This window comes from Geotrypetes seraphini, chromosome 12 (assembly GCF_902459505.1).
Source record: "Geotrypetes seraphini chromosome 12, aGeoSer1.1, whole genome shotgun sequence".
In the NCBI taxonomy this organism is placed as follows: domain Eukaryota; kingdom Metazoa; phylum Chordata; class Amphibia; order Gymnophiona; family Dermophiidae; genus Geotrypetes; species Geotrypetes seraphini.
The window spans coordinates 20,034,801-20,178,979 of record NC_047095.1 but is presented as its reverse complement, the minus strand read 5'-3'; the positions used below and the strand labels follow the sequence as shown (position 1 = coordinate 20,178,979).

The 144,179-nt window shown below is 41.8% G+C and overlaps 1 long non-coding RNA gene across 4 annotated transcripts; it reads left to right on the top strand.

The window, feature by feature from the left end:
- Nucleotides 1–44,051: 44,051 nt before the first annotated feature.
- Nucleotides 44,052–104,289, top strand: LOC117346780. Of its 4 annotated transcripts, none has more exons than XR_004536661.1 (5): nt 44,790–45,067; nt 52,752–52,911; nt 64,702–64,895; nt 80,855–80,928; nt 104,035–104,289. It is a non-coding gene; the product is annotated as an uncharacterized LOC117346780 (long non-coding RNA). The 4 variants fall into 4 exon arrangements; XR_004536660.1 differs by lacking the exon at nt 104,035–104,289 and adding an exon at nt 83,214–83,997; XR_004536659.1 differs by lacking the exons at nt 44,790–45,067; nt 104,035–104,289 and adding an exon at nt 44,052–44,275 and having other exon boundaries at nt 80,855–81,248.
- The last annotated feature ends 39,890 nt before the right edge of the window (nt 104,290–144,179 follow it).

Here is a 144,179-nt window from a genome sequence, read left to right as displayed (position 1 = left end):
CAGAAAGAAAAAGTCAATCTTTTCTTTTTCAAAAATGGCCATTTCCTAGATGTGTTTGCCTTCAGTGCATCTATCTTTTAGAAAAATTTTCAACCGCCCCCCAACACCCAAATGAAAACCCCACAAAACCCAGCAATTGGGACATTGGAGGAGACAGTATTCTTAGCAGACTGGTCACACCAACATCCCAGCAGAGCAGTGGGGCACCTAGGGGGGAACTATAGTGAACGTCACATAAAAAGTCCCAGGTACATATTTCACCATAATTTCCTTATGTTGTAAGGCGAGCCCTCCAAAATTCACCAAAAACCTACTCTACCCTACTATATACCACCTCAATAACCATTATGTCTGTAGGTGCCACCTATATGTTGTTACAATAGGTTTTGGAGGGCTCAAATTTTCAACCACAAGCATACTAGTTAGAGTGACATATAGGCTGGGACCCCATCTCTGGAGTTCACTGCACTGACCACTAAGCTACTCCAGAGACCTGGTAGCTGCTCTAAGAGGACTATCCATAACATCAGAAGCTGTCATACAAGCTAGTATGCACTATTTCATTTACATCTTTGGGGGCTGGAAGAAGGTCAGTGACCACTGAAGGGGAGTGTTAAGGGGAGGGCATTTCTTCATGCCTCCAGTGGTCATCTGATCAGTTTAGCCACCTAGTTGGTATTTATTTGTTATTGAAATAGGTCTAGCTTCAAACATTCAAGTTTTGCCCTGGATGTTTCTGTACTTTAATCCCACCCTAAACATGCCCCCAACATGCCTCTTTGAGATTTAGATGCACTGCAGATAAAACAGCATATGAAAACTGTCTAAACATGTGTTTTGAAAAAAGCAATTTGGACGTTTTAGCAAACAAAACGTATAAATGCCACTTTATGCCATTTTTTGGATGCTTTTCTCTTGAAAATTGTATATGATTTTTCAAATGGCATTTGACCAAGTACCTCATGAATGACTCCTGAGGAAATTAGAAAGTCTTGGAATAGGAGGCAGAGTCCTATTGTGGATTAAAAGCTGGTCAAAAGAAAAACAAAACAGAGAATAGGGTTAAATGGTCAGTATTCTCAATGGAGAAGGGTAGATACCGTAGTAGGTGCTACCACAATAAATCTCTCAAAAATGTGTTGCACTAAAAATAATTTGATTTAAATAATCATCCATGCCATAGAAATAGCTTCTGTAAACACTTTTAACAGGAGGAAAAGCCTAAGATCGCTGCATGCCGCCAGAACTAGTATAGCAGGCGGTGCTAGATAGGGAAGCCACTTCACTGGCCTAAAAACCTCCTTTTATTAGTGTCCACCCTTCATACCTCTGCTTTTAAATCAATCTCAACAACTTTCAAAAAGGAGTATATGCAGGAAAGTGTTACTTATCTTCTGATGCCTTTCTGGTGCTAGGACACCGTTCTTCATGTCTATCCACTGCTTGCCATTCCCAATGCTCACAATGTGCTTTATTTTATTCATTTTCTACGCTCATGTCACCCCTCTCCTTAAGCCACTTCACTGGCTCCCTATCTGCCATCGCTTACAGTTCATGATCTTATTGCTGACCTACAAGTGTGTTCATTTTGCTGCCCCTCAATATCTCTCCTCGCTTCTCTCTCCTTATATACCTCCCAGAGAACTCCGTTCCTCAGAAAAGTCACTCAGCGTTACCCTTCTCCTCCACTGCCAATTCCAAACTTCATTCCTTTCATCCAGCTGCCCCCTATGCCTGTAATAAATTACCCGAGTTTGTCCGTAAAGCCCCTTCCCTTCCCTTGTTTAAAAGCAGACTAAAAACTCACCTTTTTGATATAGCTTTCAATCCTTAACCCTACTCCTCTATCCTCCAACCCAGCCAGCTGATTAACCGTTCCCCTTAACTGTATCCATGACATCCTGTTTGTCTGTCTTGGCTATTTAGATTGTAAACTCTTTCGAGCAGGGACTGTTTTCTTCCTCTTTGTGACTCTGTACAACTCTGCGTGCATCTAGTAGCACTATAGAAATAATTAATAGTAGTAGTAGTAGTAGTATCCCGTTGTCCCCAAAGAGCTCAGAATGGGTTACAGGTTATAGTAAAGAGTTAACAGGCTACGATTTGCCATAATTTCAGTACAAATTTACAATACAAATTTTTATCCTAACTAGATACATACTAGGGGTCTAATACCAATATACATAGGGGCTCATAACTGAAACAGAAATACGTCTAAAAACCCACCCAAGTCGGCACTTGGATGATCAAAAAGACAGGTCATAGTCTCCATTGTTGTTTCTGTGCTTGTTCTGTTTTTCTCTGCTTTCACCATTATTGGTTGTATGTTCCTGTTACAATTGCTAATAAAGATACTTAAAAAAAAAAGATAGGTCATCCAATTGCTGATAATCAAAATTATTTTTTAGACGTATCCAAAGACTTTATAGGCCTCTGAATGCCGCTGTGTGCCCAGAGCAGAAAGGGCCGCTTTTGGAGGAGTGGTTAGGGTGGGATGTGGGCTGACCTAGACTTAGTCGTACTGCAGGGATAATAAAAAGTTTGAAGAGACTCCTTAGATGGAACTTATACTGTATGTTGTGTTTAGGCAATCTAAAAACAGGTATAAGTGTCCAAAAGGTATCCAAAGTGACCAGAGGACCACTGCAGAGACAAAGTAAAGACCCCCCCCACACTCCCCCCAAATTCACTGACCCCCTCACACCATCATAAAAATCAGAATAAAAATGTACATACCTGCCTCCGGAACAACAGCACTTGGCATAGGAAAGCCTAGTAGAGCTGTACAGAAGTGGCTTAAGTAGTCTAGGGGGTGGGCTAATGAACCATAGAGAGGAGGACTCAGGCCCATATGCCACTCTAACTACAGTATTTATGGTGAAAAATGTGAGGCCATCAAAATCCTACTCACCTGCCATATAGGTGCCACCTGCAGCCATAAGGGCTATTGGGGTTGTAGACAGGTAGGTATAGTGGGTTTGGGGGGTGTTTTGGAGGGTTCACCGTGACCTATAAGGGAGTTCAGATGAGATGTTTATTTGGCACCCTTTTTGTGAAGTTCACAGTAGTGCTCTGTAAGGTGCCCCACTGCTCTGTTGCCATGTCTGGGTGGCTGGTCCATCACTTTGCTAGCCCCTCCCATGTCCAAAAGATCTGTTCTGGATGTTTCAGACTTGGACGAATATTTGGTCGAGAAGGTGGTATACAGATAGATGTACTGGCGGTCTGGATGATCAAACACCTGGATGTACAGAGAGATGATTTTTTTTTTTTTTTTTTAAATCTTTTGGTCATACTTTTCGAGAATGGACCTTTTACGGCTGCTGACGTTTCTTTCGATTATGGTCCTCCACATATACAGTTTACTGGTTACAATTTTCTCTAGTTATCCTTACAGTGCAAGTTTTCCAGTACAAGTTTATCCTAGTTTATAGGTTGGATTTGCCATAGTTACATTACATAAGTGATTTCTATTCCGCCAATACCTTGCGGTTCAAGGCGGATTACATAAAAGTTTTCAGAAATTACATAAAAGTTTACAGGAATAGCATAAGAAAAATCGTAAAAGTTACATATGAATTACCAAAGAATTGTCGAGATCTCAAGGTGATAAATGTTTGGGTAATAAGAATTACCAGAGAGTTGTCGAGATCTAAGGTGGTAAGAACATAAGAACATAAGAACATAAGAAATGCCTCTGCTGGGTCAGACCCGAGGTCCATCGTGCCCAGCAGTCCGCTCACGCGGCGGCCCAACAGGTCCAGGACCTGTGCAGTAATCTTCTATCTATACCCCTCTATCCCCATTTCCAGTAGGAATTTGTCCAATCCTTTCTTGAACCCCAGTACCGTACTCTGCCTTATAACGTCCTCTGGAAGCGCATTCCAGGTGTCCACCACACGTTGGGTAAAGAAGAACTTCCTAGCATTTGTTTTGAATCTGTCCCCTTTCAACTTTTCCGAATGCCCTCTTGTTCTCTTATTTTTCGAAAGTTCGAAGAATCTGTCCCTCTCTACTCTCTCTATGCCCTTCATGATCTTGTAAGTCTCTATCATATCCCCTCTAAGTCTCCTCTTCTCCAGGGAAAAGAGACCCAGCTTCTCCAATCTCTCAGAATATGACAGATTTTCCATACCTATTATCAGATGTGTTGCTCTCCTTTGAACCCTCTCGACTAATGCCATATCCTTCTTAAGATACGGCGACCAATATTGGACGCAGTACTCCAAATGCGGGCGCACCATCGCCCGATACAACGGCAGGATAACTTCTTTCGTTCTGGCTGTAATACCCTTTTTGATTATACCAAGCATTCTATTCGCTCTCTTAGCGGCCGCTGCACACTGTGCCGACGGCTTCATTGTCATGTCCACCATTACCCCCAAGTCCCTTTCCTGGGTACTCTTATTCAATAACATCCCTCCCATTGTATAGTTGTACCTCGAGTTTCTGCTCCCCACATGTAATACTTTACATTTTTCAATGTTGAACTTCATCTGCCATTTCGCCGCCCATTCTTCTAATTTGTTCAAGTCCCTTTGCAACTTTTCGCAGTCCTCTGTAGTCCGAGCTCCATTAAATAGTTTGGTGTCGTCCGCAAATTTTATTATCTCGCACTTCGTTCCTGTTTCTAGATCATTTATGAAGATATTAAATAGCAGCGGCCCGAGCACCGAGCCCTGCGGGACACCACTCGTGACCCTCCTCCAGTCGGAGTAGTGACCCTTCACTCCTACCCTTTGTTTTCTACCCTCCAACCAGTTTCTGATCCATCTATGTACGTCTCCTTCCACCCCATGGTTCTTCAGTTTCCGGAGTAGACGTTCATGGGGCACCTTGTCAAAGGCTTTTTGGAAATCTAGATATATGATGTCTATGGGGTCTCCTTTGTCCATCCGTTTGTTGATCCCTTCGAAGAAGTGCAATAAGTTCGTTAGGCACGATCTTCCCTTGCAGAAACCATGCTGGCTGGTTATCAGAAGTTCATTTTTTTCAAAATGTTGATCGATGTTTTCTTTTATCAGTGCTTCTGCCATTTTCCCCGGAACCGAAGTCAGGCTCACCGGCCTGTAGTTTCCCGGGTCACCTCTTGATCCCTTTTTAAAGATGGGCGTAACGTTGGCTATCTTCCAATCTTCCGGGATCTCGCCTGTTTTCAGGGATAAGTTGCAAATTTGCTGCAGTAGTTCCGCTATCTCCTCCTTTAATTCCTTCAGAACCCTTGGATGTATGCCATCCGGACCCGGGGATTTGTCAGTTTTTAGTTTTTCTATCTGCCTACGAACGTCCTCAAGGCTCACTTCTATGGATGTTAATTTTTCTGCCTGACTTCCGTTGAAGAATTGCTCAGGTTCCGGTATGTTGGACGTGTTTTCGTTTGTAAATACAGACGAGAAGAACATGTTAAGCCTTTCTGCCACTACCTTCTCCTCCTTCACCACTCCCTTCCTGTCTCCGTCGTCCAGCGGTCCCACTTCCTCTCTAGCTGGCTGCTTCCCTTTAACATATCTGAAGAATGGTTTGAAATTTCTTGCTTCCCTGGCTAGCCTCTCTTCATACTCTCTTTTGGCTTTCCGAACCTCACGGTGACATTCTTTTTGATGCTTCTTGTGCTCTTTCTAGTTCCCCTCAGTTTTGTCCTTTTTCCATTTCTTGAATGATTTTTTCTTATTGCCTATCGCTTCCTTCACTGTTTTGGTTATCCACGCCGGGTCTTTTGTTCGATTCTTTTTACACCCCTTCCTGAATCTGGGGATATACAGATTTTGCGCCTCGCTCACCATGTCCCTGAAGAAGGACCAGGCATGATTTACCGTCAGCCATGTTTTGGAAGTGTTCCTAAGTTTCTTCCTTACCAATTCCCTCATTGCTTCGTAGTTTCCTTTCCTGAAGTTAAAAGTTGTCGCAATGGATCTCTTGCCTTTTGACACTCCTACCTCAACCTTGAACTTGATCATATTATGATCGCTGTTTCCCAACGGTCCCACTACTTCTACTTCCTTTGCAGGTCCCCTTAACCCATTTAGGATTAGATCCAGAGTGGCATTTCCTCTCGTCGGTTCTCTAACAAGCTGTTCCATGAAACAATCCTGTGTAGCTTCCAGGAATTTTGTCTCCCTAGCGCATTTCGAGCTTCCAAGCCTCCAGTCTATCCCAGGGTAGTTGAAGTCTCCCATAATAACCGCGTTGCCGCTTTTGCATTCACGCTTCATCTCGGCTTCCATTTCCTCATCGATATCTCTGGTTTGCCCCGGTGGGCGATAAAATAGGCCCATCTTTATTTCAGGCCCTTTCCTTCCCGGTATTTTAACCCATAGAGATTCCGGCTTGCTGGCCGTCTCTGCTGTGTCCATTTGTGTGGATTGTATGCCTTCTTTTATGTATAGGGCTATTCCACCTCCTTTTTGTCCTGTTCTGTCCTGGCGATAGAGCTTGTATCCCGGTAGTGCTGTATCCCATTTGCTTTCCTCATTCCACCATGTTTCAGAGATTCCAATGATGTCGATGTCTTCTGCGTTGGCCAAGGCTTCTAGTTCCCCCATTTTGTTTCTTAGGCTCCTTGCATTAGCATATATGCACTTTAGATCCTGGTATTTTGCTGTCCTCCTTTCTTTTCCCTGTGCTTCGGTCCATATTTTCTTCTCTTTTGCTGCAGACATTGTAACCACTTCTTCTGGGTTAGTCGACTCCTGCAGTTTGTCCCTTGTTCCTTCCCAGCCATTTTTCCCCTCGGTATCTTCACAGGATACCGTCTTCCGAATCGTCGACCCTTTGTCAACTGTCGGCTTTCCCCTTCTTCTTAGTTTAAAGCCTGTTCTATTCCTCTCTTGACGTTGTTTGCTAGGAGTCTAGTTCCTGCTGCGCTCAGGTGCAGTCCATCTTTCCTGTATAGCTTGCTCTTGCCCCAGAATGCCGTCCAGTTCCTCACGAAGTGGAATCCTTCTTCCTCACACCATCTCCTCATCCACGTATTTATTGATTGTAGTTCCTCCTGCCTTTTCACATCTGCCCTTGGTACTGGTAGGATCTCTGAGAACACTATCTTCTGGGCCCTCATCATCAGCTTCCTTCCCAGAATCTTGAATTGTTCTAACAGCGTGCTTCTTTTGTAGTCTCTCCTGCTGACATCGTTCGTCCCGATGTGGATCACTACAGCGGTCTCTTCTGTCTCCGCCCCTTCCAGGATCACCTAAGTGTTGGGTAAATAGAGGCATTTAGCATTAGTTGGGTAGTTGGGGGCATATTAGAGTATATTAAGGGTATAGAGTGGGTAGGTGGTGTTTGGTCATGTAAGATAGGTTTTATGTATTTTTTGAAGAGTAGGGTTTTAGTATCTTTCTTGAAGGTTTTGTAGTCTGTGGTCGATGACAATAGAGTAGTGATTTGTCTGTTCAGTTTAGCTGCTTTGGTGGCTATTAGGTTGTCATATAATTTTCCTCATTTAATATTTTTGGTTGGTAGATGTGTGAATAATGAGTGGGTTCTCCTGTGCCTGGTTGAGGTGGATTGGGTTAGTCGGTTATTCCAGTAGGTTGGGCTTTCTCTGTTAATAGCTTTGAATAGTAGTCAGTAGAATTTGAAGTGTACTCTTGCTTGTATTGGGAGCCAGTGAGAGTCATGGTATGCTTCTGTGATGTGGTCATATTTTTTCAATGAGTAGATGAATCTTAGGGCTGTATTTTGTATAGTTTGTAATAGTTTTATCATGGTCGCTGTACATGGGAGGTATAGTATGTTGTAGTAGTCTATTAGTCCAAGGATAAGGGATTGTACCAAAAGTAGGAATTGTTTCCTGTCAAATAATTTTCGGATTTGTCTTAGATTTCTCATGGTCATGAATGATGCTTTTATTTCTTTGTTGATTTATGGTTGCATGGTACAGCCTCTGTCAATAAGTACTCCCAGAAGTTTTAGTGTGGGTTGAATAGGGTATGAGATCGAGTTTATTACTAGATTTGTTAAGGTAGGAGTTTTATTGTTTTTTAAGAGGATGAAGTTTGTTTTGTCAGGGTTAAGTTTTAATTTGTGCTCTGTCATCCATGTTGCTGCTGTTTCGAGTGTTCTGTGTATTGTGCTTGTCATGGTGGGTTCTGGGTGGTCGAAGGGGAGGAGAATAGGGATGTCAGTACAAGATTTTAGAATACAGGTTTTCCTTATGTGACACATACTGGGTTCTGGTACCAATATACTTGTACATTTCTTTGTAATCCTTCCTGTAGGGGGGTTAAGTGAAGAGGTATGTTTTTATTGATTTCTTAAAGTAGAGGAGTTCTTCAAGGGATCTGATCTGCGGGGGCAGTCAATTCCAGTGGTTCGGTATAAGTGGGATTAGGAACATGATGTGGCAGTTTGCAGTTGCAGGGCACAACTAGGGGGCTTTTTGAGGCATATTTCATCTTGGGAGTGGAGGGACCAGTTCGGCACGTACGGAGGAAGCTTAGTCATCACGTAGCCCGGCTATGATTTGAACGCTAGCGTTGATGGCAGTTTCTTCCTTTGTGTGTAAATATGTACAGATGGAACACTGACCTATTTTGGCCATGCACTGACCCTAAGGGCTGATGTAGTGGATACATGTACAGTAAGATGAAATAAGGTGAAATAAGAACTGCAGCTTGACAGCTATGATATGTAAATGCTAATTTTGTTTATTTTATGGATACTTGGTGTGTTTTAACAAAATGTATGTTGTTTTGTACATCGCTTTGATTATAAGCGGTTTATAAATTTGTTATGTAGTCTATATACCACCTTTCAACCTCGATCAGTGGTCTCCAACCTTTTTCACATAAATGGATGCAATGTGAAAGCTCTTAGAAAGCTCTGAGGGCCACCAAAAGATTTCAAGCTTATACATACTATTAATTGTGTAAAATGCCTTGACCTGCTTGTTCAGACTGGGTCTTAAAAATTAAAAATTAATACTAATATTGATTCTACAACATTTCAAGAATATATTTTATATAGTCACTTTATTTTGGATTGTCAACAGTAGCAGATTCCTTAAACGAGACACCTGAGTATCTCACTTAAGAGATTGTTTGAAGTTACTATATCAAGTGGGCAAGATTGAAATGAATCCATTACAGAATTTGAAAAGCATTTCAGCCCAGCTGTTTGAAGGCTGCAGTGGAGGACTTTGGGGGCTGTGTGTTGGAGATCTCTGGTCTAAACAATCAAAGTGATTTACAATTTAAAACCAATAAAGAATGAAAGGAATGACAATAAAATAATAGGAACGTAAGAGAAGGAGATAATGAAGGTGGAAAGGACACCATGCTGGTGCATGCCATCTCAGGGAAGGCAAAGGGAAACAAGTAGGCTTTTAGAGAGGCTCAAAACGTGGGGTATAATTGCTCAGCACCTAAAGAGGAAGGGAAAGAATTCCATAAGATTGGGGTGGTGCAGAAAAAAGGCTGAGAGTCTAGTAGATTCTAGATATGAACAGTGTGAGACGGTGCTCAGAGAACGACAATGGGCTAGATTCACAAAACTGCCCAATCGGGCCCGATCTGGGCAGGTCCGATAAATTCTATAAACTAAAATATGCAGATGGGGGCAATTGGAGGAACGCCTCCATCTGCCGGCACGGATCGCAGTTGAGCGATCCTATGCATGCACAGACCATCTGTAGATGGTCTGCGCATGCCCGTCCGAGCTGCAACCTTTTTTTTTTAAAAACTTTTACCTTTTTTAAATTAGTTTTTAGCCCTGCGGGCTCACAGGGAAGGGCATGAGAGATTCGGGGAAAGGCAGGAGAAAATCGGGGCGGCGATGCGGCGATTCGGGGCAAGTAGGCAGGAGAGATCTGGGCAGAGCAGGGCTTCCAGAGTCGGAAAGACAGTCCACAGCAGTCGCTTCTTGGGTTGATTGGCCAGCTCAGTCAGTTTGAAAATTTTGGTTGGTGAATCGCGTCCCTGTCCACTTTGCATGCGTTTCTCCTCATTTGCATGAACAGATTCGGAGCGGATCGCAGGAGAGGTTAGTGAATGGGGCCTGAGAGAAATCTGGTCACAAAAGAGTCACAAACCGATCTGTACATGATCAGTTTGCTTTGTGAATCTAGCCCATAGTGAACAGGTAAGAAACACATGGAGTGGGATAGAAATTTAGAACTTGCAGTGGCCTTGACTTGGCACCTGCAATCGTTGTGTTGCTGTGCTAGGAATGCACAATGTTTCTTCTACAGCAATATAAAATAAAATGTAGTGCACCTGTCACTAACCTCAGTATTATAAGTAATGGCATGTTAAATATTGTTGCAGTGTAATAACACATTTTACTATGGCTTAGTAACTACTGCATATTAGGAAACGGATCCCATTTCATACAATAGAACCTACAGTAAATGTGGAGGGGCATTTTTGATAGGACATCTAAGCTCGAATATGGATATTTTTTCCAAAGTCAGAGATGAAGAAACGCCCATTTTTGAAACTGGTGAAACTGCTAGCCATCCAAATTTTATTTTTTTTGGGTGGGGGTGGGGTGGGGAATCACTTATTTAGACGTCTTGGCCAAAAAGACATCCAACTTTAGGACACCTAACTTTATTCGCCATTTTTGACCACAGAAATGTCCAAGTGCTAAGTGGGAGGGGCCAACATTATAATGGACTGACCACACAGCCATTCCAACAGAGCAGTGGGACATCTTAGAGGGCACTGCTGTGAACGTCACATAAAGGATACCAGGTGCACATCTCACCAGAATCCCTTTATAACATATGATAAACCCTCCAAAACTCCCCCCCAATCTGCTATACCCATGTCTGTATAGCACCCCAATGGCCTTTATGGCTGAAAGTGGCAACAATATGGCAGTATAGTAGGGTTTTAGTGGTCTCACAGTTTCCACCATAAATGTAGTGGTTAGAGTGGTTTATGGGCCTAGTTCCTTCTCTCTATAGCTCACTAGCCTACCCACCAGGCTACTTAAGACAACTACCGGTATGTGCTGCTCTACTAGGCTTTCCCATGTCAGGTGCTGCTTTTCTAGAGACAGGTATGTACTGTTTCATTCAGAATTTTTTGGGGTGGGAGGGGGGTCAGTGACCATTGGGGGAATGTGTGTGTGTGTGATCATTATTTAATCCCTCCAGTGCTCATCTGGTCAGTTTGGGTACCTTTTTGGCATTCTCCTCTTTGGGAGAATACACTCCGTTGAGAATGGATAGAAATGTTATACATGCAATGATAACCTCATACTTCACGTATTTTATGTTATAGAGCTTCTCCTCCTGGTTATTCCCTCTTATGTTCCTAGAGTTATATTTCCTTTGACTTGTATGTTGCCTTGAACCTTTTCAGGTATAGAGCGACCCATAAATACTAGATTAGATTAGATTACATTTAGATGCTTTTAAAACGGGTCTAGCTTTGGATGTTTAAGTTCCGTCTAGGGCATCTTAGGAAATGTTTGATTATCACTGCAAGACGTCCAAGTCTAAGCACTCACAAAGCCTGCCCAAAGCCCACCCACAACATGCCTCCAACATGCCCTCCTTTAGTTTTGGATGCCCAGAGGGTGGAACGCCTCATAAGACATCCTGAAAGACGGTTTCGAAAATCGGCACTTGGACATACTGGCGATTAGGACATCCAAGTGCCAATTTATGCTATTTTTGGGGGGACATCTTCGTTGGTTTTTTTTAAAATGCCCCTAATTATGTGTAAGGAAATGTTAGCACATGGAAATGTGGCAGCACCTTTTAACAAAGCTATCGTACTGTAAAAAGGGGTCATTTTAGACTAGTCAGTGATTTTTGTGCTTATCAATATTTGTTCTCATTATTTGCTATGATAAACTCAAAACAGAAACAAGGAAAATGTTTAAGGAGAGAGGTATGGTGTTAATGCACTAAGGGTTTATACAAATTCTAGGGAATTTTAACTCAGCAGATTGGTCATACCTATATATAACCATTAAACAGAACACTTGCCAAAAGGAAATATAAAGAAGGCAGTCTGGGGTAGCGCGTTGCAACACTGAATGAAGAATGGAGAACTTGTGTTATGCCAATCATTGCTTCAGAGAGCTATTCTGTAGTAATGGCTCTGGTCTGTTGCTTAGAAAAGCATTTTCTTCCAGAAATTGATTTTTGTTCAGCACGGTAAATTTTTAAAGCACTTGTAGGAGATAACTAATGTTGGATGGCATGTTCCAGTTGGGTGTTCAGCAAATGTTCCATTTGCCCTCCTGCCCTCTTGACCCCCAGCTGTCTCCTCTGTGAAGTGGCCCACATGCAAGGCGAAGACAGATTCCACTGAGGCCTCGCACTCCTGTTAGCAGGTTGGGAACAAATCTCCTCGGCGGACAGCATCCAAAGTCAGGTTGAAATAGTGGAGGCTTTAAAGGCATTGCTCAAACGCCAGCCTCCCATCTTTAAAACGAAAAGGCGCTCCTTGAAGCTGACCTACACATGGCATACTGCCGACGTGTTCCTTTTTGAAAGCAAGCGATGCTAGTTGTCGGTGGGCACTGAAGGAGTTAACGTATCCTGCGAGTTAAGGCCCTGGATGAAATCGAGCTCTGTTTATGGAATGTCTATGAGCTCTATTAGTTTTGACAGCTTCAGTTATTTCGGTGCTTCTCATCATCTGTAAAGTTAACAAGGGCTGATAACATATGATGAGCCACTGTACTGGTTTGTATTTCAGAACTCATAAATATTTCACACTGCCATTTTCTTGCAATCAGATACATTAGCTTGCCGAGTGCGGCGGCTGCTGCTGAATATTTGTTCAGTGCTCGAGCTTAACAAAGGCACTGCAAGGATAAACATTTGAAATCGGCCGAGATCTGAGCCAGGAGCTTTGATGCATGCTCCACTGGTACTCGTTTTCCAAATGCATGTTCTAATTTTAGTGGAGTAGTTGATATTTGACCTCTAGGAGTTGCTGCTGTCTTCTTTGAAAATATATCGCTATGCTTCATGCACAAAGAAACATCAATCTTGTCCACATTTTTTTTTGTGTGTGTGTGTGTGTGTGTGGCTCCATAATTTCACACCATAGATTGTAGAATCAGGCACCTAAGGGCAAATTTAATTTGAAGCAAGTCTCAGTCCTGACAACAGGTTTTTTTTTTTTACTGGGAACACTAACCATGAAACATAGTTATTTCAGGCTGCACTCAAACCAGCCGTTCTTTAGGCTTTTGCAACATAGGTGCCTTTATATTACATGGGAAAAGTGTATAAAACACAGCACAGCAAAATAAGCTATATGATAATGCTATTCATCTGCTCCTTCCTCTGTCAAAGGATGGAGCGGAGGAACATCACTTGATTAACAGCTGCAGTATTATTTTCCCTTTTTGGTTGTTTGACTCACAGCTAGAATCACATCAAGGCAGCAGAGAAGCAATTAAATTGATTTTCATCTTTGTCAGAGAAGATAACATGCCTTTTTCTCTTCTCATTTAAATAATTAAACTTTCAGTAGGTATTATTTCTGCCTTTAAAGAAACTGGCATCTTAATGTAAGAGAATCCATGTAATTATGCACTAAATGGTCCTTAATAAGTTAATCATGGTTTTCCTTTTTAATTATTTTTTTTTTGTACTAAATAAACCTATATTTGTAATAGTGGCTACACAGTGAGAAAAGATTGGAAAGTAGAAGAAATGTGATAAATTGTCAGCAATTTAAACATTTCTCACCGTTCCCTTCGAGACATTTTTTTTCTGCATAGCTGAATAGAATTGTTGCATTTATACTCTTTGATCTTGCCCATGCCCCCCCCCCTCCCCAAACTTCTTTAACTCAGAACAACATAAATCATGGCAAGGAGACGCACTGTACATTTTACTGGGATCCTTTAAACTCACCCTGAGAATTGCTTTGCTTACATATTTCACCAGCAAGTAATATCACTTTGGAGAAAGGTCATTTCTTGTGTAATACAGCTTTAGATCAAGAGTATTTCATTAATTAAATACATATATATATATATATATTTTTCACAAAGCTGCTATATATAGAGGTATATTGAGACACCGTGGTCAGAACGTGCTTTGTTCTGCTATGAGAGTATTTTTGAACATGATCAGCTGATGTAGGGCATTTTCTAAAATACAAGGAGGAAAGGTCATTTACAGGCCAGTTTTGTGTGTCAGGACTATCCATTTTACAGGCATTAATTTCTAAATGGGTCAATGTGGTAACATATGTTTCAGCACATATATGTGTATGTTGATGTTTCAGTAACATGCAAGTCTTCGTTTTCTGAAGTGGTCACAGAACTCTGTAATCTTTGCCAGGACTGCTTTTTGAGGTGAGAGAGGGACCAAAAAAAATACCGGAGCATTAAAAGAGCAATCGCTCCTAACACCTTCAGTGGAGCCCTGCAGAGATGAGCAACGTTCTCAAATCTAGATGTATCTGGGATCAGGGGTCAATCCTGAAATTCATGATGGGGAATACAAATGAATAGTCTCCTTCTGAAATAGGGAACGCATGTTCATCATTTCACCTCATCGTAGTCCCGCCCAAAAATGCCATATGCACATATTCACATTTTAGATGTATTTCCCTGCTTAATAATTGGAACTTAGACATGCAGGTAATAAATGCTGGTTTCTGCATGTCCAAAATGCAAATAACAATCGTTATAATGATTAGCTACAGCAGTGGTTCCTATACTATCCTGGAGACTCTTCAGCCAATCAGGATTTCAGGATATCCACAATGAATATTCATGAGAGAGATTTGCATAAAGTATGTCCTCTGCATGCAAATCTGAATATTGGGGGAGGTGACTGGGCGCTCCCTGTCTGGCTGGGCCCAGAGACAACTGTGTAAGACCGTGGATCCAGTTGATGTGTTTGTTGGCATCGGGGATCTTTCTTCTGCCTGCCTCTCTTCCTCCTGATCTCCCGGTTGTCATCATTTCTTGCTCAGCTTCTGGTCCTCTCCTGCCTCAGCGACTGGAACGCAGACCGCGGCGACTGGGGCAACAGCAAGGCCTTATTCCTTGTAGGGCCTCCAGAGTGGTCCTCTCCCTCATCTGGCAGATGGGCTGGAAAGTCTGATTGGAGACTGGCTGTTCCTCTTCCTTGAATCCCCCCTGCTCTGCCAGCAGCAAAGTTATGGTGCTTCATTGGACTGAAATGAAGTTTAGACTGGAACTTATTTTATGTCACCTTATATTATTTCTTCTTACTCTGCTGCATTTGTTTAATTCTCTGCTTCTTTCTTTTATTTTCAATCCTTTATTTGTAAATGCAACTTACACATTTCCTTATTTTACTAATTTTTTTCCCCCCTTTATCTTTTATTCAAATAATGTTTTCTCCCGTTTTGGACAGTAAGGGAAGTTAATGTGCCTAATGTTCTAGTTTTTGTAAACCGCTGAATACTTATGTACAATCAATATATCAAATACAATAAATAATAATAAAATGGAGCATATGAGGGCCATACAACAGGGACATTATAAGAAATTTATGGATGTTTGGGAGCCATTGACAGAATTCTGTAAGGAGTGATTGTTAATTTTGCCCTTTAATCATACACGTCCAGGGAGGGTGGGGAGTTACTTTTAATTAGAGTGCAATTGTTGGATATGTATAAAAGGGGGGGGGGTTGATATATGTATTTGTCATAAATATAATTTGATAGAATTTAAGGGCTCCTTTAACTAAGCCGCGTTAAGGCTTTAATGCACAGAATAGCGCATGCTAAATTGCCGCCCATGCTAGACCGTAACACCAGCATTGAGCTGGCGTTAGTTCTAGCCGCGTAGCGTGGGTTTAGCGCACACTAAAATGCTGCGTGCTAAAACTGCTAACGCAGCTCAGTAAAAGGAGCCCTAAGTGTTGTTAAAGTGTAAAATGTCTGTAGAATATGTTGCACTTATTTTGGCTTTAAAATGAATAAAGATATGAAAACAAATAAATAATAATAATAATACATCTTCTTATATACCATCCAACCGGAAGTTCTGGGCGGTTCACAGCAAGAGAACTGAGACATATCAACGAAGACACAAAATACAGTAGAATTCAGTGGAATACAATACAATATAAACCTTACTGAATGGGGAGCCCCCAGGATGGGTTGGGGAGCCAGTGAACTTTCTCCTGCCCATAAAGAAACATTATAGCAGAGCTGAAAAGTTCAACTTATAAACAGAGATTGCACTGTAGACAAAATTACTTATTGTGATAGATGAAACAAATGTAATTTTAATAAGAATGTGGCTAGGTCACTTATCAAGGAAATAAACATATTTTAGTTTTGCAGAGGAATGCAGAAACATATGCGGCATAGATACATGGCTGGAATGAAGAAATTCCATTATGTTCAGCCTTATTAACTTACAGTAATCTCCTTATGGAAATCCAAAAGCATGTATATAAAAAAAAAAAAATCCATGCCCATCGCTATAGCCAGTTCTGTAGACAATGGTTCCTTCTGAACCCCAGATATGATAAAAAGCACAAGTCCACGGGTCACAGCTTTTCCTTGGTGCTTAATTATGTCATCAAATCCATCTAGTTTTAGATAACCTGACACCTCTGTAAGACTATTTGACTCTTGCTTGGACATAAGGTCAATAACAAAATATACGATGATGTGGTTTTATTACACTAATAGAATTTAATTCTTGACTAGCCTTTGGGAGCTGACCCACCCTTCATGAAATCATTACAATTTAAGCAAACCTGAGCAAATATGACTGCTTATTTCAGTCTATGGATTGTTTCATGTAAATCCAGTGCACAACAGCATAAAACAATCAATTAAGCAAAAATAAAATATAAATCAAACCATAAAACATAGTAATAATTTACCTTTTCTTTTAAAAGATTTGTATGTCTTGCTTTTGATATGATTGGTTATGTACTTTTCTGTACATTATTGAAGTTCCTTTCCACTTTATTTGGTATTGGATATCATTGTGATCGTAACAGACTACGTGGTATATCAAATTTTAATAAAAAATGAAACTAAATAATAACCAAGATTTCACTTGTTTGGAAAGAGCAAACCCAAGAGCTAGTCTTGATGGGCGCAGTTAACATTGGGCTGGATGGCCCGTGTTTGATTACCCATCGGGAAGGAGACAGGAAATCTAGGAAGGGGAAGGAGAAGGGACGGAGGCTCTAGGAGATAAGGTGTGGGGGAGGGGGAGAGGGTGTAGTAGATGAAAGGGAGCTTCTTTAAATCTGACTTTCCAATCGAAGGTGAGGAGCAGGATAGGACAAGGCAGTTTTGGGAGCTGGGCTGGCTTGGAGAGTATTTAAAAGAACAGCTCCAGGGGACAGAGGTCTTTTCCCCTTTCCATCGGAAGAAGATCAACACCTCCCCACCCATCTTAGCTGGCATGAAGGCCATAATAAAGAGGTTCAGAACAGAAGGCGTTATAAGTCACAGCTCACGGTATCCCTGAGCTACAAGATTATGCACTCATCGGGTGACGAGCGATGTTGGGTTTTAAAGCTCGCTGAGTGGTATCTTGAAGGTCAGGCGACCCAAAATGGCATGGAAGATCATGCCAACCTCAAGCCTTAGCTGTCGGGGGTATATGTGGGGGGAGGGGGTGTTCAGATCAAAATGCAATGCGGGGTTTATTATTATAGCTTGGGGGTAAACTGGTAAATTATGTAGTGTTTCTGCTCAATAAACAAAGATACAGCCTGGTTTTACATCCATCAAGAATGTGTCTGTCTGGTCAAATGAGTATTACGAAGAGGTAAACAGGGTGTGGGGTGGGGGTGGAAGGGGTGGCAGCAGGGCCAGTCCAGATCCAAGTGTTAACAAGAAGTAATCAAATGGATAACCAGCTGATATTTTTTGCTTTGTTGGAATATACAAGTTCAAATTATGCTACAATGATGATATGAATGGGAACGAGAATGCGTGGGGAGTGGGTTTGATTTGGCTTTTGTTTATCTTTAAAAAAAAAAAGATCTTGTTTGTGGTAATTGGTCTCTCTCCCCATTTTGTGTCTAAAGGAAAAAAGCTAAGTACATCTGGCCTATCGCAAGGTAACGCCTCGGTTTGTCAAGGTTGTCAGTAAAAGCTTCCGAGAGCAGGTCACAGTGCGGCGCTACTGGTGACAAGATTGAAAGGGAAGGAGTAGGATGACTGCATTGAAATGCTACAGCAGACATCGGCAAAGAAGTAGGTGAACTGAAACCTGACTATAATGGGTTCTTCTCCACTCACTATATTGCCAGTAACATTAGCATTTAGGTTTGAAAAGCTATCACAGCAGTTCTGTCACCTAAACAGTACAATTTACAGTTCAGTATGTGTATGTCACTAACAGCAAGAGTGGAAATAACTGCATCAGGATAGCTGAACAGTTCTAGAAGAACTGTGATTTCTCTCTAGTAAGGTGGATTTAATGGAAATGCTCTAATAGAATATATTTGGAATTTGAGCCACGGAGGCCCAATATTTAACACAATGACATTATACTGTAATTATTGGCAGATAAAAATCTAATGACATAGTAGGATGGCAAATGATGGCAGATAAAGACCAAAGTGGTTCATGCAATCACCCATCAAAATTTTTCCACTTTGGGAAGATACAAATATAAATTCTAACATGTAACCCATCAGCTGCTGCCGTCTTCATAATGTCTATCTTAACTCTCCTCCCACCACTACCTTCTAAAACTGTCCTTTAACCCAAATCTGTTACACTGTTGATCTCCACCACGTCTGTTACTAGGTCATTTGAGGGGAAGTTACCAATATGGGCTACTTTTAAGATTTTGTCCTCCTCGTGAGGGAGTCAGGGATTCTTCCTCATGAATGATGCTATTATAAGAACATAAGAAAAGCCGCTGCTGGGTCAGACCAGTGGTCCATCACGCCCAGCAATCCACTCAAACGGTAGCCCCCAGGTCAAAGACCAGTGCCATAACCGAGACCAGCCCTACTTGCGTTTGTTCTGATACAGCAGAAACTTGTCCAACCTTGTCTTGAATCCCTGGAGGGTGTTTTCCCTTATAACAGACTCTCTGGGTGAAGAAGAACTTCCTTACGTTTGCACGGAATCTATCCCTTTTTAACTTTAGAGAGTGCCTTCTCATTCTCTCCAGCTGGTTCATTGACCTGGTTCATTGAGCTGGCAGTTAGGCTATCCTCCAGGAGGTGGCGCTAACTGGCCAGAACAGATCCTGCCTGATTCAGAGTGGTGGGACTCAGTCAGAGAGCAGTATATGTGTTCCAGTTTGGGCTTCATTCTAGAGAATGATTGGGAACAAATTTTTCCCCGTCCCCATGGGAACTCATTTTCCCGTCCCATCCCCGTGAGTTCTTTTTCTGCCCCTGCCTCATTTCTGCAAGCTCTGTCTTTATCTGTAGATGCCTCAAACACTTTAAAATCATAAGTGTTTGAGGCTTGTGCGGTTAAAGCAGAGTTTACAGGAATGAGGCAGGGACAAGGCCAGCAACAAAACTCATGGGGACGGGATGGGGAGATTGAGTTCCTGCGGGGATGGAGAAAAATTTGTCCCTGGGTTATTCTCTATGATAGTCCACATTGATATCTTCCCTCCTAACTCATACTATTTTAGCATAGGTTCCATTTAATGTAATGAGACTTAGGAGGGAAGTTATCAATGTGGGCTATGGTTTATTTGTTTATTCAGTTTTCTATACCATTTTCCCAGGGGAGTTCAGAATGGTTTACATGAATTTGTTCAGATACTCAAGTGTTTTTCTCTGAACCTACAACCCCAGGGTGCTGAGTCTATAGCTATAACCCCTTCCATTCTCAGTGTGGTAAGACACAACCTGGCAAATATTGTCTGATGGAGATGGCAAACATAGTTAACAATCCCAGCTAAATGCATTTCAAGAACCATAACAGCTAAATAACATTGTACTTTCATATACAATTATAGCATGCCCTTAAGTTGTTATTTCATGCAAGCTAATTTAGACAGAGGTGCTATGATTGAGAAAGAAGCCTCTGAAAGGTGGATGTAATCCACCAGCAGTCTCACTTGTTTAAAATCTCTGAGCACTCCTTAACATTCTGTACAAATTCGATTTTTGGCCTATAAATAGGCATCTGATGAATAGTTATCATACTAGACATAGTATGGCAAACATAGTATGGTGACTATGGTATATGGTATAGTATAATAGTGTTTATCAACCTTTTTAAGCCAAGTACCCCCTAAGCCTAACAAATACCAACCGAGTACTCCCAGCCAAACTCCGCCCCAAACCCGACCAAAATCTTCCCCAGACCTGCCCAAACTCTGCCCCTTATTCCACCCCCATAATAATAATACTAATTGTAATGCAATTTCTTCCATCCATTTTTCATATATACACAATATAATCTTATTAATACATAATGGTAACCACAAACTTAAAAAAACATAAAGTACACTGTATGCAGAGAAAATGTGAATTATCATTTATATTTGGGGGTTTTCAAAGATGCCAAGGCAGATGACTTTAAAATATGCAATGTCACCTCAGTAACAACTATAGAAAAATAGACAAATATAGTGTAAAATATAGACAGCAGATATTAATTCTCCAAAAACAGATGCCTCTGCCAGCAAGCCACCATTAGTATTCATACATACGTATTTCATAAGTTTTCAGTAAGCTTTGCTTTTCAGCTGGTTCAAACTGGTTTGTTCCTTAGTTAGTTTTCTGTCTTTCTCATCTATTATGAATAGCTCATTAGTGTGTCTTTATTAGTACAAAAATATACAACCCAACATATTTCAGCTTGAGAGGCTTGCATCAGGGGTCAATCAACCAATATCATAAGAAGTCAATGATATCTAAAAACAGTTTTAAATGTACAGCTACTCCGACTGCTCTGTTTTATGTTTCTGATTATTCTGCTCCTGGTTGTATGTTCCTTTGCAGTTGTTAATAAAGATAATTTGAAACCCCCCCCCCAAAAAAAAAAAAAAATACAACAACCGAGTTCTGTTCTAATGACTTGGTTGTTAAATTAATTGGTCATTAAGTGTCTTAAGTCCCTCCTGCTTTCCACCTCCCGGACTCTTCCACACCTTATCTTAAAGCCCTACAGAGTTCCTATGAACGTCAGAGCAGTGCAGAGCATTCAGCTCACAGGCCAGTGCTAAAAACTACTTACACGGTTTTGCAAAAGGAATGGGGGGAGGGGAGTTAGTTTGATACAACATTTCATGTACTGATATAACCAATCTTAGTTGATAATTTTATATATTTTAATGCACATGGCATCAAATTATCTTTCTCAGTCCTAGCCTATGACCGGAGAAGGAAATCCTGATGGTTAAATAAAAGCATGTCTATAGGCTTTTTTAACAATTCAATTTGGATAAGCCCTTTCCAAAAAATATTCCATAAAGCTGTTGCTGAAGACTTGAATTGATCTGTAGAACTACAGATGCACCGATTATCTCAAAAATTGAGAAAATGGAAGACTGTTTGTTTACATGGAAAGGGTGCATGCTTTCATATCTTAAAAGAGTAATTATATCTGTAGGTTTTGAATAAAAATCAATATGGAATAAATTGCCTAACCTTTGAACGTTCACATCCAAAACTTGAGTTCAGAGGCATAATAATTATGATCAAATAGTCAATTCTTCTTCTGTTATTTTCCAAATTAAAAAATATGTTGATAATATACTTAAAGCAGCATATAACATGATGGAACCTGGGGGAAGGGTAGGCAAAGCATTTTTCAAAATTCAGCTTAAAAATATGGGCAAAAGAAGCCCCCATTGCCACCTTTGAAATTTGTTGGTTCTGTGTTTGTTTAAAGAAATGGCCACCGTCTTGAAGTCAGTTGGTTCAAAGAGTGAAAGTCCGAAGACGATGTTTACCTCCTCATGCAGTTTTCTGTGAAATGAGTAGCCCGAATTGGAATTGGAATTTAAAACATTATTTTTGGTGGATTTATATCACTAGAAGCACTATATGATTCATGCTGGCCCTTGGAAGAACCTTGGAAGTTTGGTGAGGGGCTATTTGCCCTTCGGGTCTTTACTGCTGGTGATTGGCAGAAGGGGTTTGAGAGGCCTGCTTTCAAGAAGATAAATGATATTAAAATTTTTGCATTAAAAGCTTTAATGTGCACAATTGTTTTGGAATTCTATGGACATGACATAAAGAATGCTTTTTTTTGTGAGAATTTGTTCCAAGAGACCATAATTTTTTAATTATTTAGCCACAGCGGTTTGTTGGTTTTTTTTTTTTTCCAGATATAGATCATTTTCTACATCCATGGGGGAAGTTTTTGGCTCTGTGCAGTGGCGTACCTAGGGTATGTGGCACCCGGGGCCCATCATTTTTTGACACCCCCCCCCATGTAAAAAAATATTTTTTGTAATGACCATGAAACGGAATAAATGGTCAGAATAGAAACAGGCAGTGAAAATTTTCTTATATTCCAAACATAACATAACATAAATTATGTCTGAATTGTCAGGACATCAGAAGTACATATGGAGTAGTTGCAGGTGATGCTTGGGACAGTTCTGATTGTGTGAGTTCGGTTTTATGTGTTTTTTTGAATAGAAGGGTTTTTATTTCTTTTTGAAGGTTTTGCAGTATGTGGTCGATGTCAATTGGTTGTAGGGTTGGGGGTCGAGTGTTGCAGCTGGAATGGCTAGGAGGTTGTCGAATAGTTTTTTTCTTTTGACGTTTTTGGTTGGAGGGTGTGTGAATGGTGCATGAGTTCTCCTATGTCTGTTTGAAGTGGATTGAATTATTTAGCTGAAGAAATTAGTTACCCCCTCATCCCATACACATTAATTCTCTTCCATTTTTGTTCCCATTATAAAAAACACTGATAAGTTCCCAGAAAAAAAATACATTAAAATAAGAAGTGAAAACAAAGGCCCCTACAGATGAGAACATAACATAAGAATAGCCTAACTGGATCAGACCAATGGTCCATCATGCCCAGTAGCCCATTCTCATGGTAGCCAATCCAGGATACTAATACCTGGTCAAAACCCAAAGAGTAGCAACATTCCATGCTACCGATCCAGGGCAAGCAGACACTTCCCCCATGTCTTAATAACAGATTATGGACTTTTCCTCCAGGAATTTGTCCAAATCTTTCTTAAAACTAGCTACACTATCTGCTTTTACCATAACTTCTGGCCACTTCATTTTAAAGTTTAGATCTTTCCTTTCAAACAGAGACCTTGCTAGATGTCAAATACAGCACAAGGTAACTTCACATGGACTTAGCTGTGCAGGAAATGTGAATCTCCTCATACACCCACCATATAGTGCAAAAATGTGCAAAGGTCTGTTTTTTTCTTTCGATCACTACATAGCCTAATGCCACACAAGCAGCGCTGTTACAAACATATTCTGTAGGTCAATGCTAAGGATAACAAAGTTTCCTTCCTTGGACCAGAAGGAGATACTGATAAACCACTGGAAGAGATCCCAACACAACATCCAAAGACCCACTCAGTGTGTGAACCAGTTAAGTGGAGTGGACTAACTGGGGGGTAGAAATGGGCCCGAAGTTTGCTCAGCAGAATTTCCCAGACCACCTCTTTCTCTCAACACATTGACACGCTGCCACCACCACCACTAGAAACACCTCACTGGGTAGGCCAGCTATGCTATAAACTTTATAAAACACATTATTATATTTTCTTATAAAGCACATATTTTAACTGAACTCTTTGACATCCTCAGCCTTTCCATTCACAAAAATAGAAGGAAGAAAAGTTCCCATTTCCTGCTGTTTCATGTCCCCGGCCTATACAATATTTTTTTTCTGCAGACCCTTCAAAAGTCTGACCAAATCCTCGTTTCACTTGCATTATAAAGTACTGAGGATGCCATCTCTCCCCAATCCCAGGTCCTAAAGTCTAAGACAGTAGCGCAAACTAATGCTGCCAGATTCAGGAAAAAAAATTTCGATTCGATTCAGCCTATTGAATTGGTTTTTCAATTTGATTTTCCTGCCCAGTTGGGTGATTTTTTTCAAAACTCCTGGTGGGTTTTATAGCTTTTTCACCCCCTTTGGCTTCTCCTAACCACACTGGCGCTGTGGTGTAAATAAAATAAAGAAACAAAAAGGACTTTTCCTCTCTCTGTTAAATCCTAGCTCACGTTTGTAGTCCAACACCAGCTCTGTCAGGATACACATTTCAAATCTGACATATTATAATCACAAAACAGAAAATAAAATTAATTTTTCTACCTTTTGTTGTCTGGTTATATTTCAAATCTTGTTGGTCCAAGGCTCTGGTTTTCTTCTGATAACTTGCTTGCCAGGGTCTCCTTCTTTCTTCTTTCTGCGTGCTAACCATCCATCTGCCAACTCTGTCCTCCCTTTCCATTTCCCTTCCCTCCCCAGGAAGTCTGGTATCTTTCCTTTTTTTCATCTCCCTCCACAGATCCACCTTTTCTTAACTACCCTTTCATCCGGCATCTCTCCCTCCTTCCCCACCACCCCAGAGTCCACCATCTCTCCCTTTCTTTTCCCAATTACCCTCCTATCCAGTATCTCTATCCCTCCTCCACACCATCCCTTGTGTCCAATTTCTCTCCCTTTCAGTTCTCCCTCTCCTCTATTTTCAGACCCATTATTTCTTCATCCCCCCCCCCCAAAGTTTGGCATATGCACGTCTTTTTGAACACCCCCTTCCCTCCGTGTACTTCTAAACCAGGGTCCCCCCCAAAGGCCTGTCCCCCCTTAAAGGTCTGCCTGTCCCCCCTTGAAGGCCTGCACCCCCCTTGAAGGCCTGTCCCACCCCCTTGTAGGCCTGTCTCTCCCCCTTGTAGGCCTGTCCCCCCACCTTGAAGACCTGCCTGCCTGTCCCCCCCTTGAAGACTTGTCCCCCCTCTTGAAGGTCTGCACCCCCCCTGAAGGCCTGTCCCCCCCTTGAAGGCCTGTCCCCCCCCTTGAAGGCCTGTCCCCCCCCTTGAAGGCCTGTCCCACCCCCTTGTAGGCCTGTCCCCCCCCTTGTAGGCCTGTCCCCCCCTTGAAGGCCTGCACCCCCCCCGAAGTCCTGCACCCCCCTGAAGGCCTGCACCCCCCCTGAAGGCCTGTCCCACCCCTTTGTAGGCCTGCCCACCCCCTTGTAGACCTGTCCCCCCTTGAAGGCCTGTCCCTCCCCCTTGAAGGTCTGCACCCCCCCCCGAAGGCCTGTCCCCCCCCCTTGAAGGCCTGCCTGCCTGTCACCCCCCTCCCCCTTGAATGCCTGCCTGCCTGCCCGCCCCACCCCGAAGGACCGCTCGCCCCCCTGGCCTCCCCGCACCACCTATGAAGCAGCACTACCTATGCTCCCGGCCTTGCCGTTCAGTCCCCACCACCACCCCCGAAGGACCGCTCGCCCCATTGACCTTCCTGCACCACCTATGAAGCATCCGCAGCAGGATCGCGACGTCAGCTATCCCTGCGCTGCTTAGGCGCTGCTTCCTGCGCCGCATTCCCGCCCCTCCTCTGACGTCAGAGGAGGGGCGGGACCGCGGCGCAGGAAGCAGCGCCCAAGCAGCTCAGGGATAGCTGACTTCACGATCCTGCTGCTTGCTGCTTCACAGGTGGTGCAGGAAGGTCAGTTGGGCGAGCGGTCCTTCGGGGGTGTGGGGGGACTGAACGGCAAGGCCGGGAGCACCCCTTCAGGGCTGGCACCCGGGGTGGACCGCCCCTCCCGCCCCCCCCTTGGTACGCCACTGGCTCTGTGTCTTTTTTCTCCATGCATTAAAACCAGTGATAGTATTGGCTCTCCACCTGTGGGTTGTATGTATATTTGAATTTACAGTATAATTGAGAGTAGACTCTTGGGTCTTTTCTTGAAAGTAATAGCAAACTAATTGAGTGCCTTTTGTGTATAGACTTTTAAATATTTTTTGAGGGGAATTTTTGTCTTATTGGCTAAGTTTGGGGCTCTTTTATTAAGCTGTGGTACATAGTGCATACTTATGTGGGTCTTTCCCATACACTAAGTCCATTTGTTTCATGGCCATTAAAAAAATGCCTTTGCTGTTTTTATTTCATTTATGGCAATGCACTAATTAGAGGGTGACTGAAACTGTTTGTTATTCAGTTTTGACCGAAAACAAATCTGCGCCAAAATTTGCCGCTTGGTTTCAGCTGAAGCTGAAGCCAAAACTGAAGCCAAAATTGAATGAGCACACACCCCCCTCCTTAATCCCTATGCACAGAATGAGCCTCCCTCCCTCCTTTTTTCACATACAGAATGAACCCCCCCCCCCTTGCATGCCATCTATCTCCTGTGATCTGGAGGGTAGTGGGTGCAGGACTGGAACAATTCTCAGTTGCTCCTTCCCATGCCATCTTTGCTGCCACAGTCTCTAGCCACTTTAGCATATCCTGCGTTAGGCCATTTTTGCCTCACACAGGTTAATGAAATGACTCCTTTGTTAATTACTGATGGCTGTTCTTCATCTTGAGTACTGGCAAATAATAAATGTTAAATTTAATAAAACTGCTTTCAGTACTTAAAACTTACATTCCCCTCACCCATGTCTTATTACCAAGTTCTAATAAAATTCTCATAGCCATTATGGCTAGAGAGACTGGGGTTAAAAAAAAAAAAAAAAAAAATCTGGCTTCTTCTCATGCGCATTGAAATTTGAGGGCTAATCATAGTAGGGTTACCATATGGTTTTCAGTGGCACACCTTGGCCCCGGCAGGGTTAAATAATGAAATTGACTGGTTTAAGATTTAAGGGGTTTGAGATGCCCACCAGTGACGTCAGCATTAATGGAGTATTTTAGGGGTGTGGCCTGCTGGTATGTAATGCGACACCAGTAGTCTGTTCGTAGGATGGAGTTCCCTTCCCAGTAAACTGCAGGCAGGGATTGTAATTTGTATTATGAGAATGTTAGCTGTTCGCATAAGAGCTCGGTTGTGTGCTGGTTGATTTGGTGTTGATTAGAATCACTTGTTTTGTTTATAGTACCCCTCCTGAAGAAGCCAGCCGGTGAAACCTAGGTTGGGGGGGGGGTCGGTGAACATGTATTTATTCTATTAAAGTATCTAAGGAGGTGCTCGGAGCAGCTGTAATGATTTCCCACTATATACCAAGATAAGTTACATTTTGTTTTTATAAAGAGATAATTGGTATTGTTTGAACTATGGTATATGGTTCTGGTGGGTGAGACTGTGAACAGCTATGATGGTCTCTATATACAGCTTCTCCATGATTTTTCACTGGGATTAAGTTGTGGGTCTGAGTGTTCACTATTAAGCACCAGCTGAATGTGTAGTCATAATTTATACATTTAAATAGTATGATATTTTAAGGTGATCAGTGAAAGTGGTCCAGAAAAAGGAGGACAGATTGAGACATCTGGGCTTTACTTGCATTGAAAGCAACAGAAGTAAAACCCGGATGTCTCAATCCAACCTTCTTGTTCTGGAGCCATATGGTAACCCTAAACCCTAGTCCCTCTGTGCAGGTCACTCTACCCCGTTTGGAAACCCAATTCTGTTGCACCGTTGCTGTTTAGAATTGTAATCATGCTCCTTGCAAATTACCTCAATGTCTTCCTCTTCTTGGAAAGCACAATGCTTTACCATCCATGGTGTTTCACTACCATCCTTTCTTCACTAGGGATCCTCTGTAGCATCATCAGATATTTGGGGCCCCTTTTACAAAGCCGTGGCAGCGATTTCCCTGCAGCAAATGCACCGAAGCCCATAGGAATTGAATTGGACTTTGGTGCATATGCCGCAGAGAAATCTCTACTGCGGCTTTGTAAAGGGTCTTCTTGTTTTTATTTCAACACAGGAGCAACTTTTGTACATCTTCCCGTTTAATAACTTGAGAAAGCAAAGCATTTATCTTTCCTGTGATATTTAATGAGCCCCCAGATTTTTGCATAACAAAGATAAATGAGCAACTGCTTCTCTGAAATCGTTAATACATCACGAGTAAGCAAGGAACAAACCTCAATGGTATTTTGAGTGTCCTGCTCTTTGAAATGCTGTTAAAAGCCCCTTGCCTTGTAAGGATTACTTTATCCATAAATGAAATGATTTTTTTGTATCAAATTTACTCCCTCCCTTTTAGAAAGCTGTAGCGCAGTTTTTAGCGCCGGCCCAGCGGTATCAGTTCCGACGCTCATAGAATTCCTACGAGTGTTGGAGCTGTTACCGCTGCAACCGGCGCTACAAACCGACTGTGGTTTTATAAAAGAGGGGTGTTATATTTTTAAGTTCGGAGTCCTACCCTCCTTGATAGTCAGAGCATGTACCATGATCTTCAGAGGTGTTCCATGTTCTTACTCTAGCAATTGTTTACAAGTATGCTTTTGACACCCTAGGGCAGTGGTTCCCAACCCTGTCCTGGAGGACTACCAGGCCAATCGGATTTTCAGGCTAGCCCTAATGAATATGCATGAGAGAGATTTGCATATAATGGAAGTGACAGGCATGCAAATCTGCTCCATGCATATTCATTAGGGCTGGCCTGAAAATCCGATTGGTCTGGTGGTCCTCCAGGACAGGGTTGGGAACCACTGCCCTAGGCTTTCGTTTAGAGATTCATAGTTAATAGTTAATGCCTGGGTATTACAGTATTTCATATTAGCCTATGTTTTTCTTGGGATAAATCAAAATGAGTAACATTTTTCTAGCCTGTGGAGGGTTGCGCTCTCAGCAGTTCCCACGCCTTCTTCCCCGAGCATGGAGGTAACCTCCCAGGCTAAAAGAGCTAGCTGTCCTATCCATCTGTCTTTTTCAAACTACCGGTAATGAGAGCATTACTGTAGATGCTGGCAGAGAAAATAACCCAAGTGTGCTTTCAAATGGAAATCTCTATCTCTAGGTTTGCATAACTTGGCAGTATGATGCAGAGCATAATAGTGGAATAAATTTGTGTTTTGGTAAGATGTTTATCATTAATGAGTAGATGCTTCATCTCATTCTTCCTTCATGAAGGCTGGGTAAGTGTGATTGTATACTGAAGTGTGCTGTTCATTATTAAAATTGAAGGGACTGTAGTAAGTAGGGAGTAGGGGGGGGGTAATCTCTTATCTACTTGATGTTTGCTACGGGTATAGAGTAGATTACTTTTCATATATCTTTACTGCTCTATACTGCAGTGAAAGCCATTATGGTCATAATGGTGGGCTTTGTGATCTATACGATGTTGATTTTTTTTTTTCCTTGTTACAATTTAGGTTTCACCCATGAATTATTGCTGAATTAAAACAGAACTTCTTATTTCAGGTCTATCCACATAAGGAAATGAAAAATGCAGCCTAGTTACCAATATTTCAATGGATTTAAATGGAACTAATTAGTGGTACCGGGTGCTGTATTTGTTGCTGCTACTGGAATATAATTAATGGCATTAATATATAATGTGGACTAGATATTACAGCCCAAATACTTTTAGATGTCCTAAAGATATCATTGTGCATGTGTGCAGGCAGTAAGGGGCTAATAGGTTATAGAAAAAGATAAGAATGTTTTGAAGGAAACATTGTGACATCTTTTAAATGAATAGGGATGAGTTGTGGTGTGAAATGAAATTGGAAACACCAATGCCATTTCATTTTATTTTATTTTTGAAATAAGGGAAAAAAAGTCCAAAATGCCATTTATTTTCATTTTTTGGTTTTCTTTCCCAGTTTTTTTTGCCACCTCCTGTGACCTCACAGTTTTCCTGGACCCTTGTGACCTTTCACAACCTCCTTCCCCCCTACCATCCAGGCTTTCCTATTCCATCCCACTATCTCACCTATCCATCCCATGCTACAGGCCGGCACCATTTTATTGCTTGGCAGATGTCTCTTGGCCTCAAGTCACTTCCACTGCTTTGAAAGACTGGATTTATTCTTATCGCTTTGTCAAAATAAAGCTGACAAGAATGCCCTATAATAACATCTTTATTTGTGGTTTTAAGACAGCTGTCTTTCATGCTTTGTTATAATATGAATAAGCCTCTTGAACCTTGTCGGAAATGTTAAATAGCTCAGCTGGCATCAAGCAGCATCTTACGTGGAATGGAGGAAGTGAACAGATCATGATGTCAGTTCAAAATGTGGGCAAGGTGATAAAACATGTTTGCTCACATTCCACTTCCTTCTGGACCTCATCTAGCTATTTTCTTCAAAACGTACAAGGCCCTTCTCCTGAAAAGTTCGTAAACCATTGGGTTCATAAACCACTGGGTAGACTTGGAAAAGCCACTCCTTATCACTGAGCACAAGCAGGAAGGCTTGCCTATATTCTTTGGGATTCTTCCAGGTTCTTCTGATCTAGATTGGTCCCTGTGAGAGACATGGGGTTGGGTTTGATGGATCTTTGCTGTCATCCAATATGGCAGTCCTTAAAACATTAACCTTACTGGATATGGATTACTTTAGGACCCTGTGGCTGGTACTGTTTATTGTTTAATTGATTTAAAGTGTCTCTCAAATTAGTACCAGAGGTTTTTTAATAGGGGAGAAAAGACCTCAAGCGTCTGCAGCTGCTTATTGTTAGAACTTGTCTTTAGTAAATCAGCTTGAGAAAGTTTGTGGGACACTGCTATAGAAGGAGGCGTAGGAAATTCTACGCTTGCACCTCAGTAGGCTGAAATACACTAAACTAGTGATTAATCATAAACTCTCCATGTTGAGTTACAGATTTCTTTGGTTTCAGTATTCCAGACTGATAGAAGCATTTAGCACCTTATGGATTAACCAGTTATTTCAGGCAAGATCTTTCAAGGACCTGACTGGCTGGGTGTGTCTCATGAAGTATGCTGAGAACTGCTGATTTAGAGATAAGTAGAATAGAAATCTGCAAATAATTAAAATATGTTCAGAGTCTATATTTCTCATGTAAAACACTTTTTACTGTATACTGTAAGCATGACTTTGCTGCTAGTTTGGCTCACAGACCAGTTTTCTTCATTCTGCTTGTTTCTCAGCCATCCTGCCCAATGCATGTATCAGGGCTGGCGACACTCTAAGCCAACTTTTGCAAGTGCAAAAGAACACACTTTCACTGCTGTGAAAGCTGAGCTGGTGAGATAGGCTTTTGGCACTCAAACTTTAGTGCCCTGAGAGCCTGCCTCACTTGCCTCATGCCTTAAGCCAGCCCTGCCATGCATGGTAACATTTGCATATAGTAAGAGCCATACAGGAAGTAGAGTGTTAGCTTCTCTTTTCTAGGTTCCAGGAGGGTGTTTGACCCGGCAGTGAAAGAGCATGACACACATGTTTGGAAAGAGATAGAATGGAAGTATAAGGAAATATCAGAAATGAGTACAGTTATTGATCTATGAGATAATCTGATTGAAGGGAAAAGAAGTTTGCTGATGACTCCAAAAAAGTTATCCCATTCTTTTGGAATTCCTCAAAACCACACTCCACCAGACCCTCCCAAAAACTGAAACTATCATTCCTCTCTATAAAAGGTATATCCCGCGCAGGAAAACTTGGAACATCTCTCCCCTTTAGAACCACAGAACTCTGGAACAACCTCTCATCCCCACTCAGAAACTCAAGCTCCTTCCAATCCTTCCGCAAACACTTGAAAACGTGGCTCTTTGCAAAAATCTAATCACCTCCCATTCTCCAGTATTCTGTCCCTCTCTTTCCTCTTAGTCCCTCTCCTTTATCCCTTATTCTAGTTCCTTTCCTCTCAACTCTGTAAACCGTGCCGAGCTCTGCGCTTGCGGAGATGGCGCGGTATACAAACCTAAGGTTTAGTTTAGTTTAGAAATAAGGGCTAGTTAGGCAACAGTAAAAAAAAAAAAAGAGGGTGTCTGTGATCGTGGGAGTTTATAACACACAAAAATTATGGCCAGGGGTCTAGTCTGGCTTTGTACTCACTGTGGGCCTCGTGGGTGGGGACTGCTTGGTTCCTGTTTTTCCTCATGTTGGGTATTGCCCTGATTCTTGTTGGCCTATCTTGTATGGGGGGGGGCTTGTTTATGTTTGTTTTCCAATGCTTTTCTCACTTTTCGTGTTCCTCTTGTATTGAGTCTGTTACTTTGTTGATTGTACTTGTTTGTCTGGACGATTTGCCATTTTCAATAAACAAATATTTTAAAAAAAAAGAAAAGATAAATATATTCATAATGACATTCAATCTTACATCTGTGAGCATAACATAATTAAAGAGCTTGCATTCCTAGTGCTAGGAAATATTAATACTGTATTATATATAAAATGAGAAATGGATTTAGGGATTATGGCTAAAAATAATAATTAAAACTACAGTATTAGTATGATGTGCAAAAGTGCTTAAGGAAGAAGTGAAAATTTTAGCACTTAGACGTCAGGATTTCACAAGTAAGACAAAAAATGTTGGGTTAGTATTGTTGGAAACGTGGGGGGTGAGGAGATAAAGGAACACATTGACTGAGAGGAAGGAAGGAATCTGCTGAGACTAGAGTTGCAAGTTCAATAGATTATGGGGACAGTTTTAAAATTATCTAAAAGATTCTTTGTAGGCAGGATTTCCCTTTGAAAATGTAGGGCAGTGCAGAATGAGACTCCTTTAAAGAAGACAAAATTACACCTGTGGAAAGTCTGCAAGGGCTTTTAAAATGATTTCCTTGTGCCAGATTTCCCTGCCCTGATTTCCTTCCTTCCAGGCTCTACTTCCTCTTTGACATGGGTAAAATTTCTATGCTGTGATCAACATAGGTCTTTTTACCTGCAAAAGGGAATGGGCTTTTCTCTACTCTTCTTTTTTTTTCATCTGCTTATTCTTTATTTTCAAACATGTGCATACAGTCATTCACAATGGTTTGCAAAATCTGCTGATTGTAATCAATGCATTTCCGAATCTTGTCCAGATGAGAAAAGAATTGAGGAAGTAATTTCTGTTGGTTGGCTGGAAGAGATTTGAATTGTTTCTCTGTTCGGTTCACTCGTTCATGAATATTAGTGCCTACTCTTTAACTACAGGAAAACTTTTGAAAGTTGCCATCCCTATGAACAGATGTAACGATGCCGAGACTGTGAAGGCAACTGGTTGAATATGAAAACAGCAACCCACAAGAGCATGAGGGTGAAGTGAGAGAAAAAATTCATATGTTAAGGCCTCAAAATGTGTCCAAATGGTCTAGAACAGTAGTCTCAAATGCAAACCCTTTGCAGAGCCACATTTTGGATTTGTAGGTACTTGGAGGGCCTCAGAAAAAATAGTTAATGTCTTATTAAAGAAATGACAATTTTGCATGAGGCAAAACTCTTTATAGTTTATAAATCTTTCCTTTTAGCTAAGTCTTAAAAATAATATTGTCATATATAGCTAAAGAGATTTCTGTAATTATGATAAACATACCGAGGGCCTCAAAATAGTACCTGGCGGGCCGCGAGTTTGAGACCACTGGTCTAGAAACAGTAGCTTTTGTGATTGATCAGGAAGAGGAGGACTTCTTTTTCTCAATAGCTTTTGACCCTTTCCTCCTTCTTTAGCAACTGCTTGATTTTGGGCACTAAGGCAAAGACTATTCTCCTCTATCTTATCCACTTTCCCCAGTATGTTCTAGATACGAGAGTATCTGATTGTAAGCCCTCTTCTTAAGTGCGAGTAAGATCTAATCGTAGCTCCAACAAAAGATTCAAGAAACTCGAGCTATCCTTCACCAACACTTCTGGTGGACAATAGACCAGACAGAAAACAAGGTCCCCACCCTTCAATATTAAAATATCCATCCCGTCAATTGTACCCTGACAGGATACAACCATTGTTTATAAAATAGGACCACCCCCCTCCACCCTTCCGGTACCCTCTGAATGCCCAATTCCACACATACTGAGATGGACAACTTTCATTCGCCTCAACCACATCTGAGTCCTCCGACCACGATTCAGTCACTCCTAGTACATCCTAATCATACTGTTCAATCAGATCATGCACCAACAATGTTTTTGCCTTCAAAGATCTAGCATTCAAAAGCCTAGTTCGTAACATAATATGTTCATCATGACAAACTAATGGAATCTGAACCAATGTTCTAACTTTTTCACGATTAATCTCTTTTTAATCCTCTTTAATTCTTCATATCGCCCCTGTCCATATAACCAGAATAACCACACATAATAGGACAAGGCGGCTCTCACCAAGGCTCGAACAAAGGAGTGAACTAAGGAGCTCCTTAGTCACCCTCCATTGTCGACGTGACTGCATCGATGCAGCTCCTCCGGCATGCCCTCCCCGTGTTTAACCCTCGCACTGCTGAAGATGTCACTGGTGGGCGTAGCCAGCGATAGTCCAGCAGGGAGGGAGCAGGGTGTCAAGTCCGGCAGCTCAGGGCGGAAAATCAAGCACTTTCGAGGACGGCGTCCTCTCTGACAGAAGGCACTTGCAAGCAGCAACGGTTTTCCTCCAGAGTGTGCTCCCAGCGTTCATTCCATTTATAACACATTTAATACCTAAGTGGGGTCTATATTAAAACATAGACAATAAATATATTCACAAATACACACAAGGCAATAAGGGGGAAATTCTGTAAATGGTATCTAAAAAGACAGCGCCTATAATATAGATGCCTGTCTCTTGTCAATCACACTTACGTAGATGCCTATTACAGAACTGCGCCTAACTTAAAATGTAGGCACTTGTAATATAGGTCAGGGTTTTAAAGGCCTAGAGTCTAGGTGCCTAAGTCCTTTAGAGAATTGTGCCTAGCAGTGTCTAAGTCCTTCTCCACCCTTCAACACCCCTGCTTTGGAGTTAAGCGCAGCTAGGCACCGTGCAACAGGTGGGCACCTTGGCATTTTCAGCAGATGTTAGCTGTTTATGTATCCGGGAGAAGATTAAGATCTGAAACAGCTATGAGGTTGATAGATAGGATACACTAGAGAATGACACGGGGACAAATTTTTCCCCGTCCCCGCGGGAACTCATTTTCCCATCCCGGTGAGTTCTTTCCCTGCCGCATTCCTGCAAGCTCTGTCCTCATCTGCACAAGCCTCAAACACACTAAAATCATAAATGTCCGAGGCTTGTGCGGTTAAGACAGATCTTACAGGAATGGGGCAGGGACAGGGAAAGAACTTGCTGGGATGGGACGGGAAAATGAGTTCCCATGGGGACGGGGAAAAATTTGTCAAGTTCAAGTTCAAGTTTATTTATTCTTGATGAATCGCCTATTTAAATTACTAGGCGATGTACAATAATAATAACATATATTAATAAATTAAACAAGTACAATGTTAATGTTGACATAAAAACAAATTTGTTGTTAATTAAAATTTAACACATTTAACAAACTGAATGTAGGCATAATTTTAAAATAATTTTGTGGGTAAGACATATGAGACATGTGAGGTTAAGAGGGGGAATAGTTACAATTTTTGATAGAAGAGAAGAAAAAACAAAAAAGGGAAGAACAAGAAGGGGGGTTATAATAGCTGTAATAAAAAAAAAACAAAACAAAAAAAAAAACGGTTAAAAAATAATCGATTTTTTTAGTGTCCTAAGATCCATACGCATCTTTAAAGAGAAAGGTTTTTAACGTTTTTTTAAACAGTGTTAGGTCTTTTAGTTCTCTAATGTATTGTGGTAAAAGATTCCATGATTGTGGGGCCATAACAGAGAACATGTCGTGTCTTCTAGTTCCTATCATTTTAATTGAAGGCACGGAAAGTAGATTAAATGAAGATGAACGAAGTGATCGTGTTGTACTATATGGGATAAGCCATCTGTTAATAAATTGGGGTTCGTTAAAATTTAAAGATTTAAACACCAAAAGCATTAATTTAAAGGTGATGCGATGGCTTATCGGAAGCCAATGGGATTTAATCAGCAGTGGGGTAACATGATCATATTTTTTAGCTTTGTAAATTAGTTTCACAGCGGTATTGTCCCCATGTCATTTTCTACACTGCACCATTCTAGAAATCAAAATTTAGTAAAAGTGAGTCAAATAAAGGACAATCAAGCCATTGCGACATCACTGATGAAGTTGGCTCTTAGGCATTGGTGGAATGAAGCATTATGATGTCACAATACCAGCTCTGGTCTGGTTAGCAGAGGCTGAAACTTTTCACACTATTTATTTATTCAATTTTCTATACTGTTCTACCAAGTAGAGAATCACACGGGTACAAATTTTTCCCTATCCCTGTGGGAACTCATTTTCCCGTTTTGTCCCTGCGAGTTCTTTCCCTGTCCCTGCCCCATTCCTGCAAGCTCTGTCCTCATCTGAAACTTCATAGTCCCGACAGAAAAGACAAAAAAGACGGCTACTTCAGGGGATCCATATAATTCGGAATACTCCACGCTTCTTAGCAAGACAAAATGGCCTCCTTCGTCCATTTTGTGAGGAGCCAGCTGTAATTTTGTCTTGCTAAGAAGCGTGGAGTATTCCGAATTATATGGATCCCCTGAAGTAGCCGTTTTCGGGTGAAACAGAAATCCTTTTCTGTCGGGACTATGAAGTTTCACATTGCCAGATGAGTGATATTTGATCTTTCGGTTTTTCAAAAGTCACGCAGCTTCACGAAGTTTACATGCTTATAGCTGAGCTGATTGCCACATTGTAGGTGTTTGGGAATGAATTCTCCTTTGTGCTTTGGACAGATCTAATAAGTGATATTTTGAATTATATTAAAAATATTGAAGAAAACGATAAAAGACTGAAAAAATTTTGAAAAAAAATCTAATACTTTGATGTATGAAAGTTATCTATAATTGTACGGAGTTTTTTTATAAACCCGTGATGATGAGAGCGGCTTAGGGCACTTGTGTAGTCCCGGCTGCTCTCAATTGAGGTTTATTTTTCTCCGTTGCGTTTTATGATTTTGTCTACAGTCTTTTTCTGTCCGTTTTGGTATGAATGAATCCCTTCTACCTAACAGCATTTACAATACGTGTTGAATCAAAGTTTTTCATATCCGGCATAAGCCATGCCTATGCTGGCATTGGGCGTCCATAGGCATGCCTGGACATCTCCGTAGACGCGAGACAGATGCCTATATTGTAGGTGTCCTTTGCCACACCGATTATTTTTTTAAAATGTGCATCTTGATTGGTCCATTGAAGGTGGTAGGACATGTACCACCACCTACAATGGAGCTGCTGGCTCCAGAATCAGGCCCTATATGACCACAAGTCGGCCTGCATCTCAGTGACTGCAGCGAAATTATGGAATGAGATGCCAGATACCTCACGCTTATGTAGGAATATTGATCATTTTCGAAGATCTCCCTCTGAATACATTTGTCATCACTTCTACATAGAAAATAAAATTGCAAAAAACTTGAAAACTAGAGCTAACATTTCATAATGCATCCTGGAAAGTAAATTCCCTGGCACTGTCTTGATTAGTGACCCTGCTCATGTCTGTGGAGTAAGGGAGCACAGGCTCTCAGTATGCACAACCTGCTGGTCTCCCAAGAACAGAACTAATTACACAGCGGAAAACCAATCATTTTTTACCCCCAAACATGAGAGCGCATGGCTAAATGTCATCCCAAGATCAATGATGCTGCTTCGTAAAGTCATTCTCTTGACTAGAGCAGACAGTTTCTCTCTGCCCTGTCTCCAAATTCACAGACTGGTGAGTTTCCAAATAGAAAAATCAACAGGGAACAGAGGACTTCAGGTCTCAGGGGGATGCAAGACATAGTGAGCTTTGGCTTAAGACAAGGCCTACAAGTAGCTCAATTTTTATTTTCCATTTTCTGTATAAACCCACACCATTGTAGGTGGTTAGAAGCTATTTTCTTTTATAAGATTTTGTTTTAGAAGTTATATATGCCTCTACAGCCAGGTCTGGATAATTTTTGTCAGAATGTAAGCAGAATGTCTGCATTCTTCCAAATCAGTGAACGGCAAAGAAGCATATTACCTAGGAAAAAAACCTCTGTGACTAGTACTATTTTCAGCAAAACTTTACTGTTGTTTTCCGTTGTGCTTTCTGAGTTTCACTGGGATTAGTTATTTTCTGAATATAAAAGATGGCAGTGCAGGTTCTTTCAAATTTAAAATTCAGTTGTGGAATAGAGAAACATTCTGCATAGACAACAGGGAGCACAAAAATGTCTAATTTATTCTGTTAGTTGTTAGGAGCAACTGATTTCTGTCAACTATCCCTATACCAAAAATGTATTCGCCCTTTATCAGCCTTACATGATAAAAACAAAACATCACAGCTGAAGCAGTGCATCAAATACAAAGCTGTAAGTAGTCCATATTGTTTATGGAAAAAAAATTGAATTTGAAGTTTTAAAGTTTTTTTTTAAAGTTTATTAGGATTTTATATACCGCCTATCAAGGTTATCTAAGCGGTTTTACAATCAGGTACTCAAGCATTTTCCCTCTCTGTCCCGGTGGGCTCACAATCTATCTAACGTACCTGGGGCTATGGAGGATTAAGTGACTTGCCCAGGGTCACAAGGAGCAGCGCGGGGTTTGAACCCACAACCCCAGGGTGCTGAGGCTGTAGATCCAACCACTGCGCCACACACTCCTCCACTATTTGCCATGCCAGACCCCTCCTTCTCCCCATGTGCATTTTAAAATGGAAAGTTTTACAGTCTGTACCTAAAATAACAAAATTTTGAACCAGTCTCATATATACCTAGCTCCTTTCCCCGATCCTCCCCCCGGTTGTGTATTAGATTTGTAAACCTTGGAAATGCAAAAGATGGACCTTTTGGCCTAGATTCTTTATAGGACGGCCCAGGAGGGGCGACCAATACAGAATCGGGCCTACACTAACCCGATTCTGTAACCGGCGTCCATGTTACAGACGCCAGTTACAGAATCGGGTTAAAGTAGACACAGCCACTACACTTATCACGGCAAGCTGGGTTTTGTTTTGTTCTTTTACTGTGATTTTTTAATCCCAATGTGACTTGTAGTATATCATAAAGCTGCCAACTGGATCCAGATTCACAGGACAGGGCTGATCCAGTCCTGAGTTTACTCTGTTGCATGCAGTGATTTGTAGTTCTGATTTTCCCATTGTATTCCCTAAGAAAAGCATGATTACAAGTCCCAGTATGCACTGAGGTACACCCAGGACTGGAATCCTGTCCTGTGAATAAGGATCCAGTTTGCAGCTTTAGTGTATCACCTCGTCATGTTAGGGCATTCATAGTAATAAAATGCAAAACATGTTTTGCAAAATTTGTATCTAATTACTATTTAACCCGCGGTGACTTAAATACCACTAAAGTAAATTTTGTCAAGTTGCATTAGGACTCTTTAAGTCATATTAAGGATCAAGAAATACAACTTAAAGTCCTAGCACAGCTTGATAACTTGCCCCCTAAATGTTACACAACACCTGCATTAAATACAAGGTTCACTTCCTGGTCTTCTCATCCATAGACAGCGGAACGCTGCTTTGTTTGGGGAGCCTCAGGAGCTCCGCCCTGATGCACGACCTCTCTTTAAAAAAAAAAAAAAAAAAAATTATTTATGCATTTTCAAAACAAATTCACAAGCATCTGCTCATTTCAGCAATACAGAGTACCAAGGAATATTATTACAAATATGAAACCATAAAAATCAAAATTAAGCCCCTTCCTTAGACCACTCTTAATAACATTCATCTGGATTTAGTAACATCTTTAAAAATATTGGGTGTCATTATTGATGATAAGTTCTCCTATCACGAACATATAAGTAATACTGTTAAATTCTGCTTCTATAAATTACGCATGATTCGCTCGATTTCTAAGATACTCGAGCCGAAATCACTAAACATTTTAATCCACTCCTTAATTATCGCTAAACTTGATTATTGCAATTCATTATTAATAAACATCACACAAAAAGAAAAGAAGCGTCTTCAAATAATACAAAACACAGTCGTTAAACTTATTCATAACGGTAAAAAATATGATCATGTTACTCCTTTCCTGATCAATTCACACTGGCTTCCAATCAACCATCGTATCACCTTTAAAATATTACTCTTAGTATTTAAAACTCTGTCCACCAATGAACCACAATTTATTAATAGAATGCTTATTCCTTATAATACACCGCGCTCTTTCCGATCTACAATCCAAAAGCTCATAGTAGTCCCTTCCTTGAAAGTTATCGGAACCAGACGCCATGATATGTTTTTGGTGATGGCCCCACAACTTTGGAACACTTTACCTCAATATATAAGAGAGGAAAATGATCTCAGCCGTTTTAAAAATAACTTAAAAAGTTTTCTTTTTAAAAATGCTTTTAATCTTTAAATTATATTCAAATTGTAAAGTAGTTACCTTCCAGGATTATACTACCCCCTCCCTAATGTTTTTTTTTACCATCTATGGTTCTTTTTTCTACTTTAAAGCACTGATTTGTAACTTTATTCCTCCATCCCTTGTGTATCAATTAGTCTGTAAGTTTGTCAGTCTAACCCATTATTTTTAAATTTTAAACAGTATGTCTAAATGCATGTTCATTTTTATTGTATTGTATCTCGCTTAGTAAATTTGAATAAGCGATTTATCAAATCAAAATAAAACTTGAAACTTGAAACTAGCGTTTTTAGCACGTGCTGAAGATTAGCGTGCGCAAACCCCACGCTAAATGAAAAATACTAATGCAAGCTCTATGGAGGTGTTAGCGTCTAGTGTGCGCGGCATTGTAGCGTGCGCTAAGCGCGTGCTAAAAACCGCTAGAAAACCTTAGTCAAAGGAGCCGTTAGTCATTGCCGCTTCGAGTTTTTGGAGAGTTTTCCAAATGTTTTCCTACGTCACCGTTGAGAAGCTGTTATCCCCAGCTCCTTGTTTGGTTGAAGACTCAGCGCCCTGATCTGCATGAGGCCCCCCATTGCATGGCTGCATTGGGCACTTCTGGACCTCGGCAGTCACACTCTAAGCATCTCTTGACACTGGAATTGGTGGTGGTCGGTTAAATGGAGGAGACAAAGATATTTCCAACTCTGGATCTCCAGAGGCTCGTTCCTCGGAAGCAAATGCGGGTAACTCAACTCCAGGTAAGGATGGTGAGCTGGCCATGAAGCTATCCATCGTCAATTGCCCGGCTGAGGAGGGGGTTCATTATGTGGGGCATAATGAAGAACCAACAGGAAACTTGCTCAGTAGGAAAATGGTAAGGCAAGACGGAGTGCTAACGCTGGCTGTTAACATGTTGCCATCTTGGCCACTCCCCCTGGTACATAACCTCTCAATAGCTCCTGAATCTTTCCTTCCCCCCCACCTCCTCCTGGCACTTTAGTTTTAAATCTTCAGCAGCCGCTGCACAGTGTCCATGAACAGGCCTGCTCCCGGAAGTAGAATGAAGGATTCCGGGGCAGGCCTGCTGTTTGACGCTGCATGGTGGCTATGTGGTGGCTGCCCGAAGATTTAAGCATAACACTGGGAGAAGGGTGGGTGGGAGGGCTAAAGTGGCTGAGAATTTTTGGGGAGGCCATGGCCCCTGTGGCCTCCTCCTGTTCCAACACCTATGTTCCCATCCCTTTCTTTGCTCCAGTAAGAATTTCCATGCAGTGTATTAACTGTTTTGTTGATCTCCACATTTACTGTTAACATAACGTGTATTAAACACCTAGGTCCAGATTCTCTAAATGGTGCGGGTTTTCACTGATTTTCAAGACACCTAAAATATTGGCACCGGAATCACGCCTCCATAGGCGCTTTACAATACCTAATGCCACTGTGGGCATGGCTAACGCCAGAAGTGGCATTAGGTGGTGTAAAGCTCCTAAGGAAACACAATTCACATCAAAAGTAGGTGCCGGGATGTAGGCCTGGAAAACCCTGGTCTACATTTCCAGGGCCTACCTTTGCCAGAGGTGCGATTCTGTCACGTGATTGACATGCGATCAACAGCTGCTTTTAAGGTAGCCACCGACAATGGTGCAAGTTAGAGAATCCGGCCCTTAACCCTTTCAGGACCATAAGGATCGTAGGCCAATTTTTGTGGTTTTGACGACATTTTTATGGTAAAAAGGGCTTGCAGATGCCAAAAAATTGATTTTTTTTGTGAAATATCATTATTTTTTTTAAAAAAAATCACACTTCTGGCTTATGGACAGTGTGGCAAGTGAATCTTCTCGTCAATCTGGCAACGACGCTAATGAATGAATGTCGGAACCAGTTTGTTTACATAAAGGCAGTATCATATGGAATCCGTACATATCAAATTTAGAACTGTAGACTATCCCAATCAAAATTTATAGGATTTTAAAGTTATGGGACAAATATGTCCCTTGGTCCTGAAAGGGTTAATGCAGCTAGTAAATAAGGCCTTTAGGGAAGTAAATGTAGCTGGTGACAGAGATGAAATTTATTAAAAAAAAACCCCTAAGGGGCAGCGATTCTCCCATGACAAATGCAACGAAGCTTTTAGGAATTGAATGGTGTATTTGCCATGGCAGAATCACTACCACGGTTTTGTAAAATGGGCCCTAAGTCCCAAAGTAACCCCCCTTTTTATGAAGCCATGCTAGCGTTTTTTATCATAAAGGGGGGGAGGGGGTAAGTTAGTTAAACCTTTTGAAGGCTGGCTCAAATGCTACAGTATATAAGGATAGCAACCAGATGTCATTATAATTTATTATTTAGAGCTATTATAATTCATACCGCATGAGCTTTTTTACACGAATAGAACAGGTATGATAAATGTTGATTTATGCACACTAGGGTCATATTGGAAGACAAAATCTATATTCCCCAAGGCACAGTGAGCAGTAAATGAAATTATTAATGGAACTTTTCTATAGTATGGAAGATAAACAACCAAAGTTCACTCAAGAGGGTAACATCCCTTACTTTTATCTCCTTGTTTTAAGCTGTGCTCAGCAGCTTTCTTTTCAGCAGTACTGTGCTCTTTATTGTCAACATATTCACTTTCCTTTCCTTTTTTTTTTTTTTCCCGACTTCATAAATTAGAAATACAGGATTGTTTTAGTACCTTGAGGAAAAAGAGTTCAAAAGCAAAGGTAGCAAAAATTATTTTCAATTTAAACATACATTATGTTACTTTTTAAACTTTTAATTTTCTAGTTTGTATGTGTCAAATTAAAAAAAAAAATTTAATATTTTACCAAGATTGATCAATGTACTTTTCATATAAGAAACCCCCATGGGCCAATCACTGAAAAGCAAACTAAGGGCTCCTTTTACTAAGCTGTGTTAGCGTTTTTAGCACACGCAGCATTTTTAGCTGGCGTTAGCGTCTAGCGCGCGTGGCAATTTAGCACGGGCTATTCCACACGTTAATGCCCTAACGTGGCTTAGTAAAAGGAGCCCTAAGTTAATTGTCAGCAGGAGCCCAGTTATAGATGAATAGAGAATTTCACTTAGGGATCCTTTTATCAAGCTGCGGTAGGGGTTTAACGCATGTAATACCGCGCGTTAAACCGCCTGCCGCGCTAGCCGCTAACACTTGCATTGACCAGGCATTAGTTTTTTAGCCGGCCGCAGGGGGTTGGCGCGTGATGAAATGCCCGACGCGCTAACCCCGCTAGCGCGGCTTGATAAAAGGACCTTTTAGTTTTTTAGCCTCAAATCCTACATAAAACCTGACATTGGTGCATCATCTTATCTGTCTGTCCCTCGGCAGAGTAGCGCTATAATCCAAATGCAATATGAGGCATATCCACTAGGTAGACCAAGAGTGTTTCCAATTGTGCCTTTGCATAAGGACTGTGAGTGAGGGAGAATCAAGCTTTCAGGAATAGTATTGTATGTGGGGGGAGTAACTAAGCAATTCCTGTGTTTCGGGTCTTGTTACTAAAGTGTGCTTATAGATTTAGCACACATTAACGATTAGTGTGTGCTAAATACCCCGCTGGATTGAGTAAATGGCAACCAAATATGGGCAGTGGAAAAAAAAAACTGGTGCTCAGCGCTCTTCAATAATGGATGCTCTGGGATGAATGCTCTCTAAGGAATAGCGTTGTTCACCAAATTCCATGCCCAACTTTGGTTGTGAGCACGTACATAAACTGAAACCAAGTTGGGCGTGCATCCACATCTATATAATAAAACCGTAAGCGGCGCATGCGCAGTCTTATCAGCGTGCTTCCGTAATCCGTATGTCCGTGGCCGCCAAGACTGCAGCATGCCCCGCTCTTTCTACGGCCCCACGCGGCACTTCACTACATTTTCGCCAGAGCGGTTTGCCAAGATAGGGGAAGCTGAACAGCTCACTCCCGCCTCTGCTCGACTTCCTGTTCACAACCCCCCCCCCCCCCCCCCCAAACAACCGCATAGGAAAAACTCACTCCCTGCTCTCCTGCCACGGCGTTTGCTTCCTCTACTCGGCACGGCGCTTTACCCGGCAGACATTGAATAAAAGGTTGCCTCCCCCTGCCGCTCTGAATACCTGACCGCCTAACTTTAAACCCGCGGCTGCAGCTGCTTTGAAGACCTGGCCTGGCCGCCTAACTTTAAAACCACGAGCTAAACAGGTATGTAGTTCTTCCTTTCACCTGAACTCGCCTGCTCCCAGTGGGCCAAGAGAGAGGGGGGAGTGGCTGCCGTGGTGATCTGGCCGACTCCCTGGTGACAGGAGCCGCGGCGGCACCTTTAAAGTGAAAAAATAACTGTGGCAAGGGAGCCGGCCAACTGGAAGTTCAAGTTGGAGCTTTGGTCTGGCCTGCTCCCTGCCCGCCTTGCCATATTGTATTTTTTTATTTGAAAGACGCGGCGGTGGCTCCTCTCATGATCCCCACCTGCGTCGGAAGTCTGACCCAGGCGGGGATCGTGAGAGGAGCCACCGCCGCTTCTTTCAACTAAAAAATACAATACGGCAGGGAGCAGGCCAGACTGAAGCTCCAACTTGAACTGCCAGTTGGCCGGCTCCCTTGCCACAGTTATTTTTTCACTTTAAAGGTGCCGCCGCGGCTCCTGTCACCAGGGAGTCGGCCAGATCACCACGGCAGCCACTCCCCCCTCTCTCTTGGCCCACTGGGAGCAGGCGAGTGAAGCCCGGTACTTCCGGGTAGCTAAGGGGCGGAGCGCGGCGCGTGCTCAGGGTCCGGGTGGAGAAGCCGGTGCTACAGCCGCTTGCACACATTAGCACTGGCTAACGCAACCCGGGTAAGGGAGGTCAAGTTTGGGAGGATCGCTCAGACTTGGGACTGGCGTTCACCTTCGCCCAGAGGTTTGTCGGCGGTGGGAGGGTCAGGAGCAGGCCAGATCGAGCAGAGCAACGGCACTAAAAGAAGGGGGAGGGGCCAAACGGAGCAGGCCAGATCGTGGTAAGAGAAGGGAAAGGGGGGTGGGGGAAAATGCTGCTACTGCTATACAGGGACTTGGAGGGGAAGGGAAATACCGCTGCTGCTTCTGCACAAGAAAGGGGGGGATAGGAGGGAAATGCTGTTGCTGCTGCATAGGTAAGTGGGATGGAAATGCTGCTGCACAGGAAAATGGGGGAAAATGACAGACAGACAGCGGGAGGGAGGGAGACAGAAAGAAAGAAAGACACAGGGGCAGGGAGAGGAACAGAAAGACAGACAGAGAAAGGGGGCCATGGAGAGAGAAAGAGAGTCAGCGGAAGGGAGACAGACAGACATGTATTCTAGCACCCGTTAATGTAACGGGCTTAATGACTAGTTATTCTATAATACTGCATGCAATTTTCCGGAATGTCCCAACCCTCCCATGTCCTTCCCATAGGAATGCCCCCTTTGTTGTTGAGTATGGATACACTTAGGCCCTGATTCTATAAATGGCACCTAAAAGATAGACCCGGAGCAGCGCAGTGTGCAATGACTGTCAATCTTCAGTTAGGCGTCATTTATAGAATCGCACCTTGGGGCACCCAAATTGGACTTAGGCGCCGGTAGGCATCAAAATCTTAGGCGTTCCTTATTTATGACAGGGTTTTTTTGGCCTAAATATCGGTGCCGTGATCTGCCCCTAACCATGCCCACTTTCTGGTAGGTGCCTTGGGCTAGGTGCCTACTGAGTTAGGTGCCTACCACCCAATTAATCTGAATTTTTGCCAATTATGTGCTCATTATTGCTCATTAACAGTTTCGATTAAGCTAATTGAAAAATGAAGTTATGTAGGTTCCTAGATTGATTAGGCATGCCAATCTAGATGCCTAACTTCAGGCGCCATCTTGTAACTGGACATGTAAAATGTATGTCCCCACTGATCTGCTGTTTCAGCCTCATTTTGGCACCTTCACATCCATTAGAACACATTCTGTACCAAATGTTGGGTGTGGGATTGTAGCATGATATGATTAATTTTGCTGGAGTTAAAGTATAAATATATTGCCTGAGCCAAGAAATGATTGAATTTTGAAAGTGTATTTCTAACTTGGCTTCTGAGAGACTCAGGCATCTGCCTTCAGCCAGTGTTAAGTGAACTTATTCAGGGGATGGCAAAGGAATGGCCAGTGTGACTAATCAAGCCCTACCCAGCCAAAATTTAGCCACTCAGACTGAGATAAGACAAAATTCAATCAGATGACATCATGAGGGAAAAGCTGGAATTGAAATACTGTTCTGCGATTGGATCAGGGAAGAGACACAGTCCCTGAGTTCCTGTCTTGGCTATTGGACAATTGCTCCTGGGTTCCTGTCTCATTGGACCAGATTTCAACCCGTCACAATCCATAAAACCAGATTCACCCATGTTCTCTCTCTTCTCTTGGGGATCATTGTGGGACATGCACCAAACCTTGCTGCATCATCCTCTCAGCTCACCATGTGCTCTTGAATGACTTCTTCTAGAAAAGGCCTGCATCATTGTGAGTAACTTTTGAACCCAGCTAAATTAATCATTCTGCTTTAGCAATATCTTATCTTGTGGCACATTTCCCTTGTTTTTAAAGATCCTATCTATAAGTTGCTCTACCTGCCGGTTATTTCATATATACCGTATATATTGTGTGTGTATATATATATATTTCATTTAGTTTTGTGTAGGTGCTGTTAGCCGTGATTCTTTAAACAGTGCTTAAGCCTGATTGACACATGGCTGGTGCCATATTTGTAGTCCCAAATTTGGTTGTTGATTTAGGTGCCATTTATAGAATCTGGCCCCAAATGTTAAATTCATTAAAAAAAAAAATATGAGCTATTTGTAATACATTAGTTTGGCTACTTTTAAAGCAGTGGTCGGTTGCTGGCTTGGCTGCTGACCACTCTGAAGGGAAAAGCTAAGAGGGAACAGACAACCAGCATTGCTTGTTCGGGTACTTTAGATAGACTTTGGGACAGATAAGGAAGTTTTAAGTACTTGTATTTTATTGTAACCGCTTAGATCTGCAATATGCTTATATATATTACAGAGCTAAGTTTGAAACAGGCAGGTCTTTTCCCCAGACTAAGATTTCTTTATAAAATATATTTCTCTATGTTAGAGAAATATATCTCAAGATAGAGAATTAGCCTTATAAAACAATCTTAATAGGATTAGTACCTAACTTTAGGCACCATTTATAGAATTTGCCGTGAGCTACACGGCATTTAGCACATGCTACTACTATTATTTATCACCTCTATAGCTTACAATCTAATTTGGATAGACAGACATTGCATATAGGGTTAGGGATGCAGGACCCAAGGTGACAGGAATTAGGAGCTGAAGGTAGACTTCAAGAGGCGGGCTTTTAACTTGGACTTGAGCACTGCCAGAGGTGGAGCCTGCCATAGGGATTTGGGCAGTTTGTTCCAGGCATATGGTGCAGCAAGATAGAAGGGACGGAGTCTGGAGTTGGCAGAGAAGAAAGGCACAGATAGGAGGGACTTACCAGCTGAGTGGAGCTTGCAGTGGGGAACATAGGAGCAGCCAAGTGAAAGAATTTGTAGGTCAGAAAGAGGAGTCTGAATTGTATTCAGAAACAGATGGGAAGCCAATGAAGTGACTTTAGGAGAGGGGTAATGTGACTATAGCGGCTCTCATGGAGTATGAGTCATGCAGCTGAATTCTGGATGGATTGAAGGGGAGAAAGATCAGAAGGCCCGAGAGTAGCGAGTTGCAGTAATCTAAGCACAAGGTAATGAGGCCATGGGTAAGGGTTTTGGTAGAAGAGGAAGGGTCAGATTTTGTTAATATTATTAAGGAAGAAGCGGCACGTTTTAGTGATATGTTGTATCTGGGTGGAGAAGGGAGAGAAGAGTCATAGATGACCCTGAGATTGCGAGCAGACAAGACAGGGAGGATGAGAGTGTTATCTGCAGAGACAGAAAATGGGGGACATGGGAAGGTGAGCAGCTCTGCTTTAGTTATATTCCGTTTTAGATGGCGATGAGACATCCAGGCGGCAATGACGAACGGGCAGGCTGAGACTCTGGTCTGGGTTTCAGGAGAGATATCTAGTGCAGAGAGGTAGATCTGGGAGTTGGCAGCATAGAGGTGATACTGGAAACCATGGTAGTCATTAATCTGTTAGCACATCTTAGTAATAAGACCCCAGATACAGGGGTCAATAGAGAAAGCCACATAGTAGAATTATGTGCTGATGGCTGAGTGACTTCTATTGTGAAATTAATGAAAAAAGCAGAAAGCTAATAATATGCAAATTCAAACCAAGTAGAACTCGTGCGCTAATCAGGGAAAGCCTGCAGCACACATGCAAAGGTTCTGTGGAAAGAGTGGCTTCACTGTGCGTCTGTCCAGACAAAACAAAAGTGCCAGCACACATCTGCACATGAACTGGAATGTCGTTCTAGTTTCAAATTCAAGTTTCAAGTTTATTGTGTATTTGATTAATCACTTACTCAAATTTCTAAACGATGAACAAATCTTTCAAATTACAGATTAAAACTGGGGTTATTAAAAACAAGTAGACACTAAGCAAACATAACAGATTAGTAACTAACAATATAAACAATAACTGAAGAAACAGAAGGAATGAATGGGTAAGGAAATACAATATTGACGATAGAAAGAGGAACAATTATGGCAGAGAACAATAGGAGGGGAATAAGATAGTAACCATATAAGAGTTTATAGCGGTAGGTACGGACTCCTAAGCATCATAGGCATCTTTAAAAAGAAAGCTCTTAAGTTTACTTTTAAATTTATCTAAGTTATTTTCTTCTCTTAAATAAATAGGAAGGGAGTTCCAAGTTTGAGGAGCTGTAACATATATATATTGGCCTCTAATGTTTCTTGCACATCAATTTTGTGAGGCTGATATTTATGGGCAGAACATCATTCTGGTTCAAGGACAGATGTCATTTTTTTCTGCTCGGAACTGTGTGCAGAGCTGTTACCCCCAATCTGTCTTTTAAAGTTGCAGGTACTTGTTATGATTGCAGAAGAAACGAAAAACCTGGCATTAAATCCCCCAAACTGGCATTAAATCCTCTCAACTATGCTGCCTCAGACTTGGAAGTATTAAGCTTCTCATGTATGCTTTACAATCCCCTGTTTACTTCTGTGCATTTTAGTAGAATACTTAATGGACTCATTACCATTCATTTTAACGTACTGTGCAACCATCTGTACCATGCAAGTTAACTTTTGTGTTGAACCCCTTTGAGCATTGTGCACCCAGTAACATGTGCATATTCTGTACCTTTCATTAACCACACACATCTGGCTTGCAATAGCCTTCTGCGTTGGTTCCACAGGAAGGCATTTCTCACATTTCTCAAGAACAAGCTGCAGCTCATCGATGTACTGTTCCAAAGAACAGCAATCACTGTTTGTTACCCTCTGCATTCAGTTGCACAATATGACAACAGAAAGGCTTGAAGTTAAGGAAGAGAGACCATGCCAGCAATGGCTATGTCCCATCCAAACTGGATAGGCAAAGAGAAGAACACCTCGCCTTGGGATATGCACAAACCAAACAAAAAGGCAAGGGAGGCATCTTTTCAACCAATGATCAAGTCTTTATTTGAATCAAGTAGTCCCAACAAGGATCTCAGTTTCGGCTCTGAATGCTGCTGCTTCTCTACACAAGAGTGTTTTGGACCTTGTGTCCACCAGCCAAGTGTCCGCTGAGGAAGGCGTTTATTTTGCACACCAAAACTGGGATCCTTGTTGGGACTATTTGATTCAAATAAAGACTTGATCATTGGTTGAAAAGACTCCTCCCTTGCCATCCAGACTGGAGGCAGCATTTCTCCAGGTGCAGAAGGGATGACCTGCCAGCCAGGAGGTGCATTAATAAGATGCTTTCTCCTGCTGTCATGGGACCAATCGAGCTGCAGAATCTCAAAGCTCTCACTGGCATCAGGAGATGACATTTATTAACACATCTCCTGCTACATGAGGAAGACTTGGCTTGTTGGTACCATGCTAACAAAATTTTATTTATTTAAAAAACGTATAGCCCGACTAAACCTAGGCGGATTCCAAGATACATACATAATCATAAAAACAATCAAGATAAAAATTTTAAAACGAAATAAATTTCATCACATACTCCTTTTGACAACAAGCTTCTTCAAAAAAACTAATTTTTCTTAAAACATTAACACTCCCTTTTATAAAATCGTAGTGCGATTTTTAGTGCCGGCCATGGTGGCAACCGCTCTGACGCTCATAGAATTCTTGAGCTGTTACCTCCATAGCTGGCGCAAAAAAACATGCTATTGTTTTGTTAAAAAGGGGGGAGGAGTTTTTAAAATTTCTATATATCAGTAACCAGTATTAATTGCCCAATCAAATTGTTCCACAATGTTGTTACCCCTCCTATATTGCCATAGGCCCAGTCCCAGCATATTTAACTTGCTGACAAGCATATTGTGGATTCTGATTTAAGGAGATAATGAGGTTTATATAACATCTATTAGGGGAGGAGCCAGGAGGTGGAGTGGGGTGTTGTTGGGGGCACAGTTGATTGGAAGGGGCATGGCTGGGCTGGTAGGAGCATGGTTGGGGGCATGGCTGGAAAGCTCCCTCTCAGAGATCAGACCCCCTTGGCAGCACTGAAATGGTCATAAGCTAAAAACAAAGGAAACTCTGTTCTCACTGATACATGCTATGGGCGAGTAAGCAGAGCATAGATTTAATACAGAAGCAAACTAGAATAATTATTCTGTGCTGATGGAGAAATTTGGTAAGTATTTTATACTAAAGAAAAACCTTGTCAATGAGAAGGCCTGTTTTCGGAGGCCTAGAGAGCCCACGAAAGCCTGGGAGTGGGAGTTGGGAAAGAACAAGAATGAGACAGGTTAGCTGTGGAAATCTAAGACAAAGTTGTTGCAAGGGCTACTGCTGGAGAGGCGATTGGCACTGGAAGAAGCAATCTAGACAATTAGGTATTCAGAGTTGGCAAAGGGCCAGATGAATGGCTAAATGGCTTCAAATAGGACTGCATCAGTGGTCTCAAACTCACGGCCAGGGGGGCCACATGCGGCCCGCCAGGTCCTATATAAACTGTTGTTATTATTTTTATTGTTGCTACTATCAGATATTCACCGCTACACTCTGTAATTCGATGTCTGTGCAATTTATCTTCATTGTAAACCGCCTAGAAGTCGCAAGATTGTTGGTGGTATATAAGAATAAAGTTATTATTATTATTATTTTGAGGCCCTCGTCCACTCCACAAGTGTCCAGCGGTCGCTGTAACCTCATGCCAGCGCTTTCCTGCATCTGTACGCGATTGCGAGGTGGAGTACAGTCGCATGCAGGAAAGCGCTGGCATGAGGTTACAGCAGTGAGGCGGCAGCGTTCCAGAATGTGCATCTTGGATCAATGGTTGGAGGCAGCGCAGCTTGTGTGTGTGTCCGGTGCTGGAGGAGGCGAGAGCTGTTGATACTTTTTCACTTTCTGCATGTTGCACTGCTTCCAGCTATGTCTAGCTGAAATTATCAGAAGCAATTAAGGAAAGATTTATAAACTAAGGGCCCCTTTTATCAAGGCGCGCTACGAAGGTTAGCGCGTCAGACATTTCATCATGCGCTAACCCTCGCGGCAGCCTAAAATCCTAACGCCTCGTCAATGGAGGCGTTAGGTACTAGCCCGGCAGGCAGTTTAACGCGCGGTATTCCGCGCATTAAACCGCTACCACGCCTTTGTAAAAGGACCCCTAAATCTTTCCTTAACTGCTTCTGATAATCCACATTTTGGATTTGTAGATGAGGGCCGCAGAAAAAATAGTTAGGGGTCCTTTTACTAAGGTGCACTAGCCGATTTAGCGCATTCTAAATATTAGCGTGCGCTAAACGCTAACACAGCCATAGAATCTAATGGACGCGTTAGCATTTAGCGCGCGCCGTAGTAAAAGAAGCCCTAACTATTTTTCCTGTGGCCCTCCAAGTACCTACACATTCAAAATGTGGCCCTGCAAAAGGTTTGAGTTTGAGACCGCTGGACTGCAAGGACTTCAAGAACTAGCCAAGAAACCTCCCTGTGAGAGAAAGAAATGGCCACTGCACAAGGACGAAACTAATCAGTCTCTTCATATGTAAAAGCAGGGACCTAGATGTGCACATTATGGAAACGGGCATGCACAGAGAGCAGAGTGTGCAGAAAAAGAGATATTTAGCTGCTATTAGTCACACGAAAAGAGTGATGGATGGTACAAAAGAAGAAAAGGTCACCAAATTCCTTTTTTTGGGACCAATTATGTGTCCAGATGGCTCCTTAGATTCATGGTAAATGTTTCTGCAGATCTCTGTCTTCTCAGTAAAGCTCACAATTTGAAGTTAAGGATGAGAAACCACAGCACTTACATTGTAAAGGGTCGTTTATACTAGAGCTATTTTCAACCACTCCTATGTATTGAGGCAGCTTCTTATGATAAAAAATTTGCATATCTGTTAGTTAGCTCTGCCTCTTACCAGGCAGTTCAGGAAGTTATTGAAAACCTACTTATTTAAGAAATTTTTGTAATTTCCAGGTCATTTGTTTTTCTCACTGTTTCAATTTTCTTTTCTAAACCATATAGAACCCCTAAGGTACTGTGATATGTAAATGAATTTTTATGTTATGTTATAAACTTCTATATTCTGCCTCATTCACAGACACCACTAAGAGGTCCAGGGGAACATAATGCAATTTTCCTTGGACATTTTAAACCAGAGGTTCTCAATCCAAGCCAAGATCAGCTAGTGGCTCTGCATGGGCAGGATTGAAGGAAGGTCGCTCCTGCTGTTCACCACTGGACCACTAGGAATTCTAAAGGTACGCAGGGGAGGTGGGAGGGAGTTAAAAATTCTTGGAATCGGCTGAGACAGGAGGCGACAGGGATCCCTGCTGTCCCAGCCCACCACTAGACCATCAGGACATACAGGCTTGCAGGTGGAGGCCTGTAAGTCATCGGGAGGGAGGGGGGACAGGGGACAGAATCTGGCAGGGCAAGAGAGTGAGTGAGTGAGGGGGGCTGGATGCAGAGCTTGGCAGAGCAGGGAGGGGGAACAGGGTGCAGAGCCTGGCAGGGCAGGGCAAGGTACTCCCCCCTTCCCCCCCGGTTTATATTTTTTGAGCAGGGACTGTTTTCTTACTCTTTGTGTCTCTGTGTAGCGCTGCGTGCGTCTGTGTAGCACTATAGAAATAATTAATAGTAGTAGTAGTAAAGTCTCTGGAAATGTTGCAGCTGTCGAATGTTGGGTACCATGATCCTTCAGGGTCCACATCTCTGCAGGTAGGTGAGATCAGCTCGCCAGCTCAGGAACTCCGAGGTACCTACTGACTTGACTTAAGCAAATCAATAAAGCAAAACCCTGGCTCCCAGTCCTCAGTTAGTGAAGGGGGACCGTGTAGACCAAGGGTGTCCAACCTGCGGCCCGAGGGCCGCATGCGGCCCTGTGAAGTATTTTGTGCGGCCCTGGTTGAGGGTGATGCTGTATTTTCCTCTGCTGCCTCTGGGTGTTTACCGTCTTGCCGGCTCCCAACTCTGTCTTGCTGCAGTGTTTGCGCATTTGTGTGGCCCCTGAAACATTTCCTTCGGTCAATGTGGCCCAGGGAAGCCAAAAGGTTGGACACCCCTGGTGCAGACTGACTAAACGCAGAATAAAAGAGAAGAAAAAGGGGGTTCCTAACTAGCCCTTCCCAACTGCAGTGACTTCTGTGCTCCTTTCAGTTTGGCGTCTCCCTGCCTTCCTACACTAACTGCCATTACTGGCTATCACTAAGCCCCAGGTGCAGGCTTGCAAATCAAAGTTTTTGGAGGCAGGCTGCTAAATTAAAATTCTCAGGAATGGGGTGCAGCTGCTTGGGGGCTCAGCTGGGCTTTCTCTCTCTTTCTCTGAGGGGTCCCACATGCAGCTCTCAGCATCCAGCTGGACTCTCTCCATCTCTTCTGTAGCATGGGGTTTCAGTGGCCAGGCTTTCTCCTATTACTATGCAGCTCTCTCCTTTAGACAGTGGCATAGTAATTGGGGGGTGGGGAAAGGGGGTTGCGGGTGGGTATGGTCTACTCTGGGCGCCATCTTGGTGAGGGCACAGGCATCCGTCCTCTTCTCTGACCCTGCTCCTCCCCCACTCCCCCACTGCCATGCATGCACACCGCTTCCCTTCCCCTGTACCTCTGTAGCGTTCCCGGTGCGAGCAGCGACCCTCAAGCAGCTGTCTTGCCAGCGTTGGCTGTTCCTCTGACATCACTTCCTGGACCTGCACCTACTTTACTTTTCTGTTGTAAGTTCCCTGCTTGTTCATTTTATCTTACCCTCCCCCTCCCTCTACAAAGCCACACTAGCGACTGCCATTGCGGAAACTGCCCTGAAACCCATAGGGATTTTAAGGGGTTTGGGGCTTTTACCGCACAGCAGCCACTAGCGCGGCTTTGTAAAAGAAGGGGTTCATTTCCAACAAGGAAACAGACAAAACAGTAGACCACCAAGTGGTAATGAATTCAGTCCAAAAGTTGGCAAAATGATACACTTTTTAGCCAAATTAAAATCCAAACCCAAAACCTGATATGATCGCCTTAGTTTTACTTTTTTTTTTTTTGGTGGGCAAATTTATGCTTATGTTATAAGTATGAGAAGATGAATGCTGACATGCTGGGGCATAATAAGTTATTTAAATTAGTTTGGGGTCCATTGACGACTTTTGTGGCTTCGTTATAGTTGTCTTTTATTTTTATTTTCTGTTGTTTTAGCACACACATCCAGGCGAGGATGGGGTTCTCTTTTATTTGGTTTTATTCCCTGATTGAAAACGCTGGTAGGGAGAGGGTTTTTTTAAATCCTTTCTGTATTGTTACTGATGGATTATCAGTGCTTATTATGATTATTAATATATGTATGTATATTGTTTTGCACTTTTTGTTAGCTTTGAAAACTTAATAAAGATTTAATAAAAAACAACCAAAAACAACCTGATATGACCATGTTTCAGTGCACTCTGTATCAGGGGTTTAAAAACAAGGGGTGCCTCTAAGCATACTACAGGGCTGGTCTAGAGTTCACTATCATCAATTACACGATCAAATTACAAGGAGGAGCTGGAGAATGGGTCGCTAGGTGGCAGCTGGAAAATCTGTGAAAATGATGCCACCATTTTAAGAGGCAAACTCCTGCCATAACGTAATAGTTCACTGTGACATGAATGCTAAGTACTGTAAATTACTGCAGTCTATGAATTATCTCCATATCAATTAAAAATCAATTAATATTCATTGACTATAATCTTAATAAGAGTTGTAAAGAATAAGAATGAATGTGACTAAAGAAAAACTACAGGGAGTCTTGAATTTTATCAATGGTTACTGATAAAAAATGAGTCAATATTTCTGTATAATTATATTTATAATGAAGTTTATATTTATTCATAAGGTTTTCCTTATTTAGTAATTATTTTTATACATGTAATATTCATTTTTAATGTACATTTTTAAAATAAGAACGTGGTGACTAAATTTATTTTGGCATTATAAATTTGCTGGATGGTTTTCTTTAAAAGAGTTTGACAAGATCTGAATTTTCTTAGGAAAATATTTTTCTATTTAGATATCAGAAATTACTTGATATTATTTGATTTGATTGTTCATTGGCATTATAGGAATACATTTATTCATTTATTGCAGGGGTGTCCAACCTGTGGCCCCATGAAGTATTTTGTGCGGCCCCAGTCGAGGGTGATGCAGTGTTTTCCTCTGCTGTCCCTGGGTGTTTACTGTCTTGCTGGCTCCCTCCTCTGTCTTGCTGCAGCGTTTGCGCATTTGTGTAGCTCCAGAAACAATTTTTTTGGCCAATGCAGCCCAGGGAAGCCAAAAGGTTGGCCATCCCTGATTTATTGTATCAGTTTATAGCTGATTAATATTATACCCCCCCCCCCCTCTTTTACAAAACTAGCATGGTTTTAAGCACTGACTGCAGCAGCAACAGCTCCAACGCCCGGAATTCTATGAGTGTCGGAGCTGTTACCGCCAAGGCTGGTGCTCTTGCAGGGAAAATGTATAAAAATACAAGCCCAGACCATATTCCTCCAGTTAATTATACTTACTATATTCCTTTGAAGACTTTGGGAGAAAATTCTGAGACTGTTGGATCAAATACTGTCAGGTAAGAGAGAGTCTTGAGAGTTCTTTTTTTGAATTGTCTGAAAGAGATACTCTGTTAGTTTCTTTGGTTTTTCAACAAGATGTGAATTCAATTATGAGACTATATTTTCAGAATTCTCAAGTTTTATTTTATGGAAAGAAGATTTCCGGATGTTACCAGGCAGACTCATGGGCGGCAAAAACGTTTTCTAATGATGAGATTGGAAACCCTAAGTGCTTCATTTTTTCTGGCATATCCTTGCAAATGTATAGTCAAGTATTTTTTTTTTTTTGGGGGGGGCAACTTAGAGCTTTCCTGAATTTGAAGAAATTAATAACTGAAACCAGTCTGTGTTGGAATATTGTAATAGGGAAAGAGTTCCTGCTATATCTTTTCTTTAATTTTGGTTCTTTTTTTTCCTTATTGATCTCTTCATCTTTTCGTACTACCCTCCTTTATATTGTGGTCTAAGAAAGATATAACGCAAAAATTTATTGTAACTTTTCTCTTTTTTTTTCGTAAGAAATTTTAATCTGCTTTTCCAATGCAAGTCTTTTTGTACATTTTGTAAAATTAATAAAAACAAAACAAAACAAAAAAACCCAAGCTCAGTATTTCTTTCTCTTTGGCTCCTGCTTTCCTGGCCATTGCATCATTAATCCAAGGGAAGAGGGCCTCTGGCTAACACAGCCACTGCACCTAGAAAGAGACCATTCACCAAACAGATATTGATATAAAAAGTGGACCAGATTGGGGAAGGGGCAGTGGCAGCCTCTGGCAGCACAGGTGGAGCAACAAAGCCCAGTGGTAGAGACAGCGGATATCTCCTGGCAACAGGGTGCTGCTCCTCCTGAGAAACTATCCATTTATAGACAATATGCACCCTCAAAATGGATAAGTTATGGGGCTCATAAAAGAGAAATACGTCTAAAATCCCTCCCAAATCGGCACTTAAATGACTTTAAAGACAGGTCGTCCAAGTGCCAATAATTGAAACGGGTTTTAAACGTATCTAAAAACAGCTTAGTCCTTTTCAGGACCGCTATATGCCCAGAGCTGAAAGTGGTGAAGATGGGATTTGAGCGGGACGTGGGCTGACCTAGACTTAGTCGTACTGCATGTATAACCTAGATGGAATTTATACGTTGTGACTTAGGCGATCTAAAAACAAGTCTAAATGCCCAGAAGGTATCCAAAGTGACCAGATAACCACTGCAGGGACAAAGTACAGACCCCCCCACACTCCCCCAGTGATCACTGACCTCCCCCCATGCCATAATAATTGGAATAAAAACATACATTCCTGCCTCCAGAACATCAGCACCTGGCATAGGAAAGCCTAGTAGAGCTGCACAGAGGTGGCTTAAGTAGTCTGGGGGGGTGGGCTAGTAAACCAAAGAGGGGAGGACCCAGGCCCATAAGCCACTTAACCGCTGCATTCATGGTGAGAAATGTGAGTCCACCAAAACCCCCCGAAACCCTATTGTACTGTCATACCAGCCATAAGGGCTATTGGGATGGTAGACATATGGTTCTAGTAGGAGCTCACCATGACCTATAAGGGAGTTGTGGTTTTTGTGAAGTTTGCAGCAGTGCCCTGTAAGGTGCCCCACTACTCTGTTGTCATGTCTGGGTGGACAGTCCATCACTTTGCTGGCCTTTCCCATGTCCAAAAGGTCTTGTGCTAGGCATTTCAGACTTGGATGAATTTGTGGATGAGAATGGGGTATAAAGATAGGCGACTTAGCGGTCTGGATGATCAAAAAGCTGCACGTACAAGTAGACGATTCTCAAAAAAAAAAAAAAAAAATTGGGACGTATTTTTCAAGAATGGACTTTGGACATGTCCAACTTTGGGCGACTAGCGATTTAGACCCAAAATGGACATAGATGTAATTTTTGGTTATGCCCCTCCATGTATTTAATTTAGACCTGGTCTGAATTAAATAGACAGTGCCAGAGCGTTTAACACTTTACGTTTATTTAGTATACTACTTGTAAATGTGCCACTGAATATACATACCAAGGGCCCTCTGCAAAAAAAAGTCAAAGTGCATGACTTTTTGCTATTTGCGAAGTCACTTTGAAAAAGTACACTTTGCAGTAGTACACTTTCAAATGAAGTACACTGTGTGAACGTTTATGTAAATTTTGCCTTAATTTACCACCCTCCCCCTTTACTAAACCGTAGCATGGTTTTTAGAGCCAGCCCTGGCGGTATCAGCTCATCGAATTCCTATGAGCATCAGAACTGTTACTGCCGCTGCCGGCGCTAAAAACTACGCTACGGTTTTGTAAAATGGGGGAGGGGGGTTATGTTTACAGCTGAGGCAATGAAGGGTTAAGTGGCTTGCTGAAGATCATAAGGAACGGCAGTGGGATTTGAACCTGGCTTTCCTGGGTCTCAGCCTGCTCGCAGTGCTAATGCTATCTTAATCCAGGCACTTATCTGGGTGTAAGTGTGAATATTGCCATTACTCGTATAAGCTCCGGCAGCCATCTATGATTCATATATTCAATGCTAGTGCCCTGATTAGACTTTCATTTTTGACTCTCTAATGATGCCCCTTGTCATGAGATGCTCCAGGCAGCTGTTCTGTTCCCTCCCTTCATTGCCAGTCTCAGCACTACAGAAATGTAAACCCTATAAAAATGAATTTCCAGATATATCCTGGTATAACAGCTAGAGAAAAACCTGCTTTACTAAGTGAATCTTCAACCATAGCAAATAATCACTTGGCAGAGAGACAGCATATATTAATTTTAATGGACAGTTTGCTTTTCAAATAAGCTCCCACCATGTTTTCTGCCTCTGATCTTCTGATAGAAATGTAATTTGCATCTACTTGTTAAAAATACAGTACAGTACCTGTGATTTTTGAAGTGTGTGTTTGGATCAATGCTGTTATGCTGTTTGAAATTTCCTACACTTCAGCTATAACTTTGTGGTGGTGGTGGGGCATGGGGGGGGGGGGGATGTTTTCCAGGAGATACAATGCAGTGAATTCCCAAACTGAATGAATTTTCTGTCAGAGGGTTTCACTACAATAACAACATCTTCAGCATAACAATAACGATGCGGGAGATTTTTGGCTTTATTTGGCTCTCACATGCACTTTCTATACAGCCTCGTTATCAAGCCTTATAAATGTCAAACCATGTATTTCCAAGAAGCATGTACGTAATGCAGCATAATTAACTGACCAGGGTCCTTCAAAAGGCTTTTTTTTTTTGTTTGCACTGCATGCCAATTTGACCCCAAATGCTTTTTCTCAAGATGTGAGTACAGCATTTTCTGATACTTGATTTGAGTGTATGAGGGACGTAGTATGAACGAAAATAGCAAGCGTGTTGTGACATGTCCAGAGGTTACTCGTGCACAGTTGCAGCTCAGTGTGAGTCTAACATTCTAAGAGACAGGATGTCGGGAGGGTCCTCGTGCGAATCAAGTTAAAACCTGCTAGATTTGGAGCACTGTTGAGTGATAACATTTCTCACAAAAGAATGGAAAAAGCCAAAGGAAATCCATGAACGCATGACTTCAATTTATAGTGAGTCTACCCCAACATCCTACAAAGTAAAAGTTTGGAGCAAAGTAGTTTAAGTGGGGCAGAGTCGAATGAAGATGACCCTCACACTGGACCCCAGAAATTTCATACCCCATTTTACATACCTGCAGTTTGCAGGCTGTAGAATATAAAAGACATCAAACTTGTGAACAAAAATTGCTTAAAAAACTTTTCCCCCCCCCACCAGTTAGCTTTTGGATCAGACATTCCTCAAAATGATCACATTTATTAACATTATGGGGCTCATAATAAAAAAAACCCCAAAAGAGTTCAAAAAGTGGCCTAAATCGGTACTTGGATGATCAAAAAGCCAGATCGTCCAAGTACCAGTAATCAAAGCTGGTTTTAGATGTATCTAAAACAAGCTTAGGCCTTTCCCCTGCCTCTAAAGGCCTAGAGCGAAAAGAGGCATTTTTAGAGGAAGGGAAAGGGTGGGAGGTGGGCCGACCTAGACTTAGTCGTACAGCAAGTATAACCAAAAACTTTAACAGGTTGCCCAGTTGGAACTTATACGTTTTGACTTAGACCAAGTCTAAACAGGTATAAGTTCCAAATAGGGGCCGCTGAGCTGATCGCGGCTGCTGCGATCAGTTCAGCAGCCCCGGAAACCTGCCCACCCCCCACCACAACGATCGCAGCAGGAGAGATGGCACCTTCAAAAAGATATAAAAAGGATGGAGTCGGTCCAGAGGAAGGCTACTAAAATGTTGTGTGGTCTTCGTGATGAAGCGTATGGGGACAGACTTAAAGATCTCAATCTGTATACTTCGGAGGAAAGGCGGGAGAGGGGAGATATGATTGAGTCATTTAAAAACCTATATAATATAAATGTGCATGAGTTGAGTCTTTTTCATTTGAAAGGAAACGCTGCAATGAGAGGACATAGGATTAAGTTAAGAGGTGATAGGCTTCGGAGTAATCTGAGGAAATACTTTTTTACGGAAAGGGTGATAGATGTGTGGAACAGTCTCCCAGAAGAGGTGGTGGAGACAGAGACTGTCTGAATTCAAGAGGGCCAGGGAAAGGCACGTAAGATTTCTCAGAGAGAGAAAGAGATAATGGTTACTGTGGATGGGTAGACTAGATGGGCCATTTGGCCTTTATCTGCCATCATGTTTCTATGTTTCTATAAGTTATGTACTACATGGTGTACTTAGACAAATCCGTTTGCACCTGCTACTGACCTGGCATGAATGGTCACGTCTATAATTTAGACACATCAACGCAGGTTTTATGCTAGTATGCTATTACAGAATAAGCTCTCCTAGTGCTGTACTGAGACACCTTAAATGGGGCACTGTGTAAAGAATTGCCACCTAAGTTATACTTGAAGCAATAGAAGGTTAAGGGGCTCAGAGCAGGGGCAGGACCGTAGCAGGACATCAGAGCAGGGGCAGGACCGTAGCAGAGAGAGCGTGCTGCTGAGGACGACGGGCAGCTGCAGGGATCTCTATAGCACCAGTGATCCTGCAGGCTGCCATATTAGCCACTCTCGCAGGACTCGTCAGGAACAGCTCTCACTATCACAGCAGAGGCACAGTCAAACAATCTCCACGGCAGAACAGGATCAGCAAGAAAGCTCCTGCCACTCCATGGGGCTACCGCTGGCTCCCACCGCTCCCACCGAGGCACACCCGCTCTCAAAGTTCTGCCACCTCCGAAAGCAGGCTCCAGAAGCTCAGTCCATGCCATTCCCCCCACAATTGCCGAGGAAGGAGTCTCCAGCAGAGGCAACACTCTCATCTGCCATCCGTGCACTCACAGCAGGCACCGCCCCCAACACTCCAACCAGCCCTCTGCCTCTGCTCTCCTCTTGGCCGCGTTGCAACATGAGGGCTTGCAACAGAAACGCTACAAGGAGAAGCTCTTCGCTCCAGCCAGCCACCTGTGGTGAGTTTAGAGTCAATAATTAATGGGGCAGCGCTAAATTTCTCCGTGCTAGGGTAGAGTCCCGGTTAACTCTCACACTAATCAGCCATTGAATCGGGAGGCCGATTTTTTTTAACTGAATCGATTCAAATCGATTCACCTGATTCGAATCGGTGAATCGATTTGAATCGTGAATCGGGCAGCAGTACTGTCCAGGCTCTGCCCACAATCCTTGCTAGCACAAACCATACAGTGCCATGGTCGTCAGGGGGGATATTTAGTGGCATTGCCTGGTTATGTGGCACTGTATTTCCCCTCCCGACCCACCAATTGGGGATTAAGCGAGGAGGAATATCTCCAGCCCTTTTAAACTCCTCTGAAATATCTACCCTAGTGCTTCTTCAAACATACATGGAGCATTGTTTTCTCATTGAGTAATCAACTTAGCAACTAGCTTTGGGGAGCAATTTTTTTTTTCACAGTGGGGGTTTTTTTGTGTGTGTGTATTTCTAGATGGTGTGGTCTGCTGATTCTGTTGTCCAAATTGTATATCAATTAATCTACTTCCCTGATTTTGTCTGCCACTTTAAATGTTAGAAATGCATAAAATAATAAAAATAGACCATGCCTTTGGTTCTAAGTCACGTATCATAAATATTTGCCTCTGTCTGCAGATGATTTTATTCCAGCTTGCTGGGGAAATATAAGCAGCTGCAGGCTGTTACAATCGCTCAAAGCCACCCGAGACTTCGTCAGTGTTCTGTAATTACATCCATACCATTTCCTAGAGACTCTTTTTTCACCAGGCCTCTCATCACATGTCCCCATTTGTAATATTGCTCATTCTATACAGCCCGCTGCATTTGCTCTGGAAGTTACAAAAGTATTCTGGGGCTAGGGTGCTGCAGGACATGGATAAAGAAATAGTCAGATGTGACTTGCATTTATAATGGACTATCCACCCTCATTTAACCTGAAAAGTAAACTTGATAAAAGTGGCAGGGAAAGGTGATTTGTGCTGTTAATAATGCATTGAATACAAAATTGCTTGCTGCTGTGTATTGTTTCAACATCTCCTCTTGCATTTTTCCTTTTAAACTATATAGAAGACTATGGAAGACTTATGAAAGGCAGGATCTATAAAGCAAGCAGTATATATTTCCTTTACATATTTTAAAACTCTGGGGTCAATATTCAGCGTGGTTTTATGCAGGAGGGAAAGGCTTATGCCTGCTTAAAGCATACTGAGTGGTCTAATTGCTGATATTCAGTAGCCCTTAATCAGGCACTACCATTGCATAGTGACTCAAACCATCGTGGCACTGCCCAGCTATATCAGGGCAGTCTGGACACAGAGTTGGGGAGGAACCAGCATATATGCAGGCCCTGGCTGTATTCAGTGCTGGTGCCTGCGTAGCTAAAAGGGCAGGTGGGATGCATTAAAGGCAGTGCCATCTTTGCCTACTATGCTATGTGGATGCCGGTATTGAACATCTGATGGTACCTGCATAACTTCCAGGTTGGCGGCTAATCTGGCTATTTGATGCCAGTACCAGGCCAAAGTCCCAGCATTGAATATCTGGGCTAGATGTGTTTGCTCTGAATGACTACAGGAACAGGTTTCATACCCCCTCAGCCCTTTCTTCCATCTCTGGAGGAGGCTAAGAAAATAATTACCAGACACAAAAGTGTAGTTTTAAACATCAAGGCCTTAGTATCAAGTTAAAACAGCATATTTCTGTTTCTCGTTGGCCACGAATCTGGACTTGGAGATTAAGATGTACAATGTCAGCATCTATGAGACAAACATGGTTGTTTTTATTACATAGGATTTTTTTGGACTCCAGTTCGGTTGAATAAAGTAGATAGTTCTAAATCTAATAAATGTTGGCATTGTCATATTGATATTGGGACTTTGGATCATCTTTTGTTTTTTTGTCCATTGATACTTGGCTTTTGGAAGTCGATTTGGGGGCAAATTAACAATATTCTTCAATCCTCTATTCCTTTGACATATGAAGCAATAATTTCTGGAACGATTCTTCATGATAAACCCACTTTGGATAGAAATAATAGTCGCCTTTTCATGATCTTATCAGGAATAGGGGTTCAAATGATCACATCTAATTGGAAACATCATGATAGGATTAATTTTAGTTTTTGGTGGGCAACTGTATGTGCAACATATAAATATGAAAAGATTATGGCAGAACGTTTAGGGTTTTTTAAATCCTTTAAGGGGATTTGGGGTCCATTAACTAATTTTGTCACATTATAATCAAAGTGATTCCTTTTTCTTTATGTTAGATTCCTTTGCACATCCAGGGTGGGGTGGGGGATGGGGGGTGGTACATTATTTATTTAGAGGAATAAATTTCATAATATTTTATAATATTGAGAGTATAATATACATCATTACTGTTATAGGTTAAGGGATTTAAAATCTTTATTGTAATAATTCTGATGTTAATAATGTATTTTCATACAGTTTTTTTTTATTTTTCAAATGTATACATTGTCAAGTTCAAAATATCAATAAAAAAAGTTAAAAAAAAAACAACAAAAAAAACATCAAGGCCTTGAGAATTCTTGACATTCTTCTAAATGGTAGAATACCAACCAAGAATCTCCCCAAATTACAAGTGACTGACCATTTTATTGGGATTATGACATCACTGAAGGAAACAATTAAATTGAATTATAATTGCTTCATTAGGGTCCAGTGATAAATTGCATACTCCAGCAATGCTCTGTTGGTTAGTTTCAAGTCACATGGTTTCTTGTTAACCCTATTTCATTAATAATTTTCCCTAGCAACAATAATGACTTAGTTATCACATGCCAGTGTGCATTGTACATCTTGCAACAACGTGTTCATTTAGGGCACGCTGACTTTGTTCACATGCTCTAGGTCATAGGTACTTCCTCTATTCTGGAGCAAATATCTATTCAAAAACTTTAACATTTACCAGCTATGCTAACCAAGCAATATTATTTTTACTGTAACTCTGAAACATTTCTATCCTTCAGCTTCAATCTTTTATTTCTAGAGCCAATCAGCCCAATGCTAGAGAAAAGGGTGTGGTCTCTAGGCCAAGGAGGCAGCCACAAACTTACAGCATACCTGAATCCTTGGAGAGAAGCAGACCTGTGCAAACCCGGATTCAGAAGACAGAGACCGGTACTTCCCAAAGCAAGCGTGTAGAAAACCTCAGAACTGAAGCCTCTAATCATTCTTCTGAAGGTACTGAATATGATGTGGAAATGCCAGAAGAAATGTTAGTAAATGATATTGAAAGGGAGCCTGAGGAATTAGGCATGTTTGAAGGCATGGTCATAGAGTGAAGTTTGAGGGAAGTAAAAGCAATCTCTGGTGTTGCCTCACAAAACAAAGTAACAGAAGAATCAGGAATTACTGCTTCTAATTTAACTAAGGGTAACAGAAGAATTAAGAATCACTGCTTCTGAATTTGCATAATCACAGGAGACCTGTGGGGGGACCTTTCCAAGTAGTGCAAGCAGGTTGCAGGTTCCAGGACTTGAAATTGAAAAGTTATTTTTTGTGATTTGAAAACTGGCAGAGCACAGCTTGGTGAAGGCACCTTTGTGGAGTTTTTGTATGCATTAATTGTTGGGATTGATTGCGCAGGGGATTTAAACAACCGAGATCTGTTGAGGGTAGGAAGAATCCCATGCTCGGGGTGAGAAAGCTAATTACACCCTGAAAATTGCTCTTTACAAAATTATTAGTACTAGGGGGCATGCAATGATGCTACTAAGTAGTAGAAACAAACTCGAGAAAATATTTCTTCACTCAGCATGTAATTAAACTCTGGAATTCATTGCCAGAGAATATGGTGAAAGCAGTTCACTTATCAGGGTTTTAAAAAGGTTTAGATAATCTCCTATAAGAAAAGTCCATAAGCCCTTATTAAAATGGATTTAGGAAAATCCACTGCTTATTCTAGGATGGATGACTACTTTTGGAAACAGGATACTGGGCTTGATGATACTTTGCTCTGTTCCAGTATGGCAACTCTTATGTTCTTATAATCATAGAGGGTCTCAAAGAGAGAGTGGAGGGGATTGTAGAGCTGAGTAGTTGGTATGGATGGGGCGGTATTGTTTGTATCTGTCATCTTCTCTGTTTCTATGGATCACTCTAACACAACACGGCCTCCCCTCTTTCATAATATCATTGGGCAGCAGATACCCAGATACAACGGGGGACTGAAAACTGGCCTCTCCCTCTATGCACTGTTTAGTAGGCATAACTTTGACGAGATAAGTTATTCATATAATGCTATTCCAGCATTTTCAGTGTTCAAGCTTCAACACAAAGTTTGGCTGAAAATCTGCATAAAATTATAAAGATAAATCATATGTGTGATTCTTTGCATTCAGAAGCTGGCTGAATACTGACCTCTTAGTTTGTACTGGAAACAGAGCATTCAAGAATGGCATAACAGGAGAATAGACAGCTGGGCATATCTTACTAAGAGCAGAAACTGAATTGAGGCATTTCATTTTATACGAAAAACAAGTGCTATGCATCTTTCTTCCCCTCAAATTAACTAATATCAATTCATGTTTAATTTAAAATTGCTTCAGGACAGATTTAAATTATGTCAACCTCCTTCGCATAGGGTGTCGCTAAAAAAATGTCCTCAGTTTTTCATTATATGGTGTAATCCCTCAAGAATTCATAGCTCCCATCAAACACACACCCAGGCATATAGATCACAGCAAAATTGCAAGTTAAGGGGAAGATTTCAGAAGTCTGTCAAGATGGGACAATGCTATTTATGAACATTTTCCAACTATTTCAGGAAGAATATAGAATGTTTAGAAAGTCCATTAGAGAGTAATTTGTGTAAACCTGTATCATATTTGACAAAGCAGAGTATAATGAAAAAATAGGAAAATAATAATAATAAAAGTTGAAATATAAAAGTATATGTAGAGAGTTAATCTGTATAGGGCAGGTAGGAGGATGTATGCACTGAGAAAAACAACTGCCTAAATGTGTGCCTATAATTTATAACCTGTGTAGAAGGAGCTGCACAGGGGGGAGAGTGTGGCACAGTGGTTAAAGCTATAGCCTTAGCACCCTGAGGTTGTAGGTTGAAACCCACACTGCTCCTTGTGACCCTGGGCAAATCACTTAATCCCCCCATTGCCCCAGGTACATTAGATAGATTGTGAGCCCACCAGGACAGACAGGGAAAAATGCTTGAGTACCTGAATAAATTCATGTAAATTGTTCTGAGCTCCCCTGGGAGAACAGTATGGAAAATTGAATGAATGAATAGTGTGAAAAGTTTCAGCCTCTGATAACAAGAGCTGGTATTGTGACATCACAATGCCTTGTTCCACCAATGCCTAAGAGCCAGCTTCATCAATGATGTCACAATGGCTTGATTGTGCTATACTTGGCTCTCTTTTACTAATTCTTGATTTCTAGAGTGACATAATGGTTACAGCTACAGCCTCAGCACCCTGCGGTTGTAGGTTCAAACCCACACTGCTCCTTGTGACCCTGGCCAAATCACTTAATCCCCCCATTGCCCCAGGTACATTAGATAGATTGTAAGCCCACTGGGACAGACAGGGAAAAATGCTTGAGTACCTGAATAAATTCATGTAAACTGTTCTGAGCTCCCCTGGGAGAACAGTATAAAATGGAATAAATCACTAAATAAATAAAAGGGAATAAACAGATTTGCCAGACAACTCTACATAGTGATAATTAGTGCCCCAAAAAAATCAAAATAACAAACTCACTAATATGGTTCAAACTAAGTAATTCAAAACTATAGAGAAAAAGGAGACCTCAGTGCTCTTAAAAAAGACCCATAGCTTGTCTTTCTTTAAATAATGTTCCAGTATTGTTCATCAGTCTGCACTAAAAAACCACATGTTAATTGTTAAGTTGAAATATTTTTTCATTCTTTTCCAAACATTTAACTTTATCACATTTCTGATAACTATTAGAACCTGTCTGATAATACTGTATATGTGATGTTACAAACAGAGCATAACCATGTAGGTACTCCAGGGCATTTAGCAGCTGAGCAGTCCCTATTGGGAATTTAAGTTGTTTCACACAACTCATTGTTGGCTTCCTCAGGAGATTAATGTGTTTTTGCCCTTGCAATTAAATACAACTTTGTCCTGAAATAAAAAAAATTAACAAAAGTTGACGGAAAAAAATTATTTGGACCGAACATTCTTGTTCAAAAAATACTCACTTAGGTTGCTCTTCCCTCATAATGAGCATAATAGTGCCCACTACATAAGAAGCTGAAATTTAAATACAGTCTCTGACATCATATATGCAAATCAAAATGGAATCCCAAGCAATTTACAGAAAAGCATTCCAGTCAATAAATGAATTTAGATCTTAGAGGGGCATGATCAAAAAATATGTCTAAAGTCTGTTTTGGGCCTAAGTCGCTAGTCGCCCAAAGTCGAACATGTCAAAAGTCTATTCTAGAAAAATACGTCCCCAAATTTTTTTTTTTTTTTTTGAGAATTGTCTACTTCTATGTCCAGCCGTTTGATTGCCCTGACCGCTAAGTTGTCTATCATTCTACCTCATTCTCATCCCAAAATTTGTCCAAGTCAAAAACGCCTAGAACAAGACCTTTTGGATGTGGACTGGGTCAGCAAAGTAATGGACTGGACACCCAGACATGTCAACAGAGTAGTGGGGCACCTTACAGGGCACTGCTGTGAACTTATCAAAAAGGGTGCCATATAAACATCTCACCACAACTCCCTTATAGGTCATAGTGAGCCCCCCATAACACCCCCAAAACCTACTAGACCCACATGTCTACCACCCCAATAGCCCTAATGGCTGCAGGTGCCACCTATATGGCAGTACAATAGGATTTTGGGAGGTTCGGGAGGTGCACATGTTTCACCATGAATGCAGTGGTTAGAGTGGCTTATGGGCCTGGGTCCTCCTCTCTATGATTCACTAGTCTACCCCCCCAGACTACTTAAGCCACCTCTGTGCATCTCTACTAGGCTTTCCTATGCTAGATGCTGATGTTCTCAAGGCACGTATGCACGTTTTTATTCTGATTTTTATGGTATGGGGGGGAGGCAGTGATCACTGGGAGAGTGTGTGGGGGTCTGTACTTTGTGTCTGCGGTGGTTATCTGGTCATTTTGGATACCTTCTGGACATTTAAACCTGGTTTTATATCGTCTAAGTCACTATGTACAAGTTCTGTCTAGGCAATCTCGTTAAACTTTTGGTTATACTTGCAGTACGACTAAGTCTAGGTCAGCCCATGTCCCGTCCAAATCCCACCCTCACCATGCTTCCTAAAATGCCCCTTTCAGCTCTGGGCGTACAGCAGCACTGAAAAGGCCTAAACTATTTTTAGATATGTTTAAAACCCGTTTCGATTATCGGCCCTTGTACAACCTGTCTTTTTTGATCATCCAAGTGGGATTTTAGACGTATTTCCATTTTGATTATGAGCCCCCTTGGGCTCCAATGATTGCAATCTGTTAATCCATTTCACCTCCAGCTGATGGAATCTACTTAATCTATCACTACCATTCTTGTATATCAGCTCCCTATAGATTACAAAACAACACAAATCTTCAAACCGATGATTCAAATTTTCATAAATTTTCTTTAATAATCTTACATTTAATGTTTGATTTATGTTCAAACATTTTTATATTAAACAATCTTGATGTCATGCTGACATATAGCAGCTGGCAGGGGCAAAATATGGTATATACCACAAAATCGGGATTTATAGTTGCTCAATGTTCTCAAATCATATTTCTTCCCATCAGTTAGATTCACAAAGGTCTTCAACTGCAACGTGATGTTACAAATGTGGTTAGTCCTGCATTTAAAGTGCCCTACCAATCTGCTGGATAACATGGCTGGGCTTAAAATGTCCTTGAAATTTTTATCTTACACGTATGTGGCGAGAAGGTTACTATTCTTGAAAACAGGATATAGCTGTCTTATGTCCCATCTTTCTCTGATGCATGCCAGTGCTGGTGAATGTGCCAAATACTTAAAATACAATCTTTTTTTTTTTTTAATTTTTATTAATTTTAAAACCAGCATAAAGTATAACATATTATCAATTAATTAGCTCAATAGACAGCACTCAATTCCTTCTAATGATACAATAAATACATAACCCCCTCCCCATCCCCACCCATCCTTCCTAAAAGTGTAAAAACATTTAATATAATGCAAATGAACAAGATAAACATCCTTGCAATACAATAATAAATTAATTACATACCCCCCTTCCACCCACCCATCCTGGATGCATATAATCAAAGGGCTAAATCCAATAATCAAGCTTTACAAAATTTTGTCAATGGGTCCCAAACATCCTTAATTTTTTTATAATGTCCCAATTGTATTGCTCTCATATGTTCAAATTTATAAGTTTGGCACAAGGATCCCCACCAAAAACTATAGTTTAATCTATCCCAATTTTTCCAGTTTTTCAGAATAAGTTGTATAGCGACTCCCATCATGATGAAAAGTAATTTGTTGTTATGGGAAGTTATTGGACTCTTGGCCCTCATTAACGTGCCAAACAGCACTGTATCATATGTCAATGCCACTGGATTTTCAGTATTCTATTGATTTGACTCCAAATGGATTGCCAAAATTTAAGTATTAAGGGACAAAAGAAAAGCAGATGATCCAGTGTCCCTATATCGAGATGACAGTGCCAGCATCTATTTGACTTAGAACTATCTAATTTTTGTAATCTAAAAGGAATCCAAAACTTCTATGCAACAAAAAAACCATGTTTGTCTTATAGATGCTGACACTGTACATCTCATCCTCCAAGTCCAAATTTGTGGCCATTGAGACGCAGAAATCTGCTGCTTAATCTCAATGCTCCAAATATCTTTTAACAATCCTTCAAAAAATACTCTTAAGATAACCTCTTCTCATTTACTCTCTTTCATTTCACATGTATCACAGTCATATTAGCCGATTTGCCATAGACCTCAGAACCACCACTCCTCCATCCGTTATAATATATTTCACTGGGGAGCTTACTGTGCCAATCCTCATTGGTCAAAGGCTTTACAGCTTTTTACATTTATATGACTTTCCACATAAAGTACTCAATTGCTATACTTATTTTGATCTTTAAATTTTAGTTTTTAATTGAAACTTTCACTTATCTTATAGTAGTATATCTTTCTCTTTATTATTTAGCGATTTGCGGTTGGAACCTAAATAATAAAGAGAAAGATAAATCAATAAAAATATTTTGAACTAAAAAAAAAAAAAGATATACTACTATAAGATAAGTGAAAGTTTCAATTAAAAACTAAAATTTAAAGATCAAAATGAGGATTGGCACAGTAAGTTCCCCAGTGAAATATATTATAACGGATGGAGGAGTGGTGGTTCTGAGGTCTATGGCAAATCGGCTAATATGACTGTGATACATGCGAAATGAAAGAGAGCAAATGAGAAGAGGTTATCTAAGAGTATTTTTTGAAGGATTGTTGAAACACTCTAAGTGAAGGTTCAAAGCCATTTGTTGATATTACCAAATATCTTTTAAGCACATTTTTGGTTTCTTATTCAAATATTCTTAAAATGCAATCTTAAAATACATATTTCAATTGGATCTAAAAAATCCTTAGGTGATGACTGAAACAGCATCGTCCAATCACATACCTTGGCTGCTTATAAGCTCTTTACAAAATGGTCTTTGAATAACCTCTATTATTTCAATTCCTTTTCAAGCTCTTTTCAAAATGGTCTTTGAATAACCTCTATTATTCAATTCCTTTGATTGCTTTTTGAAATCTTTTAATGCAGAACAATTTCTTCTAATCTGAAGCAGTTGAGAAAATGGTAAGCTATTTTTAAGATGTCTTGGATTGGATGACAGCTTTTATATGAATGAAAAGTACTTCTATCCGTTGGTTTAATGAAAGTCTTAGTAATAAACATGGTCATGCTGAAAAATACCAATATCCAAAAATTGAATATTAGAATATGAAAAATGTCTTTTCAGATTGAATATGTAGATTACAACTGCTCAATCGACTAAAGACTTGATTAAACTCATCCAAATCCATTCTGATTTGGATGATTACCTACTATATCTACACAAGGATGACACCTGCGCTACACAAGGATAACCCTGCGCTAGCCGAAAAACTACCGCCTGCTCAAGAGAAGGTGGTAGCGGCTAGCGCAGTCTTCAAATTAGCGTGCGCTATTATGCGCATTAAACCGCTAATGCAGCTTCGTAAAAAGTGTTAACTGCATGGTCAGATACTAGAAATGGTACAAATATTTAACACAGAGGCTTTGCAATCATTGTCTGCTAATCTGGGCAATTACTATATGGTAACTGCAAAACGATCACACTTTAGTAAAAGATTACCCATGTCTCTAGGTACTCTACCTATATAGAGGTCATTCAAAGTGGTGAACAGCAGGATAATAAGAACCATTTCATATGAAAACAGCAGCATCATAATAATGCATTTATATCACCCTATAACCATATCACAGATGGCTATCATCCCTATTTCCAACATCACCAGCACATACCTATAAATAAGAACTTAACCTATGCTGCAGTGGATTGCGTTATTCTTGTGTGTTATTTCATATGTGCCTACTGGCTTGTTTAATAATAAAAAAAAAAATTAAAAAATACCTTGTATCTAGGGAAATAAGCTTTTCTTAAATAAAAATGCAATTTTGGGGTTAGTGACCTTTTCAATTGCTTCAGTAGGTTAGGGAAAAGCCAGACTAAATCTGAGCTCATCAAATATACGAGCCAAGAAATGTACTTCCCATTGCTATCACACGTGGCACTATGGGATAACATATACTGTCTTGTTTTAATATCTACATGCTATGAAACCACAAAATTCTGTATATTTTTAGTATGCTCGTTTTGTTTTGGGAGATGGCTGATCTTTACAGTGCTGCCATGCCTTCAGGCTTAAATTTCTCTGTGAAAGTTTGTTCAAACCAGTAGAGACATAAAAGCAAGAGGTTTTAGACTATTCACTCATCCTCTGAGCATATCTTTCTTTTTTTTTCCCATTTTGTAAATATAGTCAAATATGTCAGATATGACTGAAAGGAGCAGTATTAACATTTTTAAAGCTATTTTGCAACTAAAACTATTTCTTTCTTTTTATAAGCATTTCTTAGGCATTACCACTATTGTGAATTTAATGCCCCAATTTAATAAGCTGTATTAGCTGTTTAAATGGGACTATCTGTGTTCTTTATCTTTTTAAAAAATATCTATACTGCTTAAATAGTCAATTCAAAGCGGTGTACAATACACATCCATGATTTCAATAACCTTACATACATAGTTTCACATAAAATACTGATCAAAATTTAACATTTCTCTCCCCAAATTCCTCACAAGGGACTAGCAGAATAACATCAGCAAAAGTAATCCATAAAGAGTAGTGCCTTTGATTTCATTTTAAATTTACAAACATCCATTTCTACTCTCAACCCCCCCGCCCCACTTTTTACAAGCTACGCTAGCAGCAAAAGCCCCGGAGCCCTTTAAATCCCTATGGGGCTCATGATGAAAAAATAAATACGTCTAAAAACCTGCCTAAATCGGTACTTGGATGATGTAAAAGACAAGTCGCCCAAGTGCCGATAATCGAAACGGGTTTTAGACGTACCTAAAAACAACTCAGGCCTAGTCAGTGCTGCTGTACGACCAGAGTTAAAAGGGGTGTTTTAGGAAGAGTGGTGAGGGCGGGATTTGGGCGGGACATGGGCTGATCTAAACATACCCCCTCTTTTACGAATCTGCAACAGCAGTTTCTAGCGCAGAGAGCCGCGCTGAATGGCCCATGCTGCTCCCGATGCTCATAGGAACTCTATGAGTGTCGGGAGCAGTGTGGGCCATTCAGCGTGGCATCCCAAGCTAGAAACTGCTAGTGGGTAAAATCAGCTCAATAAGTCTGACGCCCCTGTTCTGGTAGAGATTTTAATTGTAAAATTTCTTTTCCCACTAAGTTGTTTTGTATTTTATGTGGAATTTATGGACTTTGGTATATAAGACACAAATGATGTCATTTAACAGTAGTTCATTTAAATCCATAAGCAGCTTATGCAGTTTTTTAAAATCATTGAATTCAGTTGCCAATTGTCTAAGATGTGTTATGTTTTTACATATTGATACCAGTCTCAAGCTTTTTAGAGAATTACACAGGGACAAAGTTGGTCCCATGGGCTCTGTCCATGTTCCTGTCCTGTTCCTGCAGGTTCTGACTCTGTTCTGCCCGGTTCACGGAAGTTTCGCCCCCCACATTTCGCCCCCAGCAATTCGCCCCTCACACTTCGCCCCCGCACATTTCGCCCCCCGGATGTTTCGCCCCCACACATTTCGCCCCCACACATTTCGCCCCCCGGATGTTTCGCCCCCACACATTTCGCCCCCACACATTTCGCCCCCACATTTCGCCCCCCCCACATTTCGCCCCCACATTTCGCCCCCACACATTTCGCCCCCGTCTCGGAGCGCAAATCCTTACCTCGGAGCGCAAATCAGTCCAGCTACTGTTGTGAGCGCGAGAGAAGCCAAGGGGGATCGAGGCTTCTGGAGAGATGCAATCAACTGCAGCATTAGACAGCTGTATTAGAGAAGGGTGGGATGTGTGTGCTGAACACGGCTACTTTCCCCTCCCCCCATACACGCCAGTGATTATCCAAGCAGGAGCACCTGGCCAAAGCGAGACAGCGTCCCGCGAGAGCTGTGCGCGAGCGAAGCCTAGGGGGGGTAGGTCAGTCCAGCTACTGTTGTGAGCGCGAGAGAAGCCAAGGGGGGGTAGGGAGTCGAAGTCTGGGGATGAAGGGGGATCGGGGCTTGGGCCGAAAGGGAACATGAGCTGTGCGCGAGCGAAGCCAAGGGGGGGTAGGTCAGTCCAGCTACTGTTGTGAGCGCGAGAGAAGCCAAGGGGGGGTAGGGAGTCGAAGTTTGGGGATGAAGGGGGATCGGGGCTTGGGCCAGAGCTCCGTGCTATGTGTGTCATGCACACATGGAACGTTAAACATTGTGTGGCAAGCATGGCATGAGGGATTGTAGCAAGGCAGGAAACTAACTGCAACAACTCCAAATCTAGCCTCAAAACCTTTCTCTTTAAAGATCTATACCTAGGTTTAATTACTCATGAGACTCAGGCAATGGCCACATATCAGACATTCCATTTCTCCCTCTTCTTTTCCCCATGCCCCTTTCTTTTTATGCAATGTGTCCCAACCATTTTCCCCTTTTAGCGTGTTTTGTCTTTAATACCATGCAGTCTGTCTTTTTACTACCCCATTTTTACTTATATTTTAAATTTTGTACAATGTAAACCTCTTTGGTAATTAACGCAGTATATCAAAGCTAAATAAACTTGAAATTTGTATACATTTTGGCTTCTTTTATGCACCATGAAGAATATGCGCTCCCTGTGAAGAGTGCACACCATTTGCAGAGAGCATATATTGGGCATGACCTGGATTGGCCACTGTTGGAAACAAGAGGCTGGGCTAAAACAGGATTTTTCTGAATTTGAGAGGACCAAAATACATAATTAACTTTTTTTGCTTCATTTTATCATGTTAAAATGGTGATTTGTTTCAAAAATCGAAAATTTGGTGGAGATGTCTCCTTTATCCCCAGAGCGAAGTCATTGATTTCTGTGATGTTTATGATTTAATTTTTTTTATTTTTTACTGTGCTAAACAAAACAGTCAAATAACATTCAAATAACAAGTAAAATGAAATACAGTGATAAAGTGAACAAAAACTAACCTGTCAAATGAAATAACAGTCCAAACACAACACAGTCAAATAACAAGTAAAATGAAGTGATAAAGTGAACAAAAACTAACATGTCAAATGAAATAACAGTCCAAACACAACACAGTCAAATAACAAGTAAAATGAAATACAGTGAACGTCAATCAAAATTCAAAATTGTATGCTATTCCTCTGAGATAGTCGATCAAATTTCGATTGTCCAAGTCCTCCACAATACGCCGAATTCTTGCAGAAATAGCCGCGTATTTCTTGTTTCGCGCATTGACAGGATTGCCTGCTATAATCTGCGTGATTTCAAAATTGTGAAGGCCTTGCTGTCTTTTCAAGCAGTTGATGAAGCGGTATATATTGGGGAAAAGTGAGCCGCAGGTTTCTTGAAAGCTGCGATGCCAGCCCTCGACGTCATTGTTCGTCCGATGTTGGCCTTTCAACGTTCGTTGATGAACATTCCAAAACACAACTGGAAACAATGGATTCTGGCGTCCTCTTCGGTTCATTCGACCAATGTAGGTGTCCTCGAAATAGTTGGCAATGGGTAGTGCTTCTTCTGGAAATTTGGGATCTTCCAGCAGCTCTTCAAATGATTGCACAACAATGGCCGGAGGCAGAAAAGCAAGAGCTGGTATCATGCGGATCCACTGGGCAAATTCGTGGTCATTTTGGTAGCGCACTTTCAATCCTTCATTCTGAACTCTTCGCCATATTGACTGCGACAAGTGGAAGAAGCAGCCTGTTTTCTCCATGTTAGGAAACTCGATTTCAAACGCTTGAATTGCAGCTTGTTCAAAATCGGTCATCAACTGCTGCGGTTGGAGACCTGGCTGCATATTCTTAAGCTGCTGCAGCATCTGTCGATAGGTTGTTCGGGTCTTGTTCGGCAACAGCGCGTACAATGCTGGAATGATGACACCACCGTGAACTGCATGAATCGTATAAAGCTGCTCGAACAAAGCTGGTGCAGTAGAAAACGTGCCATCAGCGAACCATTCACTGCTCTGTGCCAACGAGTGGAGATTATCCCTCGTTCCAAATATCAATATTCGGCTGGTTCCAGTCCCTGAATAAAAATAAAAATAATTTAGGCATAAATTTAGGCGGTGGATGGAGGAAACCCCTCAGTTGGGACGGGACATACATGGGCTTTTCAAAGTCCAAAAAAGGGTCAGAAATAGTCAGGGGTGCAGAAAAAACACCATTTTTCGACGAGCTCTATTCGCTGGCATCAAAAAATTCCGAAAGACAAAAAAAATATTTTTTCTTCATTTTTTTGAGCTATTACGTTAATGGAATGTTTCACAAATTCTACTAAAATTCTACCAAAAATTGTACCAAGTAATTTAGTAAAATTAAATGTGGAAGATTATATAGCAACAATAATTCAAGATAACGCTTAAAACGGCTTAGAAGACTCAGACATACTTGTTTGACCAATTCTAATAAATTAAGAAATTTTGGGCCATTTTATGTGCCACAAAGTGATATAAAATGCGAGCAAATAACGCCTACATGTACGAGTACATAATGCTAATAGCTTGAAAAGAAAAGTTTACCCGAGTCCCACAAAAGAAATTGCTGTTGGACGCCATTGATAATGATCTCCTGAAATTCTGGCGGGATGACGAGTTGATCAATGGTTTGAGGCAGCCGCGGCATACCCTCGACTTGTCTTGACGATCGAATTGATCTCTTTAGCGAATCTTTTCTAGGCAGAAGCGCTCCAACGTTTGCATGGCTGCCTGAAATGACCTCACTAAGAATCTGCTGTGGCGTCTCCTGTGTCGACCTTGCCCTGGAAGTAACTTCATTGATTAATCGAACTACTTCAGGCCTTGCTGCCTGTGCTGCATGATTATGTATATTTACGATTTTCACAACTTCGCCATCAATTCCTTCAGTCCAAACGCGTCCTTTACACCTTGACCGCTTTTCGCATACCCAAATAGCATGTCTGTCATCTGCTGTTCGTTTAGAGAATACATAAATATGATTTTCGTAAACTAGCTTCTTCTTGCCACGCTTTGAAAGAACTGATTCCATAACTAAATAAATCACTACACAGATCAGTTAATCAGGAAATCGAAAGGACTAAATGACCAAGAGGCAAGAACATGTCATATTTATAGAAGCTCTGGTGAATTTTGCAAAGTCATTGGCGCCAGATTGGCCGAATTTAGCACTGGCGACTATACATACATTTCGCCCACGCACCTTTCGCCCCTGAGCGTTTTCCCCTACTTCAGGCCTTGCTGCACTTATCAGCGCGCTCCAGCGGGATAAGCTCATGTTCCCTTTCGGCGGACCTGCGGCTCGTCGGAGGCGCGCGGCGTACGCTCGTGGGACGCTGTCTCGCTCTGGCCCAAGCCCCGATCCCCCTTCATCCCCAGGCTTCGACTCCCTACCCCCCCTTGGCTTCGCTCGCGCACAGCTCATGTTCCCTTTCGGCCCAAGCCCCGATCCCCCTTCATCCCCAGGCTTCGACTCCCTACCCCCCCTTGGCTTCGCTCGCGCACAGCTCATGTTCCCTTTCGGCCCAAGCCCCGATCCCCCTTCATCCCCAGGCTTCGACTCCCTACCCCCCCTTGGCTTCGCTCGCGCACAGCTCATGTTCCCTTTCGGCCCAAGCCCCGATCCCCCTTCATCCCCAGGCTTCGACTCCCTACCCCCCCATTGGCTTCGCTCGCGCACAGCTCTCGCGGGACGCTGTCTCGCTTTGGCCAAGCCTCGATCCCCCTTGGCTTCTCTCGCGCTCACAACAGTAGCTGGACTGATTTGCGCTCCGAGGTAAGGATTTGCGCTCCGAGACGGGGGCGAAATGTGTGGGGGCGAAATGTGGGGGCGAAATGTGTGGGGGCGAAATGTGTGGGGGCGAAACATCCGGGGGGCGAAATGTGTGGGGGCGAAATGTGTGGGGGCGAAATGTGTCTGGGGGCGAAATGTGGGGGGCGAAATGTGAGGGGCGAATTGCTGGGGGCGAAATGTGGGGGGCGAACCTTCCGGATCCCGTTCTGCCCTGCAGGCTTTGTCCCAGTCCATGTCCCATAGTTAAGTGTGGGTCCCATCCTCATATCATTCTCTATATGTGTTAGACATAGCCCCTCTGAAAGTAAGATCGAGAGCAGGGGAGATACTCCTGAGAAGGCTCATTGGCAGGTATCACATCATAAATTTATTTTAAAGAGAGTACAGATAGCGATACTCCTTGAGAGGACCTTAGAGGTCTCAAAGGTGTGTAAAGGGCTAATTAGGTTGGTCCATTGTTTTATACAAAAAAAAAAAAAAATCAACCTTATTTTTGCCCACTTGATATGTCTTACTCATGTGTCAAATTTCAGCTTGACTAGATAATATTTAGAGGTCACCCTCGCATGCACTGTTTGCTTGTGTGCTGTGTATGTTGGTGATTGCGCATAATTAGTTAGTGTGGCGTCATCTAGTTTGTGATCTGCACCCAAAAACTGGCTCCTTGGGAAGTCTGTCTGCTAGGCTATCATGTGGACTAGATGTTTATCATCCTCATTTTCTGTCACGCTGAGAAAACTGCCGGCTTTGGCAGTGATTCAGCAGCGTTGTCATGGCTCATCTTCTTACTTTCCGTCTGCCGGGTGGACCACGGCAGATGGAAAGCAGGAAGGGGAGCCATGGGCAAAATTGCGGAGTCACTGCCGAGGCTGGCAGTGATTCAGTGTGACGTCGGACTGGCGCAGAGAGAAGGGGGAAGACGTGTTGGGCTTTGGGGACTACCCAGAGCCTTGGTGCCGGGCCATTTGAAGGGAAATTTCCTGGACCATGACGCCAAGGCTGGGAAAACCTCCTCATGGCCTGCACCCGGGGCAGACCGCCCCTCCCACCACGCCCTTGGTACACCACTGGTTATACTCTTCCTAATTTATTATATTTCTGTTTCCTATCTTCATCATATCTTAAACGTTTCTGTAAATATCTATTATGTGCATATATGTCATGTCTTTCTATCGTGTTATTTTATTTATTTATTTAAAAAATTTCCAACCCGCAAACACCTAAACAGTTTACATAAAACATACAAAGAGAAACAAATAAATACTTTACAATCAGAATATCAATTCAATCAAGAGAACACCTCCACAAACAAAAGCTATCTCTAGTAGTTCCTCAAGTTCTCAAATATCAGAAAACACCCTCCACTGCCCTATCAACATTCTCCATGTTCCTAGTGGTGGGGCTGATTTTTCCCTTCCATGATGCTCCCTCCCTCTGTCAGTTTCAGATTGAAGTAGTCTAAGAACAGGACAGGTATGTCAAACCTATGACTAATGATGGGTCCTTGATGAACTGCACTAAAACATTTGTCCTCCCTATTCTCTCATACAAGAAATACAAGGATAACAATTAAGTTAACAATTAACTATACAAAAATAAATTGTTATAGCATGATCACTGAAAGGCATTTCCCCTCCTTTTACAAAACCGCAAAAGCGGGTTTTAGCCCAGGCCGGTGCACTGAATGCTCTGTGCTGCTCTCAATGCTCATAGAGTTCCTATGAACGCTGGGAGCAGCGCAGAGCATTCAGCATGCTGGCTTGCGCTAAAAACCGCTTTCGTGGTTTTGTGAAAGGGGGTCATCATATGTAACCCTGTTGTGGAACAGGGGGGAGAAAAAAGTATTAAAAAATACTGGAAGATGATTCATATATCTCAAGGATTTAAGAGAATGGATTGTATTCTTGTCTACAGTAGAGATTTCAATTTAAAAGATCAGCTGTGCAAGTCTGACATGTGGACAGAACCCTATCAAGGTATGGGAGAGCACTTTACATGTAGAAGATATGGGGTTTGTGATAATATGATGGAAGGGCATAGTATGAAAGTTCCTTCACGATGAACAGTACTTTTGAAGCGTCGTACCATCGTATGTGGTCTATATTTGTCAAGTATGTTATATAGGTCAGACCTCCCAACCTTTAAAAACATGCCTTTTTGAGCATAGATCAGTGGTCCCCAACCCTGTCCAGGAGGACCGCCAAGCATGAGAGAGATTTGCATATAATGGAAGTGACAGGCATGCAAATCTGCTCCATGCATATTTATTAGGGCTATCCCGAAAACCCGATTGGCCTGGTGGTCCTCCGGGACAGGGTTGGGGACCACTGGCATAGATATAACATTGATCACGGTAAAGGTGTGGATACATTATGTCAGTACTGTGTTCAACAATGTCACAGCTTTAAAGATTTAAAGTACAGTGTATTAGATTCCGTGATTCCTTCCCAGTGTCGGGGGGATGATAGAAGAAGACATCAGAATGAGCAGAGATGGAATTTATTTTGTTGAAAAGTGTGTGGCCGTTGGGATTGAATCAGAGAATTGAGTGGCATGCTTTTTTTCTGAAGGGCACCAAGAAAGAAATCCAACTGAACTGCAGTAGACATCAAGCAACAGAAAACCAAAGAAAAATACTGCAGAGGTGATGTACTTGACGCGAAGTCTTTATTTCTATTAATGAACGTTGTTTTTTCAATGCCCACCTTGGTGATAAGGGAACAAGGAACCGACACAGGCTATGGGTCTGGATTTTAGTCAACTAAAATCTGGTAACCCTAAGCATGTGGCCATTGTCACCCATTCTGTAGGCGGTAAGGACTCATGAACTAAGCATGCACTAAGGGTTTGATTCTCTAACCATGTGTCCCAATTTCAGACAGCGGTAGATGTCCTACTGCCGTCTGGCAGCCAATCGGGATGCACATTTTCTAAAACCCCCCCCCCCCCCAAAAAAAAAAAACCAAACTTGGGCAGGAAAGGACGCCTACATTGTAGGTGTCTGTCACATGTCTATGGGGAGTGTATGGCGCAGTGGTGAGAGCTACAGTCTCAGCACCTTGAGGTTGTATGTTCAAATCCCATGCAAGCTACTTAATCTTCCATTGTTCCAGGTACATTAGATGGAGTGTGAGCCCACTAGGACAATTAGGGAAACATGCTTGAGTACCTGAATGTAAACCACTTAGGCTATAAGTGGTACATAAATTATTAAAATAAATAATAAAAATATGGAGATGCTTACAGATACCTGTGGTTTCCCTCTGAAGTGTCCTTGGGTGTTAGTAAGTGTCCCTATGCATTTCTGTAGGTGCAAGGCAGACACCTTAAATGCAGGCCTACATTTAAGGTGTCTGTCAAGAAAACTAGCCTCAATTCTCCAAAGGACACTAATGCGTGATTAACACGCGATTGGCAGCTGCTTCTTAGGCGGCCGCCAAGATCAGTATCCTATAGAGCAGGGATCTCAAAGTCCCTCCAGTAGGGTTTTCCCCAATGAATATGCATTGAAAGCAGTGCTTGCACATAGATCTCATGCATATTCATTGGGGAAATCCTGAAAGCCCGACTGGATTGCAGCCCTCAAGGAGGGACTTTGAGACCCCTGCTTAAACGTTTCTGTAAATATCTATTATGTGCATATATGTGCATTATGTGTCATGTCTTTCTATCTAGAATCAGCCCCTAGTTGTTTAATGCATGACAATGTAGCTTGCTAGCCAATTAGCCTGGACCAGGCCCACTCTCCTCCCTAGACCTATGGATGAGTAGCATACGCACATACAAAAATTACCATGGTACATCATAGTGTGGCCCCTAGTAAGCAGCTGCAGTGCTTACCAGTGCAAAGGACCTCATAATTTGAAATCCAATAAAAATCCTATATATATATATATATATATATATATATATATATATATATATATATATATTATACACTGTGGCATAGTGAGGAAGGGAGGCGCCCAGGATGGTGGCACCTAGCATCACTGCATCATGCACCCCTCCTCTTCCCCATCTTCTCCACTGCTCGAGCACCCTTCTTGAAATATTCGCCGGCATGAGCAGCATCTTTCACTTCCTGCTCGCACCTTCCTTAGCTCCCTTCTGATGTTATGCCGTGGTCCTGCGATTAGGAAATGATATCAAAAGGGAGCCGAGGCTGACACTTCAAGAGGTATGCAGGGGCTGGAGATGAGGAGAGGCGCTTCTGGCCCTGCCAAGATGGTGTCTTGGGCAGTCTGCCCTGCCACTGATTATATATATATAGGGGTGTGTGTGTATGTATGTATGTATGTATGTATATATATATATATATATATATATATATACATACACATACATACACACACACACCCCTAGTCATATACTTTAGCTGCTTCCCCCAGTAGGTGTAAATGTATATGGCTGCATTTTAATCATGATTTTTGTAGGTCTGTGATGCTACTGCATTTTATAAAAACCCATAAATGCCTATGTATCTTTATAAAGTACCAGTAGCCTCAAAGTACATTCCTACGTAGACTTCCTAATCAACCTCATAATTACCCTCCCTTTGAATTTTGTCTGCTCTGGCATGCTGCAATTTGGCAGCTAAGTATCCTACCTGCTCTTTTCTTCGCAGTCTCGTTTTCGTATACCTGCCAACTCGTTTCCAATATTTCTTGTCATTATTTAATGTGCAGCTAGTCTACTAGTACAAATGTTCAGCTCTTTGTATGGCACTTGTGATGGGCAACTTTACTCAAACGCAGAGTTTATAATATAAAGCTCATAAAATGATGGAGGGAAAGGGAGTTCTCCAAAGCAATGAAGACAAATGATGCCATAAACCCAGATATTACCGCCTTAGTGACTAGCCACCGCGTCTATCATCGAACCAGAATTGTCCAATACCTCTCCTCCTAATTCATTACCTTGTCTTCACAGTCTTTTTGCTGAGCACTGTGAGCCCTGGAAACCCCATCAGAATCAAGTAAAGGAAAATTGAGCTGGTGAGTCCCCCATAGATCAGGACAGCACATCAGGATCTGTTATCTGACATCTGCCCCTTTGCCAGCAAAGCTCAGACACCACTCCATTGTTTTAGCAGTCTGAGTCTGACAGGTGAGATGACTGATTAAACTGACGGACGGTGTTTCAATAGAGAGAGAAGCCTGTTTTAACTCAGCCCTGTCTGCTCCTGTAAATCTCTGGTTTTATCAGCTATGTGCAACTGGCTCATTTAGAGCAGATCAGTGGCAGTCCATCTCTTTACAGCCCCTTGTCAGTGACAGCCTTCAGGTGCCTCAGCACGCCAGGTTTGATATGAGTCAAACCCTAGTGTGAACAAGGGATTAACCTGTAAGATTGTTCTGGGATCCCTTAAAGAGAATGCTAGATAGACAAGGGAAACTATAAATTCTATTAGACAAGGTAAACTTTCATCGGGCTCACTATGTTCCGCATCTCATTTGCATTCATTCGGGGATTTGAATAAACATAATCACTGTCCTAACCATCTCTAAGGCTGGCCCAGAGGACAGTGCAGACGTGCAGTAGTATAAAAAACCAATCAGCTTATCAAAAAAAAACCCCATTGAAATGATTCTCTAACTTTGCATACCAATGTGACATATGAAATATTAATGTTCTAAAATTAAAATATTTGTATGTAATTAATATTAATTTCCATTAATATTTTAATGGTTTCACAAGATATTCACTGCAGGCTACCAACAGGGATTTACTATAAGAAGGCAATTATACGTATCACTGATGCAAAGATTAAAAATGCGGTAGGGAAAGTTTCATGTAATGCATGAAGAATTAATATATTATTTTATATATTCCACGTTACAAACTTCTAAGGGCCAAATAAACCAAATCTTTTTTCCCACAGGTACAAAATTTAGGGTCTGTTTGACAAAGCCGTGGTTGCGAGTCCTGGCGTGGCAAATGTGATACAGCCCATAGGAACTGGACGGGCTGCGTCGCATTTGCAAGTATTGGTTCCCTGTATAAAAAGTACTTAAGATGTTTCATTTACCCCCTCTTTTATCAAGCTGCGTTGTTGAGCAGCGCGAGCTAAATGCTGTGCCACCAATTCTATTCCTATGGGTGGCTCGGCATTTAGCTTGCGCTGCTCAGCAGGAGGAGTGTGTGGCACAGTGGTTGGATCTACAGCCTCAGCACCCTGGGGTTGTGGGTTCAAACCCTGCGCGCTGCTCCTTGTGACCCTGTCACTCAGTCCTCCATAGCCCCAGGTACGTTAGATAGATTGTGAGCCCACCGAGACAGATAGGGAAAATGCTTGAGTACCTGATTGTAAAAACCGCTTAGATAACCTTGATAGGCGGTATATAAAATCCTAATAAACTTAAACTTGATAAAAGGGGGTGGAGGGTAGTAAATGTTAAAATAAATATCAGTGGCCTTCCTTTATGAGTATAAATCTGCATGCCTTTTATCAGTTTGTCTATAAAAGCACTGGAAAATTTACAGGAATAGAATATGTTCCCAACAGCAGAGCTGTATTTTTCAAGGCATTCCTACAGTAGCAGTGTAAAAAAATTGCCTACTAGATTTTAAGTATTTGAAATTTGTTATTCGTAACTATAAGCGCATAAAGCAACATTACAGAGAAGTGAAAACTCAAATCCCTCTCATCCCGAGCCCATGAAGCCATTTCCCCAAAACTGACCCCCCCCTCTTTTATGAACACATAGCATGGGATTTAGCGCCGGCAGCGGCGGTGACTACTTTGACGCTCGCAGAATTCCTATGAGCGTCGGAGCAGTTACCGCCACTGCCGGTGCTCAAACCTGCACTATGTGTTCGTAAAAGACTTAGTGACTTAGTGATAGCAGAAGAACAGTCAGTCATCTGACACAAACCCTACTAAGGTGGGAAGTGTCAAATGAAAGATTAATGTTCTAAAATTAAAATATCAACATGGGCTACTGTTAAGATCGCTTCTTTTACTGTTATAAGATTTTTACATATATGAGATTTCTTATAAATATAAATATATATGATTGTGCTCAGTGAAAGCCCTATAAACTTTAGGTATACGAGCTAAGGACTCTACCAGTTTTGGCTTAAATACATCATAGTACCCCTCCCTTCCTACCAATAGACTAGATGTTCTCTTTTTCTAAACAAATTTTCAAAAATAATTTTCAAAAAGAAGATGAAGGGTACTTATCTTAGCTGGAAAAGTTGAAACGTCCTGAACTCATAATACTTCAAGTCCAAAGTGTTCAGTGCTAAGTGTTCCCCATTCATATCCCAAAAACAACATTTTATGAAAAATAATCCATATAAAAATCAACCATGTCCATTAATCCAAAAAAATGCTCGACACAGAACATGTTTTCCTCGACACAGAACATGTTTTCCCGGTGGTTTTCAAAAACACAGTTCATGTTTCTCCGATAGCTTCTTCAAGAGGAAGATAAATCAACATTATAGGAAAAGAACTATTGCATTAAATATCTTCTAATAAAAATGTCCACATCAAACCAATCAGCTTCTGGAAACACTCATATTCTCAGCAATGAAAAGCTTCACATTGGATGAGTTTCACACTCAGGACTCCACAGCGGTATAACCGCTGAAAAACGCCTTCAGCTCAGCATAACCTCACCCCTTACAACTGCTGATTAAATGACGTTTCAGAAGATGATGTACTTCAAACTGATTGGACAAACCCTTGTCAATAGCCCAAGGGCCATTCCACTGCTTTATTCAACCCTCTAGGGGTTACAGTATTCCAAGTAAAGATTAATCGCTGCTCACAGTTTATCGACTGCTGTGTTATATTGCCGCCGTGCTTTATATAAAACTGCTTCAACACCACAAATCTCAAATCAATTTCCTGATGATGTTTTTCAAGCCAATGCTCGACAAGGGGAGCTTCTTCCTTATGCAGCTAAGATGTTCTGCTCTCCTCAACTTGATCACCTGACGAGTCTGCCCTATATATATCATCCCACACAGGCATAAGATGGCATAAACGACTTGTGCTGAATTACAGTTGGTATGGTCATATAGTTCATATTGTTGGTTAGTATGCGGTATCTGTACACACGTGATAACAAAAGCATGCTGACAATAAACACATTTACCACAAGGGCTCCGATCTTAATTATGGTAGTTTGAGAACCCAAAGGTTTAGATTTTTTTTTTTTTTTCAATTCTCCCAGATTCTGTCCCAGTTTATGAGCAAAACAGGGTAAGTCAGGAAATTCAGGGGTGGTATCTTAAAATGTCCCAATGATTTCGAATAACTGCGGAGTTGTAATGTCTCTGCTGAATATAGAAGGATGTAAGTTAAAGCTCTCTGTTTTTCTCGATGAGGCTTACAATTTAACCACTCACAATGTACATTAGTAGCACGCCTATAGGCTGTCTTCAAACATTTATTAGAGTATCCCCGCCGTTTAAACCTATCTATCATTCCTGTGGCTTGAACTTTAAACTCCTGATCAACTGGTTCTCAAACTAATCAGGATCGGGGCCATTACCCTTCTGGTAAATGTGTTTACTGCCAGCATACTTTTAGAGTTTAGTGTGCTCATAGATACTTCAACGATGCGCCATACAGCGATGCGGAGTCGCTAAAATTGCTTAGGTTCTTAATCACAGCACATTATCTTGAGCGTTTAGGCTTCTATTGCACATTAGATAGTCCATGTAGCTCTTAAGGAAAAAAAGAATGGAACACTTATCTGAACTGATGTATCTCGACTCCAACACAGTCTGTGTTTCACTAGAGCTACATAAGGAAGTTTCCTTTATTTGGATTTTTTTTTCTTTTTCTTAAATGCGGTGCCTATGAAGAATCAAACTTGCTGTGAGAATTATGTACTGGCTAAATTATTAAGTACTACTCTAACGATGACAATGTAAGCATAGATAAAATCACATTAGTATGACTAGTAGGCGGATATCTGAATCCTCTGACTCTGAGACTCGTAGTTTGAAAAAAACCTGTGCTGAAAGTTAGGGTACATACTTATGAGATCAAAAACATGCACTATGATGGTTCAATTAAGTCTGTGTTGCATCATCAAAACTTGTGTTAGAACCCTTTTAAGATGCATTCAGGGGCAAATAGTACATAGTGTAGCTGTAATACAGCTTGTTAACTACTTCCCTTAGTGTTACGTCAACTTAGCTGTGATAATGGAACCACTAAACAACTGTTATATCAGTTGCAAATAATTCAAGAAACAGCTATCAAACTCATATGTACCATCTATCTCATGGATGGTAATGCTCATCAATATGACCTTTTGATTACCAGTGCTCGTAGACCATCACTGATTGCCAATTAGTACCTGGATTCAATTCAAAATTTTAACACCAGTTTTTAAATTTTTGTTGTCAAGTCATCCTTTTTATCTTGTTAATCTACAAATCCCTTATATTGCTTCTCAAGCACTTTGATCTAATGAACGGAATCTGTCAGTTCTACCAACTCAGATGATAGCAGTTGACTGTCAGGTACCATGCTTATGGAATGGACTTCCCCAGTATATTAAATTGAATGTTACAGACTGTCTGTTAGCCAGGGTCCTTCCACAGACCAAATTAGACTTGGATATTCAATTCTGAGCCTTGTCTGGGCACTGGCATTGAATATTTGGCTGGATAGACATACCCAGAAATTATATGGATACGGCCAATATTAAGTGCCTGCAGGGCTAAACCAGGCAAAATTAGGACTGCTATTTAAATGGTCCTACTTGCCAGGCTTGCTATTGCTGGTGCACACCTAACTTTCAGGACTGCCCAGACTCCGCCACTGGATCACTATGCCACTTCCAAATTCTGCCCCCGAACATGCCTACACACAGGTTGCAAAAAAAATATGCACCTTTTTCTCGCCCTGTGCGTAAAATACCTGAAAACAATTATTTATAAAATGGCCTCCCTGGCTCTATTCTGGATGGATCTTCTTGTTTCTTTCATTTCTGAAATAGCTGTGGGATGGTAGTCACCCCCCCCCCTTGTTGGTGTAATGTAGTACAGTGCAAAGTTAACTGATAAAAGAGTTTAAAAAAAAGATCCAAAAGATCTTCAAAGGGCTGCTCAGTTAGGCTTATCTAAACCACACGGGGCTACAGTGATGACGTGCGGGATCTAATAATTAGATAGAGCCATTGTTTAGAATCATGCAATTCACAGTTCGATGAACAACTTGTCACAATTGCTTGTTCAAAGAAGACCCTGGCTGTCAATGCAAACAGTTAGCAGAAAGGTAGTGAAGTAAATTGGTCTCCAAGGTAAACAAATTGAGCAGCAATGTGAAAATGCCTCATCACTACAATTGACAATACTAATTTGTAAAGGCTTACAGCTGGTTTTATAAAGCACTTATATTTTAGAGAAATTCCTCTTGCTTCCCTCTCCTAGCATGCATGCAAAACAAAATTTTTGGGCAGTGTGAAATTGGTTTGGACTGGTGAACTCGGTAAGGAGGCTAGGATAGAGAAAATCATCTCCAACCCAAATTTGATGGAGGGTCAGCTCTGCAGATATTTCACTGACGTTAGTCAACTAATCAGCCATCTTCAACCCTTCATTCCATATTTAATTCCACTGGCTCACATTTATGCAGCTATCCCAAGACTGAAATTACTCAGCGTTTTCAATTAGAAGTGCAAATTTGAATATCCATCTGCAACCTGAGTCAAAAAGATCCAAATCATTTGTGCCTTTATGGTTCAGATTTATTTAAACCGATATGCACAGTCCCACATTTAGATCTGATTTTCTAGTCCTGTATTCGCCTATCTCCTGCAAGGAAATGTTCTGATGCTCAAAAAGGTGGCTACCAATCGTCATAGCAACCATCGAGAACCCTATGCAAATACATTACATGGAGCTCATTAGTATTATAATAAGCACTCCGTGTAATGCTCTAAACATTTTGCCCACTTTATACGGGCAAAATTTTCCAGTAAAACCAGTCTTACTTGCAAGGAATGAGGAAACCTTTTGTACATCAGGGCCTAAGACTGGTTAAAACTTTTTGTGCATCAAGGCCTTAGTTTGGCCTTAGTTTGTTCCTCCAAAATGGTAAGATTTTCATGTGACATTAATGCTATATACCTGCATGTTACTGCGAAAGGATAACTGTATAAAAGAAACAAATTTCAAAGAGATTCATACAGGTAAATAGAGATTTAACTGGGTAGGTTACCCCAGTTGAAAATTCTTTTCTTAATTTACATATTTTGAATTTAGCCTATGCTTTTTCATTGGTAGCTTAAGACAATAGCATCGATAGACAGAAATTTGGGTGGCAACAAGGTGGGTCAAGCTAGGTTTGGGGGACATGCTAGATATGATGAGGGCAAGCCCTTCTTTATCTCTACACTTTTAAATTAGCAGTGTAAGACACCAAGGCCTTCTACACATAAAGAAACCCATCCCTCTCCAGCCATTTTGCAGCTACTGAGGGCCAGATTCTCTAATATGGATGGTAAAATCTGTTCGGTCGTTGTAATGCCGGCAAATTGTCCCATTTCAAAACGGAAATCAATGTTGATAGAATTTCATATGCAAATGTGTTTCATCTGATCAGTCGCTGCAAAAGCAATTGATATATGTGCAATGCTGGCAGGGGAAGCCTGAACAGCAGAGTGGCAAAGGAAGGCCCAAAACAGATTCCTGTTGATCAGCTGTTCGGGGCTAGACTTTTTCTTTTAATGGGCAGTTAGGTGCATGTGTTACACATGCACAATATAGAAACATAGAAACATAGAAACATAGAAAGGTGACGGCAGAAAAGGGCTACAGCCCATCAAATCTGCCCACTCTACTGACCCACCCCATTAAGTCTGAGTGCTGCTCGACCCACGTAGGGATCCCACGTGGATGTCCCATTTATTCTTAAAGTCGAGCACGCTTGTGGCCTTGATTACCTGCATCGGAAGTTTGTTCCAGTGATCTACCACTCTTTCTGTGAAGAAATACTTCCTGATGTCACCTCTAAATTTCCCTCCCCTGAGTTTGAGCGGGTGCCCCCTTGTGACCGAGGGTCCCTTGGGAAGGAATATATTGTTTTCCACCTCGACACGACCTGTGACGTACTTAAAAGTCTCAATCATGTCACCCCTTTCCCTGCGCTCCTCTAGAGAGTACAGCTGCAATTTGCCCAGTCTTTCCTCGTATGAGAGACCCTTGAGTCCAGAGACCTTCCTAGTGGCCATTCGCTGGACCGACTCAGCTCGAAGCACATCTTTACGGTAATGTGGCCTCCAGAATTGCACACAGTACTCCAGATGAGGTCTCACCATGGTTCTATACAGTGGCATTATGACTTCAGGTTTGCGGCTGACGAAGCTTCTATTGATACATCCCATCATTTGCCTCGCCTTGGGTGAGGCCTTCTCCACTTGTTTGGCAGCCTTCATGTCTGCACTGATGATCACTCCCAAGTCCCGTTCCTCTGAAGTCCTAGCTAGTGTTTCTCCATTCAAGGTGTATGTTCTTCATGGATTTCCGCTGCCGAGATGCATGACCTTACACTTCTTAGCGTTGAAGCCCAGCTGCCATGTCGTGGACCATTTTTCCAACTTGATCAGATCCTGCGTCATACCATCCGTGGGATTGCTTCCACCCACTATATTACACAGTTTGGCGTCGTCGGCGAACAGCGCTACTTTACCCTGAAGCCCTCGGGTCAAGTCCCTTATGAATATGTTAAAAAGGGATGGTCCCAGGACTGAGCCCTGAGGCACACCGCTAGTCACCTCCGATGTCTCAGAGAGGGTGCCATTGACCACCACTTTCTGAAGTCTTCCACTCAGCCAATCGTTGACCCACGCCGTTAGTTTCTCACCTAACCCCATCGATTTCATCTTGTTTAATAGTCTACGGTGTGGGACACTGTCAAAAGCTTTACTGAAATCCAAGTATACTATGTCCAGAGACTCTCCCGAGTCCATCTTTCCTGTCACCCAATCAAAGAAGCTGATGAGATTGGACTGGCATGACCTGCCCCTAGTGAATCCATGTTGACAGGGATCCCTCAGATTCCCCTCATCCAATATTGTGTCTAATTTCTCTTTAAGTAGAGTTTCCATGAGTTTACACACTATTGATGTGAGACTTACTGGTCTGTAATTTGCGGCCTCCGCTCTGCAACCCTTTTTGTGCAGAGGAACCACGTTGGCAGTTTTCCAGTCCAGGGGGACTCTCCCCGTATTTAGGGAGAGATTGAAGAGTATTGCTAATGGTTCCGCCAAAACATCGCATAGCTCTCTGAGCACTCTTGGGTGCAGATTGTCCGGTCCCATGGCTTTGTTCACCTTGAGTCTTGACAGTTCTTTGTAAACATCAGCTGGTGTGAACTCAAACTTCTGAAATGGGTCTTCCATGCTTTGCTTTGCTGCTAGCCGAGGCCCGTGCCCTGGTGCTTCGCAGGTAAAGACTGAACAGAAGTAATCATTCAGTAGTTTGGCTTTATCGGAATCTGTTTCTACATAATTCCCGTCTGGTGTTCTAAGGCGTACTATCCCGTTTGCGTTCTTTTTCCTGTCGCTAATGTATCTGAAGAAGGATTTGTCCCCTTTCTTGATGTTCTTTGCTAGAGTTTCTTCCATACGAATTTTGGCCTCCCTGACTGCTGTTTTGACCGCTGCAGACTTTTTCCTGTATTCAATGTTTGCTTCTTTTTCCCCCGTGCGTTTGTATGAGAGAAATGCTCTTTTCTTCTCCTTGACGAGGCACGATACCTCATCTGTGAACCATTGGGGTTTCTTTTTTCTTTGTTGTTTGGTTACCGATTTTATGTAGCGGATAGTTGCCTCATGAAGGATCGATTTCAAGGTTGACCACATAGCCTCCACATTAGTAGTTACTTCTTGAACCTGCAGCGTCTGATAGACGAAATCTCCCATGCGTGCGAAGTCAGTGCCCCGGAAATTGAGTACCTTTGTTTTTGTTTGTGATCTAGGAAAGCCTTTCTTAAGGTTAAACCATACCATGTTATGGTCACTGGTGGCTAGCGTCTCTCCCACCGAGACCTCTGAGACGCTTTCCCCATTCGTAAGTACCAGGTCCAGGATGGCCTGGGCCCTAGTGGGCTCTAGTACCATTTGTTTGAGCCGTACTCCCTTCATGGACGTTAATATCCTCCTGCTATCACAAGTTGTCGCTGATAGTGTGTTCCAGTCTACATCAGGCATGTTGAAGTCTCCTAATAGTACAGCCTCCCCCCGTAAGGTGATATTCTCAATGTCTTCAATTAGTTCTGCGTCCTTGTCCTCCGATTGTCTTGGAGGTCTGTATATCACACCAAGGTACAGGCATTTTTCTCCGCCTCTGGCCAGGTTTACCCAGATAGATTCCCCAGTATACTTGACATCCGTGATCCTGGTTGTCTTAATGTTTTCTTTGATGTATAGTGCTACCCCACCTCCTAACTTACCCTCTCTGTCTTGTCGAATCAGGTTGTACCCTGGTATAGTTATATCCCACCCATGAGAGTCTGTGAACCATGTTTCGGATATTGCTACTATGTCTAGATCTGCATTAACTATTTCTGTTTCTAGTTATAGAAATTTATTCCCTAGGCTGTGTGCGTTAACATACATAGCTCTCCACTCTTTCTGTTTACTAACCTCCTGTAGTGAGCCTCCCATTTGAGTCAAGGTGTCTCCTAGCAATTCTTTTGCAATAAGGGTACTTACCTCAGACTTAGAAGCGTAGTGTTGGTTCTCCACATCAGGATAGTTACTTACTGCTCCGGTGTAAAAGTGGGTACCCACCCCCGACTTACCTAGTTTAAAGCCCTTCGAAGTAGGCGGGCTAGTCTGTGTCCGAAGACATTCTTACCTCTGTTGGTCAGGTGGAGTCCGTCTGGTCCCTGTAGTCCCTGCAGTGTCTCTCCGTGATTCAGGAATCCGAAGTTCATCTCCCGGCACCATCGTTGTAGCCACTCATTCGTCTTCAGGATGCGTTCGTCCCTGTCCCTTCCTCTGCCCCTAACAGGAAGAATGGAAGAGAATACTACCTGTGCTCCTGTCTGCTTCAGCCTCTTTCCCAGAGCTCCGAAGTCTCTAGCTATGTCCTCCAGGGTGTTCTTAGCAGTGTCATTCGTTCCGACGTGGATGAGCAGCATGGGGAAGTGGTCCTGGGGCCTGAGAAGTCTATCGAGACAGGTGGTCACATCTTTTATTCTGGCTCCGGGTAGACAGCAGACCTCCCTCGACTGCATATCCGTTACCATAAAAAAATACAACAACACTTTAGACATTATAGTGAAATATCTGTTACCAAACCAATGTAAGTCATTCTTCTGCAAGGTTTATTCTATTTTTGTGCTGTGCAAACTGCTGGGCTTCTAGCATCTGAGCAGAATGCCTTCTTTGGTGGTAGGTTTCCGACTCACAGACTGATGTAGTAAGATAACCAGATGAGTATCTTTTGGCTCATATTTTAATGCACATTTTTGAGTTAAAATTTACTCATAATTTAATAAGATTTTAACTCATAAAAATGAGTATTAACATTTAAACAAAAATGCGTGCCAATATTAGAGTGCCTCCATGCAAATCCCATTTAAATGAAGGGATTAGCTACTACTCACCCTCACTGCAAGGTGTGTTAAGGTTTTGAATGCTTAATTCATATTTTTTTAACCCTTGAAATTTAACTCTTTGGTCAGAGGTGGAATAAAGTTTGCTATATTTCTGGGGCTCGTATTAGTCTATGGTGCTGTGTGAATTTGAGCCAAGACTTGGAGTTCCTGGATGTGGGGGGTTATGGACTTGGGATCCAGGATGAACCACTACATCTGGGGGCCCTGTGTTCAGAGACCATGGTGGCACGGCACCCTAGACTAACATTAACCCTAGAAACATAGATTAACTTCATACAACCTGTGATCCAGGAGCTACATTTCTTATACAGCTTCTTATATCCCACAATTTTCAACAGGGAATCGTTGTGGTTTACAGCAAGATGAGTTACATTTGTGATATATGTTATTGATAAGCGAGTTTAATATTGCCAGGTTAATTTAGGGATGGCAGTCTGTGGGATGAAGAGGGCTGGGGAGAGTTAAGTCTACTGGGGGAAGATATATGTCTTGAATCTTTTCCTGAACAGGCAATGTGTGGGTAGTTGTCGCAGACTGTTCCAGATATGTGGTCCTAGGAACTCGAAGGTGGAGTTAAGCATCCTCTTCTGATGTACTCCTTGAGAGGATTGGAATGGTATCTTACATCGCTGTGTGGTCCTTGAATAAAGGAAAGTGTGCGAGACTAGAATTCTAGCCACTAGTCTACTGGGGTTTTCTCAGAAGATGGATGTGAAACACACAGGCTAACTTATAGTGAATTCTTTTTTTTTTTCATAGGTAGCCAGTGTAGTTTGAGTAGCAATTGGCTAACCCTCTCAAAGTGGTGGGATTGGAAGATCAGCCCTGCAGGTGATTTAGTTCTTTCTCTGTGGCACCATAGTAGAAGGAGTTGAAATAGTCTAGGTGGGGCAGCAAGACAGCTTGCGCCACCTTCCTATAGCTGCTTTGGGACAGGGTCGATCTGATTGATCTTAATTGTTTCAGTCTGAAGAAAAACTTCTTTTTTTCAGAGAAGCAATCTGGCCTTTGAATGTTAGAGAGGAATCTAGGGTAACTCCTAACATTTGCAGAATTTGTTATCTTGAGCATCTTGCCTGTAGGTAGCAGTAGTTCTTTGCAATGTAGCAGGCTGTAGTTGCCGAACCAGAGCACCCTGGTCTTTTGTTTGTTGATTTTAAGGAAGTTGTTATGGACCCAGGTACTCAGTCTTTCAATGGCAGCTTTTATGAGGTGCAAAGTGTCTTCCAGTTATTCTTTGGCTGCGCAAAGTATGAAAATGTCATCAGCGTAGGAGAAAATGTGTGACTGAGGGAAGGAGAGACAGTTGCCCACTGCTCTTAGGTAGATGTTGAATAGGGAGGGTGAGAGAAGAGCCTTGTGGGGTCCCATAGGAGGACATCCAACTCTGGGATCTTTGGCTGCCCTTCCAAACCTTATAGGACCTGTTTTTCAAGAACTGTGAGAACTAGCTGAGGACTGTTCCTTGCATACCCAGTTTGTTTAATCTCAGGAGCAGGAGTGAGTAGTCCACAGTGTCAAAGGCAGCTGAGATGAACTGCATCAAGACTGACTACCCTTGCTCAGATAGTATTTGGCTGTTGAGGTTAGTTCCCATAGAAATGTTTCGGGGCTGTGCATGGCTCTGAAGCTGTGTTGCGTGCTGTGGAATCCATCCCATTGGTTAATGAAGTCGGATAATTGTGTGTTGACACAGAATTTTAACAGTTATGCTGGCCAGGCTAAGCTCTCGACCCTTGCTATGTTGAGGCCTGGGGCTTTTGGTATAGGTGTCAGCGTAATTACCAATACTACATTGGGGTAGATGCCTTTGCTTAAGCATGTATTGATCAGGTCTGTCAACCAAAGGAGGAAGGCGGGTGTGTGTGTGCGTGTGTAGTTTTATTGGACATATGTCTAGGTAGGATGATTTTTTGGAGAGCCTCAGCCAGTTTGAGATCTCTTTGGGTGTAACAGGGGAGAAGTTTAACCAACATCTGTCAGCAGGGATACCTTCCTCAGCTGTGCGGCATGCTTGGTCCTGTCTAACACTTTCTTCTAAGGAATGTGTGACGGATTCCCTCACTGTCCTGGCTTTCTCCTGGAATTAGTGTGCCAACTGCGCTACGTCCAGTTGATTTGAGGCTGAGCTGCTACAGATGGTCTGCATTGAAGTCAAAGAGTCAAAAATCTTGAAGATGCTTTTAGTGGAGTTTTCTGACTTATGAGGTTCTTGTAGTTTGCCCTTTTGGCCTCAGATACGGCTTGTTGGTATTGTTTTATTTTTCTTCTCCATTGGATGCGACGGTCCTGCATCTGTTTTTTCTTCCAGGCTCTTTCCAGTCACCTGGCTTTAGTTCTTAAAGTAAGTAATCTGTCCAAGAACCAAAGAAACTAAGCAGTGAAGAAACTGAGTCTGAGCTCTCAAGTTAGAAGGACTCTGACTTTGTTCCTCCACTCACATACTCTATTCCACTAGATAGCTACATCTGCTCAGCTGACCACCCTCTCCTATTCAAGTTTCAAGTTTATTCAAATTTTGTTATCTCACCTTTTCAAAATTTCAAAGCGGCTAACATTCATGAAACATTTGAGAGGGGTAAAGACAGTTAAAACAAAATAATAAAAAGACATCAAATATTAAAATGATATCATTTTAGGATAAACAAAACAAAAACAAAAGCAACAATGACTAAGCATTAAAGCAGACAACTGTACTGGCACAAAGATGAGGGGGAAGAACTACAATATTTTTGAAAGGAAAGAACAAATAAAGATAAAACAAAACCTACTCCACCCAACTATTTATGTTCCCATATTCAACTGAATTAACTGAATGGGTGGGTGCAGTTTGGTCCTTGGGGGTAAGGGGAGAGTGTGGCACAGTGGTTAAAGCTACAGCCTCAGCACCCTGGGGTTGTGGGTTCAAACCAACGCTGCTCCTTGTAACTCTGGGCAAGTCACTTATTCCCCCCATTGCCCCAAGTACATTAGATAGATCGTGAGCCTTCCAGGACAGACAGGGAACTCCTGGGGTGGGGTTGGGAGTAGAAGAGTAAACGGAGTGGGGATTAGGTTAATAGATGAATTGGAGTTATTAGGTAGAAGGTGAATGGGTCTGTTTTTTGGCGAACACACCTTCCTCAGGGGTCCAGTTGGATACAATGGTCTCAGAAAACAAATGCAGACTAAAAACAGTATGAGTTTTTATTGTGTTATGTAGCTTTTAGTTTCTGTTTTTATTATTACGGTATGCATGTTAAATTGTACACCGCCTAGTACAATATGATAGAGCAGTTTATAAATATGTTTTAAAAAATTTAACATTAAGAGGCTAAGCAGAGTTATAGAGAGAATCCAGACGCTAATTACCTCTACATGCTCCAGCAGTCTGAATGACTCTTGCAAGAACCTTCTGCGTTTAAGCTTATTTTAAAGAATAGGAAAAATTGAGATAGATTAAATTATTCATTCTGGTGGGAATACCTATGTTATATCTTTAAAATGGAAAAGTTTATGGCCATTCAGAAGGGATATTATAAAAAATTTATGGAAGTTTGGGAACCATTAACTAAATATTGTAAAGATTGATTTACTTGTATAACTGAGGAAACCATGCACATCCGGGGAGGGGGATAGGTTTTGGCATTTGTTAGGAAGTATTTAAGGGTTGATTACAAGTATTTTTATGAGATGTTGGTTAAGGGGAAGTGGGTGGGAGAAAATAAGTCTTGTTTTTATTCGATTAAGTATATTGTGCTGTAATGATAATATTTTATGTAAATGCATCATTTTTGTGCACAATTGAAGTTTTAAAAATGAATAAAGAATTTAAAAAAAGAAGCATTGCAGGGGAGGAAGCTCTGAAAATTATCTTATTCACTTACAAACTTTTAAATATACCCCTCTTTCCATTCTTTTAATGCACACTTCTCTTTGCACAGAAACTGGGACTTAACATTTTTTGCATATCTAATATTCAAAAGGTTTCTGTGATATCATGGCCCTTATTTTAAACGCTCTCTCTATATTTGGGATGTCTTAGAACTGGCATTTAGACATCCAAATTGCATGGACATCCAAACCCTGCCTTTATAAATCAAGATTTGGAAGTCTAAAACTGTAGTATGTCCTTATGGCAAAGGGGCATGGTTTGGGCATGTTTTGGGAGGGACTAGGAAGGAGCAAATTATGGACATTCGACTCCAATTTCAGAAGGAGAAGAATGGCTATGTTCAAAAAGATGGACATCAGTATTTAGACCTGGTGCCTGGCATGTTCAAGTTACAGAAAGGTGCTCCAATTGTTCAGCTCTCTACTCCAAAGGCTATTCAGGTACAGTATCAGCACATAGCTCCAATGCAGGTACAGTAGCTATTTTTCTATTCTGGAGAGCAAACAGTTAAAAAAAATCACAAACTGCTGCAGTGGGCTTGAACCCAGGTCTTTAGCCCATTGCTGTAACCATTAGGACACTCCTCTAATCCTTACATGGCTATTTTATTATATAGATTTTCCTATGTCAAGTGTCAAGTGTATTAGGCTTTTATATACCGCCTATCAAGGTTATCTAAGCGGTTTTACAATCAGGTACTCAAGCATTTTCCCTATCTGTCCCGGTGGGCTCACAATCTATCTAACGTACCTGGGGCTATGGGGCTATGCTGTCATAATCTTGCCCATGCCTCTTGTTTTGCCCTGTTCTTAGTTTAGACCTTTTGTGTTGTAAAATGGATGTTAATGCTGGATGCAACCAGCACACGGTCATTCATTTCTCATGTATTTTAGAACAGGTTGTATGTCAGCAGATTCTTTGCTAAAAATGCTAGCACAACTAGCGATGTACTGACTTGGACATCCTTATTCTGAGTTGGAAGTCCTTTCTAAAATGCTTTTCTATGAGTAGAGCATAAGAATGTAAGAAGATAAGCTTGAAGAAAAGATGGCCGAGAGAGAATAGGGTAAAATTTATAATATCATTAGTGGGGTACAATGATTCAATAGGGAATGGCTTTTTAACCTGCTAAACAACACAAAAACAAGAAGACACTTCATGAAGAAATGAGAAATCGATATACTTATAGCATCTGGTGGAGATTGAATGCTGGGATTGATAGTTCTTGATCTGACTCCTAGCTGGTTAAAAAGCACTTAGAGGGCTAAGTGCTAATATTCAGTGTGAGATAGCCACTGAATATTAGTGTTTAGTGGATAGTAGGCTATTTTATATGATTTAGCCAGCTATGCATGAAATTTAAAGGGCTGGCCAGCTCTAAGTTTAGCAGTCAAATTGGGCCACTTAAATAGTTGGTCTAGCTTTGGCCACTAGAAGCTTTTAATATCAATTTAGCTGGCTAAGTGGCTAAAAATAGACTGGATATTCAATGCCGGTCATCCTAGCTAACTCCCATTGTCTGAGTATTGGATCCTGTGTGCTTGACTCCCACTTCCCTAGCTATCATATCTCAGAGTGAGGAGAAAGGTCTTTGCTTCTAAAACCATCAGGAAAGTACCCAACCCAGTTGAATTTGGGAAAAAAGTTGAACTTTACCCTGCGGTCACAGATGTTGCAGAATTTTCTTCTTATTGGGATAAGGTCTGCACTACAATCCTTGATGATATAGCTCCCCAATTCCCTATTAAGAGACATCCTGGGAAATTCAAGGAATAGTTTGATACTGATTTACATACCATGAAACTTCAAATAAGATGATTGGAGAGAAAGTGGTTGAAATCTAGAACTAAAGAAAATTGAAATATTTGGGGGATAGAGGTTCACAATTATAAACTTTTAATTAAAGAAAAATGGAAAGCTTTTTACTCTGCAAAAGTAGGATTAACTGTCACCAATACAAAAAAATTATTTCAACTTGTCTCTAATGCTTTCAATACAGCCAGATTTACACAATCTAATTATAATGAAGTTCCTTCTTCAAATGATCTTGCCAACTATTTTAGTTCCAAGATTATTTCTTTGAGTTCATCTTGTAAATTTCAGGGGGATCTGGACATTGACATAAGAACATAAGATGTAACACAGGTATAGAAAGCTAACCAGGTAATAAGTATAGAAACCCAACAGGTCGTGCATGTGCAAGACCAGAGGGTTAGGACTACGATGGGAAGATAGGACTTCAATGAGAAACCAAGGTGGCAAGGGAGCCCCTTCTGGCGATTCAGACAGGTCGTGACCTGTTTGGGAAGCCGCGGGAGCGGACTGCCGGGAAGGATGGACCTATGGTCTGACCCGGCGGAGGCACTGCTTATGTTCTTATGTCCCCGCTGAATTATAAGATGAACCTATTTAACTGGTTATCGGGAGGGCACATTATCATTACACCAATAGTTAAAATTTTAAAGAACCTTCTTCACTGGTCTCTAATTACAGACCTATTGCTTCTATTTCGCTATTTAGCAAAATAATGGAGGGTTTGGTTCAATTACAACGCTCGAGTTACCTGGAGTGGCATGCTTTGCTTCATGATTCCCAGTCAGGCTTTCGTTCTCAATACAGTACAGAAACAGTGCTTGCTGCTATTCTAGATTGTCTTCACAACCTGTTCAGTATGGATAGTAATGCCCTCATTATGCAGTTCATACCAAACTATGTAGATCATACCAAACTATTAGAATATTTAGACTGACTTGGGATACGAAATAATGTCTATGCCTGGTTTCAGGGCTTTTTATCTTCCCATACTTATCAAGTTAGAATGGATAATGTTTATTCTCATGAGTGGCAAAATCCATGTGGTGTCCCTCAGGGCTTACTTCTTTCCCCTCTGTTGTTTAATGTTTATCTTTCTTCTTTGGGTACTAAATTGGGCAAATTGTGCTTAAAATTGTTCAGCTATGTTGACGATATTACGATCGTAATTCCCTGTCCTTCGGTTGCTAATATCACACACATTGTTGAGGAAGTGTTTGATCTAGTTGAGGGATGGATGACAGAATTTAGATTAAAGTTTAATTCCAAAAAAACAAAATTATTTTTTGCTACACCTAGTCAGATTAACACTGAGACTTCTATCACTATAAAAACTGCACAATATTCGATTCTCTTTACTGTTAAGATTTTGGATATTACCCTTGACCAAAACCTAACCATGTGTAATCAAGTTACTACTGTAGTCCGCAAAGGCTTTCATATTCTTTGGAAATTACGTACACTCAGAGCTTACTTCGATTTCGGTGTTTAAGCTGTTGGTATAATCTTTGGTACTAAGCCGTTTGGATTACTGTAACGTTATTTACTTAGCTGGTAATAAGAAAAATCTTTCCAGACTGAAAATCATTCAAAATACTGCTGTCAGACTCATTTATGGTCTGAAAAAGTTTGGTCATGTTTCTCATCTCTATCATGAGCTGCACTGGCTGCTGGTCATTTTCAAGTTAGGCTGCATTTATTACAGAGTGGTAGCTGGTGAAGCTCCTTCTTACATGATTGATTGATTTTGCTTTTCCTCTCAAAAATATTCTTGAAGCTCTTAAGCCCTGATGACTTTCCCTATTGTGAAAGGTTGTAAACTAAAGAGATATTACGATCGTATGCTTTCATACCAGGCTGCAATTTGGGATTTCAAATCTTTGCTACTTTCTTCAGCTTCATATTTTCACTTTAGGAGACATTTTCAAAATTCTTGAGTTTCTAGTTTTCTTATTCTTTATTGTTTTGTACACCTAGTTTAACCTTTTGTTAACTGCATAGAACTTAAAGATAATGCGGCCTAGAAATGGATTTTATGGTTGTGTTATGTTACCCCAGCCAATGCATCAAGTTTTGGAGGAGATTAAGGGCTTTGGCTCTCCCAGCCATAATGCCAAAAGGAGTTCAGAAGGGGTGAGAGTGACAAAGGTACTGGAGTCTTTGGTACTTGTTTGGAAGTGTAAACTGTAACAGGAAACCAGCATCGCTATGTCTAAGGAGAAAGGAAGATTGGTGCAGTTGAAGAAAAAGGAGTCATGGGATATCCTGGTCCTGAGAAACAGGAAGGTGACAAAGTACATCCCTGGGATCTACAAAGAGATGAGAAAATGAGTGTTTTTCATATCTGGGTGTAAATCAGCATGCATAAGTGTTTGCATGAGCACATTATATGGAAAAGAGTGGACTATCATTATTTTTCTGCTTGTTTTCATTTGTTAATGACATTGGATATGCCACTTGACATTTATGGTTTATTAACTTATATTCCACCTTTATCCACTTCTCATTGCAAATGACAGCCCTTCTCTAGTAGACTCATGTAGGACTTTGAAGGAACTTATACTTGTGTGCATAATTTCTGACTAATATATTATATGCAGTGGTTCCATCTCTTCTCTACTACTTGAGCACCTCTCGCCTCCCACGTATCTCTTGAAATGTTCACCGATGCGAGCAGCACCTTCCATCTGCTGCTTGTGCAGGCCTAGGTTCCCTTTTGACATCACATCCTAGTCCGTCAACCACACAGTGATTTCAGAAGGGAGCCAAGGCTGGCGCGAGCAGCAGGTGGAAGATGCCACTCGTGCTGGCAAACATCTAAAGAGGTATATGTGTGTGTTGGGGGGGGAGGGGAGAGGAGGAGAGGTACTGTTGCCCCTGTGAAGACGGCACCCAGGGTGGTCCACCCCATATACTATGCCACTGGTTATATGCATAGGTGCAGCAATTAGGCACTAACATATCAACTTAATGGGTGACTTAAGTGTTGCACATAGTGGCATAGCGAGAGTGAGTGGCACCCAATCCACCCCCAACTGCATGTGCACCCCTTTCCCTTCCCCCGTACTTCTTTAATTTTCCTGCCACAAGCAGCATCACGAACTTGCCCGCGTTGTGTCTGCTCTCCCTCTGACGCCAGTTCCTAGGTACGGGACCCGGAAATGATGTCAGAGAGAGACGACACCACTGCGAGCAGCAAGTTCGTGATGCTGCTCACTCTGGGAAAAATAACAAGGTACAAGGGAAGGAAAGGGGTGCATTCGCTGCAGCGTGTGTGTGTGTGTGTTGGGGGTTGGGAAGCAACATGGACGGAGAGGAGGACGGGTGCCGGCACCCCACCAAGACGGCGCCCGGGGTGGACCACCCCCATTCCCCCTCTTACCACGCCCCCGCTTACACGTAGTTTTTAAGTTCGTAAATACTTAGTTAGGCTTGTATTCTACAAAAGAAAGCAGGATCTCTCTAAGATGCCTACAGGTAATTATAGACTTGCCCAACTTCACAAGAAACTGCAGTGAGACATGAACCAGCCCTTCCTTGTTTTACTCTCCTTCTCCACTCCATCGTTGACAATGAAATCGTGAGTTAAGACCCTTCTTAGACTCAAACTGAATGCACAAAGTACGTTGGCAGAATACCTAATAGATGTAGAAAAATCTGTCACATTTTGAAGGAACAAAGCAATTAAGGCCTGAAATATTTCCTAGTCAAAATGCAGAAAGAGTTCATGCAGAGTTAACTATTTAAAAAATATCCCTGGAGTCTTAGCATTATCACAGTACTTTATACAGACTTTTTTTTTTTTTTTCTTCATAACTCTTATCTGACTCCGAAATAAGTATGGGTTCTTTGGGTTCAAATTGCTAACATTCATCTTGGAACAAAACTGTCCAAAAGATACAAAGATAAAGGGCTTGTGTGGAAGAAAAAATGGTTACAGAAGCAGAAATTTCTGACAAGAGTGTTAAAAACCATGCTGCCTCTATGACTCCTATTCTTTTCTGGTTGCAAACCATTAAACATACCAGCAAGTGAGGCAATTAATCTAATACGAAATGGCTGCATCTTTATTAATACAATTTAATTACATGAGCTGCAAGAAATTATCAGTCTGATGCTTTTTGAATGCCTTTAGTTGCTTCTCCCTTTGAAGCACGACCAAGCTGCTTCTCAATAATCTGACAGTTTCACAGCTGTTTTCCAATCTATATAAAATGACTGTGCCGCTCTTCCTCTCTGTGGTTTCACTGCCAATACAAACTGGGTTTTACTTAAATCCCTCTAGGATACAAGCCTTTTTCTAAATGGGCGAACATCCATAAAATATATCCTCTGATAAGATTAAAGATGTCACAAGCAGGAACAGAGAAGCCACACTTGGAAATGCTTCCCTATTTACCACAGTCTCTCTTTTATTGCATTTCAAATGAAGAAGGTAAAATATTGACCTTTTTGTTTTGCCCTAGGATTGTCAACTGGCTCCAGACCTTTAGAACAGGCTGCTGGACTTCTTGCTATATACCAGAAATGCAGGGAGATGAAAGTCTGGCTTTTCTTAAAGAATACTCATATAATAGAGAAATCAGAACTACAAGACCCTGCATGCAGTGGGGCTAATATCAGAGCTGCATTAGCCTGCCCTGAATGAATACAACTACATAGTTAATGATAGGGATTTGCTTTTGTTTGAAATGAAACAGGACATTTCATGAAATTGTTTTTATAAATGCAATAACATTTCAATTATTTTTTTTTTTAAATTGACGCACACCACAGTCCTCCCTTAAATATTCTCCCAGATCCATCCTGGCTTCCTTCAGTCTCTTTTGTTGTAAGGGTCCCTCTTTATGGGGCAGGAGTGATCCCCTTCCTCTCCTGCACTGCCTGTGTGGCTATTGCAAAATATGCCACCAGACAGGTCTGGATTTTGGTTTAGGCAATGTCTTAGAGCTCTTGTTGCTGTCATGACTCAATCCAAGCTGGTCCTGGAGCAAGAGTTTGTGATCTAAAAAGTACACCAAGAGAGTTAACTTAAGGAACAAGGATTAAGTGCACACTACCTAAGGATGAATCAGCGGAGGTGGAGTCAGACCATCTGTAAACCAAATGACAGCAGTTTGTGACGAATTCAGAACCAAGCAATTACTGAAAACCAACCTGCAACCTCGTCTAAACTGATTTGAATCTTGGAAATATCAATGTGAAAGGGATCAAAATAAATGATCAGAAAAATATCATCAGCATAACAGAATATAGTACATGAAACCCATGATTATGGATGAGTGTAGTAAGGGGGCTCAAAAGTATTTTAAATAACAGTGGAGCTAGGATTGACTCCTGTGGAAATAGGATGTTGAGTTGGGTAAATCCAAGGATAGACAGACCACTATTCTGCAGAAAGGAAATAAACTAATTTAGCACTGTCCCCTGAATGCCAATTGCCTCCAGTCTTGACAGGAGGGTATGGACAAGCATTGTCTGTATCATATGAATCGTTGTTGCATGACTTGTAATCTTGTCCAAATCCATGTTTATTTGTAGGGTGGTGTAAGTTGATTTTGCATGGTTAAAGTTTTTAGGGCACACTAATAAATCAATACACACTAACAAAGGCATATGCCTATTGCCTGTTTAATTAACCAACAACTCCGTCTTCATAGAGAATGACATAGTGACAGAATTTGTCCCTGTGCATAACCACGAGAAACCATCCCCGTGTCATTGTTTAAGGAGAGAGGGAAGAATCAGAGTATGAATGGGCACAAACGCTGACGCTCTAGTCTTGCATCGAAGAATACTGGTGTAGAAGGCCTGTAGTTGAGATAGACACTAAGGAATGACAGTCTCTGGTATCCAGAGCAGATACTGTGATGTCATAATGCCTCATTCCACCAATGCCTAAGAGCCAACCTCATCAATGATGTCACAGTGGGTTCATTGTCCTATACTTGGCTCACATAAGAATCAGAGTATGAATGGGTACAACCACTGACCCTCAAGCCTTACATTGAAGAATGCTGGTGTAGAAGGCCTGAGGTTGAGATAGACGCTAAAGAATGACACGGGATGGCTTCCTGCAGTAATCTACGGGGACAAATTCTAATCTAATCTAATCCAATCCTGTCTTCAGTTTATATACTGGGTCATATCCTGTTGGAGCTCGACTTGGTTTACAAGTGATCAAAGACCAGAATCCACATGAAAGTAAAAAGGTAAGAGAAAAGAGATTAGTTAAATCTATCATAAAAGTAAATATTGCAATGCTGTCAATTAGTAGATTCTATAGGTATAACTGTTTAGATATTGTGAGAACAGAGTTTTTAAGACTTTTACAAAATCATTGCAGCTGTCCTGTTAATCTAACAGAATCAGGAAGTCCATTCCAAGTCTCTACCAACTTAAAAGCAATTCTGTCACCGTGTCATTCTCATTGCTTACCCATCAAATGATAGCCCAGCCATAATACTGTATATGAACTATATGCAACTGACAGACCTTCAGAGGGAGAAGAGAGGTGGATATGAAAATGCTCTGATCGCACAGACATCTTGGCAATAACCTTAATCACAAACAACAAAATATCTAATTGAATGATTCATGTAGCAGTTGTACATCATGTAATACTGAGGTACAACTATTAAGTTTTATTTAAAATTTGGTACTATCGCTTATAATAAAATCGGGATATAGTAAAATAAAAATAACCTAGACAGGAACAACCATGAACTAACATGCCACATAAGGAATACAGGTAGAACTACAATACATGAAGAAAAAGGCACAAATAAGGGAATTATGATACGGGGGGTAAAATATATAAATGATGTAATCTATAAAAATATTGAATCATGGAAGGTTGAAGAACTGGGATAGTGGTTTAATCTTCAAAAGCTCCCTATACAGAAAGGACTTTAAAGAGCTCTTGAATCGATCTAGTGCGGATTTCCATCTTAGAAAAGAAGGCAGCGAGTTCCACAACTGAGGTGCGTATATTGAAAAGATCTCCTTGCGTCTGGTATTAATTTTTTTTTTTTTTTGAGAAAAAGATATCATTGTCTTAAGGGATACCTTGCCTTCTTGTCAGCTGTTGTTAGGTGTCTTCCACTGGTGGACCTGGTCTCTCCAGCAGATACGTAGCTCTGTTACTCCATCACTGTGCTATTCAGTCCCTACGTGGATGGCAGCGTTTGTGGATAGGTGAAGTGTGCTAATTCCTGCAGCTGGGTCACTGCGCGTTGTCTGTTGGTGCATGTACACAGGACGGCAGAGAGTAGATAAACATCACCCACACTCTCTTTTATATATGGGCACATTGTTTATTTTATTGAAACAAGTAAAATAAAAGGTCAGATTGATTTCAGTGCTATAACTTCAGGTGATATGTTACCTTTAGATCTATTCGCGTTCCTAGACCATTCTTCACGTAGAAAGATCATTTATCCACCTCTTCTAGTAAACTGTGCTAGCAGTCTGTAGCGCAGAGAGCCGCGCTGAATGGCCCGCACTGCTCCCGACGCTCATAGGAACTCTTAGTCTAACGGAAGTCTGACATCTGGTTGAAGGATTAAACCTTGTTTGAACTATTTTGTTACTTCTCTGTTAGATTTCAGGTGCAATTTGATACTTTTCCTATGGAAGAAGTGCCCTCCGGCATAGCACTTCCACTGTCATAAGAGTTTAGTTTCCTGCGATCTCAATGGTGTTTAATAATAAACTCTGAACTGCATGTTTGGCAAAAGCTATGGGAACATGGATGTCAAGTCCATTAATCATGGATGAGAGCATTCACCAGGCTGGAATGTCAGCCAGGGATTAGTTGTGCTTTGCTCCTGTAAAATCTATTCAAACGACCCACCGATTAGGTCAGCTTGTCCTTTCACCCTGAGATTTCTAAAAGAAGCTGGCAGTTACAACTATAATCCTTAAAATACTCAAGGCTGCGTGTAGATATGTGATTGGAGGACCAGAGGCAACTTCTATGTAGTATTTCGCTTGCCGCTGTCAGCTTGACAGGACCACATAAAGAAATCAATATAGACCTACACTTTCTATAAAGCAAATATGTCCATCAGATGGGAAATATATTAAGAGTACTTTAAAAGGTACCTGATATAACTGCTTACAATTCAACATGGATTTTTCTCTCTCTCTCCCTCTTTTTCTTTTCGCAAAATAAGCAGGTATATTTATCGCTGATCAGTTTTTTAAAATGGAAATAGCGAGGACAAAACCCTTCAATAATATGTTCTTTGTGCTTTTTGAAGAATAGAATAACATATAGAAACTGATGCATTAAAAGTAACACTAAACGATTTGTTTTTGTACAGGCAGTCCCCGGGCTAAGAACAAGTTATATTTTTAAAGCTGCTCTTAAGTCGGATTTGTATGCAACTCAGAACTTGTAGATTTTAAGATTCTTGCTGCTTACCTCTGCTCCCAGCTGACAAAAGGGCCAACTGTCCCTCTAAGGCAGGGATCTCAAAGTCCCTCCTTGAGGGCCGCAATCCAGTCAGGTTTTCAGGATTTCCCCAATGAATATGCATGGAAAGCAGTGCGTGCACATAGATCTCATGCATATTCATTGGGGAAATCCTGAAAAGCCGACTGGATTGCGGCCCTCAAGGAGGGACTTTGAGACCCCTGCTCTAAGGTATAGCATGCACAATCACACTCTGTTCTTAATGTGGCCATGAGTCTGCTGGAGGAGTCCATGCCACTGAAAATATAGCCTTTAATATGTCCGCTAAACCAGTTTCAGCCAGTTTAGCGTGCATGTATTTTAGTGGCTGATTATTTAAAACGACTTTACTGTGGTCTGTTCCGAGTTTTCTGACAGTCTCCAATACTGCCATGCAAATGTAGTACAACAAGGTCATTACTATTAAAATGAGCACTCTGAGCGATTCTCTCTATAATTGTAGAGTGATTCTCTAACCTCGTTGTGACACATTTGTGGCCCAAATTTGCCAACAGGTCTGAACTGTCGTTACCTTACTTTCTGATCAGTGCCTGTGCGCTGGTTGGCTCAGGCACTGACAGGAAAGTAAGGCTTGACAGCTCAGACCCCCCCTCCCCGCAAATTAAAATAAAATAAACCCCAAATCAACGATTGGTAGGAGAGATGTCCACCCTCTCCTTCAGCGTTGCACAATCACTCAACACTGTTAACTCCCCCCCCCCACACAGCAGTGGGAGAGATGCCCACTCCCTCTAGCCACCAAGCAATATCCCCTAACACCCCTCTCCCGGCAGTGGGAGAGTTGTCTACCCCTTCGCCACCAAGCAATGCCCCCCAACATCCCGTGTGCCTCCCCCTTATTTACAATGGCTGACCAGAGGGAGTAGGTATCTCTCTGGCCAGCCATCATAAATAAGATAAGGGGGAGGGAGCAAGGGCTCGTTGGAGGTACGGGGGTGTTGCTTGGTGGCGGGAGGGAGTGGGCATCTCTCCCACTGCTGTGTGTGTGTGGGTTGCTTGACTTTGGTGGTGGGAGGAAGTGGGCATCCCTCCTGCTGATCTTTGATTTTGGTTAAAAAAAATTTTTTTTACGTTTATTCTCACCAGCGATCGGCACATGTAAATTTAGTGAATCTTCGCTACTCTCTGCCAACCTCATTTGCATGTGAGGTTTTTGGAGAATGACTTGCCTTTTTGAAACCACTACACTAACGGCTGCGACAGCAGCCCATCGGATTTTACCGCAAAGTTTTAAGAATCTTGCCCTAACTTAAGTGTCTACATTGGCTAGGTGTGCCTAACTTTAGGTGCCGTTTATAGAATTTTACCGTAACTGCAAATATTCAGTGGCACCAACCAGTTAAGTGCCCCTGAATATTTGGGGTTAGCCAAGGACATGCAATTTAAATGGCCAGGGTCTTCTCTGGGCTCTTTAAATTTCTTTGAATATTGGGCGATATGAGTTCAAAAGCGGGATGAATCAGATGGCTTTGGGGGAAGGGCTTTTGTAAGGAGGAAGTCCTGACAAGGGCCTTTTTGGCAACCCAAAAAGGAGACAATCACCTCTGCACAACTCGCCACAAGGTCCAATAGAAGAGAGCAGAGCACGTCTGGTCTTCAAAACCTACTTTATTAGCAACCAAACATAAAAGCAAATTGTGGCTCATGGACTCATAGAAGCATATGGTAGATCAAGGACTCGACACGGACCGTGTTTCGGTGAGATTGCCTGCATCAGGAGTCCCCCAACAGGTAAATGACAAACCAAATTTTGGAGTCAAATCCAAGAAGATAACAGTGTAGTGAACACTGTACTGCTTAGGGTGCCTTCTGCATGTTAAATGATAGTATACTAACATCCAGTCTACAACAGGCGCTAAGTTAGGCCCTCTTATACTAAGCTACAGTAGAGGTTTCTACCATGGCCTGGGGTGCTAAATGCTTCAACGCTGCTCCGATGCTCATAAGAATCCTATGAGCATCAGAGCAGTGTCAGAGCATTTAATGCTCTGTGGCTTAGTAAAAGGGGTGGGGGGGGGGGGGGGGAAGGGAGGCAAGTGTTCCACAAAAGATTGTGCAAATTTATATGAGATTTACGAGTAGTAGATAACAAGAAATGTTTATCAGGATGCTATTAATCTGATTTGCTTTTCATGCTTGGAATACACACATACTACCGAGTTAGTTCTGGGTTTAGCATGAACGCTAATTAACATTTGCTGACAATTTTTCAGACATGTTAACAGGACAATATAATAAACTAGGCACAATCATATATGTGCATATGTGTGCACTTACGAGCATCTATGCCCTTATTCTGCCTAAGCGCTGTTCCATAAATATTGCCTATCACGCATAGTGCGTATTTGCAAGGGGGGCATACATGAATGGGAGAATGGACATATAGATAAGACATAGGCGTGGCTCTCACATACACATGTTGCTGCTATATTTACTGTAGGTGCTTGCACTTACACAACCTCTATAGTGTCTAAGTTCCATTATAGAATAGAATTCTGCCATGCGCCCTTGGGATGTCTAAATGGAGGTGCCCTGTTACAGAATTTCATCCCTCCTATGACCTAGCCTGCACATTAAGCTTTAGTTCATAAGCCAATGGGCTTTTAGTTCAAGCACTGTATGAACTAGTCCATAGTCCAGCCTTCTCTATAGCAAGCTGGATTTCTTTCTACTTGGCTTCAATAAGGCTCAACAGGATGGGATGATGTGCAAGCCTTGCAATTTTGACTAAATCATGGTTTTTATGCCCATCCCTAGTTAAGACTATACTTCTGCAACTAATAGATTGCTAGAGGCTTATGAAGACATAATTGCTCAATTTGATGGTCTATGCTAGTCAGATACTATGCTATAATTCTTTGCAAATGAAGACCCTCAAGGTCAACATGTAGAACAGAGGCAAGAATTCTTGGAAATGTGAATGATCTGAGATATCACACCTGTACAATATTTAGGAGCAACCTAATTGAGAAAGTTAAGAACAAGAATCTATGAATGTTCTTATATTTTTCAAAGGCCATTTAACCATTAACACTCATTTCAGCTAGATTTTTTTTTACATAACATTGACCAATAATAAAAATAATAATGATAAAAAGCAAATTCCCCAAACTCAGCATCTCAATATTGTGAATGACTGAGATACGTTTAAAGCCATTTTCTGTGTCGATTATCTATGAATAAATAGTTATGGAAAAGATATAATAATTCATAATTAAAATCAAATCACTTAAAATATCTATTCAATATACAGCATATGCAGACACAGGTAGAGAAAGATATATATAGATGTATATAGGAAGATATGTAATCTTTTTAATGATTGTAAATTCCATGGGCTTATTAAAATTATATAGTGATTTTATCACTTCATTCTTGATATTTCTTAGTATTTGACATTATCTGGTACAGTTTCCATAGAGACCGCACACGCTGTTCCTTTCTGTTGACCTTAAGTTCAAGCACCGCTGTTGCAGTGGGAATTCTAAATGGCACCCCCACCTCTGTAAAAAGAAAAAAATACAATGCTAAGCAAATATGTAAAAAAAAAAAAAAAAAAAAGAATGAAAGTCCCTGATGTGCCTTATGAAACATATTTCATTCAGTGGCAGCTTCATACAATTGTAAAAACAGGTTGTTGGTAAGAACGGGTCCGAGAGACAAAGTAGCATTTTACATAATCGGGCTTGTCCTGCTGTTGCACACCATCTAGGAATTGATCTGCCCAATTAGCTGCAGTACACTTTGACCTTTTTTTAAATTTAATATACTCTTTTATTGCTATTCTATTTTTCTGTTTGCTGATTTAACAATTTGATACCTACGATTGGAGCTGAAGGCAACAGTCTGTTTTTATTAACCCTTTTTTTTTTTGAGTTTACAGACTATTCTCTTTAAAAGCATTTTTAGTATAAAACACGTGATTTTAAACTGAATGGTATCTAAGCATTTCAATCTAGCTATATCTGTCTCTATCTACTTTGGTCAGCCTCTGACTTGAAACATGGATTTCTAAAAAAGTATGTATAATTTTTCTAAGAACTGTTTAATCTGTATGAATTTGTAAAATGTTTGCTAGCTCTCTTCCAGACCTGTCTCATTTACACTCTAATTACCTGCTATCTTTCTAGTCTCCTTGGCAAATCTGCTAGCCACTAAACAGACTCCTGGAGCCCTCATACAAACTTTTTTCCCTGTTAAATCTGCATTCATTTCAATCTAGCTAGGGATTTCAAAAAAGTATATACTGACCTGTAGGACACCTTCAGAGACTACTATATCATGCTTACAGACCTGAGGCCTATGCCCTCCCACCCTGCTCCTCTTCCCACCCACATTACATTTATACACCCACAACTAAAATTAACACTAATTAAGGCTTTCACTACCAATCCTTAAAACTACCTCCTCACCACCCTAACCTAACACACTTGAAAATGGTGACCCGTCAATTGAGCGCAGGACATAAGCGCTCCAACAAAGACGTGCCGACAATTGCATGCAGGACGTATGTGTGTCATCGGTCCTGCCACTTTAAACCTGTTACATTAGCACTGTGAGGGGTGTGTGTACTACATGTACGAGTCCTTGTGCTCCCGTTGGGGTGTGGGTGTGTGGGAACCCCTCCACTACATTGAAAAACTCCTGAACTCCGAAAACTTAATGGAAAATAGAAGTGTTAAGTGTACTTGGGGGGTTCACCCCTCCAACCACCCCCAATGAGAGCACGAGGACTTCTACATGTACTGGGGGGCTTCCCCTCCATTCCCCCCTCACAGCGGTAATGTTACCGGTTTAAAGTGGCGGGACTGGCGGCATGCATATGCACAATTGGCAGCGTGTCATTGTCTGCAAACCAATGTCTGGCGCGCTTTAGTTATGGAACCTTGAAAATAGCTATACCATCAATAAAGACACTGCATAATACCCCTAAAACTAAGAGTTGACACTACAGCATTGCCCCAGTTATTCCATTTATTCACTAAAGAGATACAGGCCAAGGCACTGTAACCCAAGCCTAGCCACCACAATCATTCATAATTACACTGCCTTCATAATACCAATGCCACAATTTCTGCTCTCCTATTTCATGCCAATTACTCTCCTTGTCAGCATGCATTCCTCCATCCCAGTCATCAATAACGGTCAGATATAGTGACCTGAGTCACCTTCCCCACAGCAAATCCTTAGCACACAGACCCTGCTACCTTAGGCCTATCCCCATCACCCCCCTTACCCACACCCAATAACCTCAAAATTGCACTGGTAAATGCAAGCTCTATAAACAACAGACATTATACTAAATGATCTCCTTGCAGACAATGGCTGGGACATCTTACTAATTACTGAAACCTGGCTTAAAACCAATGATGGAGCTATCTTGGGTATGCTTTGCCCCCCAGGGTACCAAGCAATAGCTTGCTCACATACCAACACTAGAGGTGGAGGTGTAGCTGCCATCATTAAGTTCAGCCTCAACCCAAGACTGAGAGACGCCATCACACTAGAGCAGAAGTAGGCAATTCCGGTCCTCCAGAACCACAGGCAAGTCAGGGTTTCAGGATATTCACAATGAATATATATGAGATGGATTTACATGCACTGCCTCCTTGAGATGCAAATCTATCTCATGCATATTTATTGTGGATATCCTGAAAACCTGACCTGCCTGTGGCTCTCGAGGATCGGAATTGCCTACCCCTGCACTAGATGCAATAGAGTGCCTCACCTTCTTGGTGGGCCACAACAGAGACATAACTTTCGCCTTGATTTACAGCGCACCACACTCTCCAATGGCCATCTTAGATGACCTGCTATCCATCCTTAGCAACCTGGTCATCAAATACAACCGAGTTATCTTACTTGGAGCCTTTAACTTTGCAAGCTGCCCAAATGAGACCAGATCCCAAGCAGACTTTATTACTTCACTATTGGATCTAGGCTTCCACCAAATGGTCCTCTCACTCACTCTGCGGTCCTAATCTTTATTCAAAAAGATACTTCGCCAACCACTGAAACTCCTGGCTGCACTACCAAAACAGTACTCTGGTCTGATCACCATATGATTACATTCAACCATACCAACACAACAACTCAACCATCAACCAGGAAGCAAGCCCAACATAAGAAATATACAACAACGATGGTATCAACTTAGATCTTTCCAACCTAGTGGAAACATTAAAATCCAATTCTGAATCTGTTGATGAGGCTGCCTTGGACTGGCACACTGAGGTAAAAACCATATAGGAAGGGCTAGCACACTATTTAATGGGCTCGCAGTGAAGAATATACAATCTCTCCAGCATATACAAAATGCAGCAAAAAACTTCCTTCCCTCCAATCCTGTCTCCCAGGCTCTTTCGTCGGCTCACTGGCTGCCCAAACATTGTGTCTTAAAGGGCCTGATGCTAGCATTCAAATCCTTGCATGACATACGCCGGGCTACATGATGACCAAGCTTCCTCCGTATGTGCCAAACAGGGCCCTCTGCTCCCAGGATGAAATAAGCCTCAAAATGCCCCCTGTTCATGCCCTTCAACTGCAAACTGCCAAACAATGTTCCTACTCCCACTTTATAGCAACCCATTGGAATCAACTGCCTCCACAGATCAGAACCCTTGACGGACTTCTCAACTTTAGGAAAGCAATAAAAAAAGAGTACGACGATCCAAGATGGCTGCGAGTTGCTGAGCGTGTGTGAGACGCTTTCAGAATTCGTCAACTAAATACTTTTTGAATATTACTTGATGCCGAAGAGGAGAGGCAAAAGTGCCTCTGGAGCCTCGGGGCGCTTGGAGACCCCTCCACAAGCGACTACGGACGATTTCCTGAAACGACTATGCCAGGAGCCGTCAGTCGGGGAATCGCCTGCTGCAACCGCAGGCTAGGAGTGAAGCCGCTGCGAGCTTCCTTGGGCTAGAATCAACGCTGAGCCCCGACGCAAGAACCCTGCCCCCTCAACCGCAGAGTGCTAGCTCCCCACGGGAAAGTAGCCAGTCCAAAGAGGCAGACTCCATTTCCCGGGAGGCTGAATCGAGTGAGGCACTGGATGAGATAACTTCTGCATTGAAAGCAGCGAAGGGCCAAGAAGCTGGCTTAATGACTGCAAGTATATTTCCAACCACTAAACCCACCAATATTACCCTTGATTCTTTATGGGATTTGGTAGCTACGCTGGGTCAGACTTTGTCACCACAAATAAAGGACTTAGAAAATAAATTTTTTGAACAAAGGGAGGAATTAAATGGATTTTAAACAAGATATTATTGTAGTAAAAGCTAAAGTGGAAAAAGTTGAGAAAGAGATATTGGAAGTAAAAGAGGTACAAACAACTTTGATTAGAGATAGCCTTAATCTAAGAAGAAAGATGGAAATCTTGGAAAATAATACCAATTAAATAATCTTAGATTACTGAATTTTCCAAAGGTACCCTTGTTGTCTGCTAAAGAAGCTCTAAAGAAATATGTAATACTTAGGGCTCCTTTTACAAATCCGCTCTAGCGGTTTTAACGCACGCACCAGATTAGCGCGCGCTATAGCGCACTCTAGCCAGAAATTTACCACCTGCTTCAAAGGAGGCAGTAGCGGCTAGCGCAAGCGGCAATTTACCACATGCTATTCTGCACATTAAGGCCTTAGCGCGGCTTTGTAATGTTCCAGAAGATACTTTTTCTCCTTTTTCAAAAATATATTATCTTCCTACAAAAACCCTGGAAGAACAACGCCCGGTAGAGGGCGAACAGATGGAACTAACAATGATCCTGGAAACCTCAATGAAGGAGGTAGCTAGGCCAGCTACTTTATTAGTGACAGTTGTAATGTTACCAGATAAGAATTGGATTTTAAAATTGTACTTCAAAAATAGACATATAAAGAATTTTTGGGACAGAAAGTTCAAACATTTCCTGATATGACAAAAGAAACCCAGAAATGTAGAAAACAGTTCTTGTTGCTTGAACCAGGGGTTATTGCGATGGGTGCTGTGTTCTTATTACAATATCCATGCAAGTGTATTGTAAAGTACAAGTCTTGTAATTATGGGGTTCTTTTAACCTTCACAATTAACGGGTTTTCTCTCCACGAAACGTCTTGAAGGGGAGCTAGTAACAACTTAATTGATCAGATTTCTCCTGTGAACCACTTTCAGCTATCTGCCTAAATTGGTAAATTAGTATACCTATTATTCTTTATTTGGGTTTTTTCACTCAGATTACCATCTTGGATCTCTTAAATATGGGACTTTAAAATTTATTAAGCAATGATATTTTCTAAATTGCTCTTTTTTTGTTTCTTCTTTGTAATATTGTTGATTGTCTAGATCATATTCTGTACAAGAAGTTTATTCTTGATAATTTTGTTTAAATTTTTAAAAAAATATAATAATAATAATAATAATAAAGGAAAGCAATAATAACATACCTGTTCACCTAACTCCCCTGCCCATGACTGATAGATTACAAAGAATTGTGTATTGATACAAGATCTTTGGTATGTTTCACATTAGGATAAAAACTTGTATTATAAAATCTTGCACCCTAACTATGACAAATTTAACCTATAAATTGTATTTTATGGATATTGGTATTAGATCCCTATTATGTCTTGAGTTAGGATAAAAACCTGCATCTGAAAAATCTTGTACTGTAACTACAAAATTGTAACCTGTTAACTGTATATTATGTATATTAACCTGTAGCTCGTCCTGAGCTCTTTGGGGAGGACAGGATAAACATATTTACCATATTAGGTACTATGAATGTGTTGAACTTTGCTCAGTCGGCCAATTTGAACAGATGCCTTCATAAGGTTGACCCTGACAGTCAGACAAAAAGTCCATCTACCCTAGCATCCTGTCTCCAAGTGGTGAGCAGCAGAGGAAACAGTAAATCCCCCTCCTCCTCCCAAAATTAAAATAAAAAATAAAAAATTCCAGGCATTTGTAAAAAGTCTATTTGTCAATAGACTGTACCATTCCTTTTGGCAATAATTATGCTTCAGGGATGTATTGATCTTAAGTTTATTATTTAGGTTTATTAATACCTTTTCAGGAAGAGATTCACCCAAAGTGGTTTACAATTAATGGAAAAGTAATCAGGTACTCTAACCCCCTCTTCTACAAAGCCGTGCTAGCGGCTGCCTTGCAGTAACGGCCCCGAAGCCCATAGGGCTTCAGGGCTGTGGCCACCACTAGCGCAGCTTTGTAGAAGAGGGGATAAGTGTTTTCCCTATCTGTCCTAGCAGGCTCACAACCTGGGACAATGGAGGGTTAAGTGACTTGCCCAGAGTCACAAGGAGCAGGCTGGGATTGAACTTGTAAACTCAGCTTTAACCACTAGGCCACCTCCTCCACTCCACATTTGCCCCCCGATTCTGTATAGTGCACAAAAGGTAAGCACCAATTTGGTCTGAAACTTCCATGCTCCAATGGCATTTACACAGCAAAATGGGGGTATAACAGCAGATAGGGTTTCTATACTTTATGGAAACTAAGAACTATTAGAGCATGCTTTGATATTAGAGCATCCTTTTGATTGTTGGTTCAATCACTTGTCCTTGGTGAGTTGGACTATTGTAACATTGTTCATCGTGCTGGTACACAGAAAAATCTTCATAGCTGCGCATAATTCAGAATGCAGCAATCAGATTGATTTTCAACTTAAAGAAGTATGATCATGTCACCGATTTTTATCGTCGACTGCACTGGCTTCCAGTTGAGGCACGGGTTAAATTTAAGCTCAGCTGTATTTGTTTTAAGGCACTAACAGGCTTAATTCCTGAGTATCTTATAGAATCTTTTATCATTACAAACTCTAAACATTCTAGAAAATCTCACTCATTATTTTCATTCTCTTCTGTAAAAGAATGTAAATATAAGAAATTTCAGAAATGATTGCTATCTTTTCAGGCAGCCTTATGGACTAGGGATTTAACTCATATATTTATATTCCCAAATTCGTATCAACAATTTCGACGTGCCTTAAAAACATATTTTTTAGGGAATCTTTTGGAAGTTAGATAGTGGATGTTTATTCATTTGTATTAATAGTCTTTGTGAATCGCATAGAACTTAATGGTATTTGCAGTATACAAGTGAGTTTTATGTTTATGTTATGCTTTGTTAAAGTGTACTTGGGGCTAGATTCACTAACCCTCCGATCCGTGTCCGATCCGTGTGTGATTGAAGGCAGGCCGACCAATTCCCCAACCATCTGCATGCAAATGGGGTTAATCGGAGGCACATCCCCAACCGACTGCACGGATCGCTAGAGCCCTGACAGTAGTGACAGCCTCCTGTCACTGCTGTCAGGGCTTCTGCCGGCTTTTTAAATTTTTTTAAAATCAGGCAGAAATTTTGCATGTTTTACACATGCAAAATATCAGCCCGATTACAAAAAAATTAACTCCCCCTCCCTCTCCCAACAAGTGCCCCTTTCCCTCTCCCTCCTCGAACCAAAAAATCAACCTGATGTGAGGATCCCACACCCGACCGGCTCACTGCACCCAGATTGGCCCAACCGTGGTTGGGCCAGCTGGATCAACCCCCCCCTCCCCGTACCTTTAAAAATGTTGGGAGCAGGAGGGGTGCCCTGTCCAGTAGGTCTCCAGTAATCTTCGGGAGCAGGAGGAAGCGCAAAGTCCTCCTGCTCCTGTTGCTTTGCTGGTCCGACACAATAGCGGCCTTAGGCCAAGCCCAGGTGTATCATGTGATGCACGGGAAGGGGCCTAAAGCCCTGAATGGCTGAGACCCCTTGGGAGGGGCCTGGTGCACCTCAGCCAATCAGGGACTTTCTTAGGGAGGAGTCTAAGGAAGTCCCTGATTGGCCAATAAGAGGACTGCTTGTAAAAGCAGGCCTACTTTTGAGTGTGAGTTGGGTGCTAGATAGGCTTCAGTTAGGTGGAAATGACTTCAGCATTACTTAGGCGTGTTTGAGGTGTCTGCATATAGGTGAATGGGGCTTCTATTTTTTTATGTTTAATAATGCATTACTTAAGCAAAGCATGTCAAAATATATATATATTACATACTAAACTTCTATTTTCGGGGTAAAGAGGACTTCTATTTGATAATGATAGAAAAAGATGTTTAATAATACATTACTCAAGTAAAGCACAGTAGCTGCCATTGTCCTACATTAGCAGCATTGTAAGCTCTTCTGAGCAGGGAGCATTTATAAATGTCAAAATGTACAGCGCTGCATACGCCTTTCAGTGCTATATAAGTGATAAGTAGTAGTAGTAGTAGTAGCAGCATGGTTGCCTTCCCCCACATGTCCAGAGAGGCCCTGCAATTGAAGAGGTGAGTCTCAAAGTGTGAAAAGTTGTTTTCTGGAAAGGGTTACCATATGGCTTCAGAAAAAGGATAATAGAACTTATAGGCACAGAATTTTATTCAGTTACAGATAAGCCATAAAATTGTATCTAAATCAATAGGCCTTTCTTATCTATAAAGATAATCACTTTCAACAAAATCTACTATTTTTTTTGTGTCTTGGAACTTCAGAGGTGACACTCATAGGACCAAAGAGGCTTTGAGTGGTCTTCCACCCTGTCTCTTTACTAGCTCCGGTATTTTGTTTAAATAGAAAAAGTGCTTTCAAGTGCTTATAGGTGCATTAAGTGCGCTCAGAACCTTAAAAATAAATCTTTTTGGTTTATTTCTTGATTAAATTGTTGGATGGGAGGGGAGGGATATTTTTCTTCTGCATTGTTATTGATGGAATTTAAGTGCTTACATTGATTATTAATGTCTGTATAATTCCTGGCACTTTGTATTAGATTTGAAAATCAATAAAGATTTTAAAAAAAGAAACCTTAAAAATAGTTTTTTATATATTATATTGCATACTAAATTCTTATTTGCAGAGCATTATTGATTTAATGCGATAGTTCAAAGAGACTTAGGGCCTGTTTTACAAAGCCGTGCTAACGGCTGCTGCACGGTAACGGCCCTGAAGCCCATAAAGATTTAAAGGGCTTCTGGGCTGTTGCCACGCGGCAGCCACTAGCGCGGCTTTGTAAAACAGGCCCTTAGTTTTAGTTGTGTCGGGGAGGGAAATGTAAAGTCGACATTATCGTGTGTCACCGGGCAGGCTGTTTCAAGGCGCACTCCCCCCTTAATAGTAAACACCGTTTGTTAGAGGTTTCAGCTGTGTATACTATTGGGGGGGAGTGCGCCTTGAAACAGCCTATCCGACGAAACATGATCATGTTGGCTTTACATTTCCCTCCCCGATGCGACTAAAGCTAAGTCTCTTTGAAGTATTGCATTAAAAAAAGTATTTTTAAGGTTCTGAATGCACTTAATGCACTTGAATGCACCTATAAGCACTTGAAAGCACTTTTTCTATTTAACCCCCTCCCCCCAAAAAACAAAAAAACAGAACTAGTGAAGAGACACAGTGGAAGACCAGTCAAAGCCTCTTTGGTTCTATGAGTGTCACCTCTGAAGTTCCAAGACACAAAAAAATAGTAGATTCTGTTGAAAGTGATTATCTTTACAGATAAGATAGGTCTATTGATTCAGAAAAAGGAGGACAGATTGAGACATCTGGATTTTATTTCCATTGCTTTCAATGGAAGTAGAGAATGACACGGTGACAAAATTAATCACCGTTCCCGTCCGCACGGATAACCGCGGGAAATAATCCCTTGTCATTTTCTAGTGTCTATTTCAACCTCGATCCTTCTACACCAGCATTCTTCAAAGCAAAGCTTGCGGGTCAGTGGTTGTGCCCAATTATACTCTGATTCTTCCCTCTCTCCTTAAAGAATGACATGAAGATGGTTTCCCGCGGTTATCCACGGGGACGGGAACGGTGATGAATTTTGTCACCGTGCCATTCTCTAAATGGAAGTAAAACTCAGATGTCTCAATCCATCTTCCTTTTTTTTGGAGCAATACGGAAACCTTATTTCTGGATCAATGCAAGTTTTTATTTTCCAGAATTCAACATAAGAATTGTGATAAGAATATCATATACCTTATCGCTGCCTTATACTGTAGTTCAAATTTCACACATCCTATGGCTATCTTTAAAGGCAGTCTCTTTCCAGTACAAACACATTTATGAAACAAATTATGTACTTAGGTTTTGAAACTCATCTCTTCAATTACTCCTGGGGTTTATCTGCTACCACAAGTTAACATTTGCAGTTAATGGTTGTTAATTGAAAAACCTTAACACAGGTTAGTAAATAAGAGTCCTAAATTATTTCAGTATGTGCTAATTGCATCCTGCAGTTGTAAAATGACAGAAGCAAGGTTTTCTTCATTTTTTTCTGTCCGATTTCACACTGACACAAAATGATATGGAAAATGCCACTTCTAATGACTGAATATACCTAATAAGATTGATTCTTATAGTCTACACAATTAAATTCTTTTTTGGCAAGCTCTAATACTGGAGGCTGAGCTAGAAATAGTTGCAGTCATGGAGATTTGGTTTAAATAAATATCAATTGGATATGGCTATAATGGGCTATAATCTGTTTAGTAAGGGAAAAGGGTGAGAAGTAGTTGTGTGATAATTTTCTACGCTGTTCTTTTGATTGGTTTGCTCCCTCTGTGGTATCACCTAAGTGACATTTCCACTTATCACAGCCCTCCCCTCCCCATCCTACATTTAAATTAGCTATAAGAAATAGTAGGAAAAAGGTTCCAAAAGTATTTAATGTAACGAGTAGAACTATCAAGCAATGGATTCTTCTACCTGAGTGTGAAGTCTGGGATTGTATGTGATGATCTTAAAGTGGCCAAACAGGTTGAAAAGTTGACGGCGAAAGCTAGGTTGCATAGGGAGAGGTATGATTAATAGGAAAAAGGAAGTATTGATGCCTCTGTATAAGACTCTGGTGAGACCTCATTTAGAATATTGTGTACAATTCTGGAGGCCGCACCTTCAAAAAGATATAAAAAGGATGGAGTCGGTCCAGAGGAAGGCTACTAAAATGGTATGTGGTCTTCATCATTCTGATTGGCCCAGGCGCCTCAGGCCCCACCTGTGAGTGGGGTTTCAGCTGCCTGGGCCAATCTGGCCCCATTCTGGAGCCGGCTGGCCTGCCAGACGGGCGGGCTTGGCACCCGTCTGTCCGGCCAATGATTTGAGGTACGGGGAAGGGGGGTGGGGGTGGTGGGGTGGTGGGGTTGGCAGGGGGGGTCGCGGGTCAGTGGGGGAGGCCGATCAGGGGTTCGGGGGGGTGGACATTGGGGGAAGAGGGGTTGTGTTGAGGGCAGGAGGGCCTGGGATCCTTCCTGCCCTCATTGTAGTGGGGGTTGGGGGATAGGGGGGTCCGCCTGGGCAGGAGAGGTTGGGATCCCTCCTGCCTGATTGTGTAGAGGGGTGGGGGGTAAGAGGTCAGCAGGGCTTGGGCTCCCTACTGGCCTGATCATAATCGGGGGGGGGGGGGGCATGGGGCAGGAGGGCTTGGGCTCCCTCCTGCATTAAATGTAATTGGCGGGGAGGGGGGTGTCATGGATCACTGGGGTCAGGAGGGCTTGGGCTCTCTTCTGGCCCGATGTTGTCGCAGGGTGCTGCGGGTGCCCGGGGCAGGAGGACTTGGGTTCCCTCCTGCCCGACCTTAATCGGAGGGTGGGGATTAGGGATCGCGGGGCAGGAGGGCTTGGGTTCCCTCCTGCCCCGATGTCGTGGGGATGGGGGGGGGGGTGGATTCTGTAACCGGTGTTGTTTTTGACAGACACCGGTTACAGACTCCAGCTTTTAGGCGAAGGACTGGCTCCTCCTTCGCCTAAAAGCCCTTGTGTTGGACGTTTGGGGCGTAGGCGTTTTTTTGGTTCATTATGAGGTATAAGTGTAGACGTCGTTTGGGTACAAGTGTAGACGTAGTGGTGGTCTGGGCGTTTAAACAGCTGAATGTAGAGTCAGGCCATTATCAAAAAGGGACTTAGAGGTTTTTTTAAAATTATGCTCCTCTATAGTTTTACCTCATGCAAAATTGTCATTTTTTTAATAAGACATTAACTATTTTTTCTGAGGCCCTCCAAATACCTACAAATCCAAAATATGGCCCTGCAAAGGTCTAATGGGACCGCAGAAAGGCAGATGAGGATCTTCTTCATTAAAGTAGCAACAGACAGAAGGGATATTTTTACCTTGGCGGCTGGAAAATTAATGGAGAATCTGTTGAAGGAAAGGATAGTAAACTATCATACAGTCTAGCAAATTGCAGGATCCAAGGTAACGTTGTTTTACCAGAGGCAGATTGTGTCAAGCAAATCTGATTGATTTCTTTGATTGGATGACTAGAGAATTAGATCAAGGGCATGCATTGGATGCAGTGTACTTGGATTGCAGCAAAGCTTTTAATATTGTCCTGCATAAGAGCCTCATTAATAAAACTGAGCAGCCTGGGGGTGGGTCTTAAGGTGCAAGAATGGATTAGAAACTGGTTGAATGATAGACAAAAATGTAGCAGTAAATGGACTTCATGCTGAAGAGAGAAATGTGATTAGTGTAGTGCCTTAGGGATTACAACCGAGACCAGTTTTGTTCAATAATTTTGTAAGCAATATTGTGGAAGGATTAGAATGAAAAGTTAGCCCTTTTGCAGATGACACAAAGATCTGCAAAAGATGATTTAGCTCACACTTTGTCAATAGTAGTTCAAAGCAAGTTGCATTTAGGTACAGTAGGTATTTCTTAGTCCTCAGAGAGCTTACAATCTAATATTGTACCTTAGGCTTAGGTAATGAAGGGTTAAAAGGAAATTCAATAAATGGCACCTAAAGTTAGAATGCTAAGTTCGTATTCTAAAAAGGGTGCTCTGCATGCAACAACTAGCTTAGGGCCCCTTTTACAAAGCTGCAGTAGCGATTCTCCCGCAGCAAATGCACCGAAGCCCATAGGAACTGAATGGGCTTCGGTGCATTTGCTACAGGGGAATCATTACTGTGGCTTTGTAAAAGGGGCCCTTCGTGAGCATTTCAGGGGATATTCTATGAATGGTACTGAAACGTTAGGTGCCAGTTGGCGCCCTACCGGTGCCTAAGTTGATTGAGAAACACCATTTAAAATGGTGAAAAATGGTGAAAACAAAGTGCTAAATAAAAGGCGCCAGAATCGTACTTACATAGGTGTTTCATGGCGCTTAACGCCACTATGGGGGATGCTAATGCCGGAAGTGGCATTAGGCACCGTAAAGAACCTATATAGGCACAATTCACGGCATAGATAGGCGCCAGAAATGTAGGCCTGGAAAACCATGGTCTACATTTCCAGTGCCTATCTCTTGCCGAGGGACGATTCTCTATAGAGCACCATCGTGTGATTGATGTGATCAGTGGCCACTTTTTAGGTGGCTGCTAATATCGGTGCCCTATAGAGAATCCGGGCCTTCATGCCATTACTACCACACATATAACAATTTTAAATGACTTCTTTACACACAAAACACAGACAGACCTTTGCCAAATAGAAAACAAGGGATCATAGATAGAAATTGAACTGGGAACCCCAAGAAATTAAACTCAGCAAATACCGTATTTTTCGCTCCATAAGATGCACTTTCTTCCCCCAGTGGGTGGAAATAAGGGTGCATCTTATGGAGCAAATACTCCCCATACTCCCACTGCACTTTTTTTTTTTTTTAATCATTTTTATTAAGTTTTTGTTCTTAGAGATAGAAATACAGGTCACCACAAACCAACAACTACTAACATAATAAAATGCTGAAACAATCAGGTCTTACGTGCCATTCCTTCACGAAGACCCACGGAAACCAAACCCCCCCACCTCCCCCCAACCTCCTCCCCCCCAGCACTCCAGTGTCAAAAGTTCAATAAAGAACTGCGAGCTCTAGGGGACAATCCCTCCCAAATTGGAGCCCAGATTCTCCTGAATTTCCTCCAAGGCCCAAGACCTCCCCTCTGAACATCCAGGTATTCAAATTTCAAAAGAGTAAACAGTTCATTCCTCCACATGGTAAGGGTCGGCACTTCAACTTGGCGCACAACAAAAGAATACACTTCCGGGCCAACAAAGAGGCCTTTTGTAATAACAAGTTGCCCCCTTTGGACAAACCCAAATGGACCCCCTGAGAAAAAAACAGAACATCCGTTCTCAAAGGAATCAGCTTACGCAAAGCTGACTGCAGATACAGAGCTACAAAGGACCAGAATGTTTGAATGTGGTCACAAGACCAAAACATGTGAAGTAGGCCTTCAGGGGCAGATTGGCACTGAGGACACCGAGCATGAGAGGCGTATCCAGAAACATAGGCCCGGAATGCTGCACTATTTTTTACCTCCCCCCCGGCACCTTTCTTTAATTGCCAGCAGTTCAATGCTCCTTATGGAATGAATACCGTATTTTCACGCATATAAAGCGCGCGTTATACGCGTTTTTACCTACCGCGCATACCCCTCGCGCGTTATATGCGTGAGCGCGGTATACAAAAGTTTTTAAACATAGTTCCCACCCCGCCCGACGCCCGATTCACCCCCCCAGCAGGACCGCTCGCACCCCCACCCCGAACGACCGCTTGCACGCGCTCCCACCCGCACCCGCATCCACGATCGAAGCAAGAGGGAGCCCAAGCCCTCTTGCCCGGCCGACTCCCCGACGTCCGATACATCCCCCCCCGGCAGGACCACTCGCACCCCCACCCCGAAGGACCGCCGACTTCCCGACAATATCGGGCCAGAAGGGAGCCCAAACCCTCCTGGCCACGGCGACCCCCTAACCCCACCCCGCACTACATTACGGGCAGGAGAGATCCCAGGCCCTCCTGCCCTCGACGCAAACACCCCTCCCCCCAACGACCGCCCCCCCAAGAACCTCCAACCGCCCCCCCAGCCGACCCGCGACCCCCCTGGCGACCCCCACGACCCCCCACCCCCCTTCCCCGTACCTTTGGTAGTTGGCCGGACAGACGGGAGCCAAACCCGCCTGTCCGGCAGGCAGCCAACGAAGGAATGAGGCCGGATTGGCCCATCCGTCCTAAAGCTCCGCCTACTGGTGGGGCCTAAGGCTCGTGGGCCAATCAGAATAGGCCCTGGAGCCTTAGGTCCCACCTGGGGGCGCGGCCTGAGGCACATGGGCCCAACCCGACCATGTGCCTCAGGCCGCGCCCCCAGGTGGGACCTAAGGCTCCAGGGCCTATTCTGATTGGCCCACGCGCCTTAGGCCCCACCAGTAGGCGGAGCTTTAGGACGGATGGGCCAATCTGGCCTCATTCCTTCGTTGGCTGCCTGCCGGACAGGCGGGTTTGGCTCCCGTCTGTCCGGCCAACTACCAAAGGTAAGGGGAAGGGGGGTGGGGGGGTCGGCCAGGGGGGTCACGGGTCGGCTGGGGGGGCAGTCAGAGGTTCTTGGGGGGGGGCGGTCGGTGGGGGGGGGGGGGGGTTTGCGTCGAGGGCAGGAGGGCCTGGGATCCCTCATGCCCGTAATGTAGTGCGGGGTGGGGTTAGGGGGTCGCCGTGGCCAGGAGGGTTTGGGCTCCCTTCTGGCCCAACTACACAAAGGTACGGGGAAGGCGGGTGGGGGTGTCGTGGGGGTCGGCCAGGGGGGTCGCGGGTCGGCTGGGGGACGGGCGGAGGTTCTTGGGGGGGGCGGTCGTTGGGGGGAGGGGGTTTGCGTCGAGGGCAGGAGGGCCTGGGATCCCTCCTGCCCGTAATGTAGTGCGGGGTGGGGTTAGGGGGTCGCCGTGGCCAGGAGGGTTTGTGCTACCTCCTGGCCCGATATTGTTGGGGAGTCGGCGGTCCTTCGGGGTGGGGGTGCGAGTGGTCCTGCCGGGGGGGGGGGATGTATCGGACGTCGGGGGGGGCATCAGGCTTTCAGGATGGGGACAGACCTTCAAGGGGGGACAGGACTTCAAGGGGGGACAGTGCACGGAAAGTCAGGGGGGGTGAACGGAGAGTCGGGACAGCGCACGGAAAGTCAGGGCAGTGCACGGAAGTCAGGGGGGGTGAACGGAGAGTCGGGACAGCGCACGGAAAGTCAGGGCAGTGCACGGAAGTCAGGGGGGGTGAACGGAGAGTCGGGACAGCGCACGGAAAGTCAGGGCGGGCGAAAGGAGCGTCGGGCATCATGCGCGGTATACCCGTGAGCGCGGTATACAAAAGTTTTTGTACATATCATCGTGATTTCTGCGCGCTATACCCGTGTGCGCGTTTTACACGGGTGCGCGTTATTTGCGTGAAAATACGGTACCCCCGCTGCACCTTTTTTAACCCCCCCCGCACCTTTCTTTAATTGTCAGTAGTCCAGCACTCCTTATAGAGTGAATATCCCCTGCTGAAACTTTTTTAACCCTGTACATCTTTCTTTAATTGCCGGCGGACCAGCGCCCATCTCTGCCCCTTCCATCTCAGCAGTGGGGCCCTGATGGTGTCCCACCTTCCATTTGGTGGAAGGCAGATGGAGGGGGCATGTTTATAGGCATGTGGGCACTACTGAGATGAAGTGGCGCAACACATGTTTTCCATGGTGCTTTGTTTGCCTTGCAGGCTCTGCTCCGGACTCGCTGCCTGTTTGCACCGGGGAAGCAGCGGGGCTCTTAGCAGCACAATCAGCCCTGGTCGAGGTTGAGAAGACTCGGTGGCCGTGGCTCCCCCAAGACTGACTACTGACATCTCTCAACTGCTGCTACTACTAGTGCATGCACAGCATTGCACATGAACCCGCAGGAGATAGAGCCCCTGACAGACATGCAGGACTGGAAATCGCACAGGTCCCAAGAGAAGAGGACACGGAGGCAATGGCCCGCCGGCAATTAAAAAAAGGTGCCCGGGGGGGAGGGAGAGACGCTGCGGGCTGCCTACCACAAGACGCACCAGATCACCTACATGTAGAGGAGGAAAAACCAAGAAAAAAACAATTCTGAACCAAAATTGTTTTTTCTTGGTTTTTCCTCCTCTACACGTAGGTGCATCTTATGGTCAGGTGCATCTTATAGAGTGAAAATTACGGTATTACAACACTGAAAAATTAAAAACAGATATGCACTTCTTTCTGTACTAAACACACAGGGATTCCAAGCCCAGGTCCACCAAAAATTAGCCATCTCCCTTGCTGTGGCTGGTGGGAATCCCCAAATCCTGCCAGTTAAAGACCACCTCTTCTAGGTCTGGCAGCCAGTAATCTCCAAGCTTTGCAGCTAACGGCAGTGTCTCTAAGCTGCCACTAGCTGCAGATCTTGAAAAGTTCTGGCCGCTGAACTAGAGGAAGAGTTCTTCAGCAGGCAGGGATTTGGGAAGCCCACCAACTTAGGTATTTATATTTTGCATATGAGTAGGGGGCATTGAGCAGGGTGGGAAGAAAATTTAGTGCCCACCATTTTATTGGACTAATACATTTCTCAATTAGCTTTTAGAGGTCAAAACCTCCTTCTTCAGGTCAGTAAAGTATACTGCTGTTACAGTATCTTGTCCTGACCTGAGGAAGAAGGATTTGGGCTCTGAAAGATAATCAAAAATTTATTACAATTAGTCCAATAAAAGGATCACCTTATTTCTATTTTCTATTTATAAATGTTTATCAACACAGCTACCATACTGCTTCACAAAAAGGGTACCACATAAACATCACACCAGAACTCCCTTATAGGATTGTAAAATATAGACACCCTAGACCCTCCCCAGTCCCACCCATCTCCGCCCTAGTCCTGCCCTAGCTCCGGCCCTGTTGTCTGCTTTGGTTGGGCAGGAGGCAATCCGTGCATGCGCGGATTGCCTCCTGCCCAACAAAATTCAGAGGAGGCTTTTCAAAACCTGGACAAAGTGCCGGGTTTTGGAAAAGCCGTCTGGATCTCTGGACATGTCCGGGTAAATCTGGATGTCTCGTAACCCTAGTTATGGTGAGCCCCCCCCAATACCCTCAAAACACACTATACCCACCTGTCTACAACTCCAATAACCCTTATGGTGGCAGGTAGCACTTATATGACAGTACTGTAGGGTATTGAGGTTTATTGGTGGTCTCACATTTTCCACCATTAATGTAGTTAGAGTGGCTTATGAGCCTGGGTCCTCCTCTCTATGTTTCACTGGCCCCTTCCCCCCCGCCCCCCACCCCGACTACTTAAGCCATCTCTGTGCAGCTCTACTAGGCTTTCCTATGCCAGGTGCTGATGTTCCAGAGGCAAGAATGTACATTTTTATTCTGAACTTTGTGGTGGTGTGACGGGGGTCAGTGAACACGGGGGTAGTGTGTGCAGGGTCTTTACTTTGTCCCTGCAGTGGTTATCTGGTCACGTTGGATACCTCTTTGGCACTTACATGTATATCTGCTTTTATATTGTCTAACTCACAACATATAAGTTTCGGCTAGGAAGTCTCGTCAAACATTCGATTATCCCTGCAGGATGACCAAATCTAGGTCGGCCTACATCCTGCCCACATCCCGCCCTAACCACTCCTCCAGAAACACCCCTTTCAGTTCTGGGCGCACAGTGGGATTCAGAGGCCTAAAAAGGTCCATGGATACATCCAAAAAGCCGTTTTGATTATCGGCACTTGGACGACCTGTCTTTTAGGCTGACCACATGCCAACTTGGGCGGGTTTTTAGACTTGTTTTTAAGTTTTGATTATGAGACCCTTACAGTATAGAATTCCATTCAGGAATGCTTCTGTGTTGGTTGTTTTACAATCTCCCACTAGTACTACAATAATCCATAGTATATCATTCTATTACTGTATTGTTTATTTCCTTTATGGTAAATTTTCCTTTTATTATTAGTTTTATGAGTTTAGTGGGCTTTCCTCATCTTCCTCCAGACCTTTACTACAGTCACTCAGTACAAAAATGTTTATGGGGAGAGCCTTGGCGTACAGTTTTATAAATCTCCTTAGGTGGTACATGAGTAATGTAATACAGCATCATTTCACTCGTTCCTAGCTCCATCTTTGTGCACATTAACAGTAGGTGACAGCAGGAAAACATTATAGTTCCTATGAATTCTGTCATAAAACACATAATTTTTTTTCATTATAATGATCTCATAATAATGCATTGCATCCCTAAATGTCGGTCTCTCAAATGACTTTTTTTTTTTCCCGAAGCAGGATACTGGCAAATGCAGTGTCTTAGCTGTATAATTTTTTTTTCACTCTTAATGTATGTGCAAGTAAATTTTATGAAAGGAACTTTACATTATGCCCTCTGTTTGTGTTTTTAAATCAAACTTTAGGGTTCTAAACTAAACTAAACTAAACTAAGCCTTAGGTTTATATACCGCATCTTCTCCACTGAAGTGGAGCTCGACACGGTTTACAGAGTTTAAAAAATATGGGAAGAGAGAAGAGAAAGAGTTTACAAAGCGTAAAAAGAGGGGATGTAATCAGGAGAAGAGATTATTATATGCTAGAGAAAATCCAGGTTTTCAGTTGTTTTCGGAATAGTTGGAGGGAGCCCAGGTTCCGCAGCGGGACAGTGAGGTCGTTCCAGAGGCCGGTGATTTTGGAGAGGAGGGATCTACCCAGTTTACTTGCGTGGAGGAACCCGTGTAGAGAGGGGAAGGATAGTTTATGTCTGTGGGCAGATCTGGTGGTAGTTGGTGTCGGGGGAGGAAGGATAGAGGGATTAGGGGCGGAAGGATGCCGTGAATGATCTTGAAAGCCAGGCAGTTTACTATCACTATAGCTGTGAAATTCATATTTTTTACCTTCAGATTTAGATAAGGTATAGCAACTTGGGGGCCCTTCTACTAAAATTTGTGACATCTGGACTTAATGTATTTTAACACAGGACTTTCTTACATGCTAAGCCCAGATTTAATGCAGCATCTATGGAGGGGTTTTTCTTAAAATGCTTTAATGCAGGTTGTGCATTAATGTAAGGCTGCCAGCTCAATCCAGATTTACAGGATAGGGTTGATCCAAGCCTGGTTTTACCCTGGTCATGCTGAGACTTGAAGTTTTGCTTTCCTCCGGGAATGCAATGGGGAAATATGAACTACAAATCCCTGCATGCAATGGGGTAAACCCAGAACTAGATCAACCCTGTCCTGCGAATCTGGGTTCAGTTGGCAGCCTTACATTAATGTAATTAGCTATTTAGGAGGTGCTAGGTGCCCTGTGTTATCTGCTTACCCCCAAAGACTGTATATGGCGTCTAAAGTTGTGAGCATACATCGATGCCCAATTGGCCTAATCATTATTTAAATTATATTCTGGCTTGGATACCACGGGTTTAGCAGAAGGATGCAAATTGTAAGAGGCAGACCTTACTGGTGCACATTCATACAACCAAACTATCAAAAAATATTTTTCAAAAAAATACCACTTAGCGCTTAAAGAGGCTTAAAGGTCTTTAAGAGCTAAGGCCCAAATTGTATAACCAGCGCCTAAAGTTAGGCACCTATTTCGGAGGCACCCAACTAGATAGGCGCCTATCTAAATTGAATAACAAGCTCATTTAAGCTTTTTAATCAGCACTGATTGAAACATAGGTGCCTATCAAGAAAGCACGATTCTGTAACAAGGCGCTTCTAATAATTTAGGCAGCCTTCAAAAAAATAGGCCTATGCATGTTAGGCATGGGTATGGCTACGTGTTAGGTGCCTTCTTACAGAATAACTGCTCTTAAGTGTTCTTAAGTGCTTTCATGGGCGCCTAACTTTTAGTTGTGCCTAGAGCTGGCCTATTTACTGGGCGCCTCCAAAATAGGTGCCGCTCAGCGTGATTCACTAAACAGCACCCAATTGTGCTTGAATCGCACTGAGCAGTGCCTATATTGGCTCCTAAATTATACCCGCTTCTTATAGAATTTGCCCCTAAGTGGTGGTTTTTGATAAATATTTTTTTGACAGCCTAGGAGTAAATCTTTTGAAAAATACATTTGATATAGTGATAATTTTTTTACTTTGCTATCTGATCGACAGACTGCAGCGCGTTGTACAGGAGAGTTTCATGCCTGTTCACTACCGATTTTGTTTATCCTATCCATTCTGGTTTTCTTCTGATACTCTGTGTACTTCTAGTAGGGACCCCTGAGGAAGGAATGTTTCTTCGAAACACGGATTGTGTTGGGTCCGGTCCACAGGAATATTGGGACCAGTTGTTTTGGATATATACTTTTTATACAGTCTATTTGCTTTTAGATTTTTGTTTTTGTGATTTTAATTTATAACATTTTATTGAAAGAATCATATAAATATACAAGTATACAAAAATATAATACATAAAATATAATACATAATAAATTCATAACAATTAAATTTATAAAAATATTTGTCAAACATAGTTCTATTATTCCTCCAAAATATATTTCCATATTATCCACTGTGAACTTCAATACATTTCAAAACTCAACCCCCTCTTTCAATACCTCAATTCCCTCCTCCCCTCCCTACCCCCCTTTATTATGTGTAAACATTTTAATTAAAAAAGTTAAATAACCCATAAACTAAACCCCCCCAACCCAAATGAAAGTTGACAAAAATAAAGAATAATAAAAATAAAAGACCTGGAATGGTAAATAAATAACCATAGCTTCAATGTAAATCATTAAGAATTAAACTTCTTGCTTTAGGTGAAAGATTTTGAATATACAGATTCCAAATTTCCATAAAAAGATGTGTCTTTGTGATTTTAATAAATTCCTGTACCCTGTACATTTTCTTGAAGTATTGTTTTTGTTTGCTTTTGCTGTCTTTTTACTGTTGGTTTTTCTGTTTGTTTTATGGTGATAATTTGAGTCATCAAGTATTTTGGTTTACCACAACTGCTATGATTGGGAGGTGGGTCCTGCTATAGGGGCTATGGCTCCTGGCAGGGCTAAAAACAAAAGGAATTGACCCCGAAATATCCACAAAGAAGAAAATCCAGAGAAAATCAAAAAATCTCTGTGGAGTGACGATGTTCCTAAATGGACTTTATTTGAAAGTGTCAAAGTTCCAAAGGTACACTGAAATCATCCACATAAAATAATTCCATCCACATAAAAATAAATCATCCACATAAGAGCCTTAAAGGACCTAGTCTGCTAGGGATACAGGACCTAACATGGTCCGCGTTTCGACAAAAAGTCTTCTTCAGGGGTCCCTGGGGGTCCTATAAAGGTGAGTACGTGGGAAACAATTATGTGGTGAGCAGGAAATGAGACACTGCTTTCCATTGCAAATGCAATCAGTGTCTCATTTCCTGCTCACCACACAATTGTTTCCCACGTACTCACCTTTATAGGACCCCCAGGGACCCCTGAAAAAGACTTTTTGTCGAAACGCGGACCGTGTTGGGTCCTGTATCCCTAGTGGACTAGGTCCTTTAAGGCTCTTATGTGGATGGAATTATTTTATGTGGATGATTTCAGTGTACCTTTGGAACTTTGACACTTTCAAATAAAGTCCATTTAGGAACATCGTCACTCCACAGAGTTTTTTTTCCTGGCAGGGCTACACATCTCTGAGCATTTGAGGTTAAAATGAATATAAGCTAACTTTCCCTAATATACAGTATATACACTTCATAAGAGATCTTTCAAACATTTCACTTTGAATATTCAGACTGCCATAAAGAAGAATATTCACATTTATTTGTTAAAATAACTGCCTTGATATTGCTGAAGAAGAAAATAAAAACATTGAAATTGACTATTGTTGAATTAAACTGACTGAGGAAGTGTTTAGCTCTATAGTAGAAAATAGATAATCTTACTGATTTCCTGTCTGGAAGTGCAGAATTAGAGGCATGCAAAAGGAAAGTTTAATTGGTTTTCATTCCATTTGTCAATTTCATTTTGTCAATCTCATTCCAATTTTAGAGCACAGGATTTCATTTTAGCATGCACTAACACAAATTAATCCAAGCTAAAACAAAGTAATGGAAATTCACCTATCAAAAGACAAAGCATCACCAAGAGAGGAGGCTGTAAATACCACGTATTCAAAAACCCAGTCCTTCTATACTAGATAGTATAATAACTTCATTTGTTAATAGACAATAAAATCTAATCAATATTAAGGATGATCAGAGCACAGAGCTAGGCCAGAGAAATATTAGAAATGCTGTTACATTTGCTCATAACTTTAGTCTTCAGTCACTTTATCATTTTAAAGACAATTTTTAAAATAATTTTCTGTATAGATAAAACAATCATTTATACAATCCTTTGTTTAGTCATTTCTGTCTGACTCTGAGTCAATGGTTCCCAAACCTGTCCTCAGAAATCCCCAGCCAGTCAAGTTTTCAAATTTCCATGGTGAATATGCATGCAATATATTTGCATTTGATTGAGGCAATGTATGCAAATATACCTCATACATAGTCATTTTGGATATCCGGAAAACCCGACTGGCTTAGGATCCCTGAGGACAGGTTTGGGAACCATTGCCCTAAGTACTTCAGAGATAATGTAAATCGAGGTTTGTAATATCTGTCTACAGTGTCAATCACTAATATGAGACTGCTCGTGTTTGAGATATCAAAGTGCTGCTCTGGAAATTTACATCATGAAGCCCTGCCAAATACAATGCATCTTTAAGACAATAACAATTTTCTAAAATTACTGCACTTACCCCATATAAAATAATCAATTTTTTTTTTGCCCTAAATGATTTTACACTATAATAGCAAATTTCATTTTGTAAAAAACACCTTTCATCAAAGCAGATCCTCAACACATCATAAAAATCTTAGCACTTCATAACACACATAAAGCTGAGGGATGGATGTCCTGCCAACTGATGGCAGCTCTTGATCAATGAATTTCTTGTCCATGAAAAACAGCATAAACAGTATTAGAATTAGTAATCATTTAAAGGTGAATAATCGGAGACAATGGAAGTCACTTTTCCATAATTTTAAAATGCTATTTCCATGTGCTCACTAACGGCAAACTGATAACCTTTATGTACCAACATCTATGCCTTATTTAATTTCCTATATATCTGGTAAATCACTTTCTTCCTCTATTCTCCCAAGTATAACAGGGGAAGGGGTAAAACACGGACCTCATGGACCTGACGGACCTTGCGGATCTAAACCCACAGGTCCTTATAAATCTGAGGTCCGTGCCGCTTGTAGTTAAGTTTCTGGCTCCGACAGACCTCGGTGACAATTTAGCGCTGATGGATCCGTCTCAGCATAGGGAGGGAAAAGTATTAGGATCCGTCAGTGCTACAATGCCATCGAGGTCTGTCAGAGCTGATTTACTGGGGCTGCAGGAAACCAGTTGAAAGGATTCATTTTAGAGTCACTCCAGCACTAGTCTCTGGCTCCGACAGACCTCGGTGACATTTTTGCGCTGACGGATCCCTAATACTTTTCCCTCCCTATGTTGAGACGGATCCATCAGTGCTAAATTGTCACCGAGGTCTGTCAGAGCCAGAAACTAACTACAGGTGGCACGGACCTCAGATTTTTAAGGACGTACGGGTTTAGATCCGCGAGGTCCGTCAGGTCTGTGTTTTACCCCTTCCCCAGAAATAATGAATCAAGTATAAAGGAATGCAGCCAAGAGAACAGCCAGTAGCTGTTAACATTAAAATTTATTAATAAAACAACCCATTTATGTTTTTATTTACTTTTAAATATACGAGGGTGGTACGAGGGTGGTTTTTATTTACTTTTAAATGTACAAGGGTGGTTTGAAAAGTTCAGTAAAAAAGCAAATTCAACAACATAGTCTCCATTGAGGGTATACACTTAGGGCTCTTTTTACTAAGAAGCGCTAACCACGTGCTAAATGAAAAATGCTAACCCATGCTATATGGAGGCGTTAGCATTTAGCACGTGCAATATTGTAGCACGCGCGCTAAAACCAATAGCATGACTTTGTAAAAGGAGCCCTTAGTCCAGTGAGTTTTCAGGTTTTTTTTGTATCATAGGAAAATAGGTTTTGTCAAACTCTGCAACCTACTCATTGACGGCATCAATGACTTAATGGATTGTGGCACCATCTCCTGGAAATTTACCAAACTTTTAAAACCATGTTTGTATGTGTCCATTTCTCGTTTGATCTTAATTTGAATGTTGTATGTGTCCATTTCTCGTTTGATCTTAATTTGAATGTACAGTATATCATTTAATATATATATATCTGATTTTATGTGTTTTATATATTTGTGAGTGTAACGATTGTTCTTTATAACAAGAACCATGCCCCTGATGTAGGCAGTCATTGCCAAAACATGTCGGGCAATTAATTTGAAAATCGAGCAGTAGAATATATGGCTCACTTTTATCAAGGGTTACTGTATTAATAAATTTTGAGGCCACTGGATGTTCCTTCGACTACTTTGCTGCAGCTGTTTTGTGCCTCTGTTTTCTTGATTTAGAGGAAGCCTGAAGGAGCTGAACAAGAAGCTTTACACAGAAGAAATGGAGCCTGTTTTCCAGAATATGGGTACTTAAGTGCACATATACAGAAGTTGAAAACAATACCCTTTTTAGGATTCCCTTGAGCCCTCAGAGGTATTACATTTGGTATAGAAAGAGCACTAAATACAAAAGGTTGTTGAGGATTAGGAGTAGGGCTTACAGACATGGAGATCTCATAAATCTTCCTTTTGAAAAATGGACTAAAATTGTATTGAGGTCACAGCCACCCATAGTATCAGTACCTATTCTCAGACATTCCCATTTTCAGGAATTCTTAGATATCAGCATATTTGTTATGTTAATCAGGTTTTCTATTCTACCTTTGCTTATTCAGTTCAAGGTTGGATTATATTACAAGAGGATGAGTCAGTTACCCAGGAAGTTACACTCCCTCCATTGTGGGAATATATACCTTCCTTTTTTATTAATTTTACTTCAATGTATTTTAAACAACTTCTCTCCCCCCCAGCTTCCCTTTTGATTCATGTACGTTAATGTGAATTTGCCTAGTATTTTTAATATATGATAAAATATTGCTTTCATTTACCTATTTTAATTGTTTTCTACAATCTTTTTATATTGTACACCGTTTAGACACTTGTTTTGATAGATGGTATATCAAAAATAAACAAACTTGAAACGTAGTCATTGTAGATACCCTGAAAATTCAGCTGTCTGGGGGCACCTGAATATGGGTCTGGGAACTTTTATATTAGACTCCAATTAAAAATAGGATATGAGGGGCGGTCAATAATTTATCTATCGCACTAGTAAAGAAGAGACACATGCACTGGCAAGTTAGATGCAAAGCATTAATAAAGAAAGCTAAGAAAGAATATGAAGAGAAACTTGCCAAAGAGGCAAAAACTCATAACAATTTCTTTAGGTACATCAGAAGCAGAAAACCAGTGAGGGAAGAAGATGTAAGAGATCTACCAGAACTGGAAATGATATTCAAGGGTGATGATGCGGAGGAATTGAAAGAAATTTCTGTGACCCTAGAAGATGTACTAAGCCAAATCAACAAGTTAAAAAGTGATAAATCACCTGAACCGGATGGTATTCATCCCTGGGTACTAAAGAAACTCAAACATGAAATTGCTGACCTGATGTTGCTAAAATCATCTGTAGTACCTGAAGATTGGAGGGTGGCCAATGTTACACCGATTTTTAAAAAGGGTTCCAGGGGAGATCTGGGAAATTACAGACCGGTAAGCCTGACTTCAGTACCGGGCAAAATGGTGGAAACAATTATACAAAAATAAAATTGTGAAACACATAGACAAACATGATTTAATGAGACAGAGTCAGCATGGGTTCAGCCAAGGGACATCTTGCCTCACTAATTTGCTTGACTTCTTTGAAAGTGTGAATACACATGTGGATAAAGGTGAGCTGGTTGATATAGTATACCTAGATTTTCAGAAAGCTTTTGACAAAGTTCCTCATGAGAGGCTCCTGCGAAAATTAAAGAGTCATGGGATTGTGGATTAGGAATTGGTTATCAGATAGAAAACAGAGGGTAGGGTTAAATGGTCATTTTTCTCAATGGAGGAGAGTAAACAGTGGAGTGCCGCAAGGATCTGTACTGGGACCGGTGTTATTTAACTTATTTATAAACTATCTGGAAATTGGAATGATGAGTGAGGTGATTAAATTTGCAGAAGACACTAACCTGTTCAAAGTTGTTAAAACGCATGCGGATTTTGAAACATTGCAGGCAGACCTTAGCAATTTGGAAGACTGGGCGTCCAAGTGGCAGATAAAATTTAATGTGGAGAAATACAAAGTGATGCATATTGGGAAGAATAACCCAAATCACAGTTACCGGATCCTAGGGTTCACCTTGGGGGTTAGCGCTCAAGAAAGGGATCTGGGTTGCATTATAGACAATATGATGAAACCTTCTGCCCAATGTGCAGCGGTGGCCAAAAAAGCAAACAAGATGCTAGGAGTTATTAAAAAAAGGATAGTTAAGAAGACTAAAGATATTATAATGTTTCTATATCGCTCCATGGTGTGACCTCACCTGAAGTATTGCGTTCAATTCTGGTCTCCTTATCTCAAGAAAGATGTAGCGGCACTAGAAAAGGTTCAAAGAAGAGCGACCAAGATGAGAAAGGGGATGGAACTCCTCTCGTATGAGGAAAGACTAAAAAGGTTAGGGCTATTCAGCTTGGAAAGGAGAAGGCTGAGGCGAGATATGATTGAAGTCTACAAAATCCTGAGTGGAGTAGAATGGGTACATGTGGATCGATTTTTCACTCTGTCAAAAATTACAAAAAGACTAGGGGGACACTTGATGAAATTGCAGGGAAATACTTTTAACACCAATAGGAGGAAATATTTTTTCACTCAGAGAATAGTTAAGCTCTGGAACGTATTGCCAGAGGTTGTGGTAAAAGCGGATAGCGTAGCTGGTTTTAAGAAAGGTTTGGACAAATTCCTGGAGGAAAAGTCCATAGTTTGTTATTATGAAATGGGGGAAGCCTCTGCTTGCCCTGGATCGGTAGCATGGAATGTTGCTACTCTTTGGATTTTAACCAGGTACTAGTGACCTGGATTGGCCACCGTGAGAATGGGCTACTGGACTTGATGGACCATTGGGCTGATGTAGTAAGACTATTCATATGTTCTAAAAAACTTTGATTTTATTTTTCAGTATAGTCCCCTGATAGCTCCATACACTTCATCTACTTTTCCTGTAATGACTGTAACCCCTTTGAAAAGAATTCTTCTGTTTGACCTTTAAACTAGGACGTCACAGCTTCCTTGACATCTTCATCACTTGAAAACCATTGTCCACTGAGAGATTTCTTCAAAACTTGGAACAGGAAATAATCCGAGGGAGCCAGGTCAGGACTATAGGGTGAATAGTTCAGCTGCTGAAACCCACATTCTCAGATGGCAGCCTGTGATTGTGGTGACATGTGCACCGGTGCATTGTCATCAAGAAGCAGTATGCCTGTTGTGAGTTTTCCTCATCTTTTCTCCTTGATTGACTCCTGCAAAGCGATCATTGTGTTGGTGTTACTCTCCATGGTTATGGTTGTCTTGTATGGCATGAACTCCAGAAGCATAAATCCTTCATCATCCCAGAAAACAGTTGCTATGAACTTTTGGGGGGCTTGGAGGATGACGTGTGCTTTCATTACATTGATTCCATTTTGGACTTGGGCTCTCTGTGATAGACCCAAGTCTCATCTCTAGTCACCAATCGGTGAAAAAAAGCCTCTCGACAGCACTGGAGCCTCGTGGCTTTCTGACATGGCGTCAGCATTCTTGGAACCCATCTTGCACTAACCTTGGACATACCCAACTTTTCATGAATTATTTTCTGAACTGTACCTGCCAAGATACCTATTTCTTCAGCTATTCCGGAAACCTTAATTCATCTGTCTGACAAAATTAAATCCTCAACTCTCTTGCACATTTCTATGGAAGTTGTTTGTGAGGGTCATGTTCAATGGACTCTCTACCCATTTAAACTGCTTGCTCCAAAATTTTACTTTATAGGATGTTGGGGGTAGACTCACCATAAACTGCAGCCAAGCATTCATTGATCTCCTTTGGCTTTTTCCCTTCTTTTGTGAGAAATTTTATCACTAAACATTGCTCTAAATTTAGCAGTTCCTTACTTGATTCACACAAGGACTCTCCTGACATTCTGTCTCTTGGAATGTTAGACTTACACCGAGCTGCAACTGGGCATATGTAATCCTGAGGCATGTCACAACATGCACAGACTTGTTTCAACATGCTTGCTACTGTCTTTCATACTCAGGTAGATAAATTATTGAACGCCCCTTGTACAAGTTATATAGTCTCATTCTATAGGTGGGATGCAGCAGAGATAAGACTCAGGGGCAGGCCAAAGACAGCCTCTCATGTTGCTACTGGTGGTGACTAACAAACTTTACAGGACTGTGGAGGAGTGAAAGAGGTGAAAAACCACAAGGAGGGGGTTAGAGGAGTAGAAAAGTGAGATTGGGCTGTGGGAAGGGGATGTAGGCAGTGTGCCAAACACACGGTGTGTGTGTGGGTGTGTGCGGGTGTGTGGGGGGGGGCACGCCAGAAAAGCAAGTTGGCTCAGCATGCCATTGTTTCTTGAGCTGATCCTGCATAGAGCCATCACATTACTAGTCTTGCTCTTTTATGCTGACCGTCAACCTTGCCAAGAATGATGTCTCTCTCTACATATGATGTCATTTACCCAAGTAAATTGGCTATTTGAAAACTGCCCACCTTTCTACAGGCAGAAGCATGATATAAACAGGATGAAATCTGTCCAAAGGAAGGTTGCTAAAATGGTTGGTGGTCTTCATTGTAAAGCTTATGGGGACAGACTTAAGGATCTCACTATGTATACTTTGGAGGAAAGGTAGGAGAGGGGAGATATGATAGAGATGTTTAAATACCTCTGTGGCATCACTGCACATGAGGCAAATATCTTTCAGTTGAAAGGAAATTCTGGATTGAAGGGGCATACAAGGAAGGTGAAAGGAGATAGATTCAGAAGTAACCTCAGAAAATACTTTTTCACATAAATCTAATCTAATCTTTCATTTGTGTGTCGCACATACCTACACAAGCTCAAGGCAACAGATCAAGGAGAAAGGGGTAAAGTAGTAGGGGAGGGGGTATGGAGAAGATAAGATAGGGGACACAGAGGAAGGGGGAGTTATACAGAAACTAAGGGCTCCTTTTACAAAGCTGCGCTAGTGGTTTTAGCGCATGCTAAATTGCCGCGCACGCTAGACGCCAACGCCAGCATTGAGCTGGCGTTAGTTCTAGCCACATAGCGTGGGTTTAGCATGCGCTAAAATTCTGCGTGCGCTGAAACGCTAGCGCAGCTTTGCAAAAGGAGCCCTAAGACTGTTAATTGTCAAAGAGGTGGGCCTTCAGGTTTTTTCTGAATGTAATGCTTGGAATGGCCTTCCGATGGAGGTGGTGGAGGAAAAAAAAGTATCTGAATATAAGAAAGCTTGTGACAAGTATGTTGGAACTCTAAGAGAGAGGAGGGGATAGTAGATGGCATGGTTAGGCAGACTAGAAAGGCCATATGGTCTTTGGCTTCATTTTTTAATGTTTCTATGATTCTATTTTTTGAGTTTGTGTGGCTGTCAACATCTACTGTTTTACTTTGACTGCATAAGTCATTCTGTATGTTAACACTAATATTTTATCTGTATATTTTATTATGTTGTACATCATTTAGTAATTTAAATAGGCGATTCATTAAGAACAAATAAACTTGAAACTTGAAACATAAAGCTGCTGCTAAGTGAATACCTAGCGTTGTCTAATGGTTGGAATGGCCCTGCTAATAAGCTTTTTTTCACAAATAGAATTTTTTATTATTATTTATTTATCAATTTTCAAATTACATTTCAAGTATCCACTTGTACAGAGAGATAAAGATAAGCCGAAAAATAAAATATTCAATTACTAATTACAACTTCTTACCCCCTCGTTTACTAAGGTGCGCTAACCGATTAGCGCACACTAATCAAATTAGCGCACGCTACATGCTAATGCATCCATAGACTAACAGGCACGTGTTAGCGTTTAGCACGCGCTAAATCGATTAGTGCGCGCTAATCAGTTAGCTCACCTCATAGTATCTTATATCACATGAAAACAATTATAGCTTAACTTCAGCTCAAGTCCTCAAATAGGATCCAAGGTGTAGCTTTTGCGCTAGATTAACAGACAAAACCTAATAACAATAAAGAAAAAAGAGGCCCAGTTAGATCAAGTTTCAAGTTTATTATTATTATTTTTTTAAATTTATTTATCATTTTCATATTTACATTTCAAGTATGAACTTGTACAGATAGCATTATAGGCGCAGATCAATAACTTAACAACAATAATAATAGCAAAAAAAAAAAAAAAACATGTCCCCTTAATCGCTCTAGTCCTCAATAAATGAGATCCAAAAGGTAGATAGCGGAATAAGAAAAAAGGAAATATAATAACTGAAGATTACAAGACTAATCGGGGTGATATCCAGTTGACATAACACCTCTATAATCTTAATTAGGGCATTTAAGTAGTGGCTTTATCCTTCTCCAATCGCGACATTGAAAGGAAAGCAGTTAATTGGAAAGCTTAAAAAATATATATATTTTTGTGAGGAATAATGAATCACACATTTACATGGATAGCATAGGAAAAAAAGATGCCCCTGGTGCAAGAACCCCAAGTTTGAGTATAAGAAATTCCTTCCATCGTCTTTGGGTATCTCTAGCTAGATCTGGATACATTTGTACTTTTAAACCCAAGAATTCTTTCTTTCATGTGTTTAAAGAAATTTTTCATAAGCCAGTTTTTATCTGGGGCCATAGCCACCGTCAATAATAATGTAGCAGGCGTAACTAATTCTGTATCAGAAAGTTCAAGTAAATCTGTTACATTCATGTCAGGAACTGTTGGATTTGTAGTTTTCCTGGTAGATAACATACTTGAGATAAGGAGGTAATAATTCCACTGAGATCTCTAAAACTTCAAGAAAATATCTCTTCAATAATTCTCTTGGAGTGTATAATGCACTCCTGGGGAAATTAATCAACCTGATATTATTAGAACGGGCTGAATTTTCTAATGACTCTAATTTTCTTCGCAAATTAGTGTTATCCTTTATCAGTGTTTCCTGGATCTATTTAAAGGAATGTACTTCTTGATTAACATTTGTCAGTAAGGTTTTAGAGTCTAACATTTCCGTTTGCAAAACCTTAATATCTGTCTCTTGGACTTTCATTTTTTCCTCCAAATGCTGGAAACGGGGATTAATTAATGTAGGCAGAGTAGCCACCAGGTCCCAAATTGACTAAAGTTACCTCCTAGGGTTTCTGTACCGGTGGCAGCCAAAGTGTAGGTTGAAAACCCCCTCCAGTTTCATGTCTTCCTTCCAAGTCGTTTCCTTGGGTCTTCTCGCCTCCCATGCTGGATTCCAACTTCGGAGACCAGTTCTGGACTATCCTCCGGAAACAGGGTGTCCAGCTCAGCTTGACCTTGCTCATTCTCTCCGCCTCCTGGACTTGCTGCAGCTGCTGAATCCCTTCAGGCTGCTCTGTCTGTGGTGAGCTGGTGTCCGAGGGCGGAGCCCTAGCATCGGACCTTAGTGCGATATCCAATCCCAATAAGAACGCCGCTGATCTGCTCGCTCGCGGCGTCTCCAGCGGGAGCGTCTCCGATGGTGGGAATGAGGCGGCTTGCATCCGGCGTAGGAGATCTTCTATATTGCCGAATCCGACCGCAGGAGAGCTAAGTGAGGCTCCAGTAGAGCTCTTCCCTCTCCGTTTCGGGAAGGAAGGTAAATTAGCTGCTGAAACGGTTGTATAGAGAGCTCCCAGTCGTGCTTCACAACCCGATCAGTCTGCGGCCATTTTGGATCTCCCTAAGTTTCAAGTTTATTAATGATTTGATATACCACCTTATCATTTATTTCAAAGGTGGTTATACAATTTTAAAAAAGGGTAAAAATAGGTAATAAAGTAACAAAACAACAAAAGATAAGGTATACTACTGTACGGACTGGTACGAATGGAAAGAAGGGAAGAACTACAGTAGTAAAAGGAAAGTAAGGTACAAAGGGAGAAACAGAAGGATGGGGATTAAAAACAAGTAAGTCCAATACAAGTGGACTAATAAAAGAAAAAAGTTTAAAAATCCTTAACAGGACACTCAAACTTGAAAGTCTTAAGAAAAGACTTACATTTCTCAAGGTTAGTTATCTCTCTTAATGCATTCAGCGCTGAGTTCCAGAGGGATGGAGCAACTACTGAAAAGAAAGTATTTCTTCTAGTGTTTATATGGTTCAGGGATGGGATTGCTAATAGCTTTTGATCCGA